The following is a 125,882-nucleotide window of genomic DNA, read 5'->3' as shown; positions in this document are numbered from 1 at the left end:
CGCTCCTCCCCCGGGCGCGGCCGCGGCCTCTTTGGGCCAGGCGCCGGGCGACTCCGGCCGGGCTCCGCCTGGGGCCCCGCGCCCTGCCGACCCGACGCCGGTGTCCGCGCCGCGAGTTGGCCGGGTTTGGGGCGGGGGGCGGGGGGTGGGTGCTGGTCGCCGGCCGCCGGCTTCCACGATTGCGCCTCCCCCGGCCGCCCTCCTCCTCCCCCCCCTCCCCCCCACACCGTAGGCGCAGTCTCCTCTCTTGACTGTTTCCTTAAAGTTTCTCCCTTTCCCACACTTAGGAGAGAAACTCTTCCTTCGTCGGCTCCGTCTCGGTGATCAGTCCGTCCTCGCGGACCCGAGGGGACAGCGGAAGCAGCCCGGCCGAGGGGAGACGCCTCGCCTTCTCCGAGTCCAGAGACCGTCCTCGATTAGGGACGGCAGCCAGCGCGGCTCAGCCCCGGCCCCGCGCCCCAGTCTCTGACTTGCTCCCCCTTTTCGTGCTTTAAACGCCCTTGTAAAGACCGACGGGAAACCGTCCAACCCCGCGGGGCCTGCCCTCCCACGGGGAGCGGCGGAGAGGCGCGGACAGCCTTCGGAGCTGTGCTGACAGCTCTCCTCCGGGGGGATTCTGCAGATTCATGGCCCCCGGGGCAGCCTCCTCCTCTTGGATGGGATGTTGGTCCCTGAACCCATTTCCTTTTCGTGTTTCTCTGACTCTCATATGGAAGCCATAGGGGAGAGAAAAAAACAAAAACAAAACAAAAACTCAGCCATGTGCAGGAGTGCCTGCAAGTACAGCCACGTGGGTGAGGGTGCAGCTAGACTGCTGACTGGATCATTTCAATACAGTATTATCCTCGCCTTCCCCTACATGCAGCCACCAGCTGGGGACTGAGGAGAGAGAGAGCGAGCCACAAACTGACAAGGCAAAGTGCTGCAGAAGTAGGCTGACCCCATGAGAGAGATGAATCTTTAGCAACAAACATTTCGACCCTAACCGGTTTGGCTCAGTGGATAGAGCATCGGCCTATGGACTGAAGGGTCCCAGGTTCGATTCCGGTCAAGGGCATGTACCTTGGTTGCGGGCACATGCCCAGTAGGAGGTGTGCAGGAGGCAGCTGATCGATGTTTCTAACTCTCTATCCCTCTCCCTTCCTCTCTGTAAAAAAACAATAAAATATATTTAAAAAAAAAAACATTTCAAACTCCACCCTGACACTTAATAGGGGCGTGATCTTTCACTCATAGGGTCATCAGCAATGCCAGGCAGTGGGGGGGTACAATGATGAAGACATATAGTCCAAGCATTCAAAGACTTTACAAATCTCCTTGGAGGAGGAGGATGGTGAGATATATTCTTAGAAGATAAGAACTTAAGAATGAGTAAGAGTTTATCAGGTAAAGCAGGTTGGGAGACAGTGGGCTGGGAAGACTTTAATATTATTATTGGTCAAGGAACTTAATATTTCCTGAATCCCATCCTTGACTTTCTGGTCACAGAAGAGGCAGGTAACATCAGATTACTACGTGGGGCCTCGGTCCCAGTGCCCACTGTAGAATGCCCATCAACTGTGGCATGTTTATCTCCTTTGATAGGTCTCAGCAACATTGAACAAAATGTTTCCACCCCAAAGCTCAAACCCCAGTTTCAGCTCTTAACAATTCTAACTTAGGCAGATGCCTAGCCCACCGGTCCTAGAAAGAAAAGCCTAGAAGAAAGGGCAGCAGCATGTAGTCAGTAGCAAAGAGCACTTGCAGGCCCAGGAAGGAAAAAAGGAGAGGAGCCAGACCAGGTCTTGGGCCACCTCATCTTGCCCAATTAAGGGGTACAAAAGAAAGAATGGACCATATCCATGTGGGCTGTGACCTTTAGCTCTGAAAATTTCCATCCTCCAGCAAGGGTCAGGAAGAGAGATGGGCCTGGTGTGTTCAGGAAACCACACGTTCAATAGGGCTTAAGTATATCGCCTGGGCAATGAGTGGAGAGATCAGAGTAGAGAGTTGAGAAGAGACCAGATGACCATGAAAAGACTTGAATGCCATGTTGAGACATTTGAACTTAACACAAGTAACTAAAGGAAGCTATTAAAGAGTTTAGGGAGAGAATAATGTGATCAGATTGAATTTTGGAAAGACTCTGGCTGCTGTGTAGAAAATGGATTGGAGAGGAACAAGAAGAGAAGCAATAAAAGTGGTTAAAAAGCTATTAGGCAAGGGATGAAAGGGACCCAAACTGATGCAAAGATGGTAGGAATAGAGAAATATTAAGGTGGTAGAATCACCAAGACATGTAGCTGTTGAGGACAATGAGCGAGAATCAAGGAGAACAAAGATTCTGGACTCAGGCAACTGGGTGATAGTGGTGCCATCCCTAAAGACAGGGAATACAGGATGAGGAACAGAGAACTATGATCCTAGTTCAATCAGTTCATTTCTATGACCCTCACTGTCTTCATCCATGTAAGGCAGAAGAGCTGAGGGAATTGGACTAGAGTCACTAGTATACTAGTACAGTTACTAATGCCCTTCTGAGATTGGCATCCAGAGATTTGCAAAGGAGATGCAAGATAGCAGAATTGCCCATTTCACATTTTGTTTCCATTCTAATTGTGGCTAAAATATACATAACATCATTTTATCATTTTAACCATTCGCAAGTATGCAATTCAGTAGCATTAACTCCTGTCTTTAGCTCAGGCTGCCATAACAAAATACCATAGGCTGCTGGCTGAAACAACAGAAATTTATTTTCTCACAATTCTGAAGGCCTGAAACTCAAGATCAAGATGTTTGGTTTCTGATGAGAGGTCTCTTCCTGGCTTGTAAATGGCGGAATTCTGTGTGCTCACTTGATAGGGAGAGAATAGAGCAAACTCTATGGTCTCTCTTCTTATAAGACTACTAATCTCATCTTGAGGCCCCCACCTTCATGACCTCAAAACCTAATTATTTTCCAAAGGCTTCATCTCCAAATGTCACATTAGGGGGTAGGACTTCAACATGAGTGGGGGAAGGGGATGGGACACAAAATTTACTTCATAGCAACCACATTTACAATGTTATTCAACCATCACCACCATTCATTTCCAGAACTTTTTCATTATCCCAGACAAAAACTGTGTACCTATTAAATAACTCTCATTCTCCCCTCCCCCCAATCCCCTGGTACCTCTATTCCACTTTCTATCTCGATGTATTTGCCTATTATAGGTACCTCATACAAATGGAATCATTCAATATTTGTCTTTTTGTGTCTGGTTTATTTTACCTAGGGTAATGTTTTCATGGTTTAACCACATATTTGAATTTCATTCCTTTTTAAAGCTGAATAACATTCCATTGTATGTATATACCACATTCTGTTTATCCACCCATCCATCAATGGACTTTTATGTTGTTTCCACCTTTTAGTTATTGTGAATAATACTGCTATGAACATTGGTATCTTTTTGAGTCCCTGCTTTCAATTCTTTTGAATTCCACCAACGAGTGGAATTGCTGTATCATATGGTAATTTTGTGCTTAACTTTTAGAGGAACCACCAATTTTCCATAGTGGATGCACCATTTTCCATTCCTACCAGCAATCACAAGGGTTTCAATTTCTCCACATCCTCATCAACTTCTTTTTCTATTTTTATATTAGTGAACCTAATGGGTGTGAAGTGGTATCACCTTGTGGTTTTGATTTCCATTTCTCATTTCATTTTCAAGCTCATGTATTTGCATTCCAGCTTGGTTTGCAATTTGTTGGGGTGAGATTATAAGGAAATACTGAAGCCCTGGCCAGGTAAACTCAGTTGGTTAGAGTGTCCTCCTGCTCCTGCTTCGCCAAGGTTGCAGTTTCGATCCCTGGTCAGAAAATCAACCAGTGAATTCATAAATGGGTGGAACAACAAATTGATGATCCCCAACTCCCTGTGCTTCAGCTCTCTCTCTCTCTCTCAATTAATTTTAAAAATAAAAACAGAGAAAATACTGAAACAGTTATTTCCTGGAAAATTGTAAACGGATGATAGACTTCAAATAGTTATGATGTAAAACCAAAAGAAGAGCAAGATAGTCTCTGCTATGCCACAGAATAACACCCTGCAGCCTTAGCAACTGAAGAACTCCAGATAAAGTAGAACTCAATGACTGACAGCCATAACCATGCCCAGCAAAGGCAGTGGAAATCGTGCCAAATGGAAGGGGCTGGAGCAGAAGATGAAGTTAACCACCAAACCCACATGACTACACTTGTTCACAAGGACATCACAAGTACCTGTGAAACACCTCTGAGACTTCCCTGAAACAACTGTCAATGTATATTGTAGGGTGTGGATGAGGGCAAACGAACACATGCTGGCTGTTTTTCTCACTGTTATAATGCTAATAAACACGAGTTTCTATTCTAAAAATAGGATTGCTAGGCCAATGTTTTTAAAGGTTTTAATTTCCAGAATGATTGTAACAAAGTATTTAATAACTTATTTATTTTTACGTAAATATGTGGGATTGACTTGATCCTGTTCCTCACTTCCAAAGCCTCTGGCATTGGTTTTATTTATATATTTATTATTCTCTTTTATTCATATTCTCCAATCTCGTTTCCCTTTCACACCACAGAAAATCATCCAAGTGTGTTTAGTGTATATACTTTTTAAAAAAATATTTCTTTATTGATTTCAGAGAGGAAGGGAGAAAGAGAGAGAGATAGAAACATCAATGATGAAAGAGAATCATTGATTGGCTGCCTCCTGCACGCCCCACACTGGGGATCGAGCCCGAAACCCAGGCATGTGCCCTTGACTGGAATTTAACCTGGGACCCTTCAGTCCGCAGGCTGACACCCTATCCACTGGGCCAACCTGGCTAGGGCTAGTGTATATACTTTTATTTGTAGGTGCTTATTTAAAATTTGTATTATTGTTTTAAATGTGTATATTTTTTCTTATAGTATTGTAAGATAAATATTTTTCTTTTTTTCTTTCTTTTAGCAACAGGTATTTAAGATTTTGTCCATTGCTTCTATTGCACTGTACTCCGTCCACAACATTACTTTTTGCTGTTTTTGTTTGTTTCTTTGTTTTTTTGTTAATCCTCACTCGAGGATATTTTTCCATTGATTTTTAGGGAGAGTAGAAGAGAAAGGGAGAGACAGAGAGAAACATCAATGTGAAAGAGACACATCGATTGGTTGCCTCCTGCATGCACCCTGACCAGGGCCGGGGAACCTGCAACAGAGGTACATGCCCTTGACCGGAATCAAACCTGGGACCCTTCAGTCCATGGGCCCACACTCTATCCACTGAACCAAATTGGCCAAGGCCACCACATTATTATTATTTTTTTTTTTTGCTAAAAGTATTACAAAGGGTATTACATAAGTGTCCTTTTTTTCCGCCCCGCCCTTGACAATCCTCTGCCCTCCCTTACCCCCCAGTGTCTTATGTCCATTAGTTATGCTTATATGCATGCATACAAGTCCTTCGGTTGATCTCTTACTCCCCTCCCTCCTGCCCCCCAACCCTCCCTGGCCTTCCCACTGCAGTTTGACAATCAGTTTGAGGCAGCTCTGCCTCTGTATCATTATTGTTCAAAAGTTTGTAATGGTCTTTATTATCCATGAATGAGTGAGATCATGTGGTATTTTTCCTTCATTGACTGGCTTGTTTCACTTAGCATAATGCTCTCCAGTTCCATCCATGCTGTTGCAAATGGTAAGAGTTCCTTCTTTTTTACAGCAGCATAATATTCCATCGTGTAGATGTACCACAGTTTTCTAATCCATTCATCTACTGATGGGCACTTAGGCTGTTTCCAGATCTTAGCTATGGTGAATTGTGCTGCTATGAACATATGGGTGCACATATCCTTTCTGATTCCACCACATTATTTTTTATTTAAATTCTTTATTGTTGAAAGTCTCCTTTTCCCCCATTGACCTTTCCCAGCCCTCTCCCACCTCTCAGCACTGGCCCTCACCCCCCTATTGTCTGTGTCCATTGGTTATGCTTACATGCATGCATACAAGTCCTTTGGTTGATCTCTTACACCCCCTTCTTTACCCTCCCCTGCCTTCCCTGTGAGGTTTGACAGTCTGTTCGGTACTTCTATGTCTCTGGATCTATTTTTGTTCATCAGTTTATGTTGTTCATTATATTCCACAAATGAGTGAGATCATGTGATATTTATATTTCTCTAACTGGCTTATTTCTCTTAGCATAATGCTCTCCAGGTCCATCCATGCTGTTGCAAATGGTAAGAGTTCTTTCTTTTTTACAGTATTCCATTGTGTAGATGTACCACAGGTTTTTTAATCCACTCATTTGCTGATGGGCACTTAGGCTGTTTCCAAATCTTAGCTATTGTGAATTGTGCTGCTGTGAAAATAGAGGTGCATATATTCTTTCTGATTGGTGATTCTGATTTCTTGGAATATATTACTAGAAGTGGGATAACTGGGTCAAATGGGAGTTCCATTTTTAATTTTTTAAGGAAATTCCATACTGTTTTCCACAGGGGCTGCACCAGTCTGCATTCCTACCAGCAGTGCACGAGGGTTCCTTTTCCTCCACATCCTCATCAGCACTTGTTGCTTGTTGATTTGTTGATGATAGGCATTCTGACAGGTGTGAAATGGTACCTCATTGTTGTTTTGATTTGCATTTCTCCGATGATTAGTGACTTTGAACATTTTTTTTTTCATATATCTCTTGGCCTTCTGTATGTCCACTTTCAAAAGTGTCTATTTAGGTTCTTTGCCCATTTTTTAAATTAGATTGTTTATCTTCCTTTTGTTAAGCTGTATGAGTTCCCTATAAATTTTGGAGATTAAACCCTTATCGAATGTAACACTGGCAAATATGTTCTCCCATTCAGTGTGCTCTCTTGTTTTGTTGATGGTTTCTTTTGCTGTGCAGAAGCTTTTTATTTTGATGTAGTCCCATGTTTATTTTCTCCTTAGTTTCCATTGCCGTATGAGATGTATCAATAAACATATTGCTATGAGATATGTCTGATATTTTGCTGTCTATGGGTTCTTCTAAGATTTTTATGGTTTCCCGTCTTGTGTCTAAGTTTTTTATCCATTTTGAGTTTCTTTTTGTGTATTGGTGGTCTAGTTTCATTTTTTTGCATGTATCTGTCCAATTTTCCCAACACCATTTATTAAAGAGACTATTTTGACCCCATTTTATACTCTTGCCTCCTTTGTCAAATACTAGTATTAACTGAGCATAATGGCTTGGGTTGATTTCTGAGTTCTCTGTTCTGTTCCATTGGTCTATATGTCTGTTCTTGTGCCAGTACCAGGCAGTTTTGAGAACAGTGGCTTTGTAATATAGCTTGATATTTGGTATTATGATCCCTCCAATTTTGTTCTTCTTTCTCAGGATTGCTGCGGATATTTGAGGCCTTTTTTTAATTCCATATAAATTTTTGGAGAATTTGTTCTAAATCTGTGAAATATGTCGTTGTTTTTGTTTGTTTATTTAATATATTTTTATTGATTTCAGAGAGGAAGAGAGAGGGAGAAAGAGAGAGAGAGAAACATCATTGATGAGAGAGAATCATTGACTGACTGCCCCTGCACGCCCCCCACCGGGAAACAAGCCCGCAACCTGGGCACGTGCCAACCGGAATCAAGCCCAGGACCCTTCAGTCTGCAAGCCACTCCATCCACTGAGCCAAACCAGCTGGGGCTATGCTGTTAGTATTTTAATGGGGATTGCATTGAGTCTATAGAGTGCTTTGGGCATCCGCCACATTTTGACTTCTTCAATTATGGGTACCCAAATTATCTCCAACTCCCCATAACCAAAACAACACTGCTGTGACTATCTCCAAACACTCCTTTCATGAGATCTGTGTGAGACTTTCTTTGGGTTATATATCCAGTAGTAGAATTGGATGTTTTATAGTTTTTTTCTCTTTTATATAGTTTTGGTTTTCATTTTTTTATTACTAACAAGGATAAATGTGTGTGTGTTTCTTTAACTACTGTATTCTTCCAAGAATTTTCTGATCACGTCTTTATCCCTACGCCCCATTGTTTCTTTAAAGACTAATTTAGTCTGTAATTGATTGTAACACATTGAATAAAGGTGATACATGGGTCCACACATGAGTCCATAATGATACTGAGAGAGAGAACGGAGAAAAAACTCATTTGCTACCAATGGAAATACTATGATGCTGACTTTTTTATTTGGTCAGGAAATTGGTTATTACAGAGAAAGAATGAAGCAGTTAGCCTGCCATTTTATGAAGAAATTAGGTTCAGCCCCAATTGACAAGGGGAAACTCTTCTTTACAGAAGACCATCAGCTAATGAATGTAGAAGGACTAATAGGAAATCACCATTTTGCAATCTCCAATGAAATAAACTAATTCAAGCAAGGATCATCAGTGAATGTTGAACTATTCAAAAAAGAAAGAAAGAAAAATTACCAATCTACCATTGTATCTATTTCCTACCACTTTCTTGCCCTGTGAACACTTCCAATTTGCCTTCTGTTCCCACCGTTCTATTGAAACTGCAATGTTTGAAGGACAATAGTGGCTTCTCAGTTGAGAAATACAATGGCTTTTTCTCACCCTTCATGATCTCTTTATAATATCTGACATTAGAGGCCACCTCCCTTTTCTTGTAATTCTCTCCTTTCACCCAGAAAAGACTGGTTACCTATTGCAGTATAACAAACCAACCAAATATTAAGTGGCTTAAAACAATAACATTATTTTTGATGGTTCTGTGGGTAGAACTGGCTCTGTTGGGTGGTTCTCACACAGAATCTCTAATATGGTTACAATCAGATGGAGTCCTTTGAAAGCTCAACTGGGCTGGTAGCTAAGATGGTTTCATCACTCACTTGTCTAATACCTAAGCTGAGATGACTGGACTAGAAAGAAGTTAGCAGGGCTTATCTCTCTCTTTCTTGTTTTCTCTCTCTCTTTCTTGTTTTCGTCTCTCTCAATGCAGCTGGCTTTGGGCTTCCTAACAGCATGGTAGTTAGTCTCAGGATAGATAGACTTTTTACATAGTTCCTGGCTTCCCACAGAGCAAATGCTTCAAGTATCTCAGTGGAAGCTCTGAGGCTTCTGATGAGATAACTAGAGGCCTGGTGCATGAATTCATGCACATTGAAAGAAAATTAATTAGAAGAAATATTTTAGAGGCCGGGGAGGGACTGTGGGAGGGCTCCAGGCTGTGTCCAGCCCGTCTTGCCCAGTCCTGATTGGCCAGACCCCAGCAGCAAGCTAACCTACAGTCAGAACGTCTGCCACCTTGTGGTCAGTGTACGTCATAGCGACTGGTTGAGCCGTCAACCAAACGGTTGACCAATTGGTCAGACACTTAGCATATTAGGCTTTTATATATATAGATTAATGGTCTCTTTCTCACCCAATATGAATCACCCACTATTTCTAGCATTGCTTTCTTTAGAGGGGGAAAAAGAATTTAAAGACCCTTCCAAAGCTAAATGCAAAACCTATCCATGTTTTTATTGCTTCATTTTTAACTATGTATGTATCCATATCTAATGCAAAAGCAATTTTGAAATACTCAGTTTTTATCAAGTCTTTCTAAAGCATTTATTTTAGTTTTCATAGGACCAGGAACTCTCTTTCCTTTTGCACTTGTATTTCTGCAGTTTACTTAATATTTAATCAAATAACATAATTATAGTAATAAATACAACTAATATAAACAGATTTGGGGACAGAAGTGTCAGAAAGCAGCCTATTGGCTATGAGTGTTCAGTATATGAAGGTATAAATCGGTATATTTTACATAAGGCATGGAAAGCGTTGGTCAATCAGTTAAAAAGAGTTTCTAATATACCATTTACTGAACCTTTTGAATTGGAAGCAACATCAGCCATTTTAAGAAACATAGAATTTATTGTTTCCTGTAACCCAAAGTTTAGGGTGGATCTGGTATGAGTTGATTCAGGGGCTCAAGTGATGTTATCAGCTCCCAATCTTCCTTCATCTCTCAGCTGTGCTCACCACTATGTTGGCTTTCTGTGGTGGCAGGATGGTGATGGCAGCTCCTGCCAAGGAGAGCATGTATCCCTCAGCAATCCTAACAAAGGACTCACTACTCTTCATCGGCTAAGATTAGGTATGCGCTCACCTCTATATGGATTTGAAGGCCGAGTCCCATGTTCCACTGTAGCCCTACCTGACTATGAACTGAGAATTGCCTTGGAGTGTTCCAGTATACTGTTACAGAAGTCCACTCCTGCAGTAATGATTGAAGCAAGGACTCTGTGCTGCTTGAGGGAAAGCATAACGTCTTGTTCTCCCTGTACTCCCCCCACCCCCACCGCCACACACACATACACAGCACCCTCATGTTTCCCTGCACACAGGAGGCATTGCTAATTATGAACTAAAAATCACAAGCATCTTTTTCTTCATTTACTGTGCACCTTAAGACACTTTGTAGGAGACTTGCCCTTGGTGTGCAAAATGCCAGTCCCCATTTGCCTGAATTTTGTTCTCTTTTGATCTCTCCTGCTGTCAAAAGGCCTCAAAGCATAGGTTTGATTGAGGTTTGGACTCAAAGACACACACAGTGCTGAGCTCCATACAGAATCCCCTAAGTAAAGTCTTTCCTGTCAAATCTTACGTCTTGCATGTTGCTTGACAATGCTGGTCATGGTGAGGCTGTCGTTTTAATTTCATCTTCTGGGTTTGTACTAGAGCCACTTTTAAGGACTCTCCTAGGGTCTTTCTCGTAGTATCCCTCCCAACCTCCCCCCTCTTCCCTTGGTTCCTCCCTTCCCTGCAGCCACAGCTGCCTGGCTCCAGGGCACTCAGACAGCACTGTCGCCTTGGCAACCCAGAAGGGGGCTTCAATCTACTGTCTCCCCAGAGGGGTTGGGCTGGCCCTGAGCCAGGAAGAGGCAGGGGGCAGGGGACCTGACCTGCCTAGCGCAGAGTATGTTGGGAAGTAAACAGACCACTGGTGTGCTGCCTGCCAGCAGAAACGGAATGTCATGGGTGGGATTGTCTGAGTGTTGTAAAAGCAAACTGCCAAGGATGCTACGTCCAGCGAAGAGAACAGGAATGGGACAAGAGAAAGAAGGCCTGATGCATCTTGGGCTCAGATATGCCGTGCCTGGTTAAATGGCTGAGGCTCTGTATTTGTTTCCTGGGGCAGTAGTAACAAAGTATTATGAACTGAGTGCCTTAAAATAACAGAAATGTATTGTCTCACAGTTCTGGAGGGTAGAAGTCCCAAATCAAGGTATTGGCAGGGCCACACTCTCTCCGAAACCTGTAGGGGGATCCTTCCTTGCCTCCTCCTAGCTCCTGGTGGTTTACTGGCACTCTTTGGCCTCCCTTGGGTTGCAGCTTGCATAACTCCAATCTCTGCCTTAGTGGTCACATGGCATTCTCCCCTTTGGTCTCTTTATGTGCCCTCTTATAAGGACATCAGTCATATTGGGGTCCACCCTACTCAATATGACTTCATCATTACTAATCTTATCTGTAATGACCCTATTTCCAAACAAGATCACATTCTGCGGTACTGATAGTTAGGACTTCAGTATATCCTTTTATAGGGGGACATAATTCAACCCAAAACAGGCTCCCAGATAGGTATGAAATGATGGGGAAGATGGTTTTAGAAGTTCTTGGAATATAAAGGTCTGGGAAGGTTATTTGACAGGCCTAAGGAAGGCCTAAAATACCAGGCTGAGGAGTTTGGCCTTTATTTAGCAGAATGGAGTCCTGAAAGTTTTTGAAGCAGGCAGCGATGTGACTAACTATGATTACCTATGAGACTCAGGGTTTTGTCATTGGTTGCTTTTTATTTTTTAGTACCAGAGGAATGAGCCACTTCTTTCTCCAACTGTCTGTTTAAGCCACAGGCCAACCACATAGTTGAAGCATGGCATAAACCTCGAAAATGAATAGCACAGAGTTTGGTGCTATTATTGTGTCCATTTTACAGTCCAGAAGTATGACCTCCACTTGCCAATTCTGTCAGTCTCAGTTGCCTTATCAGTCAAATGAGAATAATCAGAGTACCTATCTCATAGAGCTTTTGGAGGGATTAAATGAAGATCTCATATAAACTTGACAATTATTAAAAATAAATTTAAAGTAAATAGCTAAAGAAAAGATCTCGTGTATTTATCTTAGAAGAATGTCTGCCAAGTAGAAGCTCAACAAATGTTCACAATTATTATGCAAAGATGAACAGTTCATTTGGCTAAGAAGGGCAGGAAAAGTAATTATTATTAGTGCTGGTTCTTAGACTTTAGACCCTGAAACTAGCGCTGCACCCTTCTCCCCTCCAGGAACAACGGTCTCTCACATTTGCACAGCACTTTTCAGTGTATGCTCTGTTATCCGTTTTCCTTCTTTCTATGTAATCCTCACGACAATTTTGTGAGTTAGTCAGGGCTTTCATTATTGTGTCCATTTTACAGATAAGAAACTGAGACCCAGATGGGTTAAATCAGTGGCTTTCAGTGTTTTTTCTTCTGGGTCACATATGACAGATGTTGCTTTCAGGTGAACACACTCCCATGTGTAATTCCTGCCATATCTTCATCCCTTTCTCTCCCACTGGAGAGTATGCAGCCACTAAGAAAGCTAAGTAAAGCTGTATGTAGGTGTGAAAAGACATCGCTGACATATTATTGATGAAAAAAATCAGAGTGAAAATTTACTATTTATAGTAATAGTCTGTGTACAATATGTTTACACAAGTGTAAATTGTCAGGCCACGTAGGAAACTGGAAAGTGGTTAACTCTGGAACTGAGCAGTTAGAGGTGATTGAGTGGGTGGATGGAGCTTTCACTTTTACATATACAATTTTAAAATACGCATGTATTATTTTTATAATGAAAACTTAATTCAATTTTGGAAATAAAATAAAGCATTTGGTATGCAAGCAACATTAGTATAGGCATACCTTGAATCTGCTCTAATTTTCTTCAAGGAAATCATTCATGAATATGCATAGACTATTTCTGGAAGGGTATTTAAGAAGCTGATGACAGGAGGGGTGGAGGGACTGAGCAAAAAAGAGAAAAAAAAACTCATAGACACAGACAACAGTGTGATGATTGTAGGGGGAAGAGGGGAGGGGTGGTGGGGGAGGATATAGGGAGGATAAATGGTGATGGAAGGAGACTTGACTTAGGGTGGTGAACACACAATACAATGTACAGATGATGTGTTGTGGAATTGTGCACCTGAAACCTGTATAATTTTATTAACCAGTGTCACCCTAATAAATTCAATAAAAAGGAAAAAATTGTATAGGTAGAATAAAACTGTCATTATTTGCAAATAACATGATACTATATAGAAAGAACTATAATGATTACACACACACACACCCTATTAGAACAAATAAATGAATTCAGTTAAAAAAGAAGAAGTTGAATACAGTGGTTGCTTCTCAAGAGGGAGACTGGGGGGCTAGTGTTTAAAGTCAGGGGTGGAAGGAAAATTAACTTTTCACTGTATATTCTTTTATATGATTTAATTTGTTTTTAACCAAATGCGTGTATTATGAATTCAAATGAACTACGGGAAAATTATTGAAAGCTTCAGTGATTTATAATTACCAATGAATAATTTGTAACTCACCTCATGACTGATCACAACACACCAGTGCTTCCCACTGGATTAGATACTAAGCAGAGTGTTGAGATCCAAACTTAGGCCTTAGCTGGGTAGCTCAGTGGGTTAGAACATCGTCCCGATACGCCAAGTTTGCAGGTTCTAATGAATGCATAACTAAGCAGAGCAACAAACAGATGTTTCTCAAATAAAACACAAAGCAACAAAAAACTTAGGACTCTGACTCCAAATCTGTGGCTCTTTACACTACATCATTACCCAGTGTGGTTGCTTCAAGGGCTGCACCCCCAAGACCCCCAAGCCCACACCCCAGGCTCAACAAACCATGGCAGTTCTGTCACAATTGTCATGGCAGAAAAGTCATGACTGTGGAATTAATTCCCCAACCTGTTTTTAGTCATCCACAATTCTCTATTGTTCACCTACTTTTTTTTTTCCATTGAGATATAACTTACATGTGGTAAAGTATACAAATATTAAATGTTCATCTCAATGAATTTTTATATATGTTCACCTGTGTAAACACCATCCAATTCAAAATATAGACCACACCATCTTTCCAGAAGGCTCCTTCATGCCCTCTCCAGTCCCTACCACCCCCTAAATGTAACCCCTATTCTGACTTTTACTATCATAGATTAATTTTGCCTGTTTTTGAACTTCTCATAAATGAATCATAAAGTATATACTCTTTGGTGTCTGGCTTCTTTTGCTTAACTCTATTTAATGAGATTTATCCATGTCATATGTAGCAGTTGTTTGTTCATTCCAAGAGTGAAAGTGCTGAGCCATAGGGTATGTGTGTGTGAGTGTGTGTGTGTGTGTGTGTGTGTGTGTACTTAGCTTTATTGCCAAACAGTTGTCAGTGTAATTGCATAATGTATACTCCTACTAGAAATATAAGAAAGTTTCAGGGCCCTGGCTGGGTGGCTCTGTTGGTTAGAGCATGGTCCCATACACCAAAAACGTTCCGGGTTTGATTCCTGGTCAGGGCACATACCTAGGTTTTAGGTTCAATTCCCAGTAGGGGTGCATATGGGAGGCGACCAATTGATGTTTCTCTCTCTCTCTTTTTAAATAAATATATATTTTATTGATTTTTTTACAGAGAGGAAAGGAGAGGGATAGAGAGTTAGAAACATCGATGAGAGAGAAACATGGTTCAGCTGCCTCCTGCACACCCCTTACTGGGGATGTACCCGCAACCAAGGTACATGCCCTTGACTGGAATCGAACCTGGGACCCTTCAGTCTGCAGGCCGACGCTCTATCCACGGAACCAAACCGGTTAGGGCACTTTCTCTCTCCTTGATCTCTCTCTCACTCAAATCAGTAAAAACATATCCTTGGGTGAGGATTAAAAAAAAAGTTGCCGGTGCTCCACATCCTCACCCACACTTAATATTGTCAGTCCTTTTTTAAAAATAAAGTTTCTTTAAAATTTATTTTGTAGAGAGAGGAAAGGAGAGGGAGAGAGAGATAGAAACATCGATGAGATAGAATCATCAATTGGCTGCCTTCTGTACGCCCTCTATTGGGGATCGGTTGAACCCTCAACTTGTGCATGTGCCCTGACTGGGAATGGAATCAGGGGCCTCTCATTACATGAGATGAAGCTCAACCAACTGAACCACACCACCCAGGCTGTCAGTCTTTTTAATTTATGCTGTTTTGTTGGGGGTCACCAATTCTGTTTTGAGTCCCCCCACCCCGCCCCGCCACTCCACTCCCATACACAAGTTGAGGGTTCAATCCCCAATAGAGAGCGTGCAGGAGGCAGTCAATTGATTCTATCTCATGGTTTCCCATCTGCTCAGTCCTCTGGTGTGACAGCTCTTCAATGGACTCTTTGAACTCCTGACCAATGCTTTCTGCATTCTTTTCTAGAGTAAAGCCCTATCCTGCTATGATCCCAGCACCTGATTGAATACTAGTGCTTACCACAAGCAAATGTAATCTCTGCTACAGCCCCAGACCCGATTCCCGCCAACTGATTTCTAATGCTAAACACAAACAGGTCTCTATGCTAATGACAGACTATATTCATAGCCCACCACAGACTGATATGCTTTCAGGTCTTTGATTTCCAAATGTTATTATGGGCTTGTGATTTACATAAATTTTAAAAAAATACATGATCATTGTGAAACTCAAATCATCAAATGGTCATAAATATTTGCACATGCAATATTTAAAAAATTAATGTAGCCCTGGCCTGTGTGGCTCATTTGATTGTGCGCCATACTGTGCATCAAAAGGTTGCCAGTTCAATTCCAGGTCAGGGCACATGCCCAGGTTTCAGGCTTGATCTCTGGTAGGGGGAGTGCAGGATTGATGTTTCTCTCTCACAGTGATGTTTCTCTCTCTCCTTCTTTCTTCTTCTCTCTAAAAAATCTATTTAAAAATATTTTAAAGAACTATTCTTTTGAAAAAATTAATGTAAAATTGAATACAAATCAGAGCTGTAATCACAGCTACAGGGTGAACCCTGGTCCCAACCACAGTCTGAGTCATGACCCCAGTAGCAGACTGAGCTCTAATCCTCAGACAGGCTGAGCCCTGACCCTATTTCACAAACTGACCTCCTTCAAACTCAGACCAATAAATACAAGTGGACCAAGCACAATATTAGAAATTATTAGAGAATGTGAAATTGCATTGTTAATCAAATTCTATCTATAGTTTCACTTTGCTTTACTTCAAGTTTTTTTTTCAAGTTTTAATTGTAACTGCATTTTGCTAAGTTAGGGAAAGAGACTATATTCAACCCCACCTGGACATGTTGTAAAGAACAGGCTGGAGGCGGGGGAGTGTGGCTCAAGGAAGCCTAAAGCTGAGCTGGCCCTGCAGATGGCGGTGGAAAAAATGGATAACCTTCTTTCTGTCCTCACAAGATGGCAGGTTTATTTTAAGGGCATTTTTTAACAGCTTTAAAAAAAATGGATTCAAAGAACACTGGGGAAAGCCTCTGGTTTTTTGGGCTTTTGCCCCTGGTGCCTGTTTTTTTAATAATGGTATTTGACTCCCAGTGAGATTTGTTCCTTCATTACATTCTGATCATATTGGTTTTCATATCCCCCTCTTTGCAGTGGCTGTTGTAAAGTAAAAAGGAGTCAGAGCCTTCGAGAATTAATGCTTACCGGAGGGAAAGGGAGGTGGGAGGAGGTAAAAGAGAGTAAAAGGGGGATAAATGGTGATGGAAGGAGACTTAACTTGGCGTGATGAATATACAATACAATATACAGATGGTGTATTATAGAACTGTACACCTGAAACCTACTAGTATATAATTTTATTAACCAATGTCACCCTAATAAATTCGATTAAAAAAAAAAGAATGAATGCTTAGAGGCTCTGTTTGCCCTTTGTCTGCTAATCAGCAGCAAGCTGATAACATAAATTTCACTTTTTCTTATGCCTTTGAGAAAAATCTTCATTTCATGCTTACCACTAGGAGAAGTGTGCCCGAATGGACTCTGTCCTGTGAGGGATGGCTGAGGGTTCTAATTGCAAAGTGGGCCATCACAAAAGTTTTCTCTCCTGGACAAAAATCCTGATTAGTTTGAGATTTCTGATTTCTTAAACATTAACTGGGTAAGACAACTTGTGTGAAGGAGCCACATGGTATTGTGGACAGGCACTGGGCTGGGAGTCAGGAGACTTGGAGAGTTCTGCCACCATATGTGACCTGGTACAAATCCCTTTCTCTCTCTAGGCTTCTTCTCTCCATCTGCAATCATAAAGTTTAAGTGTAGCTGTTTGTAATATCTTTACATACATTATCTCATTTAATCCTTACAACAATCCCCATGAGATGAAAATTGATTATTCCCATTTCACAGAAATGGTAACAGGGGTTTAGAGAAATTAAGACTTGCCCAAGCCCTGGCTGCGTAGCTCAGTTGGTTGGACATAGTACCGATGCACCAAGGTTGTAGGTTCCATTCCCAGTCAGGGCACACACATACAAGGAGTCAACCAGCAAATGAATGCGTAGATAGGTGGAACAACAGATTGATATTTCTCTCTCTACAAATCTATTTTAGAAAGGATTTTCCCAAGATAACATAGCAGTCAAGTAATTTTGTTTTATTTTGTTTTAGTTGAATGCATCCCTTTATTGTTGTTACTTATCATTAATTTTCTCATTGAAAAACATTTATTTATCATTTTCATATGTCAAATACTGTTATTTTTTAATCTTCACCTGAGGATATGTTTTTTTATTTATTTTAGAGAGAGAAGAAGGGAGGGAGGGAGGGAGGGAGGGAGGGGGAGAGAGAGAGAGAGAGAGAGAGAGAGAGAGAGAGAGAGAGAGAGAGATTTGAAAGAGAAACATTGATCGGTTGCCTCTTGTACATGCTCTGACCAGGGATCAAACCTGCAACCTAGTCTTGTGCTCTGACCAGGAATCAAACCTGCAACCTTTTTGGTGTATGGGACTGAGCCACCCAGCTGGGGGCTGTCAAATACTATTTTTGACTCAAGGAACAGGAACATTTTCAGACCTAATCTTCTTGGTTAACTATTTTATATAGGTCAGCGTGTCAGCTGAAGGTAGTATGAATCAAGGGTTTTCCCTTCCTCCTTTTCTTAGCACAAATTTGGATTAACTTTATAGCTCTGTCCCCCTGGAGGTCTAATAAAGGTACAAAGTCAGCTATGGTTTAGGAAGCATTGCTTATTGTAAAAATAACCCCTATTTGGTAAAGTTCATCTGGGCCAGGATACAGCAATACCTGGCGGGAAGCCATGGCTTTGGGCCTCCCTAGGTGCAGCGACTGTTGTAACTAGGCTCATCTCCCACAGGGAACCTGAAAGCTATGCCTATGGACACAAGATACTGATGTATATTTGGGACAGGGCATTTCTAAACTAAGATTGTCACCACAGTCACTGATGTGATCTTGTCTCCTTGTACCTGAGCTGTCACCTAAAAAGCCAAAGAAGACTAATCATTGGATTACTACAATAACTCCTGGTGAAGAGAAGTACTAGATGCTGTCCTGTTGGCATGCTGTTTCTTATTTGGGACCCTTGTGAGTTAATCTGATGCCTAGTGAGGCCTTTGGCAATTGAGTGAGGCTAAATGTCTAGTTGAACCCACAGACCACCTGATGGTGAACATTGTAGGGACTAATCCAGGTCAAGTAGTTTTGAAGATAGGATTCCAACCCTGTCTTTAATTACTCTTAGAGCTATGGTTCTCAATCTTGGCTACACATTGGAATCAAGTTGAAATGATATTTAATCACTTGCCACAATGGACACAGCATGGAAAAAAAAAATCCACTGCTACACACAACATAGATGAATCTCTTTGGATAATGGTGAAGAAAAGAAGCCAGACACAAAAAAGTACATACAGAATAATTCCACTTATCAGTTCAATGACAGGCAAAACTAACTAGAACAGTAACTATTGTTGATGGGTGGCTATTGACTGGAAGGAGGTCCAAAGGAGCCTTCTAGGGAACTATAAATATTGTATATCTTTTAAAAAAGTTTTTATTGATTTCAGAGAGAAAGGGGGGGAGAGAGAGAGAGAGATAGAAACATAAATGAGGAGAGATAATCATCAATCGGCTGCCTCCTGCACACCCCCTACTGGGGATTGAGCTTGCAACCTGGGGGCATGTGCCCAGACCAAGAATGGAACCGTGACCTGCTGGTTCATTGGTCAACACTCACTGAGCTGCTCCGGCCAGGCAATATTGTATATATTGATCTATTGGTGGTTACATGGGTGGGTGCATATTTATAAAATATGTAAATGCAGAGTTAATCAGAGAATCCAGAAATATAGGCTGGAGATCAGGCAAATTTGAGGCCTTGGGCTGGAGGCTGCAGCTTCTGGAAAAGCTCCTACTGACTCTGCAGGGTAGAGAGTGAGGGCCCTATGATATAGTATGTGAAGACTGTTTCCATCAGAGAGACCCAAGGCTTTGAGGGGAAGAGAAACAGGGGTACAGGACCTGAATGCTCAGCTCCCAAGGGAAGCAGGGAAACAGAGCCTGGGATTGCAATCACAAGGCAAACTTCACTGTGCCAGGGGCTATTAATATAAAACACAGGGAGGTAATATTTTGTGAATATAAAAATGAAAGCATTTGAGATGGCATTTTATTTTTCACGTGCCCCCCTGCCCCTTCCATAAGAGGTTTAAGGGGAATTTAATAAAATAATTTACAAGGCCTATTTTACTCAGTTTGGATCCCAGACAGCACCTGAAATTAGGTCCTGACTATGGTTGCAATGGGTTCATACATTTCTGTCTTCAGACTGGGACAAAACTTCTGTCATAAAACCGAATTGAAAGGATGAATCCAGGAGTCATGTCTTATGAGAAATGGCTGAGATGATGGAAGTCATGATCCTGGAGAAGCAACAATCTAGGTCAGTGGTCGGCAAACTCATTAGTCAACAGAGCCAAATATCAACAGTACAACGATTGAAATTTCTTTTGAGAGCCAAATTTTTTTAAACTTAAACTATATAGATAGGTACATTGTTATTAACTTAATTAGGGTACTCCTAAGGCTTAAGAAGGGCCACACTCAAGGGGCCAAAGAGCCGCATGTGGCTCGCGAGCCGCAGTTTGACAACCACGGATCTAGGTGAAGAGGACAGGACACAAGAAATGTCTCCAGATATCTTAAGGTTTGCCATGTAAGAAAGAGGCAGACTTGATTAAAATGTGGCCAAGAAAAAAAAGAAAGGAAGAGAGAAGGAAAGAGTCACCTTTCTCAGGGTGTGAGTGGAACCAGGACCAGTGAGTGGAAATTCTGGGCAATAGAGTACAATAAGGAGAACCATTCCTGAGGAATCAGAGCCCACACAGTTTTCCTAAAATTCAGTTTACGCATGCTTTCATTTGCTGTGCTAGGCTCTGGGATGCACAGAACATGAGACATACAGAGACCCAGAAGGCCCCTTACAGAGCTTATTAAGTGTGGCAGAGACTGAGGTTGCTTATTTAATATTTATTCTCCTCTTCTTTTATACTGACAAATGTCTGCTTTTCTTATGGGCTGTAATGTGTGCAGCTAAAGTATTACATAGCCTGACCTCTCTAGTAGCTAGGGATGACCAGTGAAATGTGAATGAAAGTTGTAGGGTGGGACTCCCAGGACATCTCCTTAAAAGAGGCTGCCTTAGATAATAGAGGTCCTATTATTGCTGTCTTCTTATTTCTGCCTAGAATGTAGATGTAATGGCTAAAGTTTGAGCTGTCATTTTGGGCCACAAATTGCTCTTCAGAATTGAATCACTAAGGATAGTGGAAGAGAAAGATATAAGGATCTTGGGTCTCCATATCAGCTCTATATTGACTGTCTCTGGACTTCTTGCACATGAGAGAAACAAACCTCCACCTTGTTTTTCAAGTTATTTACTTAGGGTTTTTGTTATATGCAGTCAGTTCTAATCCTGATACACTAAGCAAAACTATTTTCAAACTAAAATGGCATAAAATGACAACTGAGATTTCTTTAAGCTCAAACAGCTGAATACTGTGACTATTATTCTCCGAGGTCTCAGTATAGTATCACTTTCTATATGAAACTTTCCCAGATTCTTTGGAAAGATTCAATCTCTCCCTCCTTGGTTCTCCTACAGCCATTTGTTTATTCTGCTAGGATAACTTATCAAATTGAGTCTTATGGCAGGTGCCCAACACACACATGTATGATTACTGTTTATTATTGGCTTCGTACCTATAGCATATTGAGAGTGTTTAAAGGGGGAGGGCACCCGCATTGCTGTCCAAGGTTCTGAACCTTCAAACCTATTCAGACACAGTTGTTTTCTCCATTCTCTGAAACACTAATTCCACCAGACCCATCTCACCAAACAAATTTGTTGAGGCAAGGAAGTGAGAGCTGAAAGAGAGAGACAAACGAACAGAGAAAAAGGCTGCTCAGAACACTGCCCCTAAAAGGAGGCCAGGGAGTAAAAATGAAGAAAGAGGAAAAAAAAGTTTTCTTTTGACAATTTTAAATGTCATCAGATTTAACAAAGACTGACAGCTGAAAACAAGTCATAAATTTGTGTTCTAAGTGATGCAAAGCTGGGCAAGTATTGACACGAACAGCCATATCCGCTTCAGGGAAGCAGAACTTCATCCAGGTGGAGATGGCAGGAGGGGTGATCGTCACTGGATATACTCCAGTGTGCTCACACTTCTCCTTTCCAATATTGGTAAATATTTTGTGATTTAAAAAGAATGTGCCACATAAGAACTTGGACTGTGACTTATGTTTTTTTAAAAAATATTTTTATTTTTATTGATTTCAGAGAGGGAGAGGGAGAGATAGAAACATCAATGATGAGAGAGAATCATCAATTGGCTGCCTCCTGGATGCCCCCTACTGGGGATTGAGCCTGCAACCCAGGCATGTGCCCCTGACTGGAATCAAACCCAGGACCCCTCAGTCTGCAGGCCAATGCTCCATCCACTGAGCCAAACCAGCCAGGGCTGTGACTTATGTTTTATAACCCATAAAGCAAATGTCATGTATTTTTTTCATAGTCTACCATATTTATATTGGTTACAGGAAATGTTTTCCCTCCTCCAAATTTGAAGAATGGCATACTATGCTCATATTTCCCTCCTCTTTGCAACCCATCCCAGTTGCTCATTCTGTTTTTGGCTTGGCTAGCCAAGTGAGTCCCTCCTGTGTTCTTGATTCAAAGTCATGCTAGTTGTTTAAAAATGCATCATCTCGATTAATCCTCTCAACGTCCCACAATATCAGTATAATTATTCTCATTACAATTAAATTCATGTCATGGATCTTTGAGGCTGTTTGTGAATCGAGTAGCTGCAACAATGAATAAGGAATTCACAAATGTCAAGGGTCTATTCTAATTTACCTGTCAGTCTCCCAAAATAGCCTATGAAAACTTTAAAACCATGAACCATATCCTTTCATTGTTATATTTTCAACAATATCTAGCATGATGTCTGACACATAGTAGGGGCTCATAAGTATTCTTGGAATAAATTAAATGAATTAATGGAAATATATAACAATTAGCATTACATTTAAATCATTTAAATAGGGTGCATTTATGAATAATAAATCAAATATACATAGGAGAAATCTCAAAATAGTCTTAACTATGGTAAAAGGATTAGAAAAATATTCTACATGCCATTTCTACTACATGAAATAATGCACTCTTAAAAATCAGACAGGGAGTAGAAATCTATATATATAAAACCCTAAGTGACTGTTACACCGGTCAAATGTTTGACCGATCGCTATGACACACACTGACCACCAGGGGGCAGACACTCAATGCAGAAGCTGCCCCCCGGTGGTCAGTGTGCTCCCACAGTGGGAGCGCAGCTCAGCTGACCAACGGGCGCCGCCTGACGAGCTCCCACCTCTGTAGCAGCGCTACCAAGCAGTGGGGGCAGCAGGCGCAGTGGGGCTGGAATAAGTGGGAGCGGTGCCCAGCAAGGCTGGGCTCCTCCCGGGCCACCTGCTGCTTTGCACACTACAACATCTCTTGGGGGATGTCGGACTGCCGGTTTCGGCCAGATCCAGGCTGAAACCCACAGTCCAACATCCCCAAGGGGTCCCGGATTGCGAGAGGGCACAGGCCAGGCTGAGGGGCCTATATTAGTGAAATAATCCCCCTTCACATCTAGGTGTCACTCCTCTGATGAACCAAAATGATTTAGCTTATTCTAAGGAATAGAAGGGTAAGCCCTTCAGACCTGTCTCTTTCCCTTCCCTTCTTTTTCTCCATTCTCGTTCCCCTTCTGTGCCCACTTTTAAACATTAACTGAGATTCTACTGCATTAATACACTATGAAGTTTTCAGCCCCTGCCTTCAAAGAATTTACTCACTGGTCAAAACGGGTCGGGGGAGTACACAAATAGTAATATCTATAACCATAGTGATAACATTTGACTTTGTACAATAACATCAAACCCACAATTTTGCCTAGAGATGAACCCCATCTTGAAAAACTTGCCTGATCTTATCTCCTGAGCTTGGGAGCAAAGAAAATTCTTTTCTCACTCTGTAAGTACCCACTGTATCCGGCTGAACTATACTAACAGCAAGGCTTTCTCCTGGGATTAAAAGCCAGGGAAAGCCTGGGAATGATATCTCAATGACCAGAGTGCTTCAAAAGAAGGATTATAACAACCGAAAGAGGCCTTGATAGCTCTTCCAACCCAACCCCTCATTTTTCAGGTCTGAAACCTAGGGAAGAGGTAGGTGGAAGGACTTGCCTGTGGCCACAGAGCAAATCAGTGGCAGTGCCACGGTTAGAGCACAGATTTACAGGCTCCCACTAAGTACTCTTTCTACTTTCCACTATTTCTTCAAGTTCCCAACATTAACTCAGGGCTAACATGTACAGCCATAGGCTGTGCCCTGAACAGCTCTGACATGAGCACATGGTGCCCTTAACGTTTTGCATGGAGCAGCCCTGGTTTCACTGATGTTCTCCTGAGGTTATTTTAAGTAGTTCAAGACAAACGTTTGAAGATACTAGTAATTATGCATTTATGTTAATGTTCAGGAAACATATAAAAAGCACATCACACTTTAATTTTATGGATAGGGATATTATCTAGTGTTCTAAAGTTTCTTTTAAAATTCAAATTTAAAAAGTGAATGAATTAAAATCAAAATATGTTTTAAAGTAGTGTGGTTGTACAAGAATGTAGTAAAGCCCTAGCTGGTTTGGCTCAGTGGACAGAGTGTCGGCCTGCAGACTGAAGGGTCCCAGGTTCAATTCCAGTCAAGGGCACATGCCTGGGTTGTGAGCTCGATCCCCAGTGTGGGGTGTGCAGGAAGCAGCCAATCAATGATTCTCATCATTGATGTTTCTCTCTCTCTCTCCCTTTCCTTTCCTCTCTGAAATCAATAAAAAAAAAATTAAAAAGAGAATGTAGTAAAAATCATGAAAATTATATGCAAATTGCTGAAGTTTATGAAACGTTGTGTTTACATCTTGCTGCATCCCTCCAAGATAAGATAAAGGACTTCGACAAATTTAGCTGCTCAGGACATTATGAGAAGACAACTGTTCAGTGTGAAAGTGCCTATGAATAGTTCGATATTTGGTCTGTACATTTAGCAGGAACAGGTTAAAAGCCATTAAGAGAGCTCATTTTATTCAGGAAGGATAGAGGCAATTGATGTGTCATGGAAAGGATTATGTTTTCAAATAAACACTCTTGGATTAGCAAAGGGTCAGGTAAAAACCCTATAACCTTTTTTCCTGTAATTGAATGTGACTGTTTATTAGAAGAGCTAGGTTCAAATCCTGCTCCTGCTATTTCCCAGCCAAGTTCATTAACCCCTTTGAATGTATTTTAAAATCTGTGTTGTGAAAAAGAACTATGAGAATGTAAAAATGCCTTGAGAGGTGAGTGAGAGAAAAACTGAAAGAGAAAGGAAGAAAAAGAGAAGAATGCAGGCCCTAGCTGGTTTGCTCAGTGGATAGAGCATCAGTCTGAGGACTGAAGGTCCCAGTTAAGAGCACATGCCCAGGTTTCAGGCTCCCAGTAGGGGGCACGCAGGAGGCAGCTGATCAGTGATTCTCTCTAACATTGATGTTTCTATCTCTCTCTCCCTCTCCCTTCCTCTCTGAAATCAATAAAAATATATTTTTTAAAAAGAGAGAAGAATGCTGAAAGAGAGAAAGCCAGTTGGAGATACTTTAAGAATGGGAACTGGTGAAATTATCTCAGACTTCATGTGCTGAAATAGTCATTCTTGTCACAAGCTGCTAGATTTTCTTCTTATAAAAACATTTCTAAGGTGGCAGATGAATATATTTTTAAAAATTTTCCTGAAACATAACACTCCAATGGAATGTGTTAGAGAAATGCCAAGAAAAGAAGGCAGAAGGAGGTAAAGCCCTTGGATGAAGAGGAAGATAAAGTAATTTATGGAAAAAGTCTCACCTCCTCCAAGAAGCCTTCTTGACCTCCTGAGTGAAACTGATTGCCTTTGACTCCCCCTATACTTACACACCTTCCACTGGGGTTGGTGCAATGGTTTAGGAGCTTCTGTTTGTCTGTCATTCCCATTCGATAATGGAATGTTCAGTGTTGGGTGATGATTGTTGGGACTGTGTCTTATCCCTCTTCTGTATTCCGGATTACTCCCACAGAATCTGACACATGTGAAATGCTGTTTGTTGAATGAATAAGCCTGAGTCAAGAGACTTGAAGCTATGTTGTTTGAGGGATTAATGGCAGTCCAGAGGACATTTAGCCTGGAGGAGAGCTAACTCTGGGGAGATATACTCACTATTTCCTAATATTTATTTTTTAATTTTATTATTATTATTTTTAAATATATTTTTATTGATTTCAGAGAGGAAAAGTGAGAGAGAGTTAGAAACAACGATGAGAGAGAATCATTGATCGGCTGCCTCCTGCATGCCACCCCTGGGGGACCAAGCCCACAACCTGAGCATGTGCCCTTGACGGGAATCGAACCTGGGACCCTTCAGTCTGCAGGCCAACGCTCTATCCACTGAGCCAAACTGGCCAGGGCAATTTCCTAATATTTAAAGAACTATCTTGGGGAAGTGTATTGGAAATGGGCTCTATGGTCGCCATGGCACAACTAGGACTAAGAAAGCAAGCTTTGACTCACTATAAGGAGTTCTAACCATCAGAAATGGCCAACAATGTCATGGCCTGTCTCAGGGGGGCATGGCTCATTTTAGCAGAGACCAGATACCACTTTTCAGTGTTTCATATACTGGATTAAATTATCTCTGTAGCACACTTGTCTTCTATTCTTCACATGAGTCTTTCTCTTTTGCTTGTTAGGTTTCTGGCTGGTTTTAAAACACCTCCTCACTGGGCACCTCTATCCATTCTTGGAACCATAGACCTCAGAGCTGAAAGGAACCTCAGAATTCATTTAGTCCAAGCCCTTCTTTGTACCACTCTACATATAAGAAAACCAAAACCCAAGCCAAGTAGCTACATTATGGTGGAAGATAGGCCTAGGATTCAGATTTCCAGGGTTCTTTTCATTGCTGACCAAGATATGGTGTCATTGTGTCTGAATAGTATGACTCTCCTCCCTTTTCTTCCCTCTTCTTATAGTATCTTAGCAGGTACTGTATTTCTATTCCCCATTCTTTCACTTCAAAATAAAACTTGAAAAAATTTTCAGAATTGCAACACACCCATCATAATGAAAATAACATCATATTTTTGAGAAGCCACATTTTTGAGAAGCCTCATACTGGTTAAGCACCATGAGGTTGGAGCAGAATGCATAGCTAATGAGTAGCAGAATGTACCTACATGTCCGTGAGCCCTGGTGCAGATCTTCATGTTCCCAGAGGAAGAGGCACCTGTTTTTATTTTTTATATGTATTGTTATTGATTTCAGAGAGGAAGGGAGAGGGAGAGAGAGACAGAAACATCAATGATGAGAGAGAATCATTGATCGGCTGTCTCCTGCACGCACCCCACCGGGGATCGAGCCTGCAATCTGGGAATGTGCCCTGACTGGGAATTGAACTGTAGGTTGATGCTCAATCACTGAGCCATGCTAGCGGGGCAGAGGCACCTGTTTTTAATTTACACAGGACATACGGGATTGAAACTTTAGGATCAGAGAGACCTGGGTTCTAGATACTCCACTTTTCTAGCAGTGTTACATTGGGCAAGTTAATTAGCCCTCTGACCCCACCCCCGTTTCCTCATTTCTAATATTAGAATAATCATACCTTCCTCCCAGGGGGTGGTAAGGCTTATGTAAAAAAGCATATAAAATGCTGAGCACAGTACCATAAGAAGCCCTCAATATAAGACGCCCTAGTCTTCTTGTTTTTCTTCCTGGTCTCTTCTCAGATATAAAAAGATCATTGAATAAACCTTCTCCTCAACATTCCAGCCTCTTTTCTTTCTATGGGAAACAATCCTGCTCAATCCCGATGTCTGTCTCCATGAAAACTCCCCCTGCATTCTAACTAGACGACATTGCATAGTCACTTCCCTCTGTGAGCATGTTTCTCCATCTGTAAATGAAGTCAGGAGAGGAAGGAATGTCTACTTTCTATTTATAGCAACCCGTTACCACAAGTATATCTTAATTTTATAGAAATGCAGGATTAAAAACAAAATGGGCAAGAATGTTATCTAAGGTCCCTCCCTGCTCTGACATTATTTGAACCAGAGGATACAGAACCCTCCTTTCTTCCCCTGACTCCCATTCTCTTCCTCCATCCCTACCCTCTCTCTGGCCTTAGAAACAGAACTCAGCAAGAGTGTACCATGCAGGTGGAAGGCTTGTAAGAAATGGACTTCTCCTCTGGACCCCCAGCAGAGACCAGCCCCAGGAATTGCTACAGCTGGGAATGTTAGAGAAGCCCAGAACAGACCTGGGTGCCTCGCTTGGCTGGAGCACAGCCTATCTTTTAAATTTGAGCACTTTTCTTTATGATTTCACTGTGTCATTCCCATCCAGCACTCACCTTTCTTTAGGGAAATCCAGCAGCTGAGTTAGAGAAAGAAAGACCTCAAAGTGTGCAAACTAATAAAGAAAGCAAGTTTCTGCAAAAATTCTGCAACAAACCCTGTGCTCATTCTGGTCTCTCTTTCTCTCTTTCTCTCTCTCAAGAACCAAGTGACTTAAGCTTTTCTGACCAAATGACATTAATTTTATCTTTTTTCCTTTGGCCTATTTTAATAAAGTGAGGCCACAGCTAGTGACCCTAAAGACTTATATTTAACAATTTTCAAAGAAGACACAAAATTTAAAAATTAGAAATATATGGAAAGGCATTTCTGACTTCTCTGGGGAAAATTACAGACGGTCCAGTAACAATGAGGCCACATTTCCTCAGGGCAAAAATTGGCCGGGACTAAGTAGCATCTGCCTCCTCGGGGAATGGACTCTCCAGTTGACCAGTTTCTGTTCCTCCCTTATGTCACTTGATCTCCATGGTCAGTATCAATTTGACACTGTTAATTACATCCCACTTCACTAGAGCCTGATTCCTACAGTAAAGTGTGTTTATGTTTTCAGGAAAAGATTTTAAATACAATTGTCTATGAATCAACAATCATATGAAATTATTTGCAGTCAGTTAGAAAAATTTAAAAAGCAGTGAATGAGCCCTAGCCGGTTTGGCTCAGTGGACACAGCGTCAGCCTGTGGACCAAGGTGTCCCGGGTTCAATTCCAGTCAGGGGCACGTACCTCGGATGCAGACTCCTCCCTGGCCTGGGTCCTACAGGAGGCAACTAATCGATGTGTTTCTCTCACATTGATATTTCTCTCTGTCTTTCCCTCTCTTTCCCACTCTCTCTAAAAATCAATGGAAAAATATCCTCCAGTGAGGATTAACAACAACAACAACGAAAATTAAAATGCAATGAATGAGATTACAAAAATAGTCTGGACCTGGCATATTATAGGCACTCAATAAACAGTAGCTGCTATTGATAGTAGTAGCAGCACTAAAATTATTACTTAACTTAGGGGGGTCAGAGAGACCTGTATCTTGTCACTTTGAGGACAAAATTAGGTCAATGATGCATCCAAGAGAAACACAAATGAGACTCTAAAAAAGCATTGTAAAGCAGTATAAATCTTTCCTGAATGTCCTTGAAAACTGAGAATTATGTCACAAAACACTTATTTCATAAAAATCCTCCTTACCAAGCTCTGTCTCCAGAGTTCGACTCTTCAGATGACAGCACATTTGATTGCTTGCCTCTCTTTCCATCTCCAACCTCTACCGATTTTCCTCCTCCCTCTTTATTGCTTCCATTCTTTCCCCATAAAAGCAGTCTGGCATACTCTCAGCTTCTGTTATTCTCCTGGTGAGAGGGTAAAAAGAGCAGGCAGAATTATTTGTAAATACTTACATGTGTGTTCTCTTCTTTTATCCTTATCTTAATTAATATTTACAGGATGATTCCTAAGGAACTACAGATATTATTCATTCACTGTCATATATCCCAGGAAAGAGTTCATATAATTTAGACTGGGGTGGGTTAAGAACCATAATAGAGGTCTGTATAAAGTACATTAAAAATATAGAGTTTGGGGCACAAATGTATGTAAACTGGTAAAATCAAGACAATGCCCTTCTTCTTTCCACCACTCTGGTTCCCAATACATCTCTCCCCAACATTCATAATGAGCTCAGCAAAAATGAGTGGAAATTTCAGGCTTGGAGCAGTCACCCCTAGCCTGGCTTCTGAGATGCAGAAGCTTAGCAGACTTGTGCAGTCCAGAAGCTTACCTGGGTTTGCAGCCACTGGGGTTTAAATGAATAAACATGATGAGTAAAGAGGGTCCATATGTATGCTAGATGGAAGTCAAGCGTATGTATTTAAGTCAAGAGTATGCAACAAATGAATGAGCAGCAACATTAAACAGCCTTTAGGAAAAGACAGTAGGCAAGTGCGAACAAAAAGAAAGCAGAATATGTATTATCTATACTAATAAAAGGGTAATATGCTAATTAGACTGGACGTCTTCCAGATGGCCTTCCGGAAAAAGCCACGGTGGTGGGGGCCGAGGCAGAGGCGGTTCGGGGCAATCAGGACAGCAGGGGAAAACAGGGGCAATCAGGCAGGCAGGCAGGTGAGCATTTAGGAGCCAGTGGCCCTGGATTGTGAGCAGTATGTCCGACTGCTGCTCTAGGCCTAATCCCGCAGGTCGGACATCCCCTGAGGGGTCCTGGATTGGAGAGGGTGCAGACCGGGCTGAGGGGACGCCCCCTCCCCCCTCCCCCATGCACGACTTCCATGCACTGGGCCTCTAGTTCATATTATAAAATAAATTCAAGAAAAGTAAACTCTATTTAGATAGTTACCAAAGGGAGAGCACTACACAACCAAGTGCATGGGAATAGGCTACATCTCTAGTTACAAGAAGATTAACAACCTTAAGTTTCCTTATCTAAAATAATAAAAAGGGTAATATGCTAATTAGACCAGACATCTTCTGGACGTCCTTCTGGGCATCCTTCCTGACAAAGCTGGGGCTGGAGGGAAGCCAGCCTGGGTCCTGGGTGCCTGCGGGTGGCCCGAGGGAAGCAGCCCAGGTCCCGGGTGCTGCCGGCAGCCGGAGGAGGGAAACCCAGGTCCCAAGTCTGGAGGGAAGCTGGTGCCGGCAGCCGGGGGAAGGAAAGCCTACTCTTGCACGAATATTCGTGTCTCTAGCTATAGAAATAAAAATGAAAATGCCTGAACTGAGCAGTCAGATTATAAACATGACAAAGAAAAGGGAGCAGACAGAATAAGAGAGGTGTCTGGTTGCAGTCAGGTCCATGGGTGTGGGACAGGGTGAGGAAGAAGCATGCACAAGTCATACGGCCAGAGAGGCTCAAAGACAACCAAAGAGCTCTGTCATAGAAGCAGGGGAAACAAAGTTTGTTTGTTTGTTTTTGAAACAGAGTTTTAATGAAGAAGTAATGAGTTGTAGAAAGGAGGGAATAATCAATAGCATCAAAAGCAAAAGAGAGATCCAACACAAAAAGTTAAATTTCTACAGAATTTGGCAATTACCGATAAGAGATCATTAGAGTGTCTTCTGAGATTTCCACAGAAAGAAAAGACTTTTGCAGAATGAAAAATACATTGACGTGGTGGTTACTGCTTATGTTTGCCTTCTAGCACCTCCTTAGTCTTCTTATGATAACTGTGCTCTAATTTAGCTATGAAAGACATCCCTTCTTACTTTTAGCAACGTGGTTGAGGTGAAGCAAACACATTTCCATACCGAGGGGCTGATGTGGATTGGATAACCTAATACCATTCCCAAACCCCTTCTCCCTTGCCTGCCTCACCCACTTTCCCAATCACTTTATAGCAAGCAGTGGCAGTGTGATGAATGGCACAAAGGAGTATCAATCACTTGCAAAAGATCAGATGCAATGGGATAAATATATTGATCCACAGGCATCTTTGGAAAATACCATCTTCTACAAACTCTTTTGGTTTCATATTACAGAAAACCCAAGACTAACTGGTTTAAACAAAGAGGAAATTTATTGGCTCACATATGTGAAAACTCCCGGAGTTGGGCTGAATTAATCTGTGCAGAAGACTCGTGATTTATGGTGATGCTGACCTTGCACCAGCTTCAAAGGTAGATATGTGACTCAAGCCTAAGCCAATTAACTGAGAACATTTCCTTGATGACAGAGAATTGCTCAGGAATGGGCATAAGAGCCAAGTCAGGACAATTAGAGCCAACGAAACTCCATTTCCAGGATATTTGTGTGAAATAGCAAAGAAGTAATTGAGCAAGAGAATATAGGTAGACGAAGCTATGGCAGCATCTTGCTACTGCGAGGGGAGAATCTGAGACCCAAGCCATACAGAAGAAGCTGAGCTCAGATGAAGAAAAAGAAACTGGGATCTGGTGACATAGTCTAAGATTTATTCAAGCCTTATGTGAAGCCAGCCCTACCCCTGGAGGTTTCACATGTATGAGTCAATAAACTTCTTTTCTGTTTATGCCAGTTAGTCTTGGGTTTTTTGTAACATGAAACCAAAAGTCTGTAGCAGATTGTACTTTTCAAAGATGCCTTTGGATCAATTTATCTATCCCATTGCACATGCTCTTTTGTGATGTGACCCATACTCCTCCAACTGAGGGGTGGAGGGGTGGAGTCTATGTTCCCACCCTAGAGTCTGGGTGGGGCTTGTGACTGACCTACTCAGTGGAGTATGCTATGGTGAAGCTAAGTGAAATCTGAGGCTAAGGCAGCCATGGGCAAACTACGGCCCGCGGGCCGGATCAGGCCCGTTTGAAATGAATAAAACTAAAAAAAAAAAAAAAGACCGTACCCTTTTATGTAATGATGTTTACTTTGAATTTATATTAGTTCACACAATCACTCCATCCATGCTTTTGTTCCGGCCCTCCGGTCCAGTTTAAGAACCCATTGTGGCCCTCCAGTCAAAAAGTTTGCCCACCCCTGGGCTAAGGTATAAAAAGTCTCTCTCTCTCTCTCTCTCTCTCTCTCTCCTTCTCTCTCCCCCCCACCCCCCCTCTCCTTGCCTTTGTAACCTACCACTACATTGTGAGGAAACATAAGCCACTTGGAGAGGCTACATGTAGGTACTCTAGCCAGCAATCCCAGCTAAGGTCTCAGCTGACAGCCAGAATCAATCACTAGATATGGCTGAATGAAACTTCACATGATTCCAGGCTCCAGTCTTCAAGTCTTCCAGCTGCCATCCAAGACATCAAGGAGCAGAAAATGCCATTCTGGTAGTGCCCTGTCTGATACCTTGACCCATGAACGAACAAACAAACAAACAACAACAAAAAATGTGAAAGATAATAAATGATTGTCATTGTTTTAATGAAACTAAGTCTGGGGTAACTTTTTCCATAGCAGTAGATAAACTAATATAGAGTCCTAATGAATAGAATTGGAGTTCTATGTGAGAGTGGTTTAAGAATACTGGAATGGGAAATAAGACTGCAGCGTGTGAGGAGTGAAATGGAGATGAGGAAAATGAAGCCAGCAAGTAAGCTTCTCTGGAAAATTTCCATGAAAGCAACTCCCTGGTATTTGGAAAATGTGAAACAAGTTTGAATCCAAAGCAAACGGTAGCCTCCATGCTTCTGCTCATCATCACAAGATTAAGATCAAGCGTTTGGTAGAATCTAGGAGGAGGAACTTCAGCTAGTAGGTTTTGGGAATTCCTCTGAATTCTAAAAGGCACTAAGAAGGAATCAAAGGTGAATCAGTGGAACACTCAAGAAGACATTTATTTGAGAAGCAGTCTCTGCTCACAACCTCCAGCAGATCCCATTGCCTTTGGTAAGGATCAAGCCCTTCAGCCTGGCATCTAAGAGTCTCCTTGGCATTTCTGTTTCCCAATTTACCCTTTATATTCCCCACACTCCAGCAGAACTGCAACGCTGAAGAACATCACTATTTGATGTTTTCCAAACTCTCCTGCACTTTGCCACTTTGGGAGAAAGCTCTGGGACACCAGATATGGTCAGAATGCTCTTCAGAGCCTGTGCCCATTCTCACCTCAGCCAAGGTCAAGAAGCCTTTCTGCAGAGAGAGATCAATGATGTGTGCTCTTAGAGCCCCCAGCCTTCTTCTTACATAATTTTTAAAGTATAACTTAATACAATAAATTGCATAGATCGTAAGTGTACAGTTCTATGAATGTTGACAATTCTATTCACCTTGGGAAACTACCAGTCTAATGACTCCCTTAGAATATTGGTTCCCTCCAAAAAGTTCTGTCATTTCCCTTTGTCAATCTTTGTGTCCCTTCCCCCCCCCCCCCCCCCCGCTCAACCTCCAGAAAACTGCTCTGATTACTACACTATGGTTTTGTCTCTATTTGAACATCATATAAATGTTGTGTCATGCTTCTTTCTTTTTTAATATATTTGTATTGATTTCAGAGAGAAAGGGAGAGGGAGAGAGAGAAACATCAATGATAAGAGAATTATTGGCTGCCTCCTGCATGCCCCCTCCTGGGGATCGAGTCCGAAACCTGGGCATGTGCCCTGACCAGAATCAAACCCTGGACTCTTCAGTCTGCAGGCTGATCTCTATTCCACTGAGCCAAACCAACTAGGGCTGTCATGCTTCTTTCACTCCACATGTTTCTGAGATTCATCTGTGTGTTTTTTGAGTGTATTAATTGTTCATTCCTTCTTATTGCTGAGTAATATTCAACAATATTACTATAGCACAATTTGTTTATCCATTTCCCTGTTGATGGACACTGGAGTTGTTTGGAGTTTTGAACTATTATGAATAAAGCAATGAACATTCTTGAACATTACTAGTGGACATTTGTTTTTATTTCCTGGGGGTGTAATTGCTGGGACTTTGGATAAGTGAGTGTTTAACTTTATTAAATAACTGCTAACCGTTTTATCTAAGTAGTTATGCTATTTTATGCTCTCATCAGCACTGTACAAGTTCCAGTTGCTCTCTCTTTGCCATTATCTTTTGGTATTGTCAGTGGGTGTGAAACTGTATCTCATTATGGCTTTAATATGCATTTCCCTGAAGACTAAAGATGTTGAGAACTTTTTCATGTGCTTATTCACATATCTTCTATGAAGTGAGTGTTCAAGTCTTTTGGTATTTTTTAAATTGTTGCTAAGGTTCCATCAGGCATGGAATTCAAGAGCTCACCTGGAATTCACCTGACCCTGGTACACAGGTTCAAGGCACAAAGAAAGACCAGGTGTCTATAAAAAGATCTCAATCTACTTAGGAACTTAGGAGTTAGGCCAGGGGTGGGCAAACTTTTTGACTCGAGGGCCACAGTGGGTTCTTAAACTGGACTGGAGGGCCAGAACAAAAGCATGGATGGAGTGTTTGTGTGAACTAATATAAATTCAAAGTAAACATCATTACATAAAAGGGTACGGTCTTTTTTTTTTTTTTTTTTTTTTAGTTTTATTCATTTCAAACGGGCCGGATCCGGCTGCAGGCCGTAGTTTGCCCACGGCTGAGTTAGGCTATACAGTGTTATGCAAGTGTTGCAAATTGTGTCTTTTGACACTGGACATGCACACTTGCTTTTTTTTTTTTTTTTTTTGTAAAAAGAAAGAAACTGAGGGGTTTGTCCTGTAGAGATTGCCATACTCTGGTTTTGCTGCTCATATCCTCATGAGGCTGTTTAACTTTCCTGTATTTCCTGTAAAATGGTAGTTGGGTTCAGAACCTTAATTGGATTCAGGTTTGATTTTTTTTGGCAAGGCTCCTTCAATGTGGTGCTGTGCACTTCAGCAGGAGGTACTGAAGGTCTGGTTCTCTTTCTGCCCATAAACTTTTGAAAGGAGTCCCCTTCCAAACAATGGAACCCTTGATTGGGGTATGCTGCCACCAGGTGGTGACAGCACACATCGCCACAGGCTCCCACAAACACTTTCGGGAGATGCCAGAAAAATGGGACTTGTTTTCCACATTGAGCCTACATTAAATCACCATGATTGTTAAAGATTAAAGCTACTTTAAAAAATATATATTTATTGATTTCATAGAGAGGAAAGGGGCGGGGGAAGAGAGAGAAAGAGAGAGAGAGCTCTCCCTCCCCTAGCTTATGGCTGTGCTGGATTTTTCTTGCTCCCCTCCATTCTCAGGTGGATTCTCCTCCCATCCCTCCCCTGGGAAACTGGCTTCTTTGGATTCTATCACTGGGCTGCCTTACGTGCTGGCTTCCAACTGAATTTAGCCCAGTTTATTCTTCATGCTTCTTCCTTACTTTGCTGTGTTTCTGAGTGCTACTTCCGTCAACTACAACTTCTTCTCCTGGTGGCCCCTTTCTGTGGCTTTTCACCCAACTTCAGTTAATACAATTTCTCTTCTTGCTATTTGGGCTTCAGGATTTCAATAATTTCCCTCTATTGTATTCTCTGGAAGTCTCAAACCCTCCTCCCCGCTTTTTGGTTTCCTACTCCCCCTACCTCAGTGAGTATTATGTTCTTTAAGATGTTTCTTTAAAAATGCCAGCTGAGAGCTTCCTGCTGGGATTCGCTCAGATTCTTCTCCTTCAGCTTTCATTTTCTCCTCAGTCCACTTGATGCAAGCACCTGAGCACTTCACTGAGAGGTTCACACAGTCGCCACCTTCTTAGCCAATGATTAATTCTCAGTTCTCATTTTATTTTTAATTTACCAGCAGCTTAAAAAACGTTTTTATTGATTTTAGGGAGAGGGATAGAGAGAGAGAAACATCGATTGGCTGCCTCCTGCATGCCTCCTACTGAGGATGGAGCCCGCAACCCAGGCATGTGCCCTGACCAGGAATTGAAACAGCGACCTCTTGGTGCGTAGGACGATGCTCAATCCACGGAGCCACACCAGCGGGTTTACCAGCAGCTTTTGATGCACTCCTTGAAGCACTTCCTCCCCAGGCTTCCCAGTCCCTTGTGGTTGTCCTTGTACATTCTTAGCCACTCCTTCTCTTCCTGACCACATCATGGTGGCATGTCCCAGTGTTCAATTCCCAAATCTCCTCCATCTCTACTCTCTTCCTATTCATCTCACCCAATCCTGGAGATTGAACACCACTTCCACACAGGTGGCTTCCAGTCTGTCTCTAGTCTCAAACTATCTCCAGAATTCCAGAATCACACATCTAGCTGCCTACTTGCCATTGCAAAATCAATACGCCTCAAATATAATGTTTGATTCCAGACCACCTCCCTTCTCCATTCTTATGTACAACCATCTCAGTCGATGGCATCATTCTTCACCCAGTTGCTCAGCCCAAAAACTTTGGTGTTATCCTTGACTCCTCTGTTTTCCTCATCCTCCCAAGGTCCAAACCATCAGCAAGTCTTGTGGGTTCTTCCTTCAAAATACATCCAGCATCCCAACAACTTTTCTCCACCTACTACTGTCACCCAAACCCAAGCCACCATCAGCCACTTGGACAGCAATAGCTTTCCTGACTGGTCTTACTGCTTAAATCCTTCCCTTTTCCAATCAGTTCTCCACATGGCTGCCTTCTGATCTTTTAAAAATGTACATTAAGTTATGTCACTCCTCAAGTGTGACTTTACATTACACTTGGAATGAAATTTGCAGGGTTTCCATGAGCTGCAGGCCCTGTAAATTCCCATGGCTCCCACCTCTCAGCCTAACTGTCAGCTCGTCTGCTCTTGCTCCCTTCACTCCAGCCATACAGGCCTTCTTTGCAGGTGCCGAGCTTGGGCCTGCTCAGTCTGTCTCTGCGGTTCCCTCTATGTGGAATGTTCTTTTTCCAGGCTACTTCTCACCCTTCACATCTGTGCTCTCTTGTTACCTCTTCAGAGGGGACTTTTCAGACCACCTTATCTTAGCACTCTTTTCCTACATCGCTTTCTACCTCTTGTCCGTGCTTCGTTTTCTTAGTGTCAAGGCCTGAAATGAAATCCATTGTTTACATTTGTTCTCTGTCTTGCCCACTAGAAGGTAAGCTTTGTGAGAGCAGGGACTTGGTGGTGTCCAGTAAATATTTGTTGGGTGGGTTAATGAGTGAGTGGTATCACTTACATCTCAGTCTCTACACACAGCAAGCATTTGGTGCGTTTGCCCAGTGGAGAGTCTTAGAATCCAGGACCTGATCCAGAAAATTCCAGGCCTAGTGCGGGCCCCTCCAGGCCTTGGAGTGGAAGGTATGTGAACTCACCGGGATTCCCTGAGGGCTCTGCATGTCTTTGTCAAAGGGCATAGTGATAACATAGCTATGGGGTTGGAGGTTTCAGAGGACTGTTAGTAAGCCTTCTTGCTGTTTCCACGGCCATTTCTTCAGCTGAGCCCTCCTCTTTGCCCTCAAGTTTAGTTCTACACACATTCCAGAGTCCTCTGCCGGCCCTGCTATGGGGGAAGGCAGAGCCACGGAAGCTTTGCTGTGATGAACTCATGGCAAGGAGGAGTCCACAATAGCTGTTACAGGAGGCGAGAGGACTGAGTGCAAAACCGAGGCCAGGCAGCTAGGCCCCAAAGTGCCTGATCGGCCGCCCATCTGGTGCCGGTGTACTGGCCTGAACTTTTCTGACCCAGGACCTGCTGCCTTGTCTTAATCTAGAAACATTCCTCAGAGTGAACAGGTTGGGCCTTCCACGTTCCAATCTAGCTTCAGGAATTCTGGGAATCCTGGCTGGCACGGATAGCTTCTGAACGTAGAGTTAAAGCTGTTTCAAGATTTGTTTGTACCCAAGGAGGATGGTCTGTGGGCTCCAGTTACTGTGGAAGATGATCCTCCAGATGACTTTTTTTCCTGCTGATCATGGCTCTCAGGTGCACACTGTATTGCAGCTGAGAGCCAATACGGAATCACTTTTTTCCTTGGCAAATGTGGATGCTCATTCACGCACATGACATTAAAAATTTATTGCGCTGTTATGTGTGATGGGATAGTTTTTTGAGATGTTTAACAATATTCCCATGTCCATGTAGTTCACCACTCTCCCCTCAGCTCACCCCTTCACTGCCCCTACCCCCCTTCATTCAAGGTGCTGCCTTTTTTGTTGTCTATGTTCCCCAGGGAAGGGGTATGATAGACATATAAGAAAAATCAAAGGAGGCTTTCTTGCTTTGGTATTCCATAATTAGGGAAGACTCCAAGAATAGATAAAATTTCTGAAAGAGAAAGAGAGAGACTTCTCAAACCCCACCCTCGAAGAAGAGGTTGCCCTGAGGCTGGGAGAAAGAAAAGACAAAGGGGGAAATAAGAGGAATACAGCCCCAGAGGCCAAGCTGAAGCTGGGAGATTCCTTTACTCCAAGGAAGGAGCAGCCTGATTCCCATGCTCTCAGATGTGGCACAGAGGGGAAGAGTGCTTCCAGGCCAGCAGGGTCCTGGCTGTCAGAAACAAGAGAAATAGTGGTGGCAACTGGCATGGCTGATGACCAAAGGCCAGAAGCCCACCTCCATCATCTTAATGGGCTGGGGGAAAATTATGCGGTGGAGTCTAAAAGACTGAGATAAATTTCTGTCCTTTTGGAAGAATGGGAATTCAGACTAAAAATTAAGCTAAGTTTTCATAAACACACACACACACACACACACACAAAGTTTACTGTGTCCCAGGCTGGGATCAGCTACACAGACACCATGGTCCCTGGCCAGGCTGGGACACTCCTATGCTGAACAGAGTGGCTTTTTGAGCTTTCTCTGAAATGCACCTGTTCATATCCTTTTCCCAGTCAGCTCCCCTCTCAACTCCAACATGGCATACAAGAGTCTTCACCATGGGTCCCTGCTTACTTGCTCTTTTTTTTTTTCTTGCCACACTGAACCTTCTGTGCTCCACCCAAAATGCCTTTCTCCCAGGAGACTTGTGTTTTCTTGCCTCTGTGTTTCTGCCCGCATAGCTTCCCATCTGGGGAATTTTTCCCCTGTGTCATTTTGTTTTGTAAAGGCCTAACATTAGTACTTTAATCTTCTGGTCAGAAATAATTGCTCCTCTCTTGGAGCTCTAGCCAGCATGGCTGCATGCACTTTTATTTAGTACTTTTCTTTGGTCCTTTATTAGAGATAGTTGGTTATGGATTTGCCTTTTCTGTCTTAGAGTTACCTTGGGCAGAAGCCACATCTCTGGCATTATCCCGAGGGTCTGGCATAGGGGTAGATACCTGTGACTTTTGAAAGGATGAATAGCACAAATTACCCTGTGTGAGAGGGGTGGGATTTGGTTGTAGAGATGATGCATGTAAGTGCACATTAAATGTTCAAAAAATTGTAGGGGGTAGTCCGGCCGGGGTGGCTCTGTGGTTGAGCGTCACGGTTTGATTCCTGGTCAGGGCGCATGCCTGGGTTGTGGGCTCAATCCCTAGTGGGGGGTCTGCAGGAGGCAATTGATCAATGATTCTCTCTCATCATTGATGTTTCTATCTCTCTCTCCCTCTCTCTTCCTCTCAGAAACCAATAAAGATATATTTTAAAAATTGTAGTGGGTCTTATTATTGCTGCTAATGGTGTTATTATTGGTAGAAATGTTACATTCCGAATGGCCTGACCCACCCAGTTAGTGACTCATGAAACAGGGAGCGGCAGAATTACAATCCAATCTCCTTATTGCCCAAATGAGGAAATAGGCCCACAGAACTCTGTCTCCTTGCGCTGGACTGTTTTCTCTTGCAGCATATTCTCCTTAATATTTAAACTCTTTTGACTGTGTACACTCAAAATAATTTTGAAAAACTTTAAATAGACATCCACATTTTCTCACAAGGGATTTTGAATGGTCGCAAGGATTATTGTAAATACAGGGGTTGGCAAAAGTAGGTTTACAGTTGTAACACAAATAAATAATACAACAATTAATAAATAATACAAGAATAAACTCTTTACATACTCACAACTGTAAACCTACTTTCGCCCACCTCTGAATATATTTTTAAAGCTGGATTATTGTAAAACTTTCAAAGTAAAGCTGTAACATCCAGTGGATGGAAAAATACTGAAGTGATTTGATACCTATAATCATCTATTAAAAAATAATACATAAACAAAAATACACAACCTGATTTTAAACACTTGCTTATTTCCCCTCTCCTTTCTCCTTACTCATATTTCTATTCCACAGAATATTGTCTGAATGGAATATTTTGACTTGAAAATCTTTTATTCAGCACCCTTTTGTACTGCAGCTTCACAGATAGGCAGAGCAGGGAATCTTTAGGGCGGCGAAACTACGCTGCATGATACTATCATGGTGGATACCTGTCATCATACATTTGTCTAAACTCATCAAATGTACAACATCAAGAGGGACTCCTAATGCAAACGATGGTGTTTGGGTGATGATATGTCAATGCAGGTTCATTGGTTGTAACAAAGGTACCGCTCTGGTAGGAGATACTGTTATTGGGGAGGCTATGGAGGTGTGGGGGCCAAGTGCTTAGGGGAAATCTCTGTATCTTCTCTCAAATTTGCTGTGAACCTAAAACTGTTCTAAAAAAAAAAAGAGTCTATTTAAAAAATACATATAAAAACACACACACATATATTTATACTTAATATTTTTTCTTTCCTGTGGCTATAATTTTTTTCCCTCCTGGACCAAGTTATCACTACAATTGTAATTTATACAGCGATGACCATTTATACACATAATGGCCCAACAGTAAAATGTATTAGAAAGACTTCAATCATGATGCCGGGTTGGTATTTACGGTACCTTGAGTTATCCCATGGGCAATTTGGTCTCTGGGGGGATTTATTCCTCGTGGCAACACCTTTTAGTAAGATCTGGAGGGGAGGACTCGGATGAGAACCGTGACTAGTAGCGACTGCTTTGCAGATCAACTTCAGGACACAGCGTAAGAGAGCTGAGTTCCGTGGGAACTTGGTACGTCCACGCCACTCAGAGACTCTCAACACGGCCCTCCAACCGCGGGGAAGGCTCAGCCCAGACTGCAGACGAACTCACCTCAGCTGCCCGAGGGGCCACTTGCCACGCCTACTCCCGTACCAGCACTTCCCGCTTCCGGTCCGAGGACGCACGCGCGCCCCCGCCTCCCCGAACCGGCTCCGCCCCCGCCGCGCCCCGCCCCTTCCGGCCCGGGAGGTTTGATTCCCTTGGCGGGCGGAAGCGGCGTGAACCGCAGGATCTGAAAGGCTCGGGGGAACTCTTGACCTCTCAGCTTCGCCCGGACCCTAAGCGGGCGCCTCTGTCCCTGTGCCCGGCCGCGCCCTGCCCGGCCCTCCGCCCCTCAGGTCAGTGTCTCCCGCCGCTGTCCCGGCAGGGCGGGGGGACGGCGGCGAGAGCCCCGTTTGCTCCCAGCTGGGAATTTTACCGGCGCCCCCACCTTAGGGGTCCCGTTCCCTGGATGAGATCTCTAGCTTTCCCGACCCCCCGCTTTTCTCCTCTGTAAGTGGGGATAATGATCGTACTTACCTACAGTAAAGTCGGGGCAGGCAGAGCGTTTGCCACCCAGGCGGCTGCAACAGATGTGAATTCCCGTGCCGCGTTCCCGTGACCCTGTCTCTGCGAAAGAAACTCAAGGAAGGGTTTCCAGTTATTTCTATTCGTGCAACTCAGTGTACTGGGGCAGTTCAGTAAAAAAGGAAGGAGAACTGTGTTATCACCCCTTCCCCACAGCCCAACTCCTTCCTCTCCCTTTATTTTCCCGAAGTAGTGGCTTTCCGGAGGCTCACGCCCAAAGGGGACTATGCACCCAGTGCTGTGTTGGTAAAAGGAGCAGCTCGCACCGGGAAACCCGGGGGGGAAAGGGGACACTCCCCCAGGGGGCCATCCCAAGAGAGGGATCAGGCCTCGGCATCTGGGATGGGTGGTTGTTCTTGAGCTTCACTTTTGTTATTTCTCTTTGGTTGTGGGATGGGGGAAGATGGAAGGAGGGGGTGTATCAGAGGTGCCTGGAGTTTTGCTCAGAGGCCAGTGATTTTTTTAATTCATATTTTGGTTTCTGTTTACCATGTCGTGTGGAAGAAACCAGAAATGCCCTTATTGCACCTTCATGGGCCTATGTCACCAGTGGATATTTCCATTGTGTCTACTGTGGATCAAGGAGATGAGCACATCAGTCCCTTAACACCTTTAGGCATGAATGTCTCTTTGTTGGTGCTCCCTGGAGCCTCTGCAAGGGAGCAGGACAGAATGTTAATGGAATGTATTACCAGGCACATAATAAGCTATTCTGTATTCTACTTCTCATTTGAAATATCCTCAGAATCAGTGTCTGACCAAGCTCACGAGGTAAGGTAAATGTATTACTCAGCGATGAATAGCATAGTCTTTAGGCCCTAAATAATGCCATGTTAAAAAGAAAATGTCCCCAGTTTGTGGCTGTCCTATAAAATTTAATGATAGACCTCCTCCTATTATCATTCTAGGCAATTTCTTGTTTCCTCAGAGAAATCCAAGACCTCAATTATATATGCCTCCAATTCTTTTTTTAAACTTTTATTTATTTATTTTTTAAAATCTTTATTGTTGAAAGTATTACATAGGTCCTCCTTTTTCCCCCATTAACCTCTTCCAGCCTGCTCCCTCCCCCTCCCCTGGCTCTCACCACCCCTTTATCTGTGTCCATGGGTTATGCATATGCATACAAGTTCATTGGTTGATCTCTTCCCACCCACCCTCCCCTCCCAATTCTATTTAGCCACACTCACAAGGACATTTAGGTGTTTGATTGGGGTCTAGTTTCCTTCTTCATTATCTACATTTGAGGGGCTGCCTTTTGTTTTGACTGATTATATATCTCCTTTAGCAGCTATAAAGTTGTATTACTCCAATCACAAGTCTTTACTGTGTTCAGTATTTCCAAACACTAGAGGATCCCAGCTCCACACCTACATTTAAAAACCAGGTAAAATCTATCATTATAGCTGTTTGCAGTGTAAATACATTTTCTTATTCAGTAGCAAAAATGATGTTCCCTGGATTTGATAGATATAATGCAGGCCCACATAAGTAGTATGCAAAGACAGTTTAATTTGAGGGAAGGGAAGGGTATATAAAGAAAATGTAAGAAAGTAAAAAAGAAGGTGCGTGGTTCAATCTTAGATTGGTGAAAGTTGATGTTTGCTGGTTGGTTAGAGCCCATGATCTGGAAGTTCAAAAGTCATTTGGGAGAAATCTGTCAAGAAGTTAATTATGAAACTGTTATATCCCTTGCCAGGGGAAGTGAATTCCTACACCTTACCAATTGCTTTCTCTCTCTGTGTGGCAAGTTGAAACAGCCCAGTCCTTGTATGGAATTTAGACGGGCAGTCGTGGCAATTAGGATGCTTGGATTTCCTAAGGCCTACTTCATTCCCTTTGTGTTTCCTCTTTAGCCCTCGTGTTCTGAATACCGCAATACTGCATTCGTTGGGGATTGGCTCTCGAGTGAACCTGATAGTCCACTTTTACAGCAGACAACTTTCCAAACAGATTTATAGCCTGACATCCCTCCATTTCCAATCTCCTATTCTTTCTCTTCTCTGTCATCAGGATTCCAAATATTTCTTAGCATTGTGTTGACCTCAATACCTTTACTGCTGTTACTGACTGTTTTGAAATTTCTTAGTCTTATGATTTCTGTTTTGGGTTTTTTTGGGGGGGGGGGGTTGGGGGATGGTTCCCACATTTGCAGAACTGACAAATGCCCTTTCCAAGATTTCTGAATTAGTACTGCTGTTAAGGATATTTCTAATCTTGTCCCTTACGTGCCCAGTGAGAATCGATTTTGTCTTCTGTGGTGTCTCCTTGCCTGGAGTAACATTTGCCACTCCAGTGGAAGCAGAAATGTTTCATTTTATGTCACCAACTTTCCATCAGCTTGAGGGCCTGACTGTGCTTCTGCTGTTTTCCTGCCCCATTCATGCAGGTTAAGCTAGATTAAAAGGTCAGCGTGCTTATTAAGTTGGTCCAATGCCACCCTTTCCTAGGAAATGGCTAATATTGTTTATTGGATCATAATGTCTTTTGCCGCTGATCTTTATCTTTCTTGGTATTTGAGCTTTGATGTTGAGACTAAAACCAGTTGTTTTTTAAAGCTGATTGTTTTTCTTGAGTTTTGATATTTTTTCTTCCCACAGCTTCTGCTCTAGTGCTCTATTCACTGACTAAATTTTTGAAGACTTTTTACTGCTGATAATAATTTACCTTTTATCTCTGAGTAAAATGATTCATGGAATCAGAGTGCTTTAGGCATTTTAAAAGGATATTTTATTTTATTTCTTTAAATTTTATTGAACTTATTGGGGTGACATTGGTTAATAAAATTATATAGGTTTCAAGTGTACAATTCTATAATACATCATCTGTATATTGTATGTGTTTACCACTCAAAGTCAAGTCTCCTTCCATCATTATTTATCCCCTTTACCCTCTTCTATCTCCCTCACCCCCCCTAAAAGGATATTTAAAAAATATCTTTTGTGGTTCTTGATTTATAGCCTGACATTCCTCCATTTCCAACCCCCTACTCTTTCTCTTCGCTGTCATCAGGATCCTAAACATTTCTTAGCATTGTGTTGACCTCAGTACCTTTACTGCTGTTATTGACTGTTTTGAAATTTCTTAGTCTTATTTCTTTTTCTGGGGGGGAGGGGGTGTGGTTCTATTTCATTCCCACATTTGCAGCACTGACAAATGCCCTTTCCAGGATTTCTGAATTAGTACTGCTGTTAAGGACATTTCTAATCCTGTCCCTTAGGTGCCCAGTGAGAATCGATTTGTCCTCTGTGATGTTTCCAGGCGGAACTTTGCTTTTGATAATTTCATTTCATTTTTTTCTCCACCTCAACTTAAGAAGATAACCCATCCTCACTGTAGTAAGGACCTTGCCAATTACTCCATCTTTTTTTTTTTCCTTTATAAACCCACTGTACTGCTGAGGTTGAACTCACACTGTAGGTCTTCCAAAGTCAGGACTTTGTAGGTTAGTAACATGCTGATCACTCAGCTCTAGATAAGACAGGATGAAGAACAGAGAACTTGGAGGTAGTGAGCATGGTCATGCTGGCCACCCAGCCACCCCAGAGCCCTCAGCGGGCTTGCGGGAACTCTGCCTTTGGTGAAGGGAGACTCCCTGGCTCTAGAAATGAGCACTAGCACCAGGTTTCAGCTACCGAGAGGCAGTGATCAAGATGTATGAGCTCTGCTCTTTCCAGGTGGAACGTTGCTTCCCAAGTCCCAGTTGGCTGTGCCCAGCCTTTCAGATTGTTAGCGAGAATGGGGTCCTGGCACCTGAACCCTGTGCTGCCAGAGCTAATCCACCGCTAGGTCACTGAGGGAGATTTGTACACAGGAGACAGGCCAGGCGGAGGAGGATCTCATCACTAGCTGGGTCTTTGCCTCAAACCCCTTTGTGAACTCTAGAGCCCTAGTGTGCTGTGCTGGGCTATATGGAAGAGTCTTTGTGCCTGGCTCAGTGACCTCCATTTCCCTGGGCCCCTCTGATTCCTGTTTGTCTACCTAATGGGTGTGGGGGCATCTCTTCCCAAGGTTGAAATCTTGTTTTGTCCTTCTGCATTAGCCTCTAGGAACAAGAGTCCCCTGAGAAATCATTTCTGTGCAGGTTCACCTTTCACCCCCTGTCTTCTTATAAAGAGAGCCCCACTTTGTAGCACCTACTCAAGTCCTAGAACTTGACCTATGTATGGGCACTTTTAGAAAATTTATTTGGAAATATACTTCCCAGAAACTTTCTTTTCATAGTTTTACTTTTTTCTTCCTTCTTGGCTTCCATGAAACCGTATTCTTATTCTTAGTTTTCTAACTGTTCTTTCTCTGCCTATTCCTCTTACCACTCCTAGCTGGTGTGGGTAAGGCCTTAGCTGTCTACATTGTAAAGATTTATCTTTTTTAAGTCTTTACACTAATTGATTTTGTGCATGTGTGAAATGGAGACAATCCAGTGTTTTTTGTTGTTTTTCCCATATGGCTAACCCAGCTCTAAATCTACATTTCCATTTGCTGTTACCTCTAAAAGCAGTTTTAGTTCAGTACATGTCAACTTTTTTTTCCTCTGGGATCTTGGCAGCTAAATTTCTTCTTTCTGGAATACTCTTCCTCTTATTCTTTTTGTGCCAACAACTGTTAAGGTTTACCAACCCAAGACCACTAAGAACACATCTGTAGTAAAAAACATTAGGTGTTTTTAGTTTGCTGCTGCAGGAGACACCATTCTCCCTAGGACCTTGGGGTGTCTCAGTGAGAGTAAGAAAGGGGCTTATAGGATTTGGGCTTATGCTGCGTGATTTTAAGAAGGGATTAGGAAAGCTATCAAAGAACTGGGGCATTTCAGCATTTGGGTATTTTAGAATACAGTGGGGCTGAGGCTGTCATTGGTGAGAAAGCAGCAGTAAGTCAAATAAAGGATCACTGTCATTTTCACAGTTTCGTATAGAAACATTGTTTACGCGGTCACGTCCAGGTCCTGTTGGAAACATTGTTCAAGTTTTGGTAGGAATATCCAGTCTGATTACCAGCCGGGCTGATGTTCTTTTTCTCACTTCTCATCCTTTGAATTGGATCTTGGCTTAAATATTACCTTCTCAGTGACTCATTCTAACCACTGTTGCTTATTTCTTTCCCAGCATTTATTAAAAATTATAATAATTTAATTTTATTGTCTGTTGATTTGCCTTTTGTCTTCTCTTCTAGAATGCAAGATCCATGAGGACAGGAACCACATTTTGTTTCTTCTCCCTTATAGCTTTAGTGCCAAGTGTGGGTCTGGCACATCATAGGTGCTCAGTAAACACATATGTGAATAAATGAATGAATAAAAGAAAATTCAGATTAATAGTCTGACTAGTTTTGCAAAATACACTGCTAATCTGTAGTTAAACTCAACTAAGAGCATATCCTCTGCAAGTAAGACAAAGCTAGTATCAGGGTGAGGCCTACTCGATCCTATGGTGTTTTGTAATTCTACTTAATTTTAAAACTCAGGAAGACAGAATAAAATAACTACCTAAGACTTTTACAACAAATTTTTATATATTGTTTGATATATACTTAAGAGTATATGATATGTACTTCAGAGTACATGTAAATATGTGAAGCATACTAATAAAATATGTATTATACACTGAGTGGCCAGATTATTATGACCACCCCATCAGTACTTCATTGACACTTCCAAAAATACTGAATATTGAAAACTTCCTAAGCAAATACTCTCAAGGTTTTATTATTATTATTATTTGCATAACTAATTCACTTCATTGAACTGATGGGGTGGTCATAATAATCTGGCCGGTCATTAAATCTGGCCACTCAGTGTATGTATCTTAAAATTGTATATTATTGAATCTTAATTTGCATTTCCCTGATGACTAAAGAAGTTGAGCATTTTTCCCCATCTTTTTATTGGTTATTTGTGTTTCTTTGTGAAATGCTTTTGTATTTCATTTGCTTATTTTTTCTTTGGTTGTCTTTTTCTGTATTGTAGGCTTAGAGTCTATGTATTATGTATAAAAATCCATTGTTATAAGTGTTGCAAATATTTTCTCACATTTATGATTTTTTGAAATGCCTTTGGATGTGCAGAAGTTTTTAATTTTAACATTGTTTAATGGAATTTTTATAATTAGCACTTTAAAAGATCCCCTTCTGTCTGGAAATCATGACAGTATTCTATTAAAAGTTTTAAAGGTTTACTTTTCATATTTAAGTCTTTACTTGATCTGAAATTGATTTTTATGTATAGTGGGAGATAGGAATCCAGTGTTTTTTTCATGTGGCTAATCAGTTTTTCCAGTATCATCTATGTGCCTAGACTTACTTATATTTGCAGTTACAAGAGTGGAGGACATAATCTCATACTAGTTCCTTTTTTGATCTTGTACTATTTCTATTTTACAGGTTCTTTTTGTAATTTTGAGTAAACTTCCAGCAGGACTATGAAAGATTATGATGAGCTTCTCAAATACTATGAAATATATGAAACTATTGGGACAGGTAATTGTTATTTTTTCTTGGGGAGAGATGGTAGATCAACTATTTGAGAGCCTAGTGTGTTTGGGCAGTCATGAGTTTTCTAGTCTAAATTACGTCGTTTTAAAATTCTTCAACCTGCCGAAACCGGTTTGGCTCAGTGGATAGAGCGTCGGCCTGCGGACTGAAAGGTCCCAGGTTCGATTCCGGTCAAGGGCATGTACCTTGGTTGCGGGCACATCCCTAGTGGGAGATGTGCAGGAGGCAGCTGATCGATGTTTCTCTCTCATCGATGTTTCTAACTCTCTATCTCTCTCCCTTCCTCTCTGTAAAAAAATCAATAAAATATATTTAAAAAAAAAAAAAAATTCTTCAACCTACTTTAGTTAGAAAAAGTGGAGCAAAGGAGAGGAAAATAGTAGGAGAGGCCTTGTAAGTCATTTTATTTAGAATAAAAGTCATTTGGAGAGTGATCTGATCTTTGTTTCTAAGGGTCACCCTCTCTGCTTGGTTGTAAAGAGATTGGGTAGAAAAGGGCCAGGGCAGAAGCAGAGAGATGTTAGGAGGTTATTGCAGTAATTCAGGTGAGCAGTGCTAGAGATGATGGTGACTTGATCGAGGCTGATAGTAGTGAATGAAGGTCGTGAAAGGGGTGGAATTCTGTATACAGACATACACATATGTGTGTGTGTGTGTGTGTGTGTGTGTGTGTGTGTATTTTGATTTATTGAGGTATTACACAGTCAAAAATGCAAAGTGCACCAATCTTGATGGACTTTTACATACATATATACGCCTATGTTTCCTGATCAGATCAAGACATAGAGAGCATTTCCAGTCAGTCCCTTTCTTTTTACCTCAAGGTAACTACCATTGGTATAGTTTGAAGATATAGGCAATGGGATTTGTTGATGGGTTGGATATGGGGTAGGGGGTAAAAGAGAAAGACTGAGGATGGCCCACCCTTTGGTTTTTGGCCCGAGCACCTGGGAAATGGAGTTGCTGTTTACTGAGATGGAGAAGGTCATGGAGGGACTATTAGAAGCTTCTTCTTAGAAATGTGAAGTTGGCACTTTCTTTTAGATACTTAAGTGTAGAAATTTTCCCACTTTTGATACAGTTTTAAAACATAATTGTTCATATTCCCAGTTTTAAAACTGAATGGAAGTTTCATATTACTTGACTTTTGTCTCAGCAACTTTACAATGTGTTCTAGCAATATTAATTATAAAGCAAATTTTATTGCAGTGTTAATTATAAAGCATATTTCTAAAGGATGAATTCTGTTTGTTCATTAAAAAATTAAAAATATACTATCATGGTAAAAAAAAATCTTCAGCTATTCATTGGATTGAGGAGAGGGTAGGGTCATGGCTAACACCTTGGAAGCAACAGGAAGAAAGAGCCATAAACTTATAGGAAAGTAGGGATTGATAGAGCCTTTTGAAAGCATATGGAACAGTGTTTGTGTCTGAGTCCTCAGTTTGCTCTGCTATTGATATTTGGGTTAGTCTTGCTTATCTCTTCATAATTTTCCTACACTTAGGTGGCTTTGCAAAGGTCAAACTTGCCTGCCATATCCTTACTGGAGAAATGGTAGCTATAAAAATCATGGATAAAAATGCACTGGGGGTAAGTTTAAAATTATTTTAAAAATATTTATACATCAGTTTTGTGAATGTTCTAGAATAATATTATTAGAATAATATTTCTCTAGCATTGTAAATTGCCAGTTCTGTGTAACTGGCAGGTTTTAAAAAGCAATCTGAGGGAAGGGGTTACTTTGTCCTTAATTGTAATGCAAGGCAATGGCATATGTATGAAACCCGAAGGATCCATTTCTCTGCAGTTGTTTCATGGTCTTGAAGATGTTTCTTGGTATTCAAATACTCTAACTCAGTGTTACCTATTTTATGGTATAGGTAGATCTTACGTCCTAGAATTTTATCCAAAATAACCTTAGTAGTTCTCTAATGAAATCCTCCTTTTCTTGATCAGCCTTTTTTTCCAGGATTGAGATGCTCATTACCTCCTAATGCAGCTCATTCAATTTGTGATCTTGGTTATAATGTACATAAAGTTTTTTGTTTTTATACTGAGGGAAAATCTGTCTCTTTTGATGATCTTTATGGGTCTATTATACCCTATCCCAGTGATGGCAAACCTAAGACACGCGAACTCATATTTTTTGGTTGATTTTTCTTTGTTAAATGGCATTTAAATATATAAAATAAATATCAAGAATATAAGTCATTGTTTTACTATGGTTGCAAATATCAAAAAATTTCTATATGTGACACGGCACCAGAGTTAAGTTAGGGTTTTTCAAAATGCTGACACGCCGAGCTCAAAAGGTTCGTCATCACTGCCCTATCCAGTATTTGTACTCACCCTGAATGGTCTTTTTTTCTAATTCAATGTATCATCCTTCATATGGTTTAGTTTCAACTGATAATTCAGTCTCTTCTTCAATATTTTTATTTATTGAGCTCAATAATATATTCACTAAGCAAATAAAAGGCATTAAAAACATTTTTTCTTGAGCCCTCATGAATGAAATCAGTGATTATAAATCTGATTAAATTAATTTCCTTAAGCAATGTAAACTTCAGTTGCAACTTTAGTATGACTTATTCACATGAACACTACAAATACTTAAATAGCAAACAAAATGTGTATTGTTATTACAAAGTGTATTACCAAACTGATACTCAAAATTTATTCTAAAGCATCAGTGTGATAACATTAATTCATTAATTTATTTTTTCTAATTTTGTTTTTATATTTTCTGTTGTTATGCTTATTTTAATTACTTCCTAGCACTTTAATAATATTTTGATTACTTTCAGGGTTTTAGTTATCCGACTCCCACTCTCCCCAAAAGAGAAAAAAAAAGATTATCATATTAAAATAGTCAAAGTTACAATTGATTCTTTGTCAAGACCTGACATCTGGTTGCATGGTCCTAGATAATTGGCTCTTAAGCCACAGATCATTAGATTGAGTCCCTTTTTATAATAAAGTTTTACATGTTACTTCATGGATATCTATATTTTTGTCTTTAATATGGACTTTGAAATTCTTTCAGCTTGGCTTATCCTCCTTCCCAACCAGCTTTTTATTTTGAAACATTTCAAGCCCCTAGAAAAATTGGAAAACTGAGACAGTGAATATCTTCATACCTTTCACCTACATTCTTATGGAACATTACTAAGAATAAAAGTGGTAGCTCAGGCATGCACACTAAGTAGAGTTTCTGTCACTTTCTTTGTTTGGAATGCAAACCTTCTAAGGGAATTGAGATTTAAAAATTTTCAGGACTTTGGCTATCAATCCACATTAAGTTTGTCTTTCATAAAACCCTCAAGGCCTTTTTAATGCACATACAAATAAGTTTTGTTATATTTTTCTGTATTGTGGAACACTTTGTTTTGAGGCTGTTGATTGCTTTTGCTACTTAGTATTAATCTTTTTATATTGATTCTTGAAACACTTCCCAAATTGGTTTATTGCACATTTAATACAATGTTTTGCCACAGAGTGATTTGCCCCGGGTCAAAACAGAGATTGATGCCTTGAAGAACCTGAGACATCAGCATATATGTCAACTCTACCATGTGTTGGAGACAACCAACAAAATATTCATGGTTCTTGAGGTTTGTAGTATGTTACAGAGACCTAACTGTGTTTGTTCACTGTTTTAATCTGTTTGAGCTGCTATAACAAATATCACAGACTGGGAAGCTAATGAACAACAGACATTTATTTCTCACCATCTGGCGGCTAGGAATTCCAAGATCAAGGCACCAGTATGGTTGGGTGAAGGCTCTCTTCCAGGTTCTGAGCGGGCACCTTCTCACTATGTCCTTACATGGTAGAAGGGCCAGGGGATCTCCCTGGAGCCTCTTCATTTTTTTTTTTAATTGAATTTATTGGAGTGACACAGGTTAATAAAATCATATAGGTTTCAGGTGTACAGTTCTATAATACATCATTTGTATTTTGCATTGTGTGTTCACCACCCCAAGTCAAGTCTCCTTCCATCCATCACTGTTTATTCCTCCTTTACCCTCTCCTATCTCCCCCCCAACTCTAGAGCCTCTTCTAAGAGCACTGATTTCATTCATAAGGACTTCACCCTAATGTGCTAATCACCTCCCAAAGGCCACCTCCTAATACATCTTTGTGGGTTTAGGATTTCAACATATGAATTTTGGGTGGGAACAAACATTCATACCATTTCCATTCACTTTATCGATTGTTAAAAGTACGTTTCACCTGAAATATTAGAATAAATGTTAAGGCTTTACCTGTTTGAGTTCTGTCTATAACAATTTAGATCAAATAGACATCTATTATAAATTGGAGATTCATTGTAAATGTACCCTTTCTAATACACTCCTAATGGGGAGGTGCGGTTTAATAGACAGAATATGTTAGAATTTGTCCCTAGGCAGTGGTCGGCAAACTCATTAGTCAATAGAGCCAAATATCATCAGTACATCGATTGAAATTTCTTTTGAGAGCTAAATTTTTTAAACTTAAACTATATAGGTAGGTACATTTTTATTAGCTTAATTAGGGTACTCCTAAGGCTTAGGAAGAGCCACACTGAAGAGGCCAAAGAGCCGCATGTGGCTCTCGAGCCGCAGTTTGCCGACCACTGCCCTAGGGGGAAGGATTCATTTTAGTTTATATGGTGTGTATGGTAACAAATTACCACCAACTTGGTGGTTTAAAACAATAGAAATTTATTGTCTCACAGTTCTGGAGGCTAGAAATCTGAAATCAAAGTGTGGGCAAGGTTCATTCTAGAGAATCTGTTCTTTGCCTCTTTCCTAATTTCTCATGGTTGCTGGTAATCCTGGGCATTCCTTGGCTTACAGATGCATCACTCCATTCTCTGCCTCTGTCTTCAAAGGGTCCACCCTAATCCAATATGATGTTATTTGATTTGATCACATCTACGAAGAACTTATTTACAAATAAGGTCACGTTTACTGGTACCCGGTGTTAGGACTTCCAAGATATCTTTTTGGAGAACTCAATTCAACCCACAAGCCTTCAGCATATGTATTATGCGAACCAAACTCGTTTAAGTTTTCCCCTGCTCTTTTTGGCTTGAAGCTTACTTAAAGTCTTTAGAACTTGCATCATTCATCTCTTGTTTCATTTTCCTTAGTCTCAGCCAAATTGTAACTGCACATCATTTTCACAGATTAGCTCTGTTTTAAAAGCACATTTTAAAATTCATAATGCTGAAAGTTTTGGACCTAGAACCATTTTCTTTTTATTACACCGTAGATCCACCCACATGGTCAATAGTGGTGATTTTAAAGTCTTTTTAAAATGCTGATTCCCTACACACACACACACACACACACACACACAACCACCACTAACAAAAAACCCTTCCGTGAACCTAGGGCAAAATTGAAAAGGTATAAGAGAGTTTATATTAAAAAGTAAAATTCTCTCTCTTCTGTATTCCTGTCATCCAGTTTCTTTCCCCCTGAGTAAATAACTTACGTTTCTTGTATTTCCTATAGATTTTCCATGTACTTACAAATGCCTATTTATATTTTATACATATGTATGTGTGTATAGCTTATTGGTTTCTGCCACACAAATGGTCACATATTATTCTGTACCTTGTATTTTTCCCCTCACTTAACATTTTAGCTTGGAAACCGTCTATGTGCATTTATAGAGATTTTTTAAAAAATATATATTTTATTGATTTTTTACAGAGAGGAAGGGAGAGAGATAGAGAGTTAGAAACATCGATGAGAGAGAAACATCGATCAGCTGCCTCCTGCACATCTCCCACTGGGGATGTGCCCGCAACCAAGGTACATGCCCTTGACCAGAATCGAACCTGGGACCCTTCAGTCCGCAGGCCGACCCTCTATCCATCGAGCCAAACCGGTTTCGGCCATTTATAGAGATTTTTGATGTTTTTGTTTTGCTTTACTTTGTATTTCTTTATTTGAAAATGTAAAGTAGGCTTTTTAATGTAAATCTTATTGGATAGCAGTGAAAAAGATTGATTATTGTGGTATAATTTATATATGATAAAATGCACATATTAGGTGTACAGTTTGAAAAAGGTACACACCCATGTACTTCCCACCCCAGTCAAGGTATAAAGCATTTGCGTTACATAGGAAAAGTTTGATGTTAATCCCTGTAACCTCATCCAGCCACTGCTCTTCTCAACAACCACTGGTTTGATTTTTGTCACCACATACTAGTTTTATCTATTCTAGAACTTTATACAAATAGCATCATATGGACTGTACTCTTGTGTTTAGCTTCTTTTGTTCAGCAGAATGCTTTTTGCAAGTCACAGTATCAATATATACTCTTGTACCTTGCTTTTTCACTTAATACGGGAGATTGTTTCATTTCAGTTCCTGAAGAGCTTTTTTTAAATTATGTTTTTGAGAGAGGAAGGGAGAGGGAGAGAGAAAGAAACATCAATGAGAGAATATCCATTGCTGCCTCCTGCACGCCCCCTACTGAGTATTGAGCCCACAACTGAACCCATAACCTGGGCATATGCCCTGATTGGGACTCGAACCAGCGACCTGTTGGTGCATGGGACAACTAACTGAGCTACACTCGCCAGGGCAAGAATTTTTTTTTATGGCTGCGTAGAATCCCATTTTATACCTGTGTCATAATTTACATAGTGTGAACATATTTGAATTGTTTCCAGCCTTTTGTTGTTAGAAACAGTGCTACTGTAGTGAATGATCTTGAACATGTGTTGTTTTTGTTGTGAGAGTATATCTGTAGGAACAATTTCTAAACATGGAACTATGAGGTCAGAGGCTATATACTATGATAGTATAATTTTAATTGCTAATGTAAAATGAAGCCTTAAATGGAAACGCCAGTTTACAGAAACATGGAGCTGCTCTGGAGAAGAAGGGATGGAAAGCCTAAAGCTTTGTGCTCTGGTGTCCATTCTCCACAACCTCTGAGGAGCCTCTATAGAGCTGGGCTCCTCGTACAGACTTAAAATCACTGGTCTTCGAGATGGAGAAGCAGTAATTGCCGCTGGGTTTTTTGGTTTCAGATAACTACACTAAATGTACGTGCCTTAAGATGAGAAGGGGTTTTAGTACTTTGCCATAAAAATGTAAAACCCCGAATGAACTTAAGAATTAGTGGTAGTTGGTTCTACTTCTACTTACTGGTAATAAAAGCTCGAAATCAAGAGCTATTGTTCTTTTCTGGAATAATTGTTGATTTGTTTGATCCTGAGAGTGTATTTTTTAATATGCCTCACTCAGTTACCTTGCCTATTAGTTTAATTACTATCTTTAAGTGAAGTATGTTTTTAAAAAGATTTTTTAAAATTGATTTCAGAGAGGAAGGGAGAGGGAGAGAGATAGAAACATCAATGATGAGAGGGAATCATTGATTGGCTGCCTCCTGCACGCCCCCTACTGGGGTTCGAGCTGCAACCCAGGCATGGTCCCTTGACCGGAATCGAACCCGGGACCCTTCAGTCCACAGGCCAACGCTCTATCCACTGAGCCAAACCGGTTAGGGCTGAAGTATGTTTTTTATTTTCAATTCCTCTGACGTGAGTTTTGTAAGTAGTAACGATATCTGTGTGGTTCTGTTGCTGTTAAGTATTGCCCTGGAGGAGAGCTGTTTGACTACATAATTTCCCAGGATCGCCTGTCGGAGGAGGAGACCCGTGTCGTCTTCCGTCAGATCGTTTCTGCAGTTGCTTACATGCACAGCCAGGGCTATGCTCACAGGGACCTCAAACCGGTAAGTGACTATCACAGGTAGATGGTCACCTGGGAGTTCAACATTATTTACTTGTTATGACTAGGTTCTTCCTGTTTAGAATCTATCTTTGCTCCCCCCCAACCCCAGCTATAACATATCACTTCCCCCCCTCCTTTTGACTTCTGGTAGGGTTTTTTCAATGGACTTATTATTGACATTCTATTTATCTGCCAATTGGGTGTGACATTATAAATGTCTTTGTAATCAGCCATGGAATATAAACTTCAGAATTTTATCTCTAGGAAAAAAGAGTTTTAAGTACTTTCTTTGAGTATATTGTCATTTAATGTTTTCCATCCAGTTCTCTTCCTAACCCCATCTTCCTTTAATTTTCATTCCATTACGCCTCAGACAGGAACAGTTCAGTGTGTGGGCAGACTACTTTTCAAGGACAGAATAAAAATGTGAATACTCTTAAGACTGCAGGCTCTGACTAATGTGAATGGTGGTGAACATGGATATTAATGTTGCTTGGTACTAGGGTCAGGGACCTAGAAACGGCCCAACAAAATATGGCAGTGTTACTATCCTTTTCCTCTTGTTTATACTCAACCCTAAGATTGGAGCTCACTTTTTTGTTTAAATTTGCCTTCAGCATACATTGTTTGCTTGTAGTTGAACCTCAGAGCACTAAGGAGAAAATGGTTTATGCTAATGTGTCTTGAGGGGAAGTGGGATATAATTACCAACATTCTCCTCTCTCCCTTTCTATACTTCTTGTCATTTCATTCTTTTTAAAAATGATTTTCACTCTATTATACTCAGGTTTTTAAATATAAAAACCTTAAATTGTTTTTAGAAATGGCTAGAGGTGGGATGTGTTATAAGGAAGTCATTATAGTTATGAAAAGATCTTTGTTTTTCCAGGAAAATTTGTTGTTTGATGAATATCATAAAATAAAGCTGATTGACTTTGGTCTCTGTGCGAAACCCAAGGTAAGTGCAGAAATAAAAATTCATCTATTTCCTTTGTAAATGCACACTAAGGTGTGTTATCTTGCACTGACTTCCACTAAGTTTTTATTGAGCCTGGTTGCATCCATTGAGAAGTTCTCTAAATGACTCTGACATGTAACCAAGATAGAGAACTGCCAGGTCCAGGGTTGGTCGTGCTAAAGACCCCATGGGTATGCTGAGAGAATTGCAGTGTTATGAAGCCATCACAGCATGAATGCTGAATTGATCATGTGTTTGCAGTTTGAGTATGTTGCCACTAGATGATGCCTTTGTTTACAGGAATTTGGGGAATTTATTGAAAATCTATTCTTTGTTATCCAAAATGGTTATATAACTAACAGTTAGTTACATTTTGAGAGATGGTCCCCTTTCCTTATAAAAGAAGGAAAAAGTCCATATGGGCTTTTAAATTTATACTGTTATGTGTTTTCTTAATTTGCACTCCACAGTTGAGACTGGCATTTTCTAGCGTGCCTTCTCTTTGAGGTGACTTTGAACTTTCCACTTCTGCTGTCTGCAGCAGAGCTCCTGTGTGGCTGCCTGTTGGAGGCTGCCTCCTGAGTTCTCTAATGATGGCACTCACAGTCTCTACAATGAGCTGTCTGCACTCATTAAGAATGCTGGAATTGCAGACCTATCTGAGCCCTTTGTAGCCCACGGTTATTTCCTGCCCCAATCAGAATTAGCTTGGTGCACAGGGAATCAGATTTTGCCCCTCCGGCTGAATGTCTGATTCTTTCTGATTTTTCTCTCCTTCCCTCGGTACTTCAGAAATTGTCGGTGGAGCCTTGTGTCTTGACACCAAATGATAGAAGGCTTTTTTTTGATTGACAGGTATATAAAGATAAAACATACTTTGAGCAGATAAACTGGTTTAAGCCATGTTCTCCACAGGAGGCAGTGGAGAATGTTTGTGACAGACTCCATTAGCCTTTGCTTGTGGCTGCCACAGATTTGACACACACAGACACCATCTGAAAAAGCAGTGGTGGGCAGAGAAAGGATTGTCTCAGCTTTCTGCTGAAGAGCTCATTTCTGGGCATGTTGTTACAGTTGTAAATGCAGCCTCACCATTTCACAAATCCTTTGCCAGTTGTAGAACTGTACGGCAAGTGTCGGGCAGTGGTGTCATTTTCACTGTGCCTTGATATTTCTGTGGGATTGCCGAGGAGGCTGAGCAGATTCCTCATTTTGCTGGATCTGGAAGCTCAGGTCGTGATTGGTGTTACAACTGAGACTAGAAACCAGACGCCCAAAGCAATGTTCTGTGTAACATATTGCTCTCTTCCCTCTAAGGAAAAAGAAAGCTCTTCTGTATTTACAGGAAAGGTTTGATATTGGAGATAGCATCCAGTAAAGAAATAATCTTTTTTCCTTGAGTACTTAGGGGTGGGAAGACATGGATGCTTGGAAGTATGCTAAGCTGATTATTATGCAAATGGATGTCTCGGGAAGTATGAACTGACTTGGCTGCACTCAGGGGAAAAGGATTTTGTTCGTGCCAGGCTGTGATGGTATTGGAAATCCAGAGAAGGTGAAACCACACATGCATGCATGCATATAGGCAGAGAATATTGGGTTGGCCCCAGAAGTGTTTTATTATTTGGGGTAATTCTTCATCTAGCTTCTCTTTGCTTGTGCTGAAAGAATGATTATCAAGGTTTTAATTCTCTGGAGAGCTATCATTAATAAGTGTTTCATTTTTATCTTATCGGCAGGGTAACAAGGACTACCATCTACAGACATGCTGTGGGAGTCTGGCTTATGCAGCACCCGAATTAATACAAGGCAAATCGTATTTGGGATCAGAGGTAATTATTCATTGGTTAATTCAATATACACTTTTGGTGACCTATAGTGAGTCAGGCACTGTGCATTGGGGATATAGTGATGAGGTAATCCTTGTGTTCAGAGAATGAGTATATAAAGTAATAAATGAAATGAACAAGTTGCAATAAATATAATACATAGTATACTTACAAAGCAAGGAGCTACGGTGTTTCTGGAGTCCTTCTTGTGGTTGCTTTTGTGTTAAACAGTTCCATAGTTTAGACTGGTTAGTCCAGCCAGGTAGAGAGCACAAGGCCAGGGTGCAGGGTCAGTTTTCAGAGATGCTGGTTAGCACAGAGAAAATCTATACTTTGTCCATAGCTAACTATTCAAGGCCAGCAATGTAGGAGGCCCAGCTCAGAAGGCCTGGTCATTGCCTGCTTTACCACTAGCTGCCTCAAGCTAGTTAGCCCCTTCCATTCTCTGGAATACTAATTTTGCTGATATTAATATTGTAAGAGATGTTTAGTCATCAAAAACTCAGGAAATGCTCGCTGGGATAAACAGTTTTCTTTAGTTCAGGACATCGACAAATCTTTATATGTTCTTGTACGGTCCGATCCTTTGGGAGGGGGCAATCACAGATAGCAACTAGTTTCAATTTTCTTGCCTACAGAATCCACGTTTTATGTGGAGTATCTTTTGGAACTAGTGTTAAAACTTTGAAATATGCCAGTTTACTTTATTTGTAACACTAAGATGGGAGCTTGTTTTTGGTGACTTTTTTTTTGGATATAATCTCAAACTTAAAGAATAGTTGCAAGTATGGAATGAGAAACTTCTGTATATATTTGGTCAAATTTACAATTATTTACATCTTTTCCTATTTGCCTTATCATCTATCTTTCTCTTCATATATATATATATGTATATATATATATATATATATATATGTATATATATACATATATATATATATATACACACACACACACTGTTTTTTGAACTAATTGAGAGTGAGTTGGACATACCCCTTTATCATTAAATGCTATGTATATGTTTTCTAAAAGCAAGGGTCTTCTCTTTTATAACTGTACTTTAGTTGTCAAAATCAGGGAATTTAACATTGATACAATTTATTTAGTTCACAATTCATATTCAAATGGTGTCAATTGCACCAATAATGTCCTTTACAGCTATATTTTCCCTTCAGTCCAGGATTCAGTTCAGACTCATGCATTGCATTTATTTTTTTAATTTTAAATGTTTTTTAAAAAAATTGATTTCAGAGAGAGGAAGAGAGGGATAGAAACATCAGTGGTGAGAGAGAATCATTGATCAGCTGCCTTCTGCACACCCCACACTGGGGATCGAATCTGCAACCCAGGTACATGCTTCTACCAGGAATCGAACCGTGACCTCCTGGTTCATAGGTCGACGCTCAACCACTGAGCCACACCAGCCGGGCCCATGCATTGTATTTAGTTGTCTTGTTTCTTTGGTCTTCTTTAATCTGGAAGAGTTCCTTAGACTTTCTTTATCTTCCGTGACCTGGACATTTTTGAGGGAGTCAGTTATTTTGTAGACTATTCCTCAGTTTGAATTTATCTGATGCTTCCTTATGATTAATTCAGGTTAAGCATTTTTGGCAGAAATACCACAGAAGTGTTATCACCTTCTCCGAGAATTGTAGGAAAGGGAAAAAACTTTTACTGAGCATGTATCATAATTCTGGAATCATGCTAGATCTCCTCCCCCCGATTGTAAAAAATACACATAACATAAAATCTTAACCATTTTTTAAATTAATCTTTATATTAATCTTGACATTCTTATAGATGTCCCTCTTTTTTCCCCCCATAGCTCCCCTCCACCCGGTTCCCACCCCACCCCAGGCCCCTGCCACCCTATTGTCTGTGTCCATAGGTAATACATACATGCATATAAGATCTTTGTCTAACCTCTTCCTGCACCCCCCCACACCCCCTTCCTTCTGAGAACCATCAGTCTGTTCCATTTCCATGCCCCTTACATTCACCAGTTTATTCTGTTCATCAGATTTTTTATTCGTTTGATTTTTAGATTCACTTGTTGATAGATATGTATTTGTTGTCACTTTGTTGTTCATATTTTTTATCTTTATCTTTTTCTTCTTCTTCTTCTTAAAGAATACCCTTCAGCATTTCATATAATATTGGTTTGGTGATGAACTCCTTTAGCTTTTTCTTGTCTGTGAAGCTCTTTATCTGACCTTCAATTCTAAATGATAGCTTTGCTAGATAGAGTAATCTTGGTTGTACATTCTTGCTATTCATCATTTTGAATATTTCTTGCCACTCCCTTCTGGCCTGCATAGTTTCTGTTGAGAAATCAGCTGACAGTTGTATGGGCACTCCCTTGTAGGTAACTAACTGTTTTTCTCTTGCTGCTTTTAAGATTCTCTCTTTGTCTTTTGCCCTTGGCACTTTAATTATGATGTGTCTTGGTGTGGTCCTCTTTGGATTCATCTTGTTTGGGGTTCTGTGTGCTTCCTGGACTTGTAAGTCTATTTCTTTCACCAGGTAGGGGAAGGTTTCTGTCATTATTTCTTCAAATAGGTTTTCAATATCTTGCTCTCTCTCTTCTTCTGGCACCCCCATAATTCGGATGTTAGTACACTTGAAGTTGTCCCAGAGGCTCCTTACACAATCTTCTTTGGATTCTTTTTCTTTTTGCTCTTTTGGTTGGGTGTTTTTTGCTTCCTCATATTTCAAATCGTTGATTTGATTCTCGGGATCCTTTAGTCTACTGTTGAATCCCTGTATATTCTTCTTCATTTCAGTCAGTGTATGCTTAATTTCTGACTGGTCCTTTTCCATTTTTTTTTTTTTTTGGCATTCTCACTAAGATCGTTGAAAGTCTTACTAAGTTCCTCAGAGGTTTCTAGAAGATTTTTGAGTAACCTTATAACTGTGGTTTTGAACTCTATATCCAGTAGTTTGCTTACTTCCATTTCTTTCATTTGTGAGATGTTTCTTTGTCTCTGCATTTTGGCTGCTTCCCTGTGTTTGTTCTATGTATTGGGTAGCTGCTAAGTCTCCTTAAGTTGATAGAGTGGCCTTGTGTAATAGGTGTCCTATAGGGCCCAGTGGCTCAGCCTCCCCAGTCACCTGACGTGGACACTCTTGGTGCACCCCTTTGTGGACTGTGTACACAATTTGTTGTAGTTGACCCTTGATTGCTGTTGGTATCACTGGGAGGAATTGACCTCCAGGCCAATTGGCTGTGGGGACCAGCTGCGACTACAGGGGGAGAGCTGCTGTGCAGGAGACACCCTTATGGGGCGGGTCTTGCTTCAGTGGGGCTTTGGTGCTCACTGAGTCTGCCCCTTGAGTGTGTCACTTATGGATTTGAAGAGTTGTGATCTGGTATGGTCTCACACTGACCATTGGGTATACTGCCTCTTAGGTCTCCAGGAAGGTGCAAAGTCAGCCACTGCCTGGGGCCATCCAGCAGGAGCTACAGAAATATCTAAAGATTCCTCCTCTTTGTATTGAGTTTGGAAGTGCCCAGAGGAGGCCTAGCTGTGAAGCAAGGCAGGCTGGTGCTGATGCTGGGTCTTGATAGGCTTGGGGCGCCCTGACCCAGCTGCAGCTTGTTTGACAGATTTTCAGCCTGAGAAAGGACAGACCATTCATATGCAAAAGCAGCTGCACACAGCTTGGGTGGGGTTGTAAATTCGGTGGGGCAGGTTCTCTGGGAATCACCAGGGCGGAGCAAACAGAAATAGCTGCCAATAAGTCCTGCACTGGGGAGGTCCCAGCATGGGAACAATGAACAATGACCACTGGGAGCACCTACACCTGGAAGAAAGCCTCCTCCAAGTTCCTGCCCTGATGCCAGACAGTCCAGTTACTCCCCTTATGTGTCTGGGTCCCCCAGAGCCTCGCTCAGCACTGGAGCTCAGAGGAAGTGGGAGCTTGTAAATTCAGTTCTCAGTGCAGGCCTTTTAAGAAGAGCAGCTGGGTTTCCAGCAGCCTGTGTGCCACTCAGCCCCAATCTGCACTGGTTTTTACAGCCTGTAGTTCTTACTGCTTGTAGGGACTTCTTTCCCCAGTTCTGGAACCCTGGGCTGGGGGGCTGGTGTGGGGCTGGGACCCCTCACTCCTCTGGGCTGCCTCCGCAGCGGCGATCTCCCTCCCCATTAAAAAAGCGGCACACCTGGGTGCCTGACCAGCCCGTTCTGTGCCTCCGCACTTCCTACCAGTCTCAATGTGCTTTCTTCTTTACTTCTCTTGTAATACGTCCACTCAGCCAGCTTTCCCGTGGTTCTGGATGATAGTTGTTCTGTATTTTAGTTGTAATTTTGATGTGGTTGTGGGAGGCAGCGAATACAGGTCTTTACCTATGTCGCCATCTTGGTTCTCTCTCCTTAACCATTTATTTAATCCTCACCTGAGAATATGTTTATTGATTTTAGAGAGAGATGAAGGGAGGGAAAGAGAGAGAAACATTGACATGAGAAAGAAAAAGTGATTGTTTGCCTCCTGTACACACCCTGACCAGGGATCAAATCTGCAACCTAGGTATGTGCCCTGATTGGGAATTGAACCCAAAACCTTTTAGTGTACGAGACGACACTCTAATCAACCGAGCTACCCAGCTGGGCTTTTCTTGTCCATTTTAGTTTGATTTTCTATCCTTTTTTTGCTCTTTTTACCTCTTAAAATTTTCCTAAGGCTCAAAGGAGGGTGGGAGCTGTGACTTAGCCAACAGTGCTGTCATTATTGACAAAGACCAAATTCCGCTTGTATAAGTAGTTAGTGCTTAGGACTCATGGGACACCTGGATATCTTATATAAAGGTTAAGCTCCTTTCTGGGATTTTGAGATTTGTAGGGCTGTTTGTGCTGGCAGGCTCATTTCTGCCCTCTATATTTGAAAAATCAATCGTTGAACTTTATTAAGGTTTCTGTATATAGAGAGGACTTTGCAGAGCAGCTTATCACATTTGCAGATTATCAGTAGTAAATTTTAAGACTTGTTTTGACATCCTCATGTGTGTTTACATAACCCTCATATGTAATAAACCTTCAGTAGCATTGTAGAATTATCTTTCAGAATCAGAGACCTGCAGATTCCTCCTCCTTTTCCTTATTGTGCCTAATCCAGCCCAGTCAATTGGTAATTATCTATAATAATAAAAGCGTAATATGCTAATTACCGGGCAGCCGGGGCAATCAGGCAGGCAGGCAGAGGAGTTAGGGGTGATCAGGCAGGCAGGCAGAGGCAGTTAGGGGCAATCAGGCAGGCAGGCAGAGGGATTAGGGGTGATGAGGCAGGCAGGCAGGCAGGCAAGCAAGCGGTTAGGAGCCAGCGGTCCCGGATTGTGAGAGGGTGCAGGCTGGGTTGAGGGAACCCTCCCCACCCATGCACGAATTTCATGCACCAGGCCTCTAGTTTTCTATAAAGCATTAGAGTCCAGTATTAAAGGAGAGTGCACTGAATTGGATGTCAGGTGGCCTAGGTGACTTTGGATAAGTATTCCTTTCTGGGCTTTAGGTCCCCTGTCTGTAGAATAAGCAGGTTTAATTGGATGATCTCACAGCTCTGTGAAGATTCTGTAATTCTATTATGTGTACTGCCATTCTCAAATATGTTCTAAATTTTCTTTTTGGAATTATTTATTATTTTCTCCCTCTCAGGCAGATGTTTGGAGCATGGGCATACTCTTATATGTACTTATGTGTGGCTTTCTACCATTTGATGATGATAATGTTATGGTTTTGTACAAGAAGATTATGGTGAGTACTCCAAGGTATAAATTTCATTGTAAACGTTTTCTGTACTGCATATTAAATACTTCTACTTGTGAAAGTACAAAAACAGACAAAAGTAATGTATGCTGTTAGAAGTCAAGATAATGGTTACTCTTTGGAGGTGAAAGTGCCTGGAAGAGGGGCATGGGGCTTCGGTTCTGCCTTGATCTGGGTGCTGGTTATACTTGTGTATTCAGTTTTTGAAAATTTATCAAAGTATACCCTAATATGTACTTTTCTATATATTTATTGTAGTTCTTCAATAAAAAGCTTAACAAAACAAAAAATTAAGGGAAAGTAAACATGTAAGATGATTTTCCTGATAAGAGTTTTTGTTTTGTATCCTGAAATGATACTTTAGTTAGTTGCTGTGTTAAAATAAAATTTTCCTATAAAATAAGAAAAACTTTCTTTTTGAAGGTAAAATATTTGGTTATAAGGGATAATAAAACCAAGCTTTGTTAAATCATATGTGCTAGAGATAGAAAGTAGATTTGTGGTTATGGGGTTGGGGGAAAGGTGGAGTGGCAGTGGGAGTGAATGCTGATGAGTATGGGATTTCTCTTTGGGGTGATGATAACATTCTGTCTGGAATTAGTTATGATGGTTGCACAACTTTGTGAATGTACTAAAAACCACTGACTTGTATACTTAAAAGGGTGGGTTTTATGTTGTGTGAATTATACCATTCAATTAAAAAATTTCCCTAACTGGTTTCGCTCAGTGGATAGAGCATCGACCTTCGGACTGAAGGGTCTCAGGTTCGATTCCAGTCAAGGGCACATGCCCAGGTTGCGGGTTCAATCCCCAGTAGGGGCGTGCAGGAGGCAGCTGATCAGTGATTCTCTGTCATCACTGATGTGTCTATCTCTCTTCCTCTCCCTTCCTGTCTGAAATCAATAAAAATATATTTTAAAAAACCACCCCAAAATCAGATATAGCAAGGAAAATGGTAAAATTCTTTTTAAAGAGTTAATATTTAAAATGTTTTTTAATGCCCGGCCAGCATGGCTCAGTGGTTGAGCGTCAACCTATGAACCAGGAGGTCATGGTTCCATTCCCAGTTCTATCCCTGGAGGGATAGAAACATCAATGATGAGAGAGAATCATTCATTGGTTGCCTCCTGCATGCCCCTACTGGGGATTGAGCCCGTAACCTGCACATGTGCCCTGACTGGGAATTGAACTGTGACATCCTGGTTCATAGGTCGACGCTAAACCACTGAACCACGCCAGCTGGGCAAAGAGTTAATATTTAAGGCAAGCTAGCAAAAGAAGATAGGCAAAGGTGAAGAAAGGGCACCATACTGAGTCTGTAGCAAACCAGGGTCAGACCAGCAGAGCAGCGTCTCTGAGTGCGTCTTGAATTCACTTCTGTTGAACAAATGTTTCCTGAAGGTCTTCTTTGTGTGAGATGCTGAAAGGTTGTGAACAAAGATCTATGAAACTTGACCATTGTTCACCAGGACTTGCTTTCTTGTTGGAGACAGAGTCAAGGCTATCTATCTCAAAAGGGCAAGAGGTCAGGAATGCCATATTATAACAGGGATAAATGAAGGTAATACAGGAGTCGGCATGGGATTTGAAAGGAAGTGAGGTTTGAGCAGGGCTTTAAAAGAAGGGTAAAAGTGTTTCTGAAACGGATGTGGGACAGAGCATGCCTGGTGGAGTAGACATAGAGGCATTAGATGGGAGAAGCATTAAGAGAAACAGTGAGAGGTTTACTGGTATGTGGCTGGACTATTGGGTTTGTAACACCGTTTAGGTAGGGCACCACCTAAATCAACTGTCATTTCTGGGAAGGTGCACAAGTTGAGAGTCCCAGGAGGCCCATTGCATATGTGATAGAAGTCTAAGGACACTAAGTTCAATCTTCAATTTTAAAATTTATTTGACTATGTAGTTTTCCCTATATCCCACCCTGGGAATTGCAGTAAAAAATTTTGCCTAATATTCATGTAACCGCCATAATCATAGTCACTAGTGTTAACCTAAAAATAAAAGGTCAAAGTGAAAGGTAACAAGCATTTATTTGAGATAAAAAAAAAAGTTATTTGGGAAGCACTGATTCAGGCAGAAACCCAAATAGTGTTCTGATTATGAGGCAAAGGAAAGGGGTATTTATGAGAAAGATAAGGGGAACAATTACATCAGTAGAGGAAAGCATTTCTTTTGGTGCAGATAGCTAACATAGTGGCACTAATTCTAAACATGTTTTTAATTTTAAGCCTGGTAGTCATCAGTCCAGTAGTTATAATATCTGCTTTCTTGTTATACTTGCAAATATAACTGATGTGATTTGCTGATGGATGGGATGAGGAGAGTAACCTGAGCAACTAGGAAGTTGGAGCTGCTATCATCTGGGATGGGAAAGAATCCTGGTAGAGCAGGGATGATCAGGAATTCGGAATTGGACATAATGTGTCCCTTTTGTCTAATTTTTCAAATTTATTGGCATGAGGTTATTTACCTAGTGACAGTGTATACCAGATTTTATGTATTTTTTTCAGATTAGTATACCTATGGAATCATATTTTATCTCCTTATACCACTCCTTCCTTACTGAAATTGAACTACATTATATCCATGGTTTTCCTTATTTACTGACTGAAATCCAAACTTTGCTGGTTTTTTTAACCTATCCAGACCTAAACTTCTGTGCTGTTCATTTGCCTTCATTTGCTGTTACTGCAAGTTCGTTCACATTCATATGGCAGCCATGGAATTAATGCTCTTAATTATGAATGTATTGTTTCACCAATACAAGGTGAATGTACCAACATGCAAACTTCAGTATCCTCTACTTTTATTTTTTATTTGAGTGTACTACTGGATCCTGTATTAATCCTCTGGGAGGAGGAGAATTACCTTAAGATAATATAAAAGTGTTACATCCTAATAGTAGATATTGATATTTTTGGTAAATCAAATACTTCTGCAGTGGATTGAATATGGTACAAAATGTCTAATTCTTGTTCAGTGGAGATTTAGCCTTCCTAATTAATATTATTTACTAATACTGTATATTCTTTGTTTCTCCTCTGAATTTCATTTTTTAGTTTTTCATGTGTTTGCAAGTTGAAAATTGATTCAAATTAGGACTTTTATGTATTATTGTGGAATTTAATTTCACACATTATAGATTTTGAAATTTATTGTAATCTTGGCTCAGAACTATTGTTCCGAGTCGCAGTGTAATAGTCTGCTGGTTGAATCTAATTAAGGTGTCGTATCACTTGCATGCAGTATGTATTTTTGCCTAGAATGTTCTAAAATTCCTCACTGGGGAATAACACTTCCCTCAGTTCCTGGTTTGATTTAAATACCCAGCAATATTTGATATACTGTATGTAACTCTTGTTTAAGAGGCAGACTTTGTTTACTGTTTGCATTTGTTGACTATTTTAACCAAAATGCTCAACTGCAATTTCCAGCATGATTACGGATAGATTATTAATCTTATTAATGTCACCTATATTCATTTGCCATCACTACATTCAAAGACAAGCATGACTGTACTCTAGTTCTGGGTACACAAATATTAGGGGAGTATAAATAATTTAGTAAATGAAAGTTGAATAGCTTGAAAGTAAAATAGCTTTCTAACAAGTAAAATTTATAATTTTAAAGAAAATGAGCAAATTATCTCTTAATGAGATTATATTTTATAATTACAGAGCTGACTACAGTGCTGTGATTATGTATGTGTTGGAGCAATTGCCTACTTTCTTAGCACCATGTGAAAAATGAACAATTTCAAGCCCATTAGAATTCCCAGGATTATTTTATTAGCCCACAGATCTTTTTTCCTCTCCCACTTGGGTTTTCTCTGCATTACCTGTTTCTTGCTCTCTTTTTCAAGGTAATCATCCCTTAAACACACAAAAATTCTCCAAAGACTGAGCTTAAGCCAGGGTGGAGGGTCACAGCCAAGGCTGTCACAGGGCCTTTTCTAGAGTTACTCTTCCCTAGCACAGTTGTTCCTGTCAAGATCTTTTCTGTCTGATCCTTAGATATATGCTTTCAGTATTTAAATGAGGAGCCTTTCTTCCTGGCTACCCTTAGGCTTCCTTAGACCTTCCAGCACAGTACAGTAGAAAAAGTACTGTATCTCTCTTCTAGTCCTATCTATATATACCCCTTTTTCCTCTATAACAATCTTTCTCAGCTTTGATACTATTGACATTTTATTTTATTTTATTTTCAGTCCTCACCCAAGACATGTTTTTATTGGTTTTTACAGAGAGAGTAAGGGAGAGGATAAGGGAGGGAGGGAGGAAGAGAGAGAAACATCGATGTGAGAGAGAAACATTAATTGGTTGCCTCCTATATGCTTCCCGACCAGGGATCCAACCCATAAAACCTTTTGGTGTACGAGACGACACTCCAGCCAACTGAGCCATCTGGCCAGGGCACTATTGACATTTTGGACTAGATAATTCTTTGTTGTGGGAGCTGTCCTGCACATTGTAGGATGTTTAGCAGCATCCCTGGCTTCCACCCACTCTGCCCATAGTAGCCCCAAGTCATGACAATCAAAAATGTCTCCAGACACTGCCTGATGTTCCCTGGAGGACAAAAGCACATCCCCAGTTGAGAACCATTGCATTATAATACTGAACAAGCATTTGCTATCCTTGACTGAGATGTAGTTTCCTCATCTGTGCAATGTGGTTAATAATCCCTGCCTACTGCACAGGATAAAAACATTTGTACAAATGCCCTGTGTGTTTTAAAGTACTGTGTTCAAATAAGTTGTTGGATTAAGCTGGCAGCAGAACTCAGCTCTGGACTTTATTTCTGCCAGTATTTCAGTGCAGAGTCTGAGCTGAGCATGTCAGGTCATGGGGATGGGTCACCGGCCTTATGACTTGTGGAAGGTACTCTACTGAGTCTTTATTCAGTTAATTTTGTCTTTCATTAATTTGGGGGGCCCTGTGAAGTTTGCCGTATCAGACTATATTCCTTAGTTCCCAAAGGTACCGTAAACAATTCTGTGCTGAATGTTCCTATCCATAAGTTTTTGCATACCACATTATTTGTTGAGGATAAATTGCTAGGAGTGAAATTGCTGGATCAAGGACATGCAATTTTGAATGTGTTTTATACATATGTATTTCCAAATTACTCTTCATAAAAGTTTATATCCTCTAGTTGTATATATAGCCACTCTTGTCCCTGAACTCTTACTGAGTGATTTTTTTTTAAGTTTGTCAGTTTGATAGAGAACAGATGGTATCATATTTTTGTTTAAATTAATTATTTTTATTACTAGATTAGTTTACCATTTCATGTTTATTGGCCATTTACAAGTTCTTGTTTTGGGCATTACCTGTGACTATTCTTTGCCCATTTTCTTTTGAAATGCATACCTTTTTATCCCATTCCTTTATTTATTATTGAGCACCTTTTATATGCTAGGGCCAGACAGTCTAGATGGACAGCACAGACAAAATCCCTGTGATTAAAGAGCTTATATTCTAATGTAGTGAGGCGGAAAAGAAATAAATATGTCATTTGACAAGTGGGGATGGGACTATAAAGAAAAGTAGGCATGAAAAGGAGGTAGATAATGATGGGGTAGAGGAGGGAAGGGATGCTGTTTATAAAGGTGGTCAGAGGAGCCCTCACTGATAACACTGAATTTAAGTGGAGATTTGAAGAAGATTAAGGCACAGTCACTGTAGATATTGGGGAAAGTATTATAGGCAGAGGGAACAGAGTGCAAAGGCCCGAAGGCAGGACTGTTTATGAGTGAGGGGGACAGTTAGGAGGTGAATTTGAGAGGCAACAAGGAGTGGGGGAGTGGGCTGGATGGGGAAATACAAACCAGGCAGGGCCTTAGAGCCAGAGTAAGGAATTTGGATTTCATTCTGAGCAAGATGGGGAGATAGTAGAGAGTTTGGAGTAATGAAGTGACATGACCAGACTCTGTATGTATTTTTCAAGATCTATTTGGCTTTATTAAGTAATTCATGGATTGGGCAGCATCCCATCTAGCAACTAGAAGGGTACTCCCAGGTCAGATGTTTTAAAAGAACATTGGTGGTGGTAGTGGAGACTAGACTGTGGGGGACAGTGGTGAAATCTGGAAGACCAGTTAGGAGCCCCTTGCAGTATGCCAGGTGAGAGAATTTAGTGATTGGAGGCAGTGACAGGTGATTCTGGATATATTTTGAACATAGAAGCAGTAGATTTTGCTGATGAGTTGGATGTGAAGTGTGAGAGAAAGAGGAGCTAAAGATGATGCCAAGTGTTTGGCCTGACCACCTGGTAATGTAGTTGCCATTTGCTGAGATGGGGGAGTAGGAGGGATGTGGGAAAAACAGGTTTGGTGGTGGTGAAATCCTAATGATTTGTGAGAGTTTTTTAATCTGATGAAATATATTAATCTTTTGTCATTTAGGTAGAAATGGTTTCCCCCACCCCCAATTTGCTGATAATTAACCTTGTTAGTGGTGTTTCGCTGTATAGAAATGCCAGTTTTTTATTTTGTCATAGTTTTTGGTTTTGCTGTCATGTCTAGAAAAACTCTAAAAATAATCACCCATGCTTTCTTTATATACTCTTATTGTCCTGTATTTGCATACTCTTTATATACTCTATTTTCTTAAATACATTTTATTGATTTTTTTCACACAGAGGAAGGGAGAGGGACAGAGAGTTAGAAACATCGATGAGAGAGAAACATCGATCAGCTGCCTCCTGTACACCCCCTACTAGGGATGTGCCCGCAACCAAGGTACATGCCCTTGACCAGAATCGAACCTGGGACTCTTTAGTCCGCAGGCCGACGCTCTATCCACTGAGCCAAACCGGTTAGGGCCTCTTTATATACTCTTATGGTCCTCTTTAATCTGGGTGGAATTAATTTTGGTATAGACTGTGAATTACAGTTCAATCTTAATTTTGCTCAAATAATTAACCTGTTATCCTGGCAGCATTAAATAATTTGTTCTCTGCTAAGAGAAATGATTATATCATTTCCTCTGAATTGGGGTGTGTGGCAGGTTGTTTAGAAATATTCTGTTACGTGTTAGTGTTTCTCAAGCCCCTGGTCTTATTTTCAGTTGATGACTTGGTGATTATAGGTTCTGAGTATACCAGATTATAAACATTTGTCTTCTGAGTCTCTTCCATTCCCAAAAGAGGTACTTGCTTTAGAAGTTGGCTTTCATCGGTTTCCCTCAGTGACTATAAATTCTGCCTTGTGGATGATATGTGACCTGTTTTTAACCACAGCCTATGTCCTGCCACCAAATATGCCTTTTCTAAAAATTATCTCATTTTGTCAACTGATAATTGTTCCTAGATTATAAACTAAAATTTGCTTCAGCAACACAAAATTGATTACAGTGCATATTACAGATTCCAAAGCCCTATAACCTTTATGTTTTCCACTTTTACAGTCTCTGTACTCTAGTCCTTCTCTGATATATGGATTATTTAGAGGTGATAATAGTATTTAATTTGCTGGATTTTTTTTTCTTTAAAGCAAGAAATGGATTTCTTTTTTTAAAATATATTTTTATTCCGTAACCAGTTTGGCTCAGTGGATAGAACGTCGGCCTGTGGACTGAAGGGTCCCAGGTTCGATTCCGGTCAAGGGCATGTTGTACCTTGTTTTCGGGCACATCCCCAGTAGGAGGTGTGCAGGAGGCAGCTGATCGACGTTTCTCTCTCATCGATGTTTCGAACTCTCTATCCTTCTTCCTTCCTCTCTGTAAAAAAAATCAATAAAATATATTTAAAAAATATATATATATTTTTTAAATTTATTTTATTGATTTTTTTTACAGAGAGGAAGGGAGAGGGATAGAGAGTTGGAATCGATGAGAGAGAAACATTGATCAGCTGCCTCCTGCACACCTCCTACTGGGGATGTGCCCGCAACCAAGGTACATGCCCTTGACCGGAATCGAACCTGGGACCTTTCAGTCCGCAGGCCGATGCTCTATCCACTGAGCCAAACTGGTTAGGGCAAATATATATATATATATATATATATATTTTTTTTTTTTTTTTTTATTGATTTTAAAGAGGGAGAGGGAGAGAGAGAGATAGAAACATCAATGATGAGAGAGGATCATTGATTGGCTGCCTCCTGCATGCCCCACATGGGGGATCGAGCCCACAACCCAGTCTTGTGCCCTTGACCGTGAATCGAACCTGGGACCTTTCAGTCTTCAGGCCGATGCTCTATCCACTGAGCCAAGCCAGCTAGGGCAAGAAGTGGATTTCTTATGTTATTAATAATGTTTATGAAATTTTATAGTTGGGTGAAGTCTTCAAGCTTGTTTACCTTAGAAATTTGTGTCAAGGCTGATTGAACCTAACTTTCTTAAATGTTTTTTTTTTTTTTGCAGAAAGGGAAATATGAGGTTCCTAAGTGGCTCTCTCCCAGTAGCATTCTGCTTCTTCAACAAATGCTACAGGTAAACTTTGTTATTTAGTATTTTTAAATAATAGAAGTCTATTGGAATGGTTCAACTCAACTGTAATATGTCTGTGGTGCTACTACTATATTTGGAGGACAGCAAATTTAACTGTTAGCTTTAAAATTGCATTTATTATGTCTACTGTACAAACATTCTCTACTAGATGCTTTCTTAATTCTGTTGCAAATGCATTTTTTAGACCTCTGTTGCATGTCTTTGCTGATGTGGTTTTTCCTCCTTTTTCTTGAGCATTGTCTGTTTTCTGTAACCAACTCTTGCTCCACTCTCTTCTGTTTCCTTGCCCCCCACTCTTGTACATTAGGTATGTAGTAGATACTTAATATAAGCTTGAGTGAGCTGATGTACAGTTGGGTGGACCCCATGATCTACGTAGTGTAGTGGTTCTCAAATGTTAGCATGTGTCGCAACTGTCAGATGGGCTTGTCAAAACACCTATCGCTGGGCACCACCCTGAGGGTGTCTGATTCAATAGATCTGGGGCAAGACTAAGAATTTGTACTTCTTACAAGCTCCCAGCTGACACTGAGGCTGCTGGGACACACTTTGAGAACCACTGATTTAGAAAAATGGCCTCTGAGTGAAAGTCAGGAATGCTGAGGTCTAAGTATCCACCCTCCCAATAATATGCATGCCACCTACTCTAGTACTGATCTATAAAAGGGCGATTCTGGGCCTGGCCTCTCTGCTGTGTATTGTTATGAGGATAACATGAGATTAATAGGAAACACTTGGAAAATATGAATACCTTATTAGTGCAGTTTTTTATTATTATTATTATGTATTCAGAATATCTCCCAGTTTTTTCATCTATTAATTGCCTTCTCCACTTTTTATTCAAAATTTACCTCAGGCTCACTCACCTTGATTAAGTAGGGCCAGACCACCAAATCTCTATAACGAGATTGAAAACACCTCGTCCTTTCTTTTAAATGCCAAAAAACTTAATCTTTGTTGATTAATTTTCCTCTCCTCGTATTTGAAAATTACAAATGGAAAAGAAAGGTGTGCTTTTCAACTTGTTCTATGTGATTGTAAGCTCCTCGGGAGGTAGAGATTGCATATTCAGTATGAATGCCCTGCATTGTGGCTGCTTGAATATTAAATTGGTGAATACTTCCTGTGAATAGGTTTTCCAGCAAAAGACTATTACATCATACAATAGATTGGCTGAACTTCATGAATAATGTCCATACCAATGAAGTTCGTGTTTGTTAAACATTTATCTCCTAAGCCTATGTTGGTTGCTATAGTTTTCTTGCTTCTATTGCCTTTCTAAAAGAATTTATTCCAAGGCCATTTTAAGGTCTTTGACAGCATTTTTGTGATGATAAAGTTTACATCTGTTCTGATGAATTTTGAGTTCTCAGGAGGAAAAGAGTTGTTCTATGTCCTTCGTTTGGAATGCTAATCTCCAGCTACTTCTCCATGGCCACTAGGTGGACCCAAAGAAACGGATTTCTGTGAAAAATCTATTGAACCATCCCTGGATCATGCAAGATTACAACTGTCCTGTTGAGTGGCAAAGCAAGAATCCTGTAAGTAAAATGAAATCCAGTAGAAATTTTAAAAAAAATTGTGTAAATTCAGAATCTGCAATGATGGAGTCTAAATATAAAAGAAAGTGTACTTAATAGACTTATTTGTCAGATTGGTGTTTGGGAGACTTGCAACCGGATTATGTACATTAGCCTGCTTCTCTCTAGGAGAGTGGTTATTAACCCAGACTGCATGAGAATCACTGGGACCTTTAAAAAGATGCCTTTGCCCCATCTCAGAACAATCTATGGATATTGTTAAAGCTCCCAGGTATTTCTCATGTGTAGTCAGGATTGTGACCAGTGCTCTGGGAATCACGGGCAAGTTATTTAACATTATCAAAGCTATTTATTTGTCTGTAAAAAAGTAGGTTAAACCAGTTCTGTCTACTTTCCAGAGTACTTATGAGCATATCCTAGTAGTCCTTTATGCTCTTAATATTTATTTACTGATTTATTTAAAAATAGTAAACCTATTACATTTTATCACAAATACATATTTTTATGAAAAATAACAAAAATAAATTTAGTAAGAAGAGTAGCATTGTCCATTTTTGAAAATTTCTTTAAAGTCTAGCTTAATAGAAGACACTGGGATCTGATGTGTATTTCTGACCGCTCATTGGCTAAGCTTGTGGTACTCGTGGCATTCTTGGTAACTTGGGTAATAAAAATCCAAGAAGGTGATCTAGGGTTTTACCACCTCACTCCTGGAAAAAAAACAGAGGTCCGCTGCTGGAGGGGCTAAGAAATGTCATATCCTGCCCTCGCCGGTTTGGCTCAGTGGATAGAGCCTTGGCCTGTAGACCGCAGTGTCCCGGTTGGATTCAGATCAAGGGCACATACCTAGGTTGCAGGCTCCTAGTTGTTTGTTTTTTTAAACTTTATTTTTATGGTTGATGCTATTACAGGTGTCTTTATTTTTCCCCACCTTTGCCTACCTCCGCCCTGAGTCCCCCACCCCCTTCCCTCTGGCCATCACCACATTGTTGTCTGTATCTATGATACATATACTAGAGGCCAGGTGCATGAAAATTCATGCACTTGGGGGGGGGGGGTCCTTCAGCCAGGCCTGCCCCCTCTCACAGTCCGGGAGCCCTCAGGGGATGTCCTACTGACAGCTTAGGCCCGTTCCTTGTGGGGAATGGGCCTAAGCCACAGTCTGGCCTCCCTCTGAGGTAGGCGACTGGAATGATCAGGGGAAGGCGCCGCCCCCATCACCCTGCTGCTACTGCCATTGCCGGCCGCCACTGCTGCCAGCCCTCGGTCCTCGCAGCCGCTGCGGTGTCTTCATCAACAAGGATTCCAGTCCCTTCACCACGAAAAAATGACAACTTTCTTTAGGCATTTTCAAGATGTCTCTTTCACAGGATATAACATTTCTTTCTTTCTTTTTTATCCTCACCTGAGGATATGTTTCCATTGATTTTTAGAGAGTGTGGAAGAGAGAGGGAAAGACAGAGAGAAACTTCAATGTGAGAGGGACACATTGATTGGTTGCCTCCTACATGAGCCCTGACCTGGGCCCGGGCCAGGGAGGAGCCTGCAACCTAGGTATGTGCCCTTGATCTGAATCCAACTGGGACCCTGCGGTCTGCAGGCCGAGGCTCTATCCCAAAATTTAGTGACTTGAAACAATAATAATGTACAATTCTGTGGATTAGCAATTTGGGCTGACTCAGCCAGGCAGTTCTCGTGTGGGTCTTAACCTGGGGTTGCTCATGTGACTGCAGTCATCTGGTGACTCAGCTGTGGCTGTATGGTCTATGAGTCACTCAAAAGACCAGCGTATTATGTTCAGTCGGCTAGCCCAGGCTTCTTGATATGGTGGCTGGATTCCAAAAGAAGCAAGAAAGTGGACAAGCTCTACTACTCATTTTTCAAGCCTCTGCTTGTATCATGCTTACTAATGTCCCTTTCTCCAAAGCAAGCCACATGTCTAAGCCCAGAGCCACTGTGGAAGGTGTACCCTTCAAGATTGGAGAATTCTTATCCCCTATTGATAAATAAGGAAATTGAGAAATGAAAATTAACTATTTAATAAATAAATGTAGTGAAAAGAGTGGCATTGCTTTACATTTTTGTAAATTTTTTCTAAATCTGGCTTTAATAGAAGACACTTGGATACTCATCTGCTTTTGCATTCAGTCTGTTTTGATTGAAGCATATGAAGAAAATGTAGCCTCACAGATATGTAGTTAGAAAAGTACTTTAATACTTTAAAGGAGAAGAATTTTTCTTTTTAAATATATTTTATTGATTTTTTACAGAGAGGAAGGGAGAGAGATAGAGAGAGTTAGAAACATCGATGAGAGAGAAACATCGATCAGCTGCTTCCTGCACATCTCCTACTGGGGATGTGCCCGCAACCCAGGTACATGCCCTTGACCGGAATCGAACCCGGGACCTTTCAGTCTGCAGGCCAACGCTCTATCCACTGAGCCAAACCGGTTTCGGCTAAAGGAGAAGAATTTTAATAGCCTTTCAGATAATTGGGGATGTTCTCTGAAAACCCACTAACACTTATGCAATGAAGTGGGATATGTGCATATGTCAACAGAATAGCTTAGAGGTGCGTCTCAGACATGCCACAGTGTAGACTTGGTAGAGCTGTGAGATATTTGCTTTTCAGAATAATCACACCAATAAATATAAATACTCTTCCCTATGGCCAACTGGTCTTGGGAAAATAGTGCTTTTTTAAGCCCCTTCACATTACTCTGCACACTGTTTTGGTCACGCAGCCTGGGCTGAACTCCCTCCTGATTCTCCTATGACTGTCAACTCCTAATGTTTCTTTTCTCCATATTCCCTTCGGTCCTCCATGACATTATTAGTATCTACTGAGCAAGTACAATTAGCTTTGCAACTTAGTTCTAACAGCTGTCAACATTGAGAGGCTAAGAACGGCAGAGGTGCAGGTGTCTGAGCAGAGCAGCAGGGAAGTGCCCCTTGTGGAGTGGAGAGCAGGTGGTACAAATGCCTGTGTTCAGCCATTGGGGGTCATCATTTCTCCATGTGTGCGAGGACTTTGCCTGTCTTCTTGGCCACGATTCTAATAGGATAGGATGCACTATGGTTTGCAATTGAACAGATGCCAAAATGAACAAAGTCTCTGATTTCAATAACAAAAATTATTTTAAATTGAGGTGCAGTATAATGTAAAATGCATAGCTTTGGGTATTCCAAAAGAGTATATAATTTTTCTCACATCTTAGTATAATAATTACTAATATTAATTGAATACTTACTATATAGAATAGTGTGCTAATATAGCAAGAACTCTCTGTATATTATACTACAGTATAGTATAGGTAGAGCCCTTAGGATTATACCTTTAAGAGTCAAGTGCTAGTCTATGGGCTTTATGTTTTTAACTCTTGTAACTCATTTAACCCTCATACCTTCCCTCTGAAGTAGCAACTTATTATTCCCATTTGGCAGATGAAGCAACATAGGTCAAGGTCAAAGAACTAGTAAGCATAGAACCAAGATTTAAACCCAGACAAAAGAGCTCCAGAATGTAATGAATCACATAGGTCAACTAGTTCAACCTCAGGACCTATTCTCTTCAGATATTGGACTAGGCCAGTGATGGCGAACCTATGACACGCATGTCAGAGGTGACACGCGAACTCATTTTTTTGGTTGATTTTTCTTTGTTAAATGGCATTTAAATATATAAAATAAATATCAAAAATGTAAATCTTTGTTTTACTATGGTTGCAAATATCAAAAAATTTCTATATGTGACACGGCACCAGAGTTAAGTTAGGGTTTTTCAAAATGCTGACACGCCGAGCTCAAAAGGTTCGCCATCACTGAACTAGGCACTCCACATATGTTACATATGTCATCTCTTTTACAGATGATGAAACTGAGGCTCAGAGAGACATAGTAACATGCTCAAGGTCACACAGTTATTCAATGATGTTACAATTAAAACCAAGGTCTATCTAATTCCAAAGCCTGTTATGTCAGGTTGTATTGACTCACAGTGGATAGGGATCACAGGGAGACATACCTCAGGGTGCAGGAGGGAGGTCCCATCATGCAAGGATCAGAATACTTGGATGATATCTATCCTTAAGCAAAGTAAAGTTTGTATTGAGGCTGTCTCACTTATTGTTAATATTGTGTTTTGCCAGTACCTTCAGCATAATGATCACTGTGCAACATCCACGATAACATCATAAGGGCTTCTTGGATTGTGCTAACCCCAAACATATCTGGAGGAACAATATGCTACAATTCTGAGCCATTCTTTCACCAGTCTGTTGTAGTCACTGATTTGGATCCCCAGGTGACTGTTCTTTGATGAAAATGCCAGTGTAGCTCCTGTGGTAGAGATGGAGTATATAGTCCCTTGGTTGCATAACAGAATTTTAGCAATTGATCCGATGATATTGGGGCTATGAAGGCTGGGGAAAAGTTCATCTTCTTGAGTTATTGTCATCTGCTTATATCTTTAAAAATTATGGAGAATGTTTATTCTTACTCAAGAGTTTTACAAACTTGTGTTGCTTTTATATATTGGTGTTTGGTTTTATAAGGTAATTATGGTAATTTTAAAATTTCAAAACAAATGCAGGATAGGGCAAATGTAGGTTTATAGTTGTTTGTATAGAAAATAACACAATAATTAATAAATAATAATACAAGAATAAGCTCTGTTTTATGTACTCATAACTGTAAACCTACTTTTGCCCTGTATTTTATAATTTTTTATTAATAAAGTTTATAATTTTTTTTTAGCTTATTCACCTTGATGAAGATTGTATAACAGAACTTTCTGTACATCATAAAAACAACAGGCAGACAATGGAGGATTTAATTTCATTGGTAAGAAATGCACCATGAATTTGAGAGTAATACCATTTATTTCATTGCTCTTGATGTTATCAGTATATTAAAAATAGGGTAGCATTGTCAGACCTATGATTTTATCATGGGTGTAACTGTTGCACTTATTATTATTATTTTTAGAGAGAGGAAGAGGGGGGAGAGAGACATCCATGTGAGAGAGAAACATTGATCAGGTGCCTCCCATCTGTGCCCTGACTGGGGATGGAACCTGCAACCTAGGTGTGTGCCCTGACCACTGCATCCTTTTGGTGGAGAGGACAGTGTTTCAACCAACTGAGCCACCTGGCCAGGGCTATTGCACTTATTTTATATTCATGTCTAATTTCTACTCAGCTCTTTCTTAATGTCCGCTGGACAGCCTTTTAAAAAATAACATTGGTTAAAGAGAATTATAGTGGGGGAAAATTAAGAAACAGAATAAAATAGTCCAGGGCATTGACAGAATTCTGATTCTGACTACTTTAAATTCTCTAACATGGAATTATGATTCTGCTGTAAAAATTAAGGTAAACACAAAACAGTTTCCTTCTTAGCTAAAAGCAACCCTGTAGCATCACATCACCCCTAAGCTTATTAACCAAATACTGTGAAATTATTATCATGATTTCTGGTGTTGGATCATTTTAGCTCTTTCAGATACTTAAATCCAGATTACGTATTTCCTAGAGGTAGAGACACTCAGAGCTGTCTCTGAGTATAATGTAAATGCTGGGCTGGGCTTGCGCCCTAATTTTCTCTTGTTCATTCTATGTCTTTTCATCACCTATGCTTTGTATGTTTTTTTTTCTTTTTTCTGTTTTCTAACTTGCAAGGTAAAGGCCTTAAGAATTTTTTTTTTTAAACTAAACAAAACTTTGCTAAGGCACAGTTCTTTTAAGTGAGGAGGTGATAGAAAAAAAGGAATTCTTTTGAATGACATAATAAGCAAAGGCTCTGGAGTATGTCTGGAAAACAGAATGATAATTTACTTTTTCGTGGAATGAAAAGGAATGGCAAGAATTGGGAACTGCTGCAAGATATGTAGGTCCTTAGTCTTTTACAATAAAATGTGAAGTTTTCATATAAGCAACTTAAAACTGCATGATTTTTTCTTTGGGATGATCTTTAATAGAAGTCTGTTTTTCAAATACATAAAATTTCTTTTTCAAGTTTTATTATAGAAAATCTCAAACACCTATAAAAGTGGAGAGAATAGTATAATAACAGTGATCTTCCATGTATCATCATCCAGTTTCAACAGCTGTTAAAATTTTGCTAATTTCATCTATATCCCAACACCCTCCCTCATCTGCACTTTCAGCTGGGTATTTCAAAGAAAATCCCATACAACATGTCATTTTATCCAGAAAAAATTTCGTATGAGATTTATAAAATTTTAAAATTTGGATCTTAAAGTAACATACTCAGAATTTCAAGAATCATTGAAAAAAGGTCTTTAAAATAGTATCCTTTATGTGGTCTCTAAATACAATTTTGAAACTTAGAAGTGAAATGGTACTAGGAATTGTCTTCTTTACATCTGACACAGAAAACAGAATAGATAATATTATTCCTCACCTGAGGATATTTTTCCAGTGACTTTTAGAGAGTGGCAGGGAGAGGGAGAGACCGAGAGAAACATTGATGTGAGGAAGACTCATCGATTGGTTACCTCCCACATGCACCCTGACTAGGGCCAGGGATCAAGCCTGCAACCAAGGTATATGCTCTCGACCAGAAATCGAACCCGGGACCCTTCAGTCGACGATTTATCCACTGAGCCAAACCAGTGAGGGTCATAAGCACTCTTAAATTGCTTTTTTCATATATGTAGAAGTCAGAGTTTCATATGTCTTATGATTTTGAGCTGTCTCATTGAGATTCCCAGCAGCAGTGCTAGAGCTTTTACTCCATTGTTTTCCTTACTTTCCCCCAATTCTTCCAGCTATGAGTGGCTCTGATTGTGGGAGCTTCCAGTCATCTGGTTGGGGAACTTCACTGAGGGTCACATGTACATATGAGAACTGATTCAGACCAAGGCATCCCTTTACCCCACTCCTGCAATGCAAATACCCATGTATTCTGGTGGGGGCTGTTTAAAGATGGAAGGCCTTGGGAGCAAGGTCAGGGGAAGGATAGTGGACTACTCCTCAATTTTTCAAACCCCCTGTAGCAATAGCTGTCTTTCCTCAGCCCAGGTGCCCGTGCAGTTCTTTAATATTTGGTCTGTCTGAACAGTGATGGGATTTAAAAATGTTTTTAGTTTTCTAGAAATGGTACTTTCTTTCTAACAGGTAAAGCTATTGCTTTACCTTCAGACATTTGACTTTCAAAAGAGGGAACTGTCTAAAAGATAAGGGAGACGTTGGTTGTTAGACCTGAGGATTGACATCACCTGAAAGCGTAACTAATGTGTTGATTTATCTGGTATTCAACACAGAACTCCCCTGTGCACCTTATCATAATGAGTAATATGCAGAGGCTATGGCAAAAAAGTTATAAAAAGGATGCTTTCTATGCCTCAGAGGAAAAGAGGGCTTAGAGGATGGTTGTAAAACTCCTAGGCATGCTTAGAAAACTCCATTTAAAACGCTAGCACCGTCCAGGTGTTGTTGGCAATGCCTGGCTTATGCCATTGTTGATAAGCAAGTGGCAACTTGTTTCTTAGCCATGTCTTCTGATTAGTTTATGGCATCTTTTTCAAAACGGTGGCTGTCATAGATGAGACCATAGATGTGGGAGGTGGGAAAAAATCTTTAATGTAGTTTTTGGAAAATGGAGAGTGATTCTAACTACATAGTTTTCACTTGGTTCTCAAGTACTTTCTCCATGAAACCTTTCCCCCTGCCCTGTCTGGGTTAAAGGAAATGTTCTGTGATAATTTATCACAGTAGTGTATACTTCTTCCACTAGATGGATAGATCCATTGTATAAATTTCAAAGCATATACTATGATTGTGGCCATCTGAAATATTAACTGATAAAATTTACTAATAAAAACAACTGGTAGTAGACCTCTTTGGATCATGTACTGCGAGGAGATACATAGCATTTAAATATTACTCAGTGTTATTAAAATGGTACACTCTTGCGGGCAGAGAGTCTCATAGTCTTATGGGTACATTATTGAGAAATTTTCAGTTAAGTACAGTGGATTGAACAAATATGTTTGCAACCAACATTTTCTAAAACCTCACAAAAATAACAAAGGGAGAAAAGGGCATAGCATTTTGGAGAAAGCGAGAGCCTAAGTGCCTGCAGTGGGAAAGGGCAGTCAGCCACCTGATTGGAGCGCTGGAGCTCCAGAAAGGCTTGGGGGTCAGGGTGCTGGGAGCCTCTGAAATCAGGGAAGTGAGCAGCTGGAAACCAGGAAGGTCGGTTGAAAGTCTGTATTGGAAGCATTTAGAACCCGAGTCCCTTTTTCTACCGGTGCCTCATGACAGCCACCTCTTCCCCACCCAAGCAGAAGATTGGGGACATTGAAGCACAGGCACTCTTGTACCAGACATAGCTCAGGTGGGGGCCATGAGCTCTTTGAAAAGGATGCATGGACACTCACAGTCCTCATATTGAATGGTGAGTCACTGCCTCTAACCCCCTTCGCTGTTCCACTCAGAATGCAGGAGCTAGGATTTTGTCCTGTTTGCAGTGGGGGTGGGGGAACATTGGAAGATTCCTCTCTAGGGGAAAGCCAGGAGGAAAAACCTACTTGCTGTAGCAGTGGTTGGGAGTTCAGTTTTCTTGTGTGTTTACATTAGAGCTGTGATTTTCAACCTTTTTCATCTCACAGCACTCATAAACTCATTACTGAAATTCTGCAGCACACCGAAAATATATTTTTTGCAGTCTGACAAAAACATAGGTGTAATTTTGATTCATTCACACCTGATGGCTATTGTAATGTTGGCTGTTGTCATTTTTTATTTGACAATCTAAGGGAAATGAGGTCAGTGCCCCTGACTAAATAGGCAGGTATTGCATGATTTAAAAATTCTTGTGGTACAGCAGTTGAAATCACTGCCTTAGAGAAAAGTCCCCAAGGTGTTAAGCAGCCCCAGACTACACATAGAGCCTTTAATTAGCTGTGTTATTATAATTCTTCACTTTTAAATAGAGACAGACAGCCAAGGATCACCAGATATTTGAGGAAAGCGTCTAACATGAAAACCACAGGTCAAAATAAATGACGTGGGGTTGGCCAGAAGGAAGAAAAAGTAAAGATACTCAGGGGGAAAAAAAAAGATAACAGGAAGTGGGAAAAAATGGCTAAGAAATGATAACTAACATTCTTAGAGATAAGAGAAGCTATTTCTTTCTTGAAATAGGAATAAGATGACTAAAAAGAACATTTCAAGAAATAGCTGTTGGAAATTTAAAATATGACCAAAAAAAAAAAAATGAGAAAAGCTCAGTAGAAATGTTTGGAAAATGAGTTAATGTGAAACCTTCTGAAAGTAGAACCTAAAGACAAAGAGATACACAAATAGAAGAGAAGGGGTAAAAAAGGTCCTACATACAAATAATATAAGTTACAGAAAGATAAAACAGAGGAAAGAAGGGAAGAAACCACTGAAGAAATATTCCAGAAAAGAGTTTCTAAGAACAAAGGGGCTTAACCAGGGCTTAGCAAAATGATGAAAAGAGATCCACACACGGGCCTTCTGGAAGGAAATTTCAGAAAACTGGGGAAAGGAAGATTCAAAAAGTGTCAGGGACAAAAACCAAAAAGGATCATACACAAAGTCTTGGGAATCAGAAAGACTTTAGATTTTTCCATAGCTATACTAGAAGTGAGAAGATCATGGATCTATGTCTTCAAAACTGAAAATTATTGTCAACCTAGAATTCTATACTTTGCTAAACTAGAATCAAATGTGTGGATAGAATGCAGTCATTTGTCAGACAAGCAAGCTCTCAAAAAATTTACCTACCATTCATCTACCCTCAGGAAGTTATTGGAGATGTTTCCACCAGAACAAGAAAGTAAACCAAGAAAGAGGAATACTTAGGCCCTTGCTACTGTGTCTAGTTGGTTGGAGCATCATTCCATACACCAGAAGGTGGCGGGTTTGATTCCCTGCCAGGGCACATCCCTGGGTTGTGGCTTCGATCCCCGTCTGGATGCGTGCAGAAGGCAACCAATGGATATTTCTCTCTTACATTGATGTTCCTCCCTCCCTCCCTTCTTTCCTTCCTTCCTCCTTCTCTCTAAGATCAATAAAAGAAAAAGAAAGAAAGAGAGAGAGAAGGAGAGAAAGAAAGGAAAAAGAAAGAGGGATACTTAGGATCTAGGGAATTGTGGATACATTGCAGGATAGAGGTGAAGGGAATCCCAAGATTAACAGTTGAGTTGCTGGCTGAGAAAGAAGCCAATCCAGAGTGGAGTATGGAATGCAGATATCAGGAGGAATGTCTCCAAAAGGGAGACAGAGAAGGAGACAGATTAGTTGATATGTGTGAACATGTTGGGAGGAGGTGAAGGGTGTTGGAGACTGTGGAGTTGAATTAGTAAGATAAATAACTGCCTTTAAAAGATTTAACTTTAGGAAAAAACAAGTTATAAAAAAAAGGAAATGCAAGGATAGCAACATGTGTGGTTTAACTGCAGGGCTAATACTCAGCCAGTGTGGCCATACTGGTTGTAAGATACTAATGTTTATACACTGACTGGTACATAACTACTACCCAGAGTGCCCTCCCTGTTGCCTCCCTTGGGCCCTAGGCACCTCCCTCTAGGCCAGGGGTGGGCAAACTTTTTGACTCGAGGGCCACAATGGGTTCTTAAACTGGACCGGAGGGCCGGAACAAAAGCATGGATGGAGTGTTTGTGTGAACTAATATAAATTCAAAGTAAACATCATTACATAAAAGGGTACGGTCTTTTTTTTTTTTTTTTTTTTAGTTTTATTCATTTCAAACAGGCCGTAGTTTGCCCACGGCTGCTCTAGGCCCACCTCAAATCCATCATTAAAATGACAATAATCGGCATCACAGGGCCCCCAGAATTCTACACCTCTTGGCCTCTGTTCTGATTGGTTGGTGTACTAATTAAATATTTGAACATTACCTTTACTTAGTTGTGAATACCATGTATTTACATAATAATAACATAAATATTGATTTACTAAAATTATAACAGGAGGATGCAGGGAGGAGATGTGTGGGGAAGGAAGGAAGGAATTATAGTAGAACTAAATTCTACACAGTAGGAAATCTAAAAATGATATCTGAAGCTGAAGAAAAAATTAAAGCTATATAAACAGTTAATTTAGGAATATAGAAAAATAGCTAAATGTGTTTAAAAGTAGTTCTTTCTGGGGAGTAGAAATGGTGTGTGTGGTGTGGTGTAGGGGATCACTGTTTTTCATTATATGCCTTGTAAAGCTAAAAAATTTTTAAAAATTCTGAATGTCTATTACATCCAGGAAAAAATTTAATTTAAAATAGAACATTATTTCAAAAAGCACATTTAATCTTCTAAACAACTTGATTTTCTTTTCTTCCAGTGGCAATATGATCATCTCACAGCTACCTATCTTCTGCTTCTAGCCAAGAAGGCTCGGGGGAAACCAGTTCGTTTAAGGCTTCCTCCTTTTTCCTGGGGACAAGTCAGTGGTACCCCATTCACAAACGTCAAGGTAAATGTTGGAACCTTTTTAAAAAATATATGTTTTTATTGATTTCAGAAAGAGGAAAGGAGAGGGTGAGAGAGATAGAAACATTGATGAGAGAGAAACATCGATCAGCTGCCTCCTGCATGCCCCCTACAGGGGGTCAAGCCTGCAACCTAGGTATGTGCCCTGACCGAGAATTGAACTGTGACCTCCTGGTTCATAGGTCAACGCTCAACTACTGAGCCATGCCAGCTGGATTAGATCTCTCTTTTTGTCACTTGTCACTCATGTGCTGCAGATATAGTGGGTCTTATGTCCATGCCAGACCTAACTTGTCTCTCTTCTTCTCTCCCCAGTTTGTCTTTGACCAAACTAAGAACTAAAAAGTGTGAGTGCAAGTTGTCTGTTGTGTAAAGAAATCTCTGAAGTGAGATAATCTTATTCCAGGGATGGTTTTCTGGCCTGTTCTTAGAGAGTTTTGTTGGCTGGTTAATACCCCATGCCCAGGCAGATCTTTTATCCATGGGCTTTTGATCAGCCCATCAGCCATACTGTCCACATACCAAACCCTTTAAACAAACTCTCAGATTCAAGTTAACACCTTTGGGTATAGGAGGACACCAAAGCATGAGCTTTGCTTCTGATCGAGGTCATCTCAGAAAGACAATAGATACTGTGTACTTAGAATAAACACTTCAGCTAAAGTTTTAAATTCATGATACCTCAGGTAAGAGGTCTGAAACATTTTCCTAAGCCATTGGATGGGCCTGATCTCAATTCATGTGCTTGTGTGATTCATAAAGTATCCAGGTGGAAAAGATCTGGGAAGATATTTACTCTTAACTTCCATCTAATGAGCATTTACCTAATAATTTAATTATTTGGGCATTTAATTCATGTTATTGAATCAATGTTTATACCAGATAGTCATTTTAATGACAAGAAATGAAGTAGAAATAAAATTTTGGGTCCTTTTCTGATCTTTATGCAAATTATTGGGATTTGAATCAAGGCACATAAGTCTTTTTGTACTATTTTCCCTTTTGATCGAATCACCCTTTTCCTTTGGGGTGTTGTTTATAAGAAAGTAAGTAATAGTTAACCAATAGATGAAACTTTCAATTTAACAATAATACCATCTGATTCAGGAATCACAAAAGATCACATCATCATCCACATTAACATTTTCAGGCCCCATGTTAGACAAATCGCTATGAAGTGTGGCACTTGGTTTCTAACAGTTGTGTTATACCACATCATAGTAGAGCAGCCATTTTCATCTCATGGCACACAGAAACTAAGTACTAAAATACTTCGGCACACCAAAAATATATTTTTTGTTGATCTGACAAAAAAATAGGTATAATTTTGATTCAGTCACACTAGATGGCTATTGATGTGTTGGCTATTATCATTTTTTTATTTGATAGTCTAAGGGAAAAGAGGTCAGTGCCCCTGACTAAATAGTCAGGTATTGCATGTTTTAAAAATTCTTGCTGCACATCAATGGAAATCATTGTAGTAGATGATTAGTGCCAGATAAGGGGCTAGAGGTGGGCATGATCGCCATGGGTGATGCAAACTGGACCCACAGTCAAGTTTAGAAAAATGGAAAAGAAAGAGCACAGTGTTCAGGGCAAGACGAATGTAATTAGCAAAAGCTCAGACACCTAAATGTGGGCTTGATATATTATGTTGACAGTGACTAGATCTGTTTAGCAAAATGAAGAGTTCAAGTAGGGGGAAGTGAGAGAGGAAGCGAGAGCGCTTGTGAGCTGGAAGGGTGGATGAGAGATTATAGAGAACCTTGAAAGTCCACGTGAGAGGGGTTAGACCAGGGGTGGGCAAACTTTTTGACTCGAGGGCCACAATGGGTTCTTAAACTGGACTGGAGGGCCGGAACAAAAGCATGGATGGAGTGTTTGTGTGAACTAATATAAATTCAAAGTAAACATCATTACATAAAAGGGTACGGTCTTTTTTTTTTTTAGTTTTATTCATTTCAAACGGGCCTGATCCGGCCCGCGGGCCGTAGTTTGCCCACGGCTGGGTTAGACTTTATGCTCTCGGTAATGGGAACCATGGATTTTTGAGCAAGACATGACATATCACTGCTATGACTGTAATTTTTAATAATTCATCCAGTGGTGTATAGAATTGTCTAGTCAGATATGTGTGTGTGCTGTTACTGTCTACTTTAATACCCATGACAGCCGTCATTCGCACAACACTGTACCTTTTTTCCCCACTGAGCCTAGACTTCACTTTAGTATTTTTCTCAGCCTAGCAGTCCATGCAGCTAGGTCTAGTTGATGGTAATTGGCGGTCCTGGAGAACTCTGTCATTCCTGGTTGAGAGGGTGGAAAGACTGGTCGCAGAGACCATATTATCTGTTTGAATAGTTCAGGTCTGAGAAGATTTGTCCTTGAATTAGAACAGTGGCAGTGGGACTGGAAAAGAAAAGAATGAGGTGTAAGAAATTCAAGTAATATTGCCTGGCCAGGTTAACTAGATATTGAGGGAAAGGGAAGGACGGAGAATAAAAAATCCAATTATGTTCCATTGTTTTAGAATTTAGGAAGGATCTGGTATAGCCTTAGCTTATAGAGAGGTAGAATGAGGGAAAATAAATGACTCTGGTGGTATTATTAGGTCGGGACCTCAAGTATCCTGCCCCCAGGACATCTTCCATAAGGCTAATTTATTCCTAGTATAAATTGCTAACTACTCTGTATGTTCTTACAACTAAGCAGCCCATGTTTCAAAGTTGTTTCTGTTCCATCTTCTACTTTGTCAGAGCTTTTTATTTGTAGATTTGCAGAGGAGTTATTTGTCTGGCATTAGTGATTATCTGCTAATGACAAGCTAAGTAGTATGCTATAAACGTAAGAATGTTTTAAGACATATTGTTTGAGAGTCAGAGATTCTCCCATCTAATCATCTGACTTAAAAAATTTTTTTACTTCCTGTTTGCTGTAATGAATGGTAAGCTTCTTCAATATACTATCTCTCATTTGTTTCTGCTTCCAGGGCATTGCCCTGCACTGGGTATATGCTATTTTAAAAACTGAATCATGATCCTTCTATTTTTGAATAGTCAAAGAACCTGAGTTTAGAAGATATGACCACAAGTGATGAAAATTATGTGGCTGGATTAATAGACTATGAGTGGTATGAAGACAATTCATCAACAGGTGTGGCTACTCCCCAAACACCACAGGTTGGTTAATTTTATTATTACTTAAAGCAGATTATATTGTCTCAATTATAAAAATATCTAGGCCCCAACATGTGATCTAGTATGTGCTTGCAAGCTTAATGAATTCTTTTTTTAAGAAAATATTTTTTTATTTATGTTAGAGAGGAAGGGAGAGGGAGAGAGAGAGAATCATTGATTGTCTGCCTCCTATATGCCCCCTACTAGGGATCGAGCCCGCAACCCGGGCATGTACCCTTGACCAGAATCAAACCCAGGACCCTCAGTCCGCAGGCCGACTCTATATCCACTGATCCAAACTGGCTAAGGGCTTAATGAATTCTTAAACTATTGAAAACATTAATGAGAGCCCTGGCCAGGTAGCTCAGTTGGTTAGAGTGTCATTCTGCCATGCCAAAGTTGCAGGCTCAAACCTGGTCAGAGCACATACAAGAATCAACCAATGAATACATAAGTAAGTGGGATAACAAATCGATGTTTCTCTCTTTCACTCTCTCTCTGTCTACCCCACCCATCTTCCCTCCCTCCCTCCCTCTTCCTCTCTCTCAAATCAAGAAAAGAAAGAAAACATTAATGAGAGATAGTTGGAATAGAATGAAAGGGATGCCAATTATTTCCAAGTTGAAGAAAGCCAAGATTCCATTTTGGAACACTTTATTGCTTCCTCTTCTTCTTCTTCTTCTTCTTCTTCTTCTTCTTCTTCTTCCTTCTTCCTTCTTCCTTCTTCCTTCCTCCTTCCTCCTTCCTCCTTCCTCCTTCCTCCTTCTTCTTCTTCTTCCTTCTCTCTCTCTCTCTCTCTCTCTCTCTCTCTCTCTCTCTCTCTCTTTTTAGTGAGGTATAATTTACATGTAGTTAAATAGTTAAATACACTATTTTAGTGTAAAATTCTGTGTTTTGACAAATGCATACAGTCGTGTAACCACCACCAAAATCAAAAACAGTTCTGTTGCCCCCCAAATTCCCTCATGACCCTTTGTAGTCAACACCCTCTCTCCCCAACTCAGTAGCTACTAAGGATTGAGAGCTTGGGTTGTGTTGGAGTGAAGCTTTTCTTTTAGATAGGAGTTGTGTTTGCTTCTACCATGCTCCTGGAACACAAACAATTTAGGACTACTTTAAATTCCAGGCTTTTGATTCCAGGGACCATGCACATAGTATGAAGTTGGGCTTGGAGCTTATGTGAAGACTGTCCTGTGGTTACTTACAAATTATTAAAGGAGACTTTTTTTTTCTCCTCCAAAGCTCAAGACAAGATAGACACATTTTCTTGCCAACTTCTTTGCAGGGCATATTTATATTTAATTCACTTTTAAAATTTTAGATGGAGGCTTTTCTGGCTTTTCATGGGGGCTTTGGGTCTAACCCTTGCATAGGTGTAAGGCTTCCACAGTATTAAAACCTATGCCGTAGGGTATCCAGGATAGTAGGTAGATGCCCTTAGGGCAGTGCGGAGCCTCATCCTTGGTTACATTTCTGGATTCATGCTCCTGTTTTTAGTTTGACCTCTGAGGACTTTCCTTACTATTTAGCAAGCTCAACCATAAATTCAAAAGGATTAAAAAATATTTTCTATCCAACATTTCTGTTAGAGTATTTTAACATGGTTTTTCTGCACAATTATCCACTAAACTTTTATTTTTGGTACATATTAAGAGACAGACCATGACAATCTAGGTATAGGAAGCAATTTTTAAGGATTTATTTGTGGTCATTCTCAATATTGCCTAGGCCCGGGGTATATTTGAGTGAAAACTTGGCCTGAAACATGTTGAAAATTACCTGACAATAGAACAGACTGAAGTGATCGACACTTACTAAAGAGAATGGAATGTACATTTTCAAATTTCTTGGTATCGTTAATAATACCCTTTTGATAGTATTTCATTTTAGTAAAAATGCTACAAGGTAATCTACAAATGATGAAAGCATGTTGTAAAGAAATTGACTTTTCTTCACTGTACTTTATCTAGTGATTTTTTTTCCAGTTTGCCAAGCATTGGACAGAATCAAACGGTTTGGAATCTAAATCATTAACTCCAGTTTCATGCAAAGCATCTGCCAATAAATTAAAGAACAAAGAGAATATATATACTCCCAAGTCTGCTGTAAAGAATGAAGATGGCTTTGTACTTCCAGAGCCAAAGACTCCAGTTAATAAGAACCAGCATAAAAGAGAAATACTCACTACACCAAATCATTACACTACACCCTCGAAAGGTATTTGCTGAAACACCTTTAAAGTCCATTCTTCTTACCATGCTGCGTGAATGCATAACAGGTCAGAAATGACTAGCACTGCTCTCAGGAGTCTCTAGGCGAAGTCTGCCTGCTTTTTTATTATGTGTTATTTTGATTAGCTGAAATGAAAGCATATTAGTCAACTTCTAATTTTCCTCAACTTTATACAGATAAAGTTGAATCATAGCATCATAGAATATCAAAGCTGAAAGGCAAGTTAGAGCTCATTTAATCCACGGCCCTTCTCATAGCTGAGGAACCTGAGGTTCAGATGAGTGAAGGAGTTGCCCAAGGCCATCCAGGTTTAGATCCTGCTTGCCCCAGCCCTTTGCTCTCACTTATATTGACTAAACCTAAGTCTCTCTGGAGCTCTTGTTATGCATCTGGACCTCCAGTTCTGGTGTCTGATCCGGCTCTGCGTTGTGCTACCGCCCATGCTCCAGCAGACAGAGAAAAGCTGCAGTGTCCTTCCAGATATCTGTGTCCACACATTGCAGCTCTCACTTCCCTTGGTTTCCTCTCCTCAGCTTTATCATCACCAGTTATTTAAGCTGTTTCCTTTATGACACCTCAGCGCTTTTATTGCTGACCTCATCTAAACATATTCTATTTTGTCTGTGTGCCTCTTAAAACTGCCTAGAACTGAACCTAGTCTTCTAGTACTGGGTCTCACCGGGATAAGATAGTGTCATGAGAGTAGAGACTGTCTTCTGTCTGTATTGCAGCATGGCATAGTACATAGGAGGGGCTATGTTCATTGTAGTACATAGTAGGTGCTTAATACCTGGTATATAATGGGGGCCATATCTGTTGAATGAAGGAATGAATAAATTAAAGGCTAAAGGGATTTTATTTACTATGATTTAGTCTATGTCACTTTTTAAAATGACACCTAAACTTTATTAGCCTCTTCCCAGCAATTGTGACCTAATACTGTTATGTTAACATCCTAATGAAACCAAACTCTGAAACCCTGCCATGGAACTGCTGCCAACTCACATCCTGTCATTGTGCTTCCAGTTTGCCAGTGGGGCTGATAGCCAGTTCCAGAGGTCTACTTACATGTAAAGATACGAAGAACTTTGTCAGAATATTTGCTGGAAGTCCTGTTAATTGCATTCTCTAATTCATTAACTCAACATTTTCCTCCAACTTGTGAGGCTAGTTTGCAGTGATGATGAGATGAGTGTGTGGCTGCCTATATGAGGTTTCAGTGAGACAACATTTGCACATAGTAGGACCTCAGTAGTATTTGCTATTGAATTTTTTCCAGTGAGGGGGGGTCTCTTCTGTTATTTCTCTTAACAAGGGTATAACATCCTTTGTGAGTGGCTTGGGCAGGGAGGTAAGATGGACTTTCAGCTCATTTGGGGCATTTTTAGAAAGAGTCTTTGATGCTTACTGTCCCTTCTATCATTGATATTTTCTGCTTTTTATGTATTTCTGAAGGTTTTAAAATATGGATAGTTGAGAATTTATAATCATAAAGTTTACATGACTTGTCCCTGTGAGAAACATTTTTCTGGTCAAAAACTATAATTGGCTGCTTTTCTTTAAACATAAGAGCTGCCTATGGGAGCGAGTGTCTGAGCCCCAATTGATAGGTTCCATTAGCGCTTTGCATTTTACTTTTGCTCTGAGTCACTTTTGACATAAACATTAATTTAATTTCTCTGGATCCTGTATAATCCAGTCAGTGACAACTTGTTGAAGGATAACTATGTATGGTAGTAGATACTCTCAGTGTACAAAGATGAAAACTGTTTTTCACAGATGTTGATTGATCTTATTTTCCTGTTCTTGTAGAACCAGTGAGAATAGTGCTGAATAGTCATAAACAAAACCAAACCTCTGATCTCTTTTCAAAAATTCGGTATCATATTTTATAAAGTGAATATTATTATCTCTAAAGGCTTACAAGGTTTATATCATGAACAAAAAGTGAACTAATCGCTGGCAACCAGATTTGTTAATGCATATTTGTATCATGGGATACAAATACCCCATTAGCATAAAACAAAATTCTGGAATAAGAAATATAAAAATAGCCACAGCTCACTCCTCTTTAATAACTTTTGTCATACTTTCACTGGGACACTTCTCTGTGCCGCAAGAATTTTAAAAACTTGCAATACCGGACTATTTAGTTAGGGACACTGACCTCTTTTCCCTTGCCTTGTCAAAAAAAAAAATGACAACAGCCAATACAACAATAGTCATTCAATGTGAATGCTTTGTCTTGAACCATAAATATATAGGTCATATAATAGAGTCACATCTTATTGGTCACATCCCATAATAAGGTTTCATCTGATTGGTTAGTTTTTGATATCAGAAATCCTTATATACAAGTATAGGCACCTGAGTTTTTAAAAAGTCACCTTGGAGCAAAGAAGTTTAGGTAATTACTATTATTTTTTAAAATCAATCAAAATTATACCTATTTTTTTTTGTCAGGTAGGCAAAAATATTTTTTGGTGTGCCACAGAATTTTAGTAGTTTATGTGTGCCATGAGATGAAAAAGGCTGAAAATCACTGGCCTAACAGGTTGAGTTGAGCGGTGAATTGAATTAACACCTCTCAGTACTATATCAATTAAAGACATAAATTGGGCCCTTGTGTAAACACAGATTGACTTTCATTTATAGAAAGGAGAATCATTAATCACAAAATCTGTATTTATATGATCTGTTTAGCTCTGCCATGATATTTATAATAAAATAAGCAGTGAAGAGAAAGGAGAGCCACACATGCAAAGCAAAACGATTTTGTTTTTATTATAAATCACATGGAAACGTTTATTTACAGAATTGTAGCTTTAGCATCGCTGGCGAAGTGATTACATTTCTGAGTCACGGAATGGGGTGATGTATGCATTCTTGATAGAAATTTTGAAACCACAGTATGTCAACTCTGGTTTGTGTTTGTGTTTGTTGTTTTTCTAATAGTTAGAAACCAGTGCCTGGAGGAAACCCCAATTAAAATGCCAGTAAATTCCGCAGGAACAGAGAAGTTAATGACAGGTGTCATTAGCCCTGAGAGGCGGTAAGTGTTTTTTAGACTTCTTTGATCTTTAGTATGTGCAACCAGATTTCCTTTTTTCATATATGATAAACTTGGTTAAGGCAAACCATCATGAAGATTCTGTCCGACTGTAGGAATGTCTGTTTGAGGATGGTCTTTGGCCATTACTGACGCCATTGCCACTGCTTTCCTCATGGGGTAGAATTGTGAAACTCATCAGCGGAAGGACTGGCACCTTAACCTAAAATACAGCAGGCTGGGAAGACAGCAGCATTGGCCCCAGCCACGTAGTTTTTTTCTCTGAGGCACACCTTTCTCTATACTTTTGCCAATAGAGCATAGACATTCACTAACAGATAGCAGTTGCTCAAAATAGTAAAGATACTAAAAAGTGTTTCAAAGAAAACCCATTCTTGTTGAGTGATTCTGTAGCATAGATGACCTTTCATTGTCTTTTATAGTTATTTTTTCAAGCAGGATCAATTTTGAGGACAATTGAAAAAATTAGAATTTGAACTAGGTATTAGAAGATACTATGACATTATTAATTTTCTTGATGTCATGATGGTATTGTGGCGATGTAGGAAATGCCCTTATTTATTGGCAATGCAGGCGGAAGTGTTTCAGAGTGAATATCATGTCTTCAGATGGGTTACTTTCAGATGGCTCGGCAGAGTTGTACATATACTAGTATTTAATGTATTTATTATCTATCTATATGCATAGAGAAAGCACATGTGACAGAATATTAACAATTGTTCATTGTACTATTCAACTTTTGTGTATATTTGACTTTTTTTTTTTTAAAGGTCAGGGAAAAATAGTTTTGCCGAGTGGCATTTGGCTGGGGGGAAGGGTGGGGGCTAAATTTCAGTAGAAGATGACTTTTGTGTTCCCTGAGCAATGAGGTGGGCTGGCCCTGGGATACCCAAATGAGGCCCACCTAGCCCACCTCAAGCACAGCCGGTGAGGGCCCCAGTGGGCAGGAGGCCTAGTTCTATTCGGGGGTGATTTTGTGTTTTGTTTCGTTAAGGTGTCGCTCAGTGGAACTGGATCTCAACCAAGCACATGTAGAGGACACTCCAAAAAGAAAAGGAACCAAAGTGTTTGGGAGCCTTGAAAGGGGCTTGGATAAGGTTATTACTGTGTTTACCAGGAGCAAAAGGAAGGGCTGTGCCAAAGATGGACCGAGAAGATTAAAGGTAAGTGGACTCAGTCTTTAATGTGGATTTCAGAAGGTGACTCCTAGCTGGACTCCTTTTTTTTCTTAAATCAAAGTACTGAATGAATGGATTAGTATTTTTTAATTTATTTACTCATTTAGCATTTAGTTAATATATATATATATATATATATTTTTACATGATCTCAGAGAGGAAGGGAGAGGGGGAGAGAGAAAAACATCAATGATGAGAGAGAATCACTGATCGGCTGCCTCCTGCACGCCCCCCACTGGGGATCGAGCCAGCAACCCGGGCATGTGCCCTTGACAGGAATTAAACCTGGGACCCTTCAGTCCACAGGCCAGTGCTCTATCCACTGAGCCAAACTGGCGAGGGCTAGTTAATATTTTTGAGAATCTAAAATATGCATATTACTATGCAATGGGTTTTGAGACTGCAGAGGTAAATTAGATATGGCCGCCCCTTTCAAGGAGTGAATAACTAGAATTCAGATATTCAAGTTGGGGTAGAGGGATTAATCACTGAGGCAACATGGAGGTGCGGAAGCATGGGACATAGGAGCAACTGCCTTAAGGATCCCTTAAGGATGGGGACTTGAGCTCAGTTGTCTTCCGTATCTCTGGCACCACAGAAGAGTCCCTGACACATGGATAACTTTTAAGCCCTCATAGAATATTTGAATATTTGAATTCATTTGAACTTTGAGTGTGGTGTGTGTGAAGAAAATAGTGAGCAACAGGCTGGGAATGTGGGCTGGCTAAGGGGTTTGGATCGCATTTAATAGACACACTATGCTTTAAACAGTGGTTCTCAACCTTCTGGCCCTTTAAATGCAGTTCCTCATGTTGTGACCCAACCATAAACTTACTTTCGTTGCTACTTCATAACTGTAATGTTGCTACTGTTATGAATCATAATGTAAATATCTGATATGCAGGATGGTCTTAGGCGACCCCTGTGAAAGGATCGTTCGACCGCCAAAGGGGTCGAGACCCACAGGTTGAGAACCGCTGCTTTAAAAGGTTGAATGTGTCAGTGAGGTGGGCGCTATATTTGGTGGGAAAGGAAAAGTAAAATAAGTTATTAGTAGATATAAAATACTTCTTACTCTCTTGGATTCTCTCCGAGCTTTCATTCAAACTTCTAATGAATGACATTTCTGTTTTGGGAAGTAAGAGGTAAGGGACGAATAAGACACAGCCCACGTCCGTGTGAGACTCAGAGTGGCCGTGGAAACAGGCAGGGATGTTATTGCTCTGACAAAGCTCAGTGCTGTAATAAAACATGTTCAAGAAGGGTGTGGACCCACAGGAGGGCGGGGAAAATGCAAGTGTTCCCTATGATTTGGGGACTGGGTCTGTGTTTCGTTTTGGCACTGAGAGTCTCATTTTGAGCAAATCTGGGTAGGTTTGGGGAAAGGAAAATGCTGAGCTGTTGGGGGGAAGGGTGCTTCAGAGGAGAATGTTCTGAGATCCCATATATGTCCTGTCTTGAAGTAGAAGAAGAAAGGACTTATCCATTAGTATTGTTGCCTTATATAATACACTAAAAACGTTTATGTTACATATGGCTGTTTATTAGGTATATTTTATCCTTTTATTCTGAGATTTCTCTGGTTGGAGAGTATTGTAAAGTATTCCAAACCCTGACTTGGGGATTAAGAAAACCATAGTGCCATTTTCCTGAACAACTTTAAATAAAGAAAATTAAGGAAATTTGTCCAATAGTATATTATGAGAAGCTAAGCAATTATCAAATGCTAATGGTAAAGTAGGATTAATTATTTTACAAAAGGAATCACTTAAATTGTAATTTGAAAGTGTTCAGTGTATTGTTACCTGAACAAAGGTGATTTAGTTGGTGGAAGAGCCCTGGGACCCAGGAGATAGAGGGTCCCATTGTAGCTGTGCCACTTGTTCCTTTTATAACTAAAGCTGGGGTTCCCAGCTTCAGTCATGGAGCACCCGCCTTCATCTCAGCATCTCATCTCCCCTATTATTTATCTGGTATTTTCTTTATATTGACTCTTTTCTTAAGAAAAAGATTTATACAGGTATAATCGACATATAGTAAATTACACATCTTAAAAATGTACAGTTAACATACTTTTAGCAATATATATGCACCTATGAAACCATCAAGATGATTGACTTTTTTTAATTGAAAAATTTATAATTTTTATTTTTATTGGTTTCAGAGAGGATGGGAGAGGGAAAAAGAGATAGAAACATCAGTGATGAGAGAGAATCATTGATTGGCTGCCTCCTGCATGCTCCCACAACCCAGGCATGTGCCCTGACCAGGAATTGAACCGTGACCTCTTGGTTCATAGGTTGATGCTCGAACATTGAGCCACACCAGCCAGGCAAGATGACTGACTTTTAAAAAACATTTATTTAAAAGGAAACTAGCCCTGGGATTCTATAATATTTTTAAAATACTCAAGAAAGAGTTAAGGAAACATATCCAACTCTATACAAATGGAAATATCGAGGGCATTTGTTTCATTTTCCCTCAGTTTACATTTCAGGACTGTAACTGTCACTGTCATAGTGCAGGAAGGGAGAAACAGCTAAAGTTTAAACAAATAGACATTATTTAATATTTATTTCTTTAAAAAAATTGGTAGGAGAGGAAGATAAAAGTATTAAAAGGATGATACGTAAACAGTTACTAATAAACATGATTTCTCCAAGCTTTCCCAGTGCCATCTTAATCCAGTTTACCAAGAGTGCGTTGTAAATTCTTTCAGTATTTTTTTTGAAATATTTTCATTTGAAATGGTACTACATGGAGGAGTTTTGGTTCTTTAAATCAGGCAGGATAGTCTTTCTGTTGATATAAAGATTGACTTCTCACTCCTTTTTCTTTTTTAAGCTTCACTATAATGTGACTACAACCAGATTGGTGAATCCAGATCAGCTCTTGAATGAAATAATGTCTATTCTTCCAAAGAAGCACGTTGACTTTGTGCGGAAGGGGTAAGAAGCAACCTGATAGGCTGTTGGGTTTATTACTTGATGTCTTTTGAGCTTTGAGAAAACATGGTTGATTCTGTTCTTCCCTTTAAAAAAATAGATATATTTCTCCCACCTCACTTCAAAAAGCTTTTATGACAGTGTCATTGTTCATAATTTATTCTCTTCTGTTTTACATGAGCTATTGACATATTGAAAGTACCCATTCTGCCACTACTTTAAAAATTAGACTTCTCAAAATAGGAAAATCTGAACAACTTCCAGTTCTCTTTTACATCCTATTTTTTTCTTTCATGGTCTACTTTTCAATAATATTTATAAATTGTAATCTAAATTTATAAGCTGCCTCATCAGACAAATCAAGGCTTTATATAGACGCCTTCTCTGTATGACTTGCTGTGTTTGGGCTTTCAGTGCTTTGGGAGTCATTTCACCTTAAGACTTTCCCACTGTTGAGTGTTCTGCCCTCAAAGCTTCAGTGGTTGTGATCTCATGGTCTAAACAGCCTGGTCCTCTCTCTTACCTAAGATGTTCCTATTTCCAAGCCTTTCCACTCAGTTATGTCTCTTTAAAATGTTACTTTTAACACAGCTAAGAAGATCCACTAATATTTAATAAAAACATTTAAATAGGCCAGTCAATCAAGAGATGAGATTTTAAGAATCAATCTTTTGCAAAAGTAATTTTACTTTTCACTCTGTACGCATTGGCTGGCGAGCACTCATGTGAACTTTGACTTTCCTCCTTAGGTGTCATTAGAATACATCTAACTCACTCTGACCTGTCCTTCATGCTTGGGGTTTAGCAATGGTTTCAGAACCGCTAGCCAGATCTATATCAGAAACTTTCAAGGATCTTTCCTTTATCATCTGAGCTTCAGCAGATCTCTAACTGGCTGTTAACCAATAATTTGTTCTTCTAACTTCCCGATCAACCAGAAGGTCTTTGCCTTGATCCTCTTCTTTTTACCTTCTTTGTTTTTCAGTGATATGTTCATTAGATACTACCAATTTCAGTTACAGTCCATATTATTCCAATCAGAAGAATTGCTTTTCCTCTTTCCTATGACTAAATGCTTCATTTTCCCATCAGAAACCATAACTGTACTCCTTTAGGCATTTCTGATATTGACTGTTTATTTTTAAGAAATAAAGCCCCAAAACACATAACTAAGTTAGTAAGAAAAATAATGATATTCTGTGAAACCTCATGATACATAACAGATACAAGTAATAAATATCTGCACATTTCTGCGAACCAGCTCCTAATTGTGTGCCCCTAAATATTTAGGGACCTGAAATGTAAAATCAGTCCTACTGGATATTGTTTGTGTTTATTGAAGATCAGTAAGACAATTAAATACAACTAAAATATAATGTAAGCTAATAAAAAACAGATTTCCATGAATTCAATTTATGCAGCTTTTTATGAACATACCTGTTTCTTAAGCTGTGTTTAAGGCTTCATTTAGTCTGGCCTTTCCATTGTCAGAGGTGGTCACATGCAGTTCTGATTATGTATGCCGAACGTTTCAGCTATGGGAATGTACCACCTCTTTGGGCTTTCTTTTATAACCCTGCCATAAAGTGTGGTGACAATCGTAACTTCTTCTTACTATTGGAGAAACCTCAAAAACATGTGTCCTCTGACAGGTTGGTGGCTTCAGCCTTATTTATATGAAAGACAGAAGATTCTGATGAGGTGCATGCAAAAAATATTCTTAATCTTCCCTGAGCTTTGCTTTGTTGTGAACATTGTGGAATTGGCCTAATGTTCACGGATTACACTGTTGAAAGAGTTGCATAAAAGGGTGCCAGAAGATTTCTTGAGCGTGAATGGTATGTCTAGCTATGAAAGAAGGGCTTTTCTTTGGAGCAATGGAGAATTCTGCTAAAGCCTTTTCATCTTTATTCTTTCTTCAGATCCTAGTTCAGCTTCTGGGAAAACACCAGTCGTACTCCATCACAAACGCATAGCTAGGCCATTTGGAAGCTGTAAGCAGTAATATATTGCTTAATAGGAAATAATGGTCTATTTTCTCCACTGGCCTCCAGGAGGCTTAGAAATCTCTTGTATTATACAGAATATTCATGGTTCTCCTACTAACTGGCTTCTTATCTTGTTTTTCACAGCTATACACTGAAGTGTCAAACACAGTCAGATTTTGGCAAAGTGACAATGCAGTTTGAACTAGAAGTATGCCAGCTTCAGAAACCCGATGTGGTGGGTATCAGGAGGCAGCGGCTTAAGGGTGATGCCTGGGTTTACAAGAGATTAGTGGAAGACATCCTGTCTAGCTGCAAGGTGTAATTGATGGATGGTTTCCATGCTGCTGGGTGAGGGTGGGTGTGATACAGAGACTGGTGTGATTGGTTTGATTTTCAAAGTCCATTGGAATGAGAAACTCCTTTCCAAAGAGCTATCTTAAAGACCAATATATTTTTGTTTTTAAACAAAAGATATTATTTTGTGGATGAATCTAAGGCTAGCCCATCTGTCATTATCTGTTCTGTCTTTTTTAATCATATGGCTTTGTGTATTAGCAACTGTTGACTTCCCTAGATTCACTTCCATATGTGAATGTAGGCTCTTAACTATGTCTCCTTTTAATGTGTAATTTCTTTCTGAAATAAAACCATTTGTGACTGTCGCAGGCTTCTCCTCTTCTTTGTTCTTGATTTTGATTCAAATAAAACCTCAAATGGCTTCTTGACTATTAAGTAGAGACTATTTGGAGTATGTTTTATCTGTTATCAAATATGCCTTGGGCAGAAAAACAGATAAGAATTCATTTGCATAATTTTTTCCTGTCTCTGATTTAAGTAGGATTTATTGAGATCGTTAACTAAGTCACAGCTGTGGTTACCAGAGTTAAACAACACATTTAATATGTTGAATAAAAGAGTATTGACTTCAGTAAGTGTGTTCGGTCAACAATGATAAGTATCTGAACTATGAACCTCCATGAAATGTTACTTTATGGTAATTTTTCTTAAGTCTTAATGTTGGCCTCAAATTTGTATTTTTATTTCATTTTATTGGTCTCTAAAGGCCAGCACTCAAGTTATATTTGTATGGATTTTACCAATTAAACTAGTTGGAGAAAAAACAGCACTGTTTCTAGCCAATACTCAGGGAGTGCTTTGTTCAGTAAACATTTACTAAGCTCTTACAGCAGTAGGTCCTAGGGCTGAAGATTACACTGTCCAGTAAACTCAAGGAGTATTCGCAGGGGCAGATGCATAAGCCATGTTGACAGCATAGAGGGGATGCTCAACTTTGCCTGGAGGAGAAAGGGATGATTTCTTGGAGGAAACAGCATTTGGTCCTGAAGGATATATGAGTCAACAGAAAGGGAAGAGGGAGTATGGCATTCTCAACAGCAAGCATAGTTGTGTGAAGGCATGCCTGGTGTGTTTAGGGGTGGAGGCAGCAGGTGGTGCCAGGGGGAAGTAGCAGGAGGTGAGGGTGGAAAGTTTACCAGGAAATAAGTGATGAAAGAATTGGAAGGATCTTGAATGTTCCACGGAACTATTGGCAAAACAGAGCTGGCAAGGGTTCTTTCACCTTAAAGAGAAATCCTGCACCCATTAGTGGTTATTCCCAACTCCCCATCTGACAGCCCTAGGCAACCACGAGTAAGGGAGTGTTAATGCCACCACCACCCACATTGGTGGGAGTATGTCCTTAAGTGGAAGAGAACTCAGGGTTGTTAGCAGATTTTTAAAAATTTTTTGGTGTTTGAAATGGCAGTTATTAGAAAAGCTCTGTTACATCCTACCAGGGAGACCTTGAGCCATTGCTTGGCTTCTAAAAGCTTCAGGTTCTCAACTGTAAAACAGAAAAACTGTGCCCTCCTCAGAGAGTGGTTGTAAGAATTGTCAGAATATGTGTGCAGCTCATAGCACAGAGTCTGCCCAGAGTGAGCCCCAGAAGATGAGCTCCACAGTATTCTCCTAACCGGTCTGCACCTGGAGTCATCTTGTCAAAGCAAATCTGATACCTGATAGGTACGCCCCCCCACTCCCAGTCCTTCCACTACCAAACTTAATGGCCGCTAAATGACTATCCAGTTGACCCAATGCCGTTTGTTGAATATTTATTCATTCTTGTCTCACTTTTAACTTCATTGAGTTCAGTTACTCAGTCAACATTTACTGAATTTGAACTTCATAGTTGGTGCTAGGTGGGATATGGGTAAGAATACATGTATCATTCTGCCGTCAAGGTGGTAAGGCCTTCAACCAGAAACACACTGGCCAGCACCAAGATGTATAGAAGTTTACCCTGAGTGTTTTTTTTTTGGTGGGGGTGGCTGTCTCCTTTCTCTAAGTCAACTTTGCAAGAGTCACCTGGTTTTCATAGCATCTGAGGAGATGGGTCCAGGGTAGGACCTCTTAATCCTAGTTTGAGGCACTGTAAAGACGTCCCTAAGACCAGCTATGCCATTTTGGTCACTGTCAATGAGACTATGCATTTTAGTAGAAAGAGCACTGGGTTCTGGGACTCAGACACTTGGACTCAAGACCTGGTCCTGCTGTCTGACCTTGGGTAAGTCATTGCCTGTCTCCAGGTTTGTTTCTATAAACGTGACACACATGCGAACACATGCAAACCTTGTTTAGGGTCCCTTCTAGTTGACACCACAAATGACATCAAAGTTTGATGTGTAATTTGGTTGATGGATTCACGTTTCAGCCAAGATAAGTAGCTCCAACATTGTAGCTACAAACACCTCACCATGTAACATAAGTGTACACCCAAAATACAACACTCCTTCCAAGGACACCCTGGCCTGGACAACACACTTCTTCTGTATTTAGATGTCCATTCTGCTGACCTGCTTGGTGTTTTAAATTTCCACTGGTTTAAACACTCTGAAAAGCCTCAGGCATTTGTTTGATGGAGAGAAATAGTATTTTGAATTACCAAGCACAGAGTTATCAAGCAGAAAGATGTAATTCTACAGGAGACTTTCAAAGAGGTTTGGTGGCTGATGGGAAATTTCTTACATTTGTCCTAAGAGATGTAAACCGTACAGAAGGCCAGGGTGTACCCAGAGGCAAGAGTGGTGTACTTTGATATTTTAGAGTCAGGGGAAGAAAAAAGGGTCTTTGGGGAAGGGAGTGTCTCTCATGAGTTCACATTTGTATTTTATTTTTATATTTTAATGGATTTTTAATGTAAAATTTGATTTTGTTTGGGGCTAGATATTAGAATTAGGAAACATTGATTTGTAGAGTTTCAGAGTCAAAAGGGGCCCTTGAGATAAAAGTCTACTTCCCTTCTCCCCACCCCCACCCCCACCCCATCCCTGCTATGTCCTTAGCTGAGAGGAGGATCTTTTTTTAGAGAGAGAGAGAGAGAGAGATGGAAAGAAATCATAGGGGACAAGTCCAGGGTGACAAGATCCACCATCCATCATGGCTCCTGACTACGAACAGTTGGAGCCTTTCTCTTTACTCTGTGGGGTTTTTTTTTAATTAACCTTTTTTCATTTTTCCTACTTTAGAATTTCACATTATAGTCCTTTGTTCATTCTCCCCTTTTCTCTCGATAATGAAAATGGATATAATATGAACTTAAACTCACTTGCCCTGGGTCATTGCCAGTGCTTAATAAAAGTGTATTAGTATTTGTAGTAATGATAATAACCCGCAGATAATGATGTCGCTAAAGACCAAAGGGTCCCCTTGCATGAGAAGCCCCCCCCGCCCCCATCCCTCCAGTTGCCTAGCTTTGCTGGATTTAACGGAGACCTTGACTGCTTCAGATAGTCATTGTCCCTTTTAAATTATCAAGGTTTCATGGAGACAAGCATTCTTCACTTAAGGGTTTTCCAGACTGTCTGATGTGCTGGGCTCTGGATAACCTTGTTCTCGGAAATTGTTTCCTGATGTTTGCAAAAATGAACTACTTAAAGGAAAACTAAAAGAAATTCCCTTTGTTCGTTTCACACACACACACACACACACACACACACACACACACACACTTCACTATTGTAAATGGTTATACTCAAATAAGGTCAAGGTCATGAGGGGATTTGAAGCTGTGTGGTGTGAGGAGCGGTGGAAGGAATGGAGGTGACCAGACTTTCCAGAGCTGAGACTGAGGAGGAGAGGTGGCAGGCATCTTAAAAAGTCTGAAGATACGTGGAAGAGGGATTTGATCTTTTTTTGGAGGACCCATGGGGTATAAGGAAAACTGAATACAGGGGAATAAGAAGCTGGATGTGGTTTGACATGAGGTAGAACTTTCTTCTCAGATGTCTGGGAAGGGACGATGCTTGTCCAGGAAGTGGCCAGTTCCTTGTCCCCAGAGTGGTCCAGCAGAGGCAGGAGAGTCCCTCAGCAGGGGCTGCTGGGGAGTGGTTATGAGGATTAGGTGAGGTTTGAATTGAATCACATGAGGTTCCCTTCTAATCCTGTAAGCAATCATTCTACCAGGTTCTTGACATGAGAATCTAGGATCTGAATTTTGCCTTGTAGAGTGGAAGCCCCAGGGGTTTCTTGATAGAAAATTCAAGTGTAGCATCTGGCTTTAGAAAGAGGGAAATGGCCTGGTCAGTGTGGCTCAGTGGCTGAGCATTGACCTATGAACCAGGAGGTCATGGTTTGATTCCCAGTCAGGGCACATGCCTGGATTATGGGCTCCATCCCCATTGTGGGGCATGCAGGAGGCAGCCAATCAATGATTCTCTCTCATCATTGATGTTTCTATCTCTCCCTCTCCCTTCCTCTCTGAAATCAATAATAAAAAATATATATGTCTTAAAAAGAAGGGAAAATGGGCCCAATATCTCTCCTTGCCCCAGAGTTGTATGACTAGATCTAAGCTGCAGCTGGACCCAGCCACTGTCAACCACGTCTCTGAAGAATAGATGAAGGAGCTGAAGAGAGATTGGAGAGGGAACAATAAGTCACCAAAGTCAAGAGAGGAGACCTTTGAAAAAGGGATAGACAGCAGTACTGGATGCTGCAGAGAGGACAGGGTGGCCAAGGAAGGAGAAGAGAGCATTGGCTCTCAGGAAGACAAGGGAATTGCTGAGAAGTGGAGGCAAGAAGTTCAGATCACATCCTCATGGATTTGGCTGCAAGAATGATTGGGGGGAAGTTAGGCAGGACCATGAAGGTGAAGATTGAAGGAGAGGGAAGATGAGGAGAAATGTCTGATGTTGGAGGCAGAAAAGATGTGGGTAGGGAGACAGAGAGAACTTCAGTATGGTATTTATAGTTTGCAAAGTGCTTAGCATCCATGATGCTATTTGACCCTTTAAATAGTATTCTGTAGTCTTCAGATAGCGTCTCCATTTTTCAGATTCACAAATAGACTCCGTGGAGATGGGGCCAGGTTTAAGGGGAAGGTGAGAAATCTTTGGTCTAAAGGGGAAATTGGAGTACAGCTATGGAGGACACTGCCCGGAGCTGAAGGGCACCTCTGACTTGCTTGTTGCTGCATTCAGTGACTTCATTATCTCTTCCTGGCCTCTGACTGCTGACCGCTTCCTCCATTGGTAACTCCCTCTGCTTTTGACTTTATTCTCTTCTGATTTTCCTACCACTTCTGCTCAGTCTACTTTTCAGCCTCTTCCTCTGTCTGTCCCTTCAATGTTTTCTTCTTACACTTCACATTTCTCTAGATGTCCTCATCCTTCCTATGGCTCATGATGGCTCCCAAATCTGTATCTCTGGCCCAGCTCTCTCTCCTCAGCTCCAACCCCCTGTGTCTACCTTTCCACTATAGAGCTTATTTAGATGTTCCATAGGTTCCTAAGAGGCAAGATTTCTAGACCCAAACTTACTTTCTCCTATAGTTCCCATCTTTATGGTGATTTATACACCCCATGATGCCTGAAATAGCCTGTTTAAGCCTATTGTGCCAGTATAATTATTAATAATTTGTCCTTTTACTCTAAAAAACTTCCTTGTTCGAATGATACATTACATGGTCATTTTATCCATTTTGGACAATGGCATGACCACTCACTTAAATGCCCATGTTAGAAACTTCATATTTATCCTAACCCTTCTCGTGTTCCACTCCCACAGTCTGTATTGCTCATCTCCAGTAGACTCTGAACCCCTGGAGGGCAGGGACAGTATATACATATTTTTTAATTGATTTCAGAGAGAGGAAGGGAGAGGGAGAGAGAGATAGAATCATCAATGATGACAGAGAATCGTTGATTGGCTGCCTCCTGCATGCTCCCTACTGGAGATTGAGCCCAAAACCCGTGGCATGTGTCCTGACCAGGAATAGAATCATGTCCTCCTGGTTCATAGATTGGCACTCAACCACTGAGCCACACTAGCTGGGCAGGGACAGTATCTTTTTTATTCACCTGATATTCCCAGTGCCAACCACAAAGTCTGGCCTATACAAGATGCGCAATAAATGTCAAGTGAAGAATATGAAGATGGAATTAAGGGATGGAATTAGAAGCCAAAAAATATTAGGGCTGGAAGGGTGGGTCCTTAGGTCTATTTTCTCATTTTCCAGATAAGGACATTGAAGCCTAGTGTGGTGAGTGGACTTGATGAAAGTCCTATGGACAGTTAGTGCAGGGTCAGGAGTAGACCAGAGATTTGCCAGAATCTGTCGAAGATTCTTTTCTAGGTGATTTAAATCTTCATTAAGTAGAAGGATAGCTCAGCAGTCAGCCTTCATTAGGCCCTTACTGTGTGTGTGTGTGTGTGTGTGTGTATCCTGGGGGTTTTGGGGTGTGGCATGAAGGAGAAGATTAGATATTCCTGCTTCCAACAATGTTCAAAGATGCTGAGCAGACTTTTGAAGGCTTATTTGAGAGGCATTACACCAGTTTTCTACTGGAGACAGTCTCGCCTTCTTAACATTGCCAGATCAGGTTAAAATACAAGCTGATCTGACAGTAGCTCAGGTGTTGTTTTGTTTTTAACCTAAGGATCAGATGCTGGGATACACATCCTCAGCACTGCAGGAGGCAATGACATCATTTATTGCTCATTCTGACGCCATGTTGGTGGACACGGGATTCTGGAAAAAGAGGGTGTCTGGCTGCCTTTAGTAGAATCCTCCCCCTCTTCTGTTAGTTCACTTTGGAGTCTTCTCTTAGCCTGATCTTGGCTAATAACATCATTTGATTTTGAAAAAATCATTCCATTTTCTGAACTTTGTGTTCCTCATTTGTAAAATGAGTAGGTTAGACTAGAGCAGTGGTTCTCAATCTGTGGGTCACGACGCCTTTGGCAGTTGAACGACCCTTTCACAGTGGTCGCCTAAGACCATCCTGCATATCAGATATTTACATTACGATTCATAACAGTAGCAACATTACAGTTATGAAGTAGCAACGAAAATAATTTTATGGTTGGGTCACAACATGAGGAACTGTATTTAAAGGGCCAGAAGGTTGAGAACCACTGGACTAGAGCCTCTCAGAGCGGCAGCCAGCCCTGATTTCCAGCATGTTGAAGGCTCTTCTGCCCGTTGCTTGCACATCTACCTTATATATCAAAATCTATGTCTCTGCCTTGTTCGTGGCCAGGCTGAGTATCTCTCCTATTCTTACACTTGATACTTAAATTCATCATTCCTTACATGTCTAATTCTCTTTCTTTTCTAAACACTCTAATAAGCTTATTATTTCAACCATTTATATTTAACATTAAAGTTTAATTATAAAGTTGTTAACCATAGAAAATTATTAAATAAGTGAGTTTGGGATGAGCATGGAACAGCTGAAACACAATGAGTGACTATTTCAGAATGAGCACTTTGGAAAAGAAATTTATGCATAGAAAACAATGGAGAATTACAATTAAGAGCTCTGGGGATCTCACACTGATTTGTCCAGCTATTACATAGTCATTTCAATTTAAATTAAAATTGTAACTATTTTCTAGTCTACTCAAAATATGAGGTGTCACATTAAGAGTTTTAATGGTGCGTTCTGTGGGGAATGCAAAAATGCGAGGTTGTAGCACATAAATAACTATATAGCGAAGAGTGAATAAATTCTCTGCCAAAACAGAATATGATAAAAACAGAAATGACAGTGGATTATTTTATTCCCTCTAGTGAAGCGCAGCTCACATATTAGAGCAAAGAAACAGTTCACAGGGTGTCTAATTCCATATCACTTTGTCGGAGTTGATGAAAAGAACAATATAAAAAATTTTAACTGGTTGATGAACTCTGGCATCAATGAGGCCACATATTTTGTTCCCAAAGTAAAAAATATTTTTTTTTAGCCATAGAAAGTTGGTTGATATTAAGATTTGATAGCCCTAATTCATAGAAAATTGGATTAGTCAAGGTTTTACCCACTGAAGAACATGTTTAAGGCAATCAAATTTCTGGGGGCTGGGAAAGATTAAGTCAAAGCAGGAGATGTGGCTTCCAGGAGTAGGCTAAACCCTGGGGGGCGGGGGGGTTGTCATGTATACTAGAATGATTGGTCAGAGTGGGTAAAAGGTCTGATGATAGCACACAAAGATTTGGATTTTTATTGTAATACAAGTGAATTAAGATTTTATAAAAGCAGCATCTGGACATCTGAAGAAATAAAAGAATTAATTGAAGTAAGTACCAGGCACAGGAGGGTTACTATAACTAACCGGCTGAGCTTCCTGGTAGCCAAGAAGAAAAGGAAACTCGTAGTAGATTTCATAATTCTTGGACATATCAATGTTTTCCCTACTCCTAAGTTCTTGGAGGAATTTATTGTTCAGAGAAGTGGTCTCAAAGTTGAGTACACTTAAGAATTATCTGGGGAGCCCTAACCGGTTTGGCTCAGTGGATAGAGCATTGGTCTGTGGACTGAAGGGTCCTGGATCTGGGTTCAATTCCAGTCAAGGGCACATACCCAGATTGCAGGCTTGATCCCTGGTGGGGACCATGCAGGAGGCAGCTGATCAATGATTCTCTCTCCTCATTGGTGTTTCTATCTCTCTCTTCCTCTCCCTTTCTCTCTGAAATAAATAAAAATATATATTAAAAAAAGAATTATCTGGGGAGTTTAAAAAATACTGATGCATGAATCCTGCCTCTAGAGAGTCTCTTGAATTTGTCTGAGGTAGGACATACACATCTATATTATTTTATTTTACTTTATTTTATTATATATTTTTATTGATTTCAGAGAGGAAGGGAGGGAGAGAGAGAAACATCAATAATGAGAGAGAATCATCAATCAGCTGCCTCCTGCCCAAAACCCAGGCATGTGCCCTGACCGGGAATGGAACTGTGACCTCCTAGTTCATAGGTCCATGCTCAACCACTGAGCCACACTCGCTGGGCTACATCTATATATTTTAAAACCGCAGTGGGTTTGATGCACAGCCAGGCTTGTGGCTCAGTGGTATAGAACCTTATGGGAAACAAATGAGTAATCATTGCTTTCCAGAAGATGAAAAAACCCTTAATACAACCAATTATATTGGTTCTTAAAACAAGAAGAGTATTGATTTGTAGATTAGTGAAGGCATTTCTAAAACAATTTAAATTCAGTTTTTCTGCCACATAAAACTATAGACATCTGTACTTTCAGTAATCAATTCCTGACATTTTGCACACGAATAGTAACTGGGAGCCAATTTTCCATTCTTTTATTTTTTTAAAATATACTTCTTTATTGATTTCAGAGAGGAAGGAAGAGGGAGAGAGAGAGAAACATCAGTGATGAGAGAAAATTATTGATTGGCTGCCTCCTGCATATCCCCTATTTGGGGACTGAGCCCGCAACCCAGGCATGTGCCCTTGGCCGGAATCGAACCTGGGACCCTTCAGTCTGCAGGCCGACTCTTTATCCACTGAGCCAAACTGGCTAGGGCAATTTTCCATTCTTTTAAATAGAAAAAAATACTTCAGTGTGTTACATGTCAACCCCAAACCCTCAACCAAGTCTTACTAAAACATAAGCAAAGCCAAATGCCTTTTATTTAAATTACAAGTTATTATAACAGCATGTAAAAAGGCTTACAACATTCTTTCCTGTCATTAAACAATAAATAGGTTTTAACAGTTGTTTGTACACAGTGACAGCTTCTTTTAGTGTCAGTCCCACCGGAGACACGCCTCCCTATGGTTACTTGGTGTGCCTTTCTGATTTTTCCATGTGATGCTGATGGTTTACCAATTGTAGTTGCATCCAGTGTTCTACAGAACGCTTCAGGAAACACAGCTATTAGATTGACATTTCTTGAAAACAGGGTCTTCCTCTTTATATTTCCCAGAGTTCTCAGTAGAGTTTCCAAATAACTGCTATTCATCCTTCAGTCATAGCTTCAAACTCACTTCTTCAGGGAAGACATCTGATCCCCCCAAACCACATCAGAGGATACACATATCTCCTGCCCTCCTCCCTTATAACACCCCAATGCAATAAATTACAGAGTATGATTATGTATTGCCTATCTTGCCAGATAGTCTTCAAACTCCCTGAGAATGGGGTCTGTCTTGTTCCAGTGCCTATCACAGTGGCTAGCACATGGTAGGGGCTCAATACATGTTTTGAATGAATGAGTGCCTCACACATGACAGAGTACAGAGGCATTTGTGTAATGGACACCTTGTGTTTCGTTTCCCAGCACTAATCCCCTAACTATCTTCTAGGATTGCCCTCTCCACTCCATTCTATTCATATGGTGGTTCCAACTAGTCCAGGAGTAGTGGGTACCTGGGCCAGTAAGCCCCTCTTGAGGTTTTTAAAATTCAGGATAGAAAGAAGGCCAATTTCTTTATATATGTATATTTCCTTCTCTTTGAACCAGAGAACTGGAGAAGGCTGATCTGGGAAGATAGAGAGAGAGAATCACAGGAACCCAGCCAGAGAAGGAGGTGAAGATTGTGGCCATCAAGACTGAGCTCCTAGGTTGTGCACCTGGGACCCAGCCATATTCCTGTTCATGGGTTTCATGAGATTCTCTTTGATCCTTACAATAATTTCCTCTTTCTTGCTTAAGGTCATTTGAGTTGCTTTTCTGCTTCTTGTGAATCCTAACTAATACAATTTGCTAAATGAATTAATTATTGAGCACGAGTCAGATGGAAAAAGAAAGGGAACATAGGGCATTTGGGTTCATAATTGTATGTAGAACAGTGAGCAGAGGGGCTGAGTTGTATTCAGACGTGGTGAATTAGGACACAAGCAGAGTGTGCCAGGCTCAAATGGAAGGAAACAGTTAATCTATTTATGTACAAAGTGGTTTTGAGGATCAAATGAGTTAAGAAGTGTAACTGTGCTTTAAAAACTGAAATAGAAGGAACCTTTTCGGTAAACCCCAAATATGCATTCTGGTGGGGTAAAAGAATACAAAAATCCTAAACCACAAGCATTACCATGAAGCTTGCAGCCACCATCCTCCCCTCTAACACTCAGACCTCTCCTGCCTTCCCGCAAAGAGCACTCAGCCCCACGCTGCCACAGCACCTGGCTCATCACACGCTGTAGGTGTGTTCAAAGTCATTCTGCGTCTTGTTCCTTGTCTGCCCTACCTGGAGACATTCTCAGACTGTGTGAAGGACACCATCAGGGCCACTGTAGGGTGACTCTAGTGACTGAATAATGCATGAAACCAGCAGTGGCCAAGGAGGAGACTCCTTAAGTGGGTGGTGGGTTGAGGACAGGTTCTGGTCTCCATCTGTGGGGACCTGACTTTCCCATCCATGGGGCCTTTCAGATTGATGGCTCAGTCCATATGGATGAGGTGCCTTTCGTAGGATTCCTGACATGTTTCTTAGCTGAGCTGGAAGCAGGTATGGCTTGACAAATTAGGTAACAGTGCTTAACAGTTTACAAAGGATGCTCACATCCCATTCATTTCATTTGGGCCTCACAATAGCTCTAAGAGGTAGAGAGGGGTCAGGAGTTGGTCTGTCAGCCAGTGAAACAGATCACAAGAAAGCATGACTTGCCCAAGGAAGATCAATCTTCTGGGATGACTTAAAAAAATACTTCTAGATTAACTGAATGCATAAGGTTTTCTGTTCTTAAGGCAAATGGAATATCAGAACGATTTCTCTAGAAAAAGTGTGATATTCTGGTTCCCAGAAAAAACTAGGAGATTTTTAAAAAAATGCTGAGCTCCACTTTCAAGAGATTCTGATTTTATCAGATTGGGGCAGGCTCTGGAAGCTATAGGGCTAGAAATCTCCCCAGGTGTTTCTGATGAGCAAGCAGCAAGTTGTGGGAACCACTGGTAGGTTGAGGGAAGGCAGGGTGTGCGGATCAGTCCCCTATGTTCTAATCTTGGCTTCACCACTCACTCCTTGGTGGCCTTGGGCCTTACCTTCCATACAATAAAGGGATTGGCTTAGAACAGATGAACTCAAAAGTCTCTTCCAGTCCTTACCTTCTACATGTCCTTTAAAAATTGCCCACAAAGGGCTGGGCTTGCCAGAGTTCTGGCCCCTAGTAGCTGTAGAATGAAGAGAAACTTGTTAAAAGTGTGAGATCAGATGTTGGTTCCATTCCCGACATCTGCTTCTCTTGTCTAACGAACTTCCAATTTTATTCAGATAGCCCTTCCTGCAGCGTGGAGCCACGTGCTTGGGGGGAAATGGACTCACGTTGGTTATGTTAGTCAATCAGAATAACTCCATTCCCCAGTCATGGTGATTGATCATGGGCATGTGACCCATTCCTGACCAATGAAACATGAAGGGAGGTTCGCTAGGTGATTCTGGGAAAGGAGGGTGCGCGTCATTCTTAGAGAGCTTCTGGAAGTGGCCCGCTCTTTCCCAATGGATGTAAAAAAGGAAGCAGACACCCCTGATTCGCTTGGCATCCATCTTTCATCCAGCCTTAGGATGAAGCTCACTACTGACTGCTGAGCAGGCTAACAGGGTAATTATCATTAGCTATTAAATAAACAACCCCCCACATCTCAGTGCCTTAACACAAAAGAAATTTATTTCTTGATCATGTAAACTTCTATCAGCTTCTGGAAATGGCCTTTCACGTGGTGTTATGGGCTTAATTGTGTCCCCCCTCCCTCAATTCATTCATTGAAGCCTTAACCCCCAATACATCAGAATGTGAATGTTATTTGGTGATAGGACCTTTAAAGAGATGATTAAGTTAAAATGAGCCCCTTAGGGTGCAGACAAGGAGAGAAGCCTCAGGAGAAACCACACTTGCTGACAGCTTCATCTTGGACTTCCAGCCTCCGGACTGAGAAAATAAATCTCTGTTGGTTAACCCCCTTATTTTGTGATATCTTGTTATGTCAGCCCTTTAAAACTAATGCATATGGTGATTCAGGGAATCACGTTTCTTCCTCCAGGTGCTGCTGCCAGGCCCTTGGACCTCCAGGTCCTCCAGTTCTGGTTGGCAGATGAGAAGAGACACAATGGAGAATTGTGGGTGGGAGGTTTCTATGCTCCAGTCTTGGAGGTGGTCACACACTCGCACCCACATTCTATTGGCTAGAAGTCATTCACATGGCCACACCCAACTGCAAGGGAGGCTGGGAAATATCGTCTATATTGGACACTATGTGTGCTCTGGAAAAAGAGATAATAAGTCAGTGAGCATCTAGTCTCTACTACAGACAGAAAGGTCTTGGATATGTGATGACATGGGCAACCCTCCAAATCAGCCAATCCAGGAGTTTGTTCTACCTCTGACTTTGTTGTGTGAGCCAACCCATTTCCTTATTGTGTGGGCTAACTTGAGCCAGTCTTCCTGTTCATTGCTGCTGAAAGCATCCTAACTGCTGCTGTACCCACCTTCTCTTTCCTCCTCCTCCCTCCTGGCCAGGGTTGGTTTTATTGGGGGTGGAGGGGTAGGGGTAAGGGTACAGGGAGGGCTTTCACTTGGAGTGAAAAGCAGAAGTTAGCTTTCAAGGCAAAGTGGTCCTGGGCCTTTCTTTCCCAATGGCGTTGGGGGACAGGATGTGGTGTCTTATAGAATGATTCCTAAATCTGATATTATAAAGCCAAGTACAGCAGAAATTATTGACAAATTAAAATTTTAATTTTCTATACCTACATCTCTCTTCCACAGATCCCAGTATCTAGCATATCATAATAATTAACAAATATTTGTAGAATGAATGAACAACAAATGAAGGCTTTCCTTGACTACCTCCAACCTCATTTTCCACCTCATCTTCCATTACTTCCCTTCACATACCCTCCTCTCCAGCTAAATAGGTAGATGTGTCCTGTGTCCTTCCCATTGTCTATATTCTTTCCTCTGCCTGGAGAACCTTTACTGTATGTTCTTCTGGCCAAATCTTGCCTGTTCTCTGCTCCCCAGCTCAAGGGCTTTTCTATGACCCGTGTAATTGCCTCTCTATTGGGTCCCATCTCTCCTTCCGTGGGATGCCGAGGACACCTGGCTCCTCTCCTCCCACTTCCCAAATTCTGCTGGTCTTCATGCATGTGTCTGTCCCCTCCAGTGGGATGAAACCTCTCCAAGGGCCAGCACAGCCTGGTTTGTGTACATGCTACCGGGCCTAGGACTTTGTACACGCAGAGGAGGGCTGTTGGCTGCTTCTTGGCATTGAAGGGAGCAGATGGATTGGAAAACCTTACCTTGCAGGGAAAAAATCAAACAGCTCCTACCCGCTGAATGCAGTGTTTGCCATTTGAGCAGATTCTGAATGTTTTGCTTGCTCTCTCTATTTAAAATTTAAAAAATAAATTGTGATAAAATATACATAACATAAAATTTACCATTTTAACCATTTTTAAGTGTACAATTCAATGGCTGAAGTACATTCACAATGTTGTACAACCATCACCTCTATCTAATCCTAGAACTTTTTCATTATCCCACATAGAAACTCTTTAAAGTAAACAATAACTCCCTATTCCCCTCTCCCTCCAGCCCCTGATAGCCACCATTCTACTTTCTGTCTGTACAAATTTACCTATTCTAAGTACCTCATACAAATGGAATCATTCAATATTTGCCCTTTTGTGTCTAGCTTATTTGTCTTAGCATAATGTCCTCAAAGTTCATCCCTGTGTAAGAATATCCTTCCTTTTTAAGGTCGAATGATATTCTATTGCATGTATATATCACATTTTGCTTATCCATTCACCCACTGATGGACACTTGGGTTGCTTCCACTTTGGGGCTATTGTGAATAATGCTTCTATGAATATTGGTATATACGTATCTGTTTGAGTCTCCACTTTCAATTCTTTTGGGTATCTACCCAGGAGTGGAATTGCTGGGTCATGTAGCAATTCTATGTTTAACCTTCGGAGGAACCACCGTACTGTTTTTCACAGCAGCTATACCGTGTTACATTCCCACCATCCTTTCTATTTTTAAGCTGAAATTCATCCTCTGCCACAGCTCTCCGGCATCTCCCACTCATCTTCACTTCCCAAACATCCACCCTGTGTACAAAGTGGATGTGCCTGTCTCACTTATTAGAGGGGGAAAAAAAAGTTGCATTAATAGTTAAAAGTATGGTATTACGGCCGGGAATGGCAGTAGGTGATTGATGGCCTCCATTACACCCCATTAGATATTTTATTCTTGTTAAATGAAGAGCAGCCAACTTTGTCAAGTATTTTTAGTTCCCTCTGGTCTTATTGGTCCGAGCTATTCTTCAGGACGGCCTGTAAATGGCCACATATGGCTGAGTGTCTGCAGGACGGATGGCCGTGCAGCTGGCGTTCATTGGCCACCAATTTACCTCGGCCCCCTTCATTGTGAGCCTGACAGCGCCGGGGAGCCTTGTAGATCTAACCAAATATATCTATTTTCTAATTGTCTATTTATCACCTTCTGGGGATTTGTGGGCCTCCTATCTGACGGCAAAGGGGGGATGGCCTTGAACAATGATCCTTGTCAAGGCTCTCGCTCGCTCTAAATTAGGGCCTAGTTGCTAAATAACTAATTTAGTCCTGCTATCAAGCTGAAAAAGTGGGTATTCAGCGTAAAGTGCCAGCTGGGGAATTGATTATGTCTTCTCTCAGCGAGTGTGATAAACCTGCCGCCACGCCACTGCGGAAGGCTGGGGACGGCTCCCCGGGGGCCGTGGCATTTCATCACGGAGAATTGGCAGAGGTGCCAGGTCCACTCCCCGCGTGGCAGCTGAAGTCTGGGGGCACCGGGCCTGCCCACTGTGGTGCCCACAGGGAGTCTGGCCTTTGCGACACCCTCCTGGTCTGTGTCTTCTGCTTGGAACCGTGGGGACATTGCATCTGTCAGACACAGGATCAAGTTGAGAATTGGGGAGAGGAGAGGAAGGTCAGTCTGACAGCCCCAATTTCCAATTAGAGTGAGATTATTGAAGGTATCTCAGGCCTGGGGTGGGGGAGGTGGTAGGAAATAAATAAATGGGAACAGGAGGTTCTTAGGAAAATGTATGAATAACAACTACCAGATTTTGAGTAGAGAAGAGGGCCAGGTAGCTGAAAATAGAGAGTTACGGTTTACTGCTTGAGAAATCTAACAACAAAACAATAGCAGCAATCAATTATTCAGCTCCCCCCTCCCACCTTGCCCCTGCCAGAAACTGTGCCAGGGTCTTCAGATCTGTGATCTCTTTGAATCTCTTCAACATCCAGGCAGATCAGGGTTCCTACACCAATTAGTACTTGGAGAAAAAGAATTTCAGAAATGTCACCTAATCCACATGTCAAAGGCCGAATCTGCCCATAAATATCTCCCCCACACAAATTTTTTTACAATGTCTGGAATGCCTCCATCATTCCTTCATTCAACTGGCCTTTACTGAGTACTCTTATGGGTGCTAGGGCCTGGAGCGGGGGCTCAGTCAGACCAGGCCCTGCCTCCATGGAGCGGATCTCCTGGTGGGGGAGACAGACCACATGAGTGGTTCTCAACACAGTGGGGTCCAAAGACCCCTTCATAGCTCAAGTCTTTTGAATGGCTCCTTTCTCATTCTGAAATTAAATTCACAGATAATTCATTCTACCTGTTCACATAATTTAAACAATCAATATAGCATTTTCACTGTAATATAATAGAAAAATAAAAGGAACCTACTTTGAGAAAATAATGTGTATTTTAATATTCAAACGCTCACTCATAAGTATACCAGAAAGCATCATAAAATATTCAGATGCTTATGTTTACTTATAATGTATACTTGAGCTTAAGAAAAATGATATAATAGCCAACTGAATGTTGATGACATTTTATATTTGCCAATTTGGAATAAGGGTTAAAAAAAGATATTGATAAATATACTTAGAATTTCATTGAAGGTGACAGCTACAAATGCAGACTGATACAAGAGTAGTAATGATGACTAAAATACCAGGAACTGTGTTGTCACTGATGATGTCATTTTCTGAAATGTGAAAACTCCAAATTGAAGAAAGTAAAATAATCTCTCAATTTCCATGGTGGTTGTATTTCTGAAAAGGCAGTATGAATTACACCAAGTATACTTTCCTTTGTGCTCATGTAGAAAATGAAGTTCGCATCTAGATTGAGATAATTATAAATGGTTTTGACCCACATGGATGTGTGGTTAAAATTCAGATGCTGTAGGGATTTGAGACAACACAGGCCTTCCCTCCAATCACTAGGGGTTGGTTCTGCTTCACGGAGAATCCCTGAACTACAGTATATAAAAGACAAGTAAATAAACAAGAAAGTAACAATTAATGATAACTACAATGATCGAAATAAAACTGGGTGATGGGCTAGAGAATTTGTGGGGAGCTACTTTGGATTGGGAGGTCAGGGTTTCTGGTTTGGATTAAGAGGTCTCTTTAAGCCCAGACGCTCCTGGGGAGGAAGAAGCAGAAGAGGCACACACATCCTTTGGTGGATTCATTGTTCTGTGAAGAAAAGAAAAACGGAAGGTCAGGAAGTTGGCCAGTCTGATGGCCCAAAGGCTCAGGGAGCTGCCCTACCGATCGCCGACCTTGGGCGAGCCACTTCCTTCTTTGTGAGCCTCACTTTTCTCATCTGTCAAATTGGAAGAATGATGATCACATTTCTCTCCTTCCAAGTTAATGAGGAGATTCAAAGTGATGGGAGCAAGGGCTGTACACACTGCAAAATCCTAACAGGCCTTGTTTGCAATGGGAAAAATGAGAAACAAACCAAAAGCCTCCAAAAAGGGGTTGGTTTAGAAAAAGAATGACACAATCATTGTGTAATCATTCAAATGGTGGGAAATAATAGGTCATGCTGTAGAGAGATGTTCACAGGCTTAGGTAAGTGAGAAAAGCAAGTTACAAGTAAAATGGGGAGTATGACCCTATGTTCGCAATTAAAAGAGGGACAGCAAGCAAACCAACAGGAATTGGAAGGATGCCTGCCAAAATAACTGATGCTATCCCTGGGAATGAGAGTTCATTGTAATTTTCCTTTGTACCGCTGTATGATTGCTATAATAAGAGAGACAAGCCATAAACAGGATTTTTAAGATGCTTGTCACACACATCCCTGGTACTCTGCCTGGGTGGGTGGCCAGTTTCCTGTCTTTTTTCTTGCATTTCACATGTGCAAAGAGAAACGGTGTGGCCACTTGTTGTCCAGGAGAAGTTACCTGATCCTAAGAAGCAGCTGGTTCTTTTTTTTACATTATGTTTCAGAGGTTGAGTCTGGTGAGTTCAGATTTTTACAGGCAGAGCTTACAATGTACCTGGTTCTGGACTAGGTACCATTATTTTAACCCTCATGACACTATTACCCCCATTTTTTAGGTAATAAATGTAAAGTCCAGAAAGATTAAGTGACTCACCGCTGGATATATGTCTTCTAAGTGGAAGAACAAGGGTTTAAACCCATGATGTCTAACTCCAAAGCTAGCTCTGAGCCTCTGGGCATACGTTTGTAACTCTTGGAGAATAATTTTTGTCCAGGTTTTCATGCCTCTATAAATGAAGTTGGAAAGTGTCTAGAGCAGTGGTCGGCAAACTGCGGCTCTCGAGCCACATGCGGCTCTTTGGCCCCTTGAGTGTGGCTCTTCCACAAAATACCACGTGCGGGCGCGCACGTACAGTGCGATTGAAACTTCGTGGCCCATGCGCAGAAGTCGGTTTTCGGCCTGGGCGAGTCTATTTTGAAGAATTATTGTTGATATTTGGCTCTGTTGACTAATGAGTTTGCCGACCACTGGTCTAGAGCTTCCGTTTCCTCTCAGCTAAACACCCACCTCACCGCCTGGCTGGGAGACAGTCAGGCAGCAGAGAAGAAGGCGCTGTTGTTACAGAGGAGCACATGGCAAACATAACTCCCTTTCTCTGGCGTGGGTCTGGGTCAGGAGTATAGCCCTGCCACCAGCCTCTGCCCAAACGGAAACCCATCATGCAGGTGGGTCAGTCTTGAGGGAGATTCCAAAGAAGGACCCAGAGGGCAGGCCCCATGAAGCCCCAACCTGGGAAGGAGGAATGTAGCCAGACTTCAATATCCAACTACCCCTCCACCAGCCACTCGCCCATTATTTCTCAGAAAAGAGAGATTTACCTTCTATTCAAGTCCTTTCTAAGTCTCTCGTGTTATAAGGCTCACTCCCAGGCACTTAATTTTGACCCACAAAGCACTATTTGGGGATGACATATTAGCCCCCGATAACCTCAATCAGCGCTGCGCTTCCAACGCTTATAAAGGTCACTTACTGGAGCAAAAATGGAGACAAAACCACTAGGCACAGATTTAGTTATTTTTCCTTATAATTGCAAGTGTTGGATGTTGTAAACAAGCCTTTTAAAGATCCCTTTAAAAAACAATACGCTCAGCGGTTGCTTTGCAGAGCTCATGAATAGAGAATGGGAACTCGGGGCTGGGAGTATAATTTCCAGTGACAGCGTCACCCTGGGATGCAAAGCGCCCTGGCTCTTCAATAACTCAGATGGGAGTGAGGATGATGTTCTCGGGGAAGCTGTGCTAGATGGCTCTAGCGGTGGCTCTCTTGGTGTCAGAGACACTGAAGTCAAAGGTGCATGTGAAGAGAATGAATGTAATTGCTTCACGAATTAAATGCGAGCATGGAAAGAAAGCACTGTTTCTAAATTTACTTGTAATTCCTGTGACTATATTATCCAGTTACCATTCAAGACATGCATTCCAGTTAACATTAATTTATAATAGCTAAATCAGTATATTATTATGTTTTATATAAATTGCTTTAAAGATATGTGAAACTAAACTTTAAAACTTTATTGAGTAGGTAGACCTCTGACTATCTCATCTATATTCCTAAAAGTTTATATATGAAAGCACTGTTTCTAAATTTACTTGTAATTCCTGTGACTATATTATCCAGTTACCATTCAAGACATGCATTCCAGTTAACATTAATTTATAATGGCTAAATCAGTATATTATTATGTTTTATATCCACTGAGCCAAACCGGTTTCGGCTAAACTTTAAAATTTTATTGAGTAGGTAGACCTCTGACTATCTCATCTATATTCCTAACGTTTATATATGCAAGTTGGTCAAAGGCTTTGCACACAGTGAGGCAGCCTTGGTGGAGGAGTAACCAGAGAACCGAATGACCCTCTGAGTGTCCAGGGTCTGTGTGGGAGGAGGTCAGATTGACCCTGCATCTTCCTGAGAGCCAGACTGCTGGGCCCAAAGGGAGGTGAGCACTTGCCCAAGGTCACCCAGAATAAAACCCAAGTTCTGTGGCAAGGAGAGGAATGACAAGAGACAGGTAGGCAAACCCCATCGGGCAGCCAAAGACCTCCCTTTATTTATTTTTTATTTTTTTTCCAAAGACCTCCCTTTAGACCACCCTGCATAGCACTGTTCCTATCTCCCAGGCTGAGCTCAGCCTAAAGAAAAACAAAGAACAAACATTCCCCACTGAGGATATGTATACTGCGGTGGAGAGCATGTATCCACTTGCTGGGGCAGGCTGCTGGCTCAATTGGGGTTGGCTTCTGTGGGGTTAACCATTTAAAAAATATATTTTTATTGTGTGTTTTATTTTTTAGAGAGAGAGGAAGGGAGAGGGAGAGAGAAGGAAAAACATCAATGTGAGAGCGAAACATCAAATGGCTGCCTCCTTACATGCTCCTACCAAGGATCGAACCCACAACCAGGCATGTGCCCTGACTAGGTGGGAATTAAACTGGCAACCTTTCAGGACACAGGACATCATCCAACCACCTGAGCCACATCAGCCGGGGCTGGGGTTAACCATTTTTGCTCAATGTTTCCTAAAATAATTTTGAAAATCTATGTCCTTTCTTGAACATTCTAAAGTTGACATCTAGAATATCTTAAACAATTTTAAATAATTGGAAAGCATGTAATGTCTGGTGTATTATAAATACAGAAATTGTAAGATAAAGCTCTCACATCGCTGTTTTAAATGTGTCCAATAAAATACAAATATCATAGCAATTTGATAACTGCCACCATCCTTTTAAAAAATACACGAATGAGCTCTTATTTAACAGTAGGAAATTGTATTTCCAATCCACTTCTCCCACAGAATTTAATTCTAATATAATGTATTTTTATGCTTGAAAGTCTTTTATTGATTTTCCTATCATACTTCTCTGCAACAAAAAGATATATATAAATTGAATATTTTTTAATTTCTTGTGACCATGTCTCTAAGAATAACAAAAAAACACACAAAACTTCTAAATTGAGTTATTTCAACTATTAGTAGTAAAAATTTGATAAGAGTAACAGGAATGCACTGCAAATTGTTGGTAGATAATTATTAAATAGTTAAAATAGTTTGGAAATGTTCCTCTTAATGAGGCGGACAGGGCCACGACCCCCTCACACAGCCAGGCACTCTGTGGACCAGGGAACTAACTCCAGGGAGCACCGTTCCCATGAGGATGATGTCGATGGCAGCCCCTGGGATTCCGCAGTGAGCAGCCTGCACAGCTGTGTGTGGCGGCCCCGACTGGGGGAGTGGTGGTGATGGTGCCTTGATTAAAGGTGGCATTGAGAATGCCATCTGTTGAATTGTCCCTTTATTCGATGCCCCAGAAGTTTGGACTCAACAGGACAATGTACTAAGATCCAGGGTGAGAAGAAGTCTGTACAGTAGAAGAAGGGGACTGTATGAGAGAAGACGAGAATGGAAAATGGAAATGATGCTTTCAGCACCAGCAGCCGAGCTGTAGGAAGGAATTCACATGGGAGCCAAGAACCGGGAAGTGTATTCCCTTGAAGCATCTGTACTGGGTCCCCGGTAAAGTCTTTCTACCCCCTGGGGCTGTGAACCTCGGGGGCATCGCCACAGTCCAACCCACAGTGCCACGGGGCTGACCAGGTCAGAGGCTTTCTGCCCGGTCCTCTGCCCTTTGGTCTTGGCAGGTCCTCTCAGCAGGTCCCCCAAATCCACAGAGCCTACACAAAGCCCCAGCCTGACTGTGGGCCTGGTAGATGCTTCACACCAGCTTAAGGAAGAGCAAAATAAGAGTGACTACTTGTTTAGAATTGAATACGTTCCAGGAAATTCTTGGTATTTTATTAATCTTGTTTAATCTTCCCTCAAATCCAATAAAGTAGGTACTATTATGCTCATTCTACGGATGAGAAAACAGACCTGGCACATATTAGGTAACTTGCTCAAAGACACAGGTGCATGTGGAGAAGGGAGCTTTCAAACACAGTCCAGGTCAGCCAAGCTCTAAAGCCCAAGCCCTTTCCTATCCCATGTCTCTTTGAAACATGACAGCAGAATGGAATGATTGTACTTATGGGCCTACTCTGAGCCAGGTGCTTTGCACATAATCACATTTAAATCTAACTACCGTCCTGGAAGGTAAACACTATTATCTTCTTGTTACAGATGAGGAAAATGAAGCCCACGGTAGTAAATAGTAGAGCTGGAGTTGGATCCTGGGTCCATCCACTACCAAAGAATAGCCTCCTTCGTCTCCATTAGGCATCTCCCTGGGCTGGGATGCCGGCCCTCCAGCCACTGCCAAGTTCTTGAACACAGAGTCCATTACTCCTTACTCTAAGTTATTTGGTATAAACTATCTTGGATTTCCTTACAAAGAATACAGGCTATGAAAACAATAAAGCCACTGTTGGAAAATTTGGCCTCTGAGTCCATGTGGCCCCACCCCTAATTTCCCACAATCATTTCATTTAATATAATTCCAAGAATGCTCTGAGCCATGGCCATGTGCCAGGTGCCCAGCGAGGTGCTGCTAAGGACATTGGAAATAAAGGAGAAGGTGGCTCCTGACCTCAGTTGCTGCCACATGGCATGCAGTCCTGTCTAAATTCCAGAAATACAGGAGCCACCATGGAGTCGCAGGAGCCAGAGGAGGGAGTTGATTCAGTAGGAGGTCAGGAAGGCTTTATGAACAGGGCAGAATTTGAACTAGGATGGCATTGCTGTTTAGTTAACTCAGTCAAAAAAGGGGAGTTTAAGCTGAAGGATTTGCAGGGCTGTGGCTGTGTGGTCTTAGTTCGGAGTGTCTGAGCCTGTCTGGTCTGCTGACTGGGAGTTCCTAGGTCCAGGCTGTGCAGAGCCCCTCATAGTCTGTTCTGTGAAAATAATTCTAGCTAAAAACCCTTTGGCTTCTCATAGGAATGGAACAAGAATTACTCCGTAACCAGGCCCCTCTCCTCTTTTCCCTTGCACGTAGGATTGGTACGTGGACCTGCTGAGTGGCGTCCCCTCAGGGCTCTGCAGATCAGAAATCACATGGATATTTCCAAACCGGACCTCCACGGAACCCTTAGCCAGACGGATCCTACGGGTTTGTTCCAGAGGCAGCCCCAGGAGGGTAGTGCCTTCCCGGGGGCCCCCGTGGAGGGAAGTAGAGCTTCCTCTCAGGGCCCTTCTGGCCCTTTCCCCCGGAACCACACCCAGACAAGTAATGGGTGGGAAAAGGGTGCCGACAGAACCCACTCCTCTGCAGAGTGGGCACTATTAATTTTGGGGCCAGTGTTCTGTAGCGGGACCCTCCTGGCATTACCTGGGGAAGGGCAGTCCTAATCTTCACGGGCAGTTGGAGAACCAAGCTGGGAAAGAGGTGCTCACACTTCCCCAGGCAGCACCCACTGCCCGAGTTTATTTTTTCCTGTAACCCTGGCCAGTTGGCTTCTCTGAGGAAAGATAACAAGCATTGGGGCCACACTCCATTCCTAATTTCTGTCTGACAAGCCTCTAATTCTGTCATGATGTTTTGTTTTCCTTTTATTGTCATTAATTCTTTTTTCCTTTTTGAATCATTTTAGAATTTCAAGGCAATGAGTTCTGGTCATGCCTATCACATTAGCATCATTTATCTCGTTCCTACCGCATACGGGGTGCTTTTCCTCGGATGTCGCATTTCATTCTGCAAAGTAGGAAATGTTGGCCCCATTTTACTGATGAGGAGACTGCAAGGTCACAGCTGGCAAGCGGTGCAGTCAGGATTTGAACCCAGGTTTCTCTGATCCTACAAAGTGTGCTCTCTGCATGGAGGCTCTTGAGCTAGCTCCTGGAGGCCTGTCCCCTGTCAGCGCCCTCTAACGTGTAGTATCTGTCACTAAACACAGCTTAGAGAAGATGGAAGCACAACTTCTCTAGGTCCACAGGTGGCATTAATGCAGCATGCAGACTGGTACCCACTTCGCTGTGTGGCTTGGGGCAAGTCACTCCGTCTCTCTAGACCTGGGGTTCCTCATCTAGAGAAAAAGAGCATGGAATGGATGATTTCTCAGGGACTTTGTACGTCGAAAGGCCTGTGCTTCAAATGCCACAGTAAATTTAGGGGCTTTGTGGAGCTGCAGCCTATCAGATATTCTCCCCAACTTGACCTTTTCTTAAATTCATTTCATTAATTCTCTTATTCATAGGAATGCGTTTTCATTTCATGGTTCCTATGTTTAGTGCTTTCTCCTGATGATGCTTCTCTTCCTCGGTATAATTTTTTGTTCCATTAATTTCCAAGGACCATTTTGCCAGATCAGAGTGTTAAGAATCATTCACACCTCTTCCATTTGTCTAACCAACCGCTCATCCATTTCTCTCTAGAAATAATTGTATATGGTTCAATAAGTTTATTGTTCAAATCTGTTTACACTTTAGGATGCATTTCATCAGGATTTTCTGTAAAGGGTAGAAGCCAATTTCCAATTATCATTATTATATCTGTTTCTCCAAGTTTT

The 125,882-nt window shown here is 40.9% G+C and overlaps 1 protein-coding gene across 4 annotated transcripts; it reads left to right on the top strand.

The window, feature by feature from the left end:
* The first annotated feature begins 41,627 nt into the window (after positions 1-41,627).
* MELK (maternal embryonic leucine zipper kinase) lies at positions 41,628-101,512 on the top strand. 4 transcript variants are annotated; one of them, XR_002826234.1, is made up of 18 exons: positions 41,628-41,752; positions 48,360-48,455; positions 49,978-50,063; positions 51,971-52,087; positions 56,079-56,222; positions 57,111-57,179; positions 58,919-59,011; positions 64,654-64,752; positions 73,134-73,202; positions 74,663-74,761; positions 79,517-79,603; positions 86,113-86,244; positions 89,318-89,440; positions 91,423-91,654; positions 94,625-94,721; positions 95,734-95,900; positions 98,759-98,865; positions 100,995-101,154. XR_002826234.1 is itself a non-coding variant. In XM_006102678.3 (18 exons), the coding sequence occupies exons 2-18, from the start codon at positions 48,398-48,400 to the stop codon at positions 101,170-101,172; spliced, it is 1,956 nt and encodes a 651-aa protein (XP_006102740.1). In that variant the 5' UTR covers positions 41,628-41,752; positions 48,360-48,397; the 3' UTR covers positions 101,173-101,512. The 4 variants fall into 4 exon arrangements, 3 of the variants coding, with proteins under 3 accessions (XP_006102740.1, XP_014323547.1, XP_023599806.1); XM_006102678.3 differs by having other exon boundaries at positions 95,734-95,902; positions 98,762-98,865; positions 100,995-101,512; XM_014468061.2 differs by lacking the exon at positions 41,628-41,752 and adding an exon at positions 44,257-44,388 and having other exon boundaries at positions 95,734-95,902; positions 98,762-98,865; positions 100,995-101,507.
* The last annotated feature ends 24,370 nt before the right edge of the window (positions 101,513-125,882 follow it).

Source organism: Myotis lucifugus, unplaced genomic scaffold (genome assembly GCF_000147115.1).
Source record: "Myotis lucifugus unplaced genomic scaffold, Myoluc2.0 scaffold_424, whole genome shotgun sequence".
NCBI lineage: Eukaryota > Metazoa > Chordata > Mammalia > Chiroptera > Vespertilionidae > Myotis > Myotis lucifugus.
This window is presented reverse-complemented; position numbering and strand designations above follow the sequence as displayed.

Coding starts and splice junctions, on each gene's coding strand:
- MELK (XM_006102678.3), top strand. CDS start 48,398: ATGAAAGATTATGATGAGCTTCTCAAATACTATGAAATATATGAAACT. Junction 79,604..86,112: donor TGGAGGATTTAATTTCATTG/GTAAGAAATGCA, acceptor CTTTTCTTCCAG/TGGCAATATGATCATCTCAC. Junction 95,903..98,761: donor ATGGACCGAGAAGATTAAAG/GTAAGTGGACTC, acceptor TTCTTTTTTAAG/CTTCACTATAATGTGACTAC.